General features: G+C 44.2%; 2 protein-coding genes across 3 annotated transcripts; one reads left to right on the top strand and one right to left on the bottom strand.

The window, feature by feature from the left end:
* The first annotated feature begins 40,568 nt into the window (after positions 1-40,568).
* On the top strand, positions 40,569-51,762 carry LOC133141313 (hyaluronan and proteoglycan link protein 1-like). Its single transcript, XM_061261833.1, has 4 exons — positions 40,569-40,814; positions 45,978-46,340; positions 48,193-48,495; positions 49,143-51,762. The coding sequence occupies exons 1-4, from the start codon at positions 40,739-40,741 to the stop codon at positions 49,439-49,441; spliced, it is 1,041 nt and encodes a 346-aa protein (XP_061117817.1). The 5' UTR covers positions 40,569-40,738; the 3' UTR covers positions 49,442-51,762.
* A 10,736-nt stretch (positions 51,763-62,498) lies between these two features.
* LOC133140446 (versican core protein-like) lies at positions 62,499-142,436 on the bottom strand. 2 transcript variants are annotated; one of them, XM_061260421.1, is made up of 12 exons: positions 142,373-142,436; positions 140,296-140,664; positions 138,572-138,746; positions 137,476-137,603; positions 134,853-135,146; positions 79,465-79,578; positions 79,055-79,168; positions 73,195-73,353; positions 72,184-72,266; positions 66,738-66,882; positions 65,832-66,014; positions 62,499-64,529 (listed from the first exon to the last, which is right to left on the bottom strand). In XM_061260421.1, the coding sequence occupies exons 1-12, from the start codon at positions 142,434-142,436 to the stop codon at positions 64,405-64,407; spliced, it is 1,953 nt and encodes a 650-aa protein (XP_061116405.1). In that variant the 3' UTR covers positions 62,499-64,404. The 2 variants fall into 2 exon arrangements, with proteins under 2 accessions (XP_061116405.1, XP_061116404.1); XM_061260420.1 differs by lacking the exons at positions 134,853-135,146; positions 137,476-137,603; positions 138,572-138,746; positions 140,296-140,664; positions 142,373-142,436 and adding an exon at positions 79,791-86,427.
* Positions 142,437-144,179: the final 1,743 nt, after the last annotated feature.

Genomic DNA, 144,179 nt, shown 5'->3' with positions numbered 1-144,179 from the left:
TGCTGCCTCTTCATTTCACTCACACTGCAAAAGAGATTGTAAAACAGTAAAAAGTGTTTTTGTCTGTAATCAGACTTAAAATAGTCAAAAATATTAGCTTGTTTTAAGTTACCATTTGCTTGTCAAGTGAAATTGTCTTACCCCAGTGACATACACTATATTGCCAAAAGTATTCACTCAGCTATCCAAATCATTGAATTCAGGTGTTCCAATCACTTCCATGGCCACAGGTGTACAAAATCAAGCACCTAGGCATGCAGACTACTTCTACAAAGATTTGTGAAAGAATGGGTCGCTCTCAGGAGCTCAGTGAATTCCAGCGTGGTACCGTGATAAGATGCCACCTGAGCAATAATTCCAGTCGTGAAATTTCCTCACTACTAAATATTCCACAATCAACTGTTAGTGGTACTATAACAAAGTGGAAGCGATTGGGAACGACAGCAACTCAGCCACGAAGTGGTAGGCCACGTAAAATCACAGAGCGGGGTCAGCAGATGCTGAGGCGCATAGTGCGCAGAGGTCGCCAACTTTCTGCAGAGTCAATAGCTACAGACCTCCAAACTTCATGTGATCTTCAGATTAGCTCAAGAACAGTGCGTAGAGAGCTTCATGGAATGGGTTTCCATGGCCGAGCAGCTGCATCCAAGCCTTACATCACCAAGCGCAATGCAAAGCGTCGGATGCAGTGGTGTAAAGCACGCCGCCACTGGACTCTAGAGCAGTGGAGACGTGTTCTCTGGAGAGACGAATCACGCTTCTCCGTCTGGCAATCTGATGGACGAGTCTGGGTTTGGCGATTGCCAGGAGAACGGTACTTGTCTGACTGCATTGTGCCAAGTCTAAAGTTTGGTGGAGGGGGGATTATGGTGTGGGGTTGTTTTTCGGGAGTTGGGCTCGGCCCCTTAGTTCCAGTGAAAGGAACTCTTAATGCTTCAGCCATTTGGACAATTTCATGCTCTCAACTTTGTGGGAACAGTTTGGAGATGGCCCCTTCCTGTTCCAACATGACTGCGCACCAGTGCACAAAGCAAGGGCCATAAAGACATGGATGAGCGAGTTTGGTGTGGAAGAACTTGACCTCAACCCGATAGAACACTTTTGGGATGAATTAGAGCGGAGACTGCGAGCCAGGCCTTCTCGTCCAACATCAGTGTCTGACCTCACAAATGCACTTCTGGAAGAATGGTCAAAAATTCCCATAAACACACTGCTAAACCTTGTGGAAAGCGTTCCTAGAAGAGTTGAAGCTGTTAGAGCTGCAAAGGGTGGGCTGACATCATATTAAATCCTATGGTTTAAGAATGGGATGTCACTCACGTTCATATGCATGTGAAGACAGACGAGCAAATACTTTTGGCAATATAGTGTAAGTCAAACTGTCTCACCACATTGGCAATCGTTTTGTCTTATTTAGCAAAACAAGCAGAAATAAGATTTTAAGTACAGGGCTAAAATAGATAAGACAGATATGGATATATATATATATATTTTTTTTTTATTATTATTATTTTTTTTGCAGTGCAAGAATCCCCTGCAGCCAGTGGTCTCTAGAGTGTCCTGAATTGAGTCAGGGACCCGTGTCATGTGACCCATGACTCACATGTGCTGTGAGATGGCACCCAAGCGCAAGGAGGGGAAGGTCATCCCCGTAAGCCCCGCACACCCCATCGCCACGGTAATAATGCAAGAGCACAGTGGCCGGTTCAAGTCAGACCATACACCAGCACTAACTCCTAACTAACACCTGTTTCCATACACAGCAAAACCTTCTGTGGAGAATTCTTTTTTTCTTATCTTTCAGCATTATCACAGGTTCATAAAGACAATTGTCATCAAAAACAAATTATTTTGCTGTTACAATGAAACATGAATACTAGGTAGACAAAAATAAAAAATGTGCAATTATCTAAGCTAAAATATAATATCACAAGTCTGTAATCTAAAATCGCTATCATTTAGGAGTCTGCACATATAGGGGATTGGTGATCTCCTGTATCTCTCAGTTTGGCATCTCGGGACAGTCAGTTTGTTTGAGTTCTTTGTCTGAAGACCTGTGAGCCCACCCTTTAGGGGGGTAGCCAGTCACTGAGGCTGGATTTCAGCAGCTTTCTGGCAAAGCCAAAACACAGTTGAGTGCACCTCTCTGCTGGAGTGTGCAATCTGAGAGAGCAGAGAGCCTCTGGGTACCCTGAGTACCTCCGGCCAAGTATGATTTTACAAGCTCCTTTCAAATCTCTGATATGATGTTTTTAATTCAAGTGGTACATGTGCTCCCAGCTGGATGTGGGTGTCCATGTATTTTTGGGAGGCTTGCTGGACTGGGTACAGTGTTCAACAGACTCATGGCCTGTCCACATCAAGAAGGATGACTGTAACTGTAAATGTGTTGTTTTAAAGATAGTTCTAACTCCAGTGGATGTTGTGGAGTCTACACCACAACTTTAACAACAACGACAGTGAGGACTGATATTGTTGGGATCACTTTCAGAGTGATTTTTCGCAGCTGCGTGAACAATAGAAACACTGACAGTTAATCAAAATCCATCCACATTTACAAGGCTTCATGTTGCCTATTTACCGTACAGAACATTACGATATTGTTTGTCAGGATGCTCACATTGCTGTAGTTATAGTTCTTGTGTGAATGGGCCTTCAGGTCTGTTCACTTTGAGCTGCACTCTTTGCTGTTGCACAGCTTAATCAAGGAGACAGCTGGTTTTCCCAAGTCCTCGTACCTCAACATGTAATCAGGAATAGTTTGCATCACTTCCCCCACATTTCCCAAAAAGATAAAACAAACTCAGCCAAAAAAAATTTCTTTGAAAAAGAAAGGTTACAATTACGACCCAGGCCTTTAGCATTGGTAAGCTTTAACGTTCCGTCTCTGTGTCTTTTTTTGTTGTTGTTCTTAGAGATTCCTCAGTTCTTAGAGAATCTTCAGTCTGTTATTTGTCACGCTGCCATTGTGATTGATTTTGTTTGCATCACATGACAGAGCCCCTCAGTCAGTCCTTGATCCAGTGCAGGTGTCCAGGTTCCCCAGCCCCAGAGCCTCACACAGGCCGCCGCTTTGAATCCCCCCTCCCCCACCTCCTGCACTCTTCCTCTGAGCTGAACCCACTCGGGAGCATGGGAGTCTGTGTCCTTCAGGTGCTAAATGGTGCGGAAAAAGAGTTTAATCACCGTTCAGTGGAATACCGGCGCTCCGGGCACTGTCCGTCCGCCGTGAAGCCGAGGAGTGACATTGACAGATACGTTATTTACACTCGCCGAACGGCTCTCCGTCTGTCAGAGCTGTCCGCTCCGGGCATGAGTGTGTAACTTCAATGGTGAAGGAAGGGAGTGAGAGAGAGAGGACTGCGCTTAACCCTCTCAGCTGTGAGGTCACAAACATGTTATTAGAATGTTCTGAACTGAATATTCTAAAGCTGATGTCACAATCACTACTGGTGACTGAAAGAGTTCTAGAACACTGACTTAGAATGTTGAATTAAAAAACATTCCAAAAAACCTCCCCTTTCAGGTGTCACAAATACAGTGTGTGATGGGATTAATCTTAACAAAGGATAGGTCCGGTCCATTGTCTCTATTGGTCAGTTTGCGTTCCAGCCATGCCAACATCCGTGATATACGGACTGCGATTTTGTAGATCATCGTCGCTGTTAGTAGCCTACCAAAGTATAACAAAATGAGTGATTTTATCACTTATCATTTCAATAACTGCACGTTATCTGGCAGTGTCCAGATAAACATCTATAACAAAGACAAATTACTTGTGTGTCAGTGTCTTCAGGTGTAATGTAAACAAGCAAGCTAGCTAGCTAACGTTAGTGCAGTGGGGATACATTATTGCAATAGTGTTACTTAGCTAATGTTAGTGCAGTGGGGACACATTATTGCAATAGTGTTACTTAGCTAACGTCAGTGCAGTGGGGATACATTATTGCAATAGTGTTACTTAGCTAACGTCAGTGCAGTGGGGATACATTATTGCAATAGTGTTACTTAGCTAACGTTAGTGCAGTGGGGACACATTATTGCAGTAGTGTTACTTAGCTAACGTTAGTGCAGTGGGGACACATTATTGCAATAGTGTTACTTAGCTAATGCTAGTGCAGTGGGGACACATTATTGCAATAGTGTTACTTAGCTAACGTCAGTGCAGTGGGGATACATTATTGCAATAGTGTTACTTAGCTAACGTCAGTGCAGTGGGGACACATTATTGCAATAGTGTTACTTAGCTAATGTTAGTGCAGTGGGGACACATTATTGCAATAGCGTTACTTAGCTAATGTTAGTGCAGTGGGGACACATTATTGCAGTAGTGTTACTTAGTTAACCTTAGTGCAGTGGGGACACATTATTGCAATAGTGTCACTTAGCTAATGCTAGTGCAGTGGGGACACATTATTGCAATAGTGTTACTTAGCTAACGTTAGTGCAGTGGGGATACATTATTGCTAGTTAACGTTGCTTAGCAACCAATAAACTACAGTTCAGCGGAAGAATACATCTACCAAAAAGTTTGTCTTGACTTTCTTTTGTGAAATTTCTTAGATAAATGTGGTAAGCGTTATGGAACTCAAACATGTGGTATTTTGCGGATATTGGCACAGCTAAGGGATGTAACAGCACTCCGCTTCACGTCATGCCTAACCATCCCGCTAGCTGTGCCAATATCCACAACGTACCACGGGTTCTCGTTCCATAACGCTTAATTAAACATCGTAATGCCAGTGTAAAAATCACTACTTACATTCCAAATTACCTACTCTTCAAAAGGTTCAAGCTCTGAAAGGCAAACCTCTACTCACTCAAGTGTGTGCTTGGCATAGCTGCATTTAATGTGTGATGACTCACGTATAGATTTACCACCTACTTAACCTGACTCCTCCTCCACATCATCATCATTATTAATAGTACTATTATTTTAAATATCAATTTCCCCTTCCCCTAAACCTGTTTCCTTTTACATCTGTAAGGGTAATGTTGTTGGTAGGTATTGACTCAGCATACAGTCGTCTGTGTTAGTGGCAGTGGGTATGGGTATGAGTTTGGCTGTAATATTAATAAAACCCTCACGCCAGCGGAGAGAAGACCCTGCGTGCTCAACAGGAAGTCCCGCAGGAGCAGAATGAGTGAGCGCCTGATCCCCATATCACCGCGGGGGCCCTTTGAAAGCAGCCCGCTTTTAACAGATCGCTTTGCTGGCGGAAGGGCAGCACTCTCCGCCAGACGGTAGCCTGTGGCTCAAAGCAGGTGTCATGAGAACGAAATGGAAATAACGTGCGCTGTTTTTCCAGCGAGATGTAGATATCCATTTGTTTTGCGTTTTTTGGTTGTGGGAAGTTCCGATCAATCACAGGACCGTTTTGTTCCCGCAGCGCAGATTCGCGTGTGGAAAGAGAACAAGGTCGTATTTCTCAATGTCAAAATACAGCGCGCTGGCAAATGAACGCAGATAAAAAGAGACAGGGCAGAGAAAGTTCCCAGACTGAAGTAACCCCAACTACAGACGAGGTTCGGGGGTCAATACGCACTATCATTATGGATGCAGAGCTGTACCACTGCTTTTACTCTGGAGGAGAGCAGGGTAACATTCATATGCCAATGTTCCCGTGCTGTTTCTTAGGGCATCCACATTGAACCTTTCATCCACATTGAACATTGTGACAAAGGGTGACATTTATTCCAGTGTTTATTTCAGGTATATACACAAATTTCATTTCATTCGACAATGCAATGCACATCTTCAATATTTCTGTAAATGTGCCAGTGTTAGCCACGGGGGATCATTTTCACCTGTAGACCTTGGGAAACATCTCTTTGGATCGGAGTACCAGAAACCGGAGTACCCGGAGGAAACCCATGCGAACACGGGGAGAACATGCAAACTCCACACAGGGAGGATCTGGGCCACCAGGACTCAAACAGTTAAGCACTACACAGGCCATCCTACATGGGCCAGCCAGGACTCACCTGGAACCACCATCTTGTGAGGCAAGAGTGCGGAGCACTGAGCCACCGTTACAGCACATAACCCCTGTTTTTGGGGACATCTGTTGGGGCGGCTGGGCTGTGATCTTTCTGCAGCTGGAGCAGCCGGGGCATCCCCCCTCCTTCAAACGGCTCCCCGAAACCCCACTGCGCCCCAGGGCTGGGCCGTGACCTTCCCTGCCCCCTCTCCGCGGGACCCTCCACCCCAGCGCTGACGCTCTGTTTGGCTTTCCCCTGCCTGCCCTTTGTTCCTGTCAGGAGCCTGTTCTGCCTCCACCAGCTCCTCTATCAGCGCGGGCTCTGGGCTCCGGCCTCCCGCCCCCCTTCCTGCTTTTATCGCCTCACTTCCTGTCCCCGAGCGAGTGTTCTCAGCCTCCCGTGCCCCACGGTCGGGGGGAAACAAAACGAAGAAGCGGTCATGGAAATTTCACGGTCGGATCTTCAAAACAACGGAGGGGAACATCGACCCCAGTTAGGCGGAACGTACGTCAGGCGCAAGGGGCGCCCGTGTCATCACCAGCTCCAAGCACTTTTTTCAGGTTATTCTATAGGAAAGAAGTTATTTTTTTCTTCTTCTTCTTTCTGCATACCATCAGAAATCCCTTCTCCTAGGCTATGTTTGTTTAACACTGTACATGGTCCATTAGTGGCTCCTCATCCAGCCTCACTGACAAAGCTCATGCTAAATCTACAGGTCTATTTACACAGCTTCTTACAATATTTACGCAAACTATTTTGGGTAAATGCCTTGTTCAAGGGTGCAATAGTAGTCCCCCCCCAACCTGGATTCGAACCTGAGCAGTCTGATTACAAGTCCCTTTCCATAATAACTACAGCAGACGCCCTACTGCTAGCCAGTTCCCTAACCACTATACCACGAGTCGCCCGACAAGTGCCGTTCCCCAAGAACTGCACCACATGTTCCACGAGAAGCCCATCAGTTAAGCACAACATAGGCCATCCAACATATCCATTTCTCAAACCGCTATACCACAAGCCAGTCAAATCCAGTTCCCATGACTATATGATAAACCACACTGCAAGGCCTGTTTCATAACCCCGGGTACACAGCCCTGATATAAGCCCAGTGCAAAAACAAACAGTCTACAAGCCTGCATACCTACCCTGCTTGTCAGTACATTAAAAGCAGTAGGCAGCGTGTAGACTAATGGCTAAGGTACATGACGGTGACCCGGAAGGTTGATGGTTCAAGTCCTGGTGTAGGCATGATAATATCTGCACAGCTGTTGGGCCCTTGAGCAAGGCCCTTAACCCCGCATTGCTCCAGGGGGGATTGTCCTCTGCTTAGTGTAACCGACTGCAAGTCGCTTAGGACAAAAGCATCTGCTCAATAACAAATTATTTATTTATTATTATAAGCCCCATTACAACCTTTCCACAACAAACAACATGCTTCAGACACTGAAGAACTTCAAAGCTCCAGCAGGTCTTGGTGACATAAGTGGTGAACGTCAATCTCACAGTCAGGGCTCTACAAAGGGGAACCCCAGCCCACGAGGCTGATGCTGAAACGGAACACCTCGGGCAAATGTATTTGCTTGTGGAGAACATCAAATGCTCCTTCACCAGGAAGAGGCAGCGGGCTTTTGAAGCGCGTTCGGCAAAGAAAACGAAAAAAAAGCCGAAGACGTCAGGCCTCATCAAGCTCGGGGCAGTCGGCACATGAAGCTCTTCGGTCCAAATGAATGGGACCCTGTCATGGAGGCACAGAGCCGGCTTTCTCAGAGCGGGGCTTCCAAGCCACCGTGACCCACAGAGGAAACATTCACAGCCGTGTCCATGTTTTTATGATTACTGCAGAAACTCTGCATGCAGATACACCCCCCCATCCACCGCCGCCACCACCAACAACCCCCCTCCAACCGCCTCCAAAAAAAAGAGTCTTTGTGTTGCCTGCTGATTGTAAACAGTAGATGTACTCATTCCCCCAGAATCCCACCCAACACTGAGCCCAAGTTCAGCCCCATGTAAAGAAAGTGGTTTAGCCCCTCTCAGTTGAATGTGGGAAACTACTTTTTTTGGGGGGCCTTAATCTAATCCTTCTGCAGAACTTCTGAACAAAGTGCAACCAGAATTTTCCCAAGCTCTTCACACTTCAAACACCTTACCTTGGATTCAGTGTTTGCAGTACAAGCTCAAAAAAAGTTTATCTTTAAATTACCAGCGAAACATTTTGGCCAAGACTGACTTAACAAGTCATGTTATGAAAGCACAGTCACAGACACAAACCATGCAGTACCCATTCTCAGATTAGCTAACTCACTGTCAACTAATGCTAACTCAAATATGCTATCAGTTATGGTTAAACCAAACTGACGCTGCACTAATTATAGAGGCATAGATGAATGTGTACAGACTGTCACACATGTAGAATGTAGACGTAAGCGCAGAACGACAAGCAAGTTCAAAACATTACATTACATCGCTGGCATTTAGCAGACGCACTTATCCAGAGCGACTTACACAACCTTTCTCATTTTTACAGCTGGATATATCCTGAAGCGATGCAGGTTAAGTATGTTTGCTCAGGGGTAATGACAGTGTATTACCTGGGAATTTAACCTTCAACCACTGGGTTACAAGCCCAACTCTCTACCCACTATATATGATTGAGTCTGACCCAAAGCATTTTTAAAAAGAAAAAGACTAAAGCTGGATAATGGAACACAAGGGAGGGAATTAAAGCTACATGAGGGTTGTGACTTGTACTTCAGCGACCTGAAATGTGTGTTGTCCCCAGGCGTCGTGCCGTAGCCTCGGGCCAGAGTTAAGTGGAGGAGCCAGGCTGCCAGTGAGCATGGCATCTCTGACACTCAGCATACACATACCGGGGCCCTCAGGCAGAACGGCCCGGTGAGGTCACCGTAAACAGTCAGGATAGAGCCCATGAAAGATTGGCTGTGAGGTCACAAATATGCGATTAGAATGTTCTTAACCCAGCATTCCAAAGCGTTCGTTCCTGGTAAACAGTGGAGTTCTGCATTCTAGAACACCAACTTAGAATTTTGAAGAAAAAAAAAAACATTCTAAAAAACTCTTCAAAGGGTTAGAATGCCTCAGGAGGGTGCAAATATAGCTCTCTGGATGTCCTTTCGCTTCTCACTGTTTGCAGACTGTACAGTAGCCTTTGTGTCTGCTCCAAAGACAGCTGTATCTACAGAACTCCTTTACAGGGGGAAAAGAAGCCACTGGTTTAATTCAAGCCTTTTGCTCTTCCCGCTAATTGTTTTGTTCCAGCAAGACTTGACTTTAGTGACTTGGCCAAGTCTCTAGCTCTCAATCTCAATTAGACCCATGCAGTTAAATTAAGGTCATGTCCATAAAAGCGCATGCAGCATGTGCTAGAGTCGTTTCCCTTGGCTGTGTCTTCCTGTTGTGTGTTGTGGGGAGTCTTGGAGGGAAGGGGATCTTGTCAATCCCGCCAATAAAGCTTTCAATCAGGCAGCTGCCTGCTTTATTACTGGAATCAGCACATTTGATATATTTGAGCAACAGGAGACGAGGAAACAGTCATGTTCTCTGCGTCAGTGACAGTTCTGAGACCACAGATGCCTCCAAAGGGGCTCAATCAAAGAAAATGGCAGGAAATCGCCACTGTTTTTGATCTGTGCTTTAAAGCAATGCCATATCTCCCAGCCAAAATGGCCCAAATTCAGTATTACACATATACTCCCCCACTGACAAATTGGCCACCAGACTTAATTAAGTGCAAGGCATTACCAGAACATCAATAAACAACAGAAGAGAAGAAAGAAAAAGATAAAATAAAACAAGCCTGCCTTTAATTAAAATAAGGGTATGTTTCCACAGCTATTAAAATATACTGATGTACTTAAACGTCCATCAATGTGATAATTATTTACAGGTTTTGAGTAACTGAAGATAATTGAAAATTATTCATTTGGAATACGTTTCTTAGCAAATAAAATGGTTTTTCAAAGGCCAAAGGGTTGTGCAAGTCAGTTTATGTTTTTAAGAAATGCTTCTTTTAAAACGGGTAAAATAGAAAATCAAGGCAGGACAGCTGTGTAAATGAGTGGCAGACATCTGTTAAGAGGTCCGCTCTTCCCGATATCACCCGGTATGAGCTTCAGATTAAGGGCATCTGCTAATGATGAGAGCCACAGGTCATCCTAATTGTCAAGTTGAAAGCTGACCCCGGGTTCGAGTGCACATTCTTTTCTGCGAAAACCTCCCACGGATAGTTTTCCAAAGAGCGGCAGAAGTGGCCGGTCCTCCGCGCTTTGATTCGGTCCCCCTGCCCCGCTCGCGGTGGTTAAGTAAACACGGCGGCGGAACAACAGACTACACATTGGACAGGAGCCCCGCGGGCGCTACAATGAACAGGGCCTTCACGGCGGTACGAGCGGGGCCCTCGGGGGGTTATCCGGTGTCCCCTGGAACCGGCGCTGTTGAGTACAGGGCCAGGGGTCAGGCCGTGTCAGCGCTGTACGCTCAACATGCACGCTTCTCACAAACCAATCCGGCCTTGTCTGAGACTGGGTCCCCACTATCGGAGGAGGAAACCGTGTGTCTGTGTGTGTGTGTGTGTGTGTGTGTGTGTGTGTGCGTGCGTGTGCAAATGTGTGTGTGTGCGTGTGTGTGCAAGTGTGTGTGTGTGCGTGTGTGTGCAAAATGTGTGCTTGTGCATGTGTGCAAGTGTGTGTGTGTGTGTGTGCGTGTGTGTGCAAATGTGTGTGTGTGCGTGTGTGTGCAAGTGTGTGTGTGTGCGTGTGTGTGCAAATGCGTGCTTGTGCATGTGTGCAAGTCTGCAGGCATGCATGTGTGTTTGTGTGTGCCTGTGCATATGTGCATGTGTGTAAGTTTGTGTGTGTGTGTCTGTGTCTGTGCATGTCACTATGCGTGTGTGTGTGTGTGTGTGTGTCTGTGTGTGGTCAGGGGCTGTCACCACAGAGGGCTATTTCCAGTTCATAAACAGTTAAAAGGGCACATCAGCCCATACAGAGATCCCTTTCAACCAGCCAACTGGGCTCTATTTTCAAAATGTTTCTTCTGTGCCACATGGGCATTTCAGTACATTCCCAAAGAAAAACAAAACAAAGCTAACTAATATGAGGACAGGTTTATGGTGGAATAAATAATTTAGTTTTATAGGAATCTGTTTATTCTTATGACTTCACTATAAAAGGAGGGAGGATCCCAACAATTTCATAATTTAAAAATCCCACCAGTTAATTTAAAACAATGAAATAAATGACAGAAGAATGCTTAGGAACTAGCTGTATACTGACACTGACACTTCCCACACACAGCCCTTTCTGTTTTCATTACCAGAACCCAGTTTACCTGTATTCCTAAGAGCTCATCAGTCAGGCGTATACAGTCAATCTCTCTGCTTACAGTTACCTGCAAACCCAAATTTCCCAAAGCCTTGCTCCCATTGTCACCCATCTCACACAGGTACACACATGTAGGCATGGAGTCTGCGTGACAGGGGAATGTTCTGGCCTTAAACCACCATGCAACTTAATCAGTGCTCTCTCCGTTGCGGTTTGCATGCTGGGATTTGTATGCTATAATTAGCCCACTCTTTCCCAGGTAAGTATGTGTGACACAGTCACGCCACATGTGGAGGGCTGCGTTCATGCCTCGTGAATCATGTGAAAGATGTGAACGCTGGCTGCTTTGGGCAGGGCCTCTCACCCACAGTCTCAGAGATAAACTGACAGTGGAGGTAAATTTGTGTTCTTCAAGGTTCAAATTTCACAAATGTACCCTGAAAGTACAGTAATGTTCTCTTTGGGTACAAATGAGCATGTTTTCCAAGTAAAAAAAAAACATCACTTACATATAGCTGGCTAGGTGTACACTATTATGTACCTAGAGGGTACATAATATGCAAAAAAAAAAAAAAAGCGAAAAGCACATGTACCCTTTTAGGCAGGATTTTATGCCATTATTTCTTAAGAGTATGTCAGGCATCGTAGCTAATAGAAGTGCAGGGTGTCTGTACAGGAAGGCATATCGCGCTGGGGAACGGAAGGCCACTGTCTGCAATGGGAGCTAAACTCAGGTTGGCCATATTTAAACATGTGTCATTGATTAGTGGATCTAGACAGATTTCCCCCATGGTTTGATGTTCTTTCTCATAAACCTCTTGGCTTTATGTTTTCATAATTTTCAGACACAATTTTCCAGTTGTGTAAAAGTCTTGGCCCTTGTGACTGTTTTTGGCGAAGAATTTGGGACAGTCTGTGACAGAATGTTGCAAATGCTCAGACAGTGCATGGCAATGCTGTTTTTGTGTGTGTGTGTGTGTGTGAGTGAGAGAGAGAGAGAGAGAGAGAGAGAGAGAGAGAGGGAAAAGATGAAAACACAGAATAATTCCACTGCTAGACAGTCTACAATGGATATTTCCCAAAGCCCCCCAGCTAAGTACACACACAAAAAAAACACAAACAGAAATGCATGCACACACACAATGTCCCCACAATGTCTACAGACAGCACACACGCACGCACGCACGCACGCACGCACGCACACACACACACACACACATCGTCCTGAGAGGTGGGTCTGCCTGTGACTGAGTGACCCGGTGTGAAGTCTTCAGGGACTCTGTGTTTAGTGTGGTTATATCTGCCACTGCTCCATGTCACCGAGGCTGCACTGAAGACGGAGGGCAAACCAGGCAGGATTAAAGCAGCTTGGCTGCCATAGTGAGGAAAAAAAGATTTTTAAAAAGCTCAGAAGGAGTCAGGCCTTGGAGCTCCTGAGAAAGAGATCACGGTTGTGTACATACAATGTCCCCAGATAGCTAATTACTGGGTCTGCGCAAAGCCCCGTGTATGAAACAAAGACCCTGCTTTCCGCGCTCAAAGGGCCTCGCCGAGCACCAGCGGCGGGGAGAGTAAGCCATATTTCTCCCTCCTCCTACAGCTGAAGTGGTTCTACATGCACCCCTTTCTTCTCCTTAGGCTGCCAAGCCAGACTGGATCAAAACCTGTTGTTCTGCTTCTATTCTTTCTATTTTTCTTCATCTTTTCCCTTTTCTTTCTGTTTTTCATCCTTACGTAACTCTGGACAGCCTGATTTCATTTGATTCCCGCACACTGTTTTGGTCAGAGGGCCGAGTGAATATGTGCGTTTGGCACTTTTTGTCGCCTTGGGTCAGAACCAGAGTCGAACATGGCTGCCAAACATGTTTTTTGCATGTGTCTGCACCGTTCCGCAGTTTTCACTCATTCGCCTCGTATCTGCGTCACCCTCTAGACCAGGGGTGGGCACTTCCAGGGACCTGTGTTTGCAGGTTTTCGTCTCAGCCGATTACCCTGGTTAAATGAGCTACAGCACTGGGCTGTATACACCAACACTGGTTTACTCATAGATTAGATCACAGTAAAACATTTCATATGGGCACACAAGAACAGTCTTTGGCTGTCATTCATGTACTTATCAAGAAATAGAGCTGAAATGTCACTCAGATGCCGTGTATGTGAGGGCAAATTAAGTAATTAAGGCCAGAAGTTGGCATGGAAACCAGAAATGGATACGGCCCACCTACTGCTTTAGAAACTCGCCTTGATTCAATCAGCATGAGCACCTTCCATTCACGATTATACGCAAGCCGGTTTTTTTATTTCTGCCTCACACACAGCTACACTCAGTGAGCACTGTATTAGGTCTGTACACCAGCTTATAATGCAAATATTTAATCAGCCAATCATGTGGCAGCAACTAAATTCATAAAAGCATGGAGACACCCTCAAGAGGTTCAGCTGTTCAGGCCAAATGTCAGAATGGGGAAGAAATTAGATCGAAGTGACTTTGAGCATAGAACAATTGTTAGTGCCATACAGGGTGATTTGAATATCTCAGAAACTGCGGGGATTTCTGAATATCTCAGAATCTCCTGGGATTTTCACACACAACAGTCTCTAGAGAACACAAAACACATCCAGTGAGCAGTAGTTCTGCGGGCAGAAACGACTTGTTAATGAGAGCAAATAACCACGCATTACAACAGTGGCATGCAGAAGAGCATCTCTGAACACACAACGTGTCAAACCTCTCAAGTGGATAGGCTACAGCAGCAGAAGACAAGACCAATAAGTCTAAAAAATAAGTCTGATACAATCCGCTCCAAAAGTATTGGAACAGCAAGGCTAATTTGTTTATGCAATACACAGAGAACATTTTGGGTTGAGTTAAAAAGATGAACACGAGACAAGAATTCAGTATCAGACCACCCAATTGTGAGGTGAGCAAAAGTATTGGAACAGAGTATTTAAGTAAATTAAAGTAAATATCACTTAATATTTGGTAGCTTATCCCTTGCTTGCAATAACCCACTGACATCACTAAACTGTGGAATTCTTCTTTTGTGATGCTTTTCCAGGCTTTTACTGCTGCCTCTTTCAGTTGTTTGTTTCAGGGGTTTTTTTCCCTTCAATCTCCACTTCAGGAGGTCAAATGCATGCTCAATTGGGTTAAGGTCTGGTGATTGACTTGGCTAGTCTCAAACCTTCCAATTTTTCTCCCTAATGAAGTCCTTTGTTGTGTTTTGGGTCATTGTCTTGCTGCATGATGAAGTTCCTCGCAAGTAGTTTGTAGGCATTTCTCCATAAGTTGGCAGACAGAATGTTCTGAATTCATCCTGCTGCTACCATCACAACTTACATCATCAATAAAGATTAGTGAGTCCACTCCAGTAGTAACCATGCAAGCCCAAGCCATGACACTTCCTACACTGTGCTTCACAGATGAGCTCATATGTTTCAGATGAGCAGATCCCTTCTTTCTCCACACTTTGGCCTTTCCAAAGTGTGGTTAATCTTGGTCACATCAGTCCATGAAACTTTGTTCCAGAACTTTTGTGACTCATCTCTGTACTTCTTTGCCAATTCCCTTCCCTTCCGATTCTTTTGTGGTTTGCATCTTGTGGTATAGCCTCTATATTGCTGATCTTTAAGTCTTGATTGAGATAACTTTACCCCTGCCCTGTGGAGATAATTTGTGATGTCTCTGACGGATATTTTGGGGGTTTTATTCACTGCTATCACAATTTTAGTGTCATCAACAGCTGTTGTCTTCCTTGGTCAATCTGTTCGATGTCTGTTGCTCAGTACGCCAGCGGTTTCTTTCTTTCTCCGGACATTCCAAGTAGTTGTACACACTATCCCCAACGGTTTTCTAAGCTTCAAATGGCTTGCTTTTCTCCCAAAGACAGCTTTCTGGTCTTCATGTTGGTTGATCTTTTCTAACACTAATGCAGTCTTCACAGGCAAAACCCAAGGCTAAAACCAAGAACTCTTTATTGTTTAACAAATCAATTTAACAGGACATATCTGGGGTGGCACAGATGGTGCAGATGGTGCCGCCTCACAGCAAGGAGGTCCCGGGTTCGAATCCCGGTCGGCTGGGGCCTCTCTGTGTGGTGTTTGCATGTTCTCCCCGTGTCGCGTGGGTTTCCTCCAGGTCCTCCGGTTTCCTCCCACAGTCCAAAGACACGCAGGTTAGGCTGATTGGAGAATCTAAATTGCCCATAGGTGTGAGTGTGTGAGTGAATGGTGAATACAGCCAAATGGTGTACCCTGCGATGGACTGGCGACCTGTCCAGGGTGTATTCCTGCCTTTCACCCAATGTATGCTGGGATAGGCCCCAGTGCCCCTGCGACCCTGTTCAGGATAAGTGGGTTAAGATAATGGATGGATGGGATGGAGGACATATCTGGGCAACAAGGAACACCTGTCAGTCACGTTTCAATACTTTTGCTCACCTAAAAAATGTGGTGGTCTGATACAAAAGGTGATATGTTCTAAGTTGTCAAACAAATCAAGAAATAAAAGCTGAAATTCGGATGTCATCTCATGTACATCGTTTGACCTCAAACTCAATTGTCTTCAGTGTATAGCAAAAACAAAGGAATTGACCTTGCTGTTCCAATAGTTGTGGAGGAGACCGTAAATGCCTAATAAAGTAATGAGATAACTAGTGGTTTCAGAGTTTGTGGAACAGGCCGTATGTGGAAATGAAAGGTGCAGGACAAACACTGATTGATTCCAGGTCTTTAGCTGCTGATGTGCGCAAACCGCTGGTCATCGTTCTGGGGAATTACGTTCGCTTTCTAGAAAGCCATGAGATCATCCTTATTGCAAACAGACTGCAAAAAGGCAGACATTTTGATGTATGGTGTTGTCATCAGAGTCAAACATGAGACAATGGCGACTCACGTTTAAACCGCCACTGGTGTTGGGGCGACACTGGCTCAGGCAGCTGGTTGGTGGCAGCCAAGCGCTGTTGGTGTGTGAGTCTGTATGAATGGGTGAATGAGAAGCATCGATTGTACAGCCCTTTGGATAAAGGCGCTATATAAATGCCAGCCATTTACCATTTTGGTGTTATACTGAAGCTGTATATCCGCAAGCTCCAGATTTATTCCTGTATGTGAGTTTACCGTCCTGTCCCGTGAGATCAGATCATTGTGTTACTCGGCAGAAGCTTGGCCATGATTTCACCTTCTAAACAGGCTTTTTTCAGGGCATTCGGTAACTGTTAATACATCAAACTAATATCTGCCACATCTAGATCTCTCTGCTGCCTTCGACACTGTGGATCACTCCATCCTCCTGTCTGCCCTGTCAGCAACGGGCATCTGTGGCACAGCCCTGGACTGGATTGAGTCCTACCTCTCTGGTCGCTCCTTCCAGGTTGCCTGGGCTGGTTCGGTATCCACACCTCGGCCCCTCGCCACAGGAGTTCCCCAGGGCTCAGTCCTAGGCCCGCTTCTTTTTCCTCTTTACACTCGCTCCCTTGGCCCTGTGATCACTGCACATGGGCTATCCTACCACTGCTACGCGGATGATACCCAACTCTTCGTCTCGTTCCCGCCGTCTGATACGCAGGTTTCAGCCCGTATCTCTGCTTGCCTGAGGGACATCCAGAGCTGGATGGACAACCACCATCTAAAGCTCAACCCAGGCAAGACTGAAATGATATTCATCCGTGCTAAAACCTCTCCCCATCTGGATCTCTCCATTTCCCTCAGGGATACCACACTCACGCCGTCACCCAGTGCAAGGAACCTCGGCATGGTGATGGACAGCAGACTGTCCCTCTCCGAGAACATTGTGGCGGTGACCCGGTCATGCAGGTTCTTTCTATACAACATACGGAGAATCCGCCCCTTTCTCACCCCCTACTCGACCCAGCTCCTGGTCCAAGCGATGGTTCTGTCCCGCCTGGACTACTGCAATTCCCTCTTGGCTGGCCTCCCAGCGTCTGCCATCAGACCCCTCCAACTCATCCAGAATGCAGCAGCTCGTCTGGTCTTCAACCTTCCCAAATACTCACACGTCACCCCCCTGCTTACTTCCCTCCACTGGCTGCCTGTCATGGCTCGCATCAAATTCAAAACATTGGTGCTGGCCTTCCAAGCAGTTAAAGGGTCTTCCCCAGCTTATCTACCAAAAATCATCAGACCCTACACCCCTGCCAGATCTCTTCGTTCAGCCTCCACAGGCCGCTTGGCACCTCCCCCTCTCCGAACCTCCACATCAAGCTCACGACTACTGTCTGTTCTGGCTCCACGGTGGTGGAACAAACTCCCCGTTGAGGTCAGAACTATAGAATCTCTCCCCACCTTCAAGCGCAAGCTGAAGACACACCTCTTCAAGCAGCACCTCTCCCCATCCCTCCCTACCTCCCTGTGAACCTTAATTGTTGTCTCTGTGACTTGCTTTGTGTATTGGTATTTTTAGTTGGCTAGGTAAGCAGTGTTTGGATAGTTAACTTTGGTCACTTTTGCTCTGTTTGTTTGTTTCTTTGTTCTCAAAAAAAAAAAAAAAAAAAAAAAAAAGGGCCCTCGTCCTTATCTTTGTTGTACAGGTAGCAATTCAAATTGTACTTCCCTCTAGGGTCTTTCAGCGAACTTATCCCTGGTTATGGGTATGCACTTTGTTGTACATCGCTCTGGATAAGAGCGTCTGCCAAATGCCAATAATGTAATGTAATGTAATGTATTCCAATATATTGGTCTGGATTCAATCAATCAGTCACCTGATCACCTTCAAATCACCTTCAGTTTAATAGGGAGTCAAGGTGAAGTGTTCTTTTTTCACCTACAAGGTTACGCAAGGGCAGCGTTTGCCAAAACGATCTTGTGCTGATTAGCCATTTGGCCTTGCTTTGTGAGTGCTTTGCAACCTCAAGTGTGGTGGTGTCTTTATGCGTTTATCATTCAAGCCTAAGGAAATACTGAAGAAGTTTAGCTTTAAGTTGTTCAGTCTACAATTTAAAAAATTCTAAATAAAAACAAATGTACGTGAAATTAGGAAAATTTGTTCTGAAAAATTAGATTTGAATGACTTAATATGATTTGACATGTGTGTAGTGTTATGAGAATGAGTTTCTCTCTGTCATCGCTGAGGAAAAGCAGTTATTTACAGTGCCGATCACACAGGGAACTCATTTGTTGCTTTATCACAAAGATGAGGGGTTCAGAGCCATTTGATTTATTGATGCATTTTTTTGTTGCCAAAAGCCTGGCAGAACTGCAGTGCAGTGTTGCAGTGATTTAGTTCCAGCACACACACACGCACACACACAACCACACACACATGCACACACGTGAATGCAAACATGCATGCACACACACACATGCAGACACACATACATACTCACACACAACCACAGAGGTACATGCATGAACGCAGGAACACACAAATGCATACTCATGTACGCACACACACATGCAAACACACAAATTCATATATGCATGTACGCACACATGCGCAGACACACACACACACACACACACACCTTCATGAAACATGAAAAAATATATTTATGTTGCAGTCATACTTTTAAAAGCACTGCTCAGCTGGCCTTTTTACATTCTACAACATTGTTTCCAATACTAGCATCCCAAATGAAACCTGCACTCAGTTTGACCCCATTCACGAGTATATTCATGGTTCAAAGGCTGAAAAATTAATAATTCATGTGACTCTACCAATAACACAGGCATTTAAGACAAAGAAAAGAATTTACAGGAATACCTAATTTTACCTATTTACTTACAGATTACGTTTTGGTGGCAGGGTCGTATTCCGTGGGAATACAGGAAAAGCAGGTCTCCTGTGGGCTTCTTGAAGGCTTCCCTGATCCCTCCATTCTAATAGGAAAATATATCTTTGATATCTGAACTCACACTCTGTATTTAATTTAGTAAAATATAAAGCATGTGCCCTGAATAAAATGAATATGAATAGGCCTGTATGAGGAAATTATGTTATTTCAGTTCAATGCATCAGTTCATTACGGGAAATCGTGATAAAAAGAATATGATAACAGAAAATGTATATTGGATTCAATTCCTTATGGTGCTGTGCCCATTTGCAAACAAGCATTGCAATTAGGTTTTTTCCATTTATAAACAAATAACCCTTTCCACTAATTTCAGTGTGTGACAAACTCATAAGTACCCAAAGAAATGTTCGGCTCATTTGAATTTGTCACCAGAAAATTAAGTAGGAATTTCAATGTCAGTTAGATTGAACACCCCCCGGGGAGAGAACTCTGGCCCAAAATGTCATGGCGCATTGAACCCCTCGAACCATCCCCCCCCCCATGTGAACCGTGGGCCACGGAAATTGATGTGAAATTTTGCCTGCCTGTCTGTTGGTGGTAGAGGGCAAGGGGCAAATGCACACATTCCTCCACCATCAGCCAGAGCCAAGATGGTGCGTATGTAGGGGTAGGGGGAGGGGGGGTCTAAAGTTGGTTCAAAGCAAAATGCAGCAAAGTCAACTCACACACACACACAAAAACAGCATTGTCATGCACTGTCTGAACGTTCGCAGTGATCTGCCAAAGACTGACCGAACGCTTCGACAAAGAACACTCACAAGGGCTGAGACTTTAGCACAACTGGATTAACTACTGTGTCACAGAATTGTGAAATCATAAAGCTGAGAGGTCCATGAAAAAAGAACATCGAAACCGTGGGGGGAAACCTACTCAGATCCTCTAATGAATGACATGTGTTTTAAATTGGATGCAGCCAGGGCTGATCAAACCATAAAGAGTCCATTATGATGGGGCCAAAGTGAATTGGATCCAGAACACTAGTGTTTAGTCAAAATGATGGCCGTAGATAGGCAGGGAGCACAAGAAAGAATAAAACATGCATGTAATACTGCTGCAAGTTGTTCTCTATAACATCAAACTCAACATGGCTCTGGCAGTGTGCGTATAGTTTGAGTTCTACAGTGTTTGAAAATGCATGTAATACTGTTCCGAGTTGTCCTGAACACGTACTGAGCACATACTGACCACGAGCAACAATCACATAGTAATCGGGCTGTTAAGTGAATTGGATCTGACTCAGTACGGGCAGTGGCCCTTGAAAAGTATTTGGCTTCAGAGTTCACGGGTCAATCTCCGTGACTGACCCGATGTCTGGCCACTTTGAAGGAGATGTTTTCTTTCAATCAGAATATCCTGAAAGGGGTCATGTGGTGAAGTCTGTCCTTTTCGGATTCATGCCTGAAATGGAACCTGTCATCACCGTCCAACTTATTATTTCAATTAAGACAAATGTTCCTTTCTCCTTTACGTACTAATTACCAATAATTAAGTGGGCACTATGGCAAGGCACACCTTACAAATGAAAAATGGTCATATTTCAGTGCGAGAATATCTACATGTGAAGCCTAAGACATGATAAACATGAATTACATAATGTGAGTAATTAATAATTTCCTTAATTGCTCTATGGTGTATCACTAGAGAAGACAATACAGCCGACTGGTGTGAAATCACACTAACAAACAATTCTGATGCATTATCCAATATCGGTGACGCGCAAGCCTTTTGTACTCGACAGCTCCGTTATCTATGCTCATGCGGACAATAGAGTATGAAGTGCATATTCAATCGACTAACGGATTGAAAGCGTCAGAGACAAGTTCGTTTTGACTGCCAAGACGGAGTGTAAAATCAACGGAACCACGCGAAGTAGGCTACGCCTTTCAAACCGTGCGTTGAAATAATTTCGATGATTTCATGTTTCATGCACATAAGTAAAACGTACGAGACTTCTCCATTCAGGTACAGGTTTCTACATTTTAACACCCATAAGCCTCATTCCACAGGTTATAACCCCACCTACTACATTTATGAATAGCGCTATGTAAGGGAGTCAGAGGCCGCTGATTAAAAAGCGCAGTCACTAACTTTTCAAGCTGAGCTCTAGCCATCTATAATGAATGTCCATTTCATTTAGTGCTACCTCTTGCATGACCACAGTATGTCACATTCAATTAGACCGTGATTCTTTGGTGCAGTTGGAGTGCGTATTCTCCTGAAACAAATATTCACAACGTGTCTAGTGCTGTGGGCGAACCAATCCTGTCGTCGCTTCACTTGAACTTCTGCACCTGACTTTTCGCAGCGTCCGCTGGGGGTCCTTGGTTTGCCCAGTAATTGGAGGATCCTGAATAATTTAAGATTTTAGGCTTTGCCTATGACGCGGTTCCTCTTTATGAATGGGTGAGAAAGTGGGATCACTTCAACGAGGTACAGGGCACACTGACTCATTCTGAACTTCCACGGGCTACTTCACAAGGTGAGAGCAACTTATCTTTTTCTCGCGGACAGGTTGTAACTTTGTCTCTGAAGGGGACCGATGCAAGTCTTCAAAGCGTCTTCATAACCCATTTATCTTACAATTCCCTTTGCTGTTATTGGGAAACCAAGTAAGGTGGTTGTCAAATGATCATTTAAATGCATAATATGGACTGGCCTTAAATTATATTGATTAATTTTTTTTTTTTTTTTACTTTTTTCCTTAACTCCTGAGATGCTATTAAAATAACCTCAAGCCTTATAGTAGCCTACTCTTATAAACTGAAATCAGTCATTTTTTGTATTAATGAATGATACAATTTTTTTTATTAATGAATGATAAATAAACGTTTAATGCAATCTGTGTCTATGGTTGAAAACGTTACAGAAGTTAGGTGCTTTGTTTAAACCTACCTTTCTGATTCTATGTATTTATTTTGAATGTATTGAACACTTGCCATTCAATATTCGCGCACTTGTTTGCGCACATTGTGGTTATGAACGTACTTAAATTGGGGACTGTGCGATGCTACCTGGGAAATGTATTATGCGTTTTAAGATACATATCGATTATCACATGAGTTATTAATTCAACCACATTCCATTGGGTCAATGGAAAACGATAACGCACTGTAACAGCCCGTCCTAGAATCTTTACAATTCAAAGGAGCGGGAGGAGCGAAAAGCCACCTGTGCGCGTGCTCCGCTCACTGTAAAAGAAAGGAGGAAAAGATGCAGTTGTAGCCCAATATAAATCATCGGCTCAAATATCCTAAGGGATCAAAAGACACAAGAAAGGAGCAATATTATCTTAAGTGTGTAGACAGTGTCTAAAAGCAGTGTGTTAAGTAAAATAGAGACATCTTGAAGCAATTCAATTTAGCTGCTAAGGATTATTTTTATTGCCAGTCTCGCGTATAAGAAACAGCAGAGCAGAAACAGAAACTTGATAGCAGAAACTTGGATAGATTAGACTGCAAAGCGGCTTAATCCCTTTGCCATTTTTTTTTTTAAAGAGTCAACAAATTTAGACTACGTATTACGTACATTACTAAGTTTAACTATAGCAATCCAATAATCAAGGTCCAGTTTTGTGACAGAACAGACGAAAGACATCATCCCTATGCTAAACGTTCGATAATTTAATCAAGGTAATAAATTTGGTTCACAGTTGGCTTTTAACAGTTTATTTACGTTGGTTCAAAATTGAATTAGTTAAAGTACAGCGGAACTGGCTCCCCCGCCCGGAACCTGCTACTGTAACCGACTGTCGAGTGGAGATGCTGTTTGTAGCTTATTCTTCTTCTTTTGTGGCAGAATGTTAATTGATGGTCTTCAAGGGCAGACCGAGCAGTTGGGGAATTTAGAAAGGGAAACAGCTGACCAGACATCTTGGGCAGAACTGAATAAATCAATAAGGCGTCTCTTTATTTAGCTCTCGTTGGGTGACGTTGCTTCTATATATCGAGAGAAATGAGTTAAGTTTGCCATCTGCTGGTTTTCAGTAGGAACGCGTAAGGATGCAAACGGTTTCTGAAGACATTCATTTTATCCCAACCTTATGTGCAGGTAAGCCACACACGCCTAAAGCTGATATAAACGTGTTGCAAAGCGGGAATTCTTAATTATGTAAACTGCTAAAAACAATAATGATTGGATGCTCTTAAGAAGTGTGGTAAGCCATAATTTGACAGACATTTTTCTTTGCCGACCATCAATGTGAATCGTGTCTTGAGTGTTTTTCGACATCGTATTGCTAGAGGAAAGAGCAGAATGACCATTCGTTGTAGATATGGTCGTAGGCCTACACAGTGAATGGACATAAGGAACACAAGGAACACGAGAGGGAACCCTTTTAGTTTAGGTTGTTACCGTATTTGGTAATTTTATGTTCTTTCTTTTTCTCTGTTGGCAATATTGCTCGAGAAAAAAAATAAATAAAACATAATAGAAAAATTACGTCAGCTGATATGCTAGAACATTTTAGACATTAAACAAATACTAGCATAAAAACTTTTTTGAAGAGACCTGCTCGAGTGAGGCAGTGTGCCCTCCAGTGGACGTAGTTGCCATATTTGTTTTTCAGGCGTGTCTTTCAAGGCAAATTAAATATGAATGAAAGTTAATCTCAGTTAATATATGTCACTGCGAGACGATTCGCTGGCCTACTACTGTTGCCATTGGCATGATTTAACCGTCAATTTAATGTCACATGAACTTGCGACTTTGTTTGTGCTGTATCTGTGAACAAGTGTATCCTAACGGCTAGATATTTTATGTGCAAGCCCGTCGTTATTCAGTCCAACGACCGAGACCGTTATTTATATCGTCACGGCGGCGTACATCAGATTGTCAGCTGACGTCACAAACAAGGCTCACACAGAATTTACTGTAAATGTCAGTTGCCTGTCTGGGAGGGGAACTTGCGGAAATTCTGACGGTGTTTTTTTTTTGGTGATGGCACAGACCCAGCTACCAATGCAAATGCATTTTCTGCCCTTCTCTGCTCCACCCTAGTTGCGAGGAAAGCTCGCTAATGCTGGGGGAGCCCCCGCCTGCTCAATATGATCAATCTGATGTAATCATAATGTATCTTTACTTTTTTAGCAATTTGTTCCCAACTTTTAATGTATTTTATTGATTTAATAAAAAATTTTTTTTTAAAGATAATGAATACGTGTGTGTATGTTAAGTAGCATGTAATAACCTGAAAAAGCTTCACAATACCTCCCGCTCTTAGGGTATTCTGTGATAAATAAAAATCTACATCATTTAGATGGGAATGCTTTTGATCTCTCATTCCACCATGACTGCAGATGACCGCAGGTCATTCCTGGGAAATGGCAGGGATAGAGTTCCGCTTCTGGAATTAGTATCCAAGTTAATGAGGGGGGGGGGGGGGGGGGGAGTTATGGATTATGGTCCTTTCCCAATTGCTTGCCAGCACAACAGGGAATGGCCCGTATCCTTTATTTTAGAGGAAATGAAGCAGACAGAGTTATGGCATCAGGTCAGACCTGACCCCTCCACTGTCCAGGGAGCCCCTGTTGCACACCAGCTCACACCAGCCAGGCACTGCTTTCATGACTTAGTCTTTTAAAAAGATTTTAACACATCACAGGTTTGGCCCATTACTGCCTGTCTAGGCTTGCACCCTACAGAGAGGTGTTCAGGTGATTGGAAGCTTAACACATGTGTTGAGGCTCGGTTGCCAAGTGTCCATGGGTTCAGTCAGTCAACAAGCAAGTGTAACCTCATTGGAAAAATAATTACCACATAGCACATCATGGGAGTTATGAAGATTAAACCCATTCAATACAGGACCTTGAATACAAATACACAAAGACAGGAGTAACAGCAAACCATGGCGACAATACTGTATAAACATTTTAACACCAGTCACAGTACAATGTTAATACTGTGTGTCTCCCTCTTATGTAATGATGTGGAAAGCAAATTGCTGTAGTGCAGTGTAATTAACTTGAGTAAACAAAGAACATTGGCCAATGATGCAAGCAAGCAATCATACAAACCACCCGGCAGTCTAGTCTGCCTGACTGTAAGATAGCCATTTACAATAGGATGCAGAGGAAATATTTTTGCACAACATAACCGATGTTGCGCTAAAGTTAGCAAAAGTTAGCAGTTTGCACATTCTGTAGGTTTATGTTGTCCTGCAAGTAGTGTTTTTTTTATTGGTGCTTTGTCCACCATTTCAGGACATAGACCATCACGCCACTATTACAGGAAACTATTAGCCTATCTAAAATTCCAATTTAATTACTCGTCACAGACACAGTAAATACAGCAAATATGTACCACTGTTGCTAAGCCAGTCATCGTCTCTGGGGAACGATACGTCGTGTGAAAAGAATCGCAGCTGGATGATGAGTGTTCCACGCTTTTCACTGGCCTGTGCGAACTCACCCAAAATAGCAATTTGCGTTTCAATTTGGCTTCAGTGTGGGGTGAAAAAAAAATATTTCAGTTGGAAATTTCAGCATTCCAGACGGTTTATTTATTTATTTCTCCATTCATTTGTGAAGTGGTTTGTAAAGCTGGACTTAATTTAAGAATGAGAGATAATACCACTTTCCAAATAACGTGAACAATTTTGTTCCCAAACAAGCCACACCGTTTGAGTAAACTTCCATTAATGGCTAAAGACACAAACGTTTAAATATTGTCACAGATGTGAGAAAGGAGGGTATCAGGGTGGTTGAATTTTTAGCATGGGTTCACATACTGTACAGACGCCCTCACGCTGCATGCTAACATGAGCTTTTATGGACCAGTGACCTGCAATTTCTTTTGCTGACATAGTCTTTTATGAACCAGAGGCAGACTTGTATTTTTGCTGACGAGGTCATTTTATGGACTATTGATCGGTAATATTTTTCATTTTCTTGCCTACAAGGCAACAGGGATGTGGAAACCTGAGGTTTGACGGGCATGGTATGTGAGCACTCACGACAGACTATTTGTCAATTTAATTATTGGACATATTGATTATTCTGGAAGCTGCACACTGTACAGTGCAAAAGGTCCAGTTGAAGCGTTTTAGTCTCGTCATGTGACTTAAAATCTTCAGTAGAAATGACTGTATGAAGTTACTTTTTGCTTGTGAAATGAAACTTACTCCATTGGCAGATTGGAAAATTAGTTAAACTGTCTCACTGTAGCCAATACTTTTGTCTTACTTACTAAAGACTAAAAAAAGTGATAGAACTAAAATGTGATGTCTAAATGTACTTGCTTTTGCAGTTTATAAAGAGTCATTTGATGTAAACCTGAGGGGGGCATTCAGAAGTCTTGATGCAGGATTGTGGGCTAAGAATAATAGATAAAAAAGCATGGTGCAGAATAGAGCTTGTGGAATAATGTCCACTGAGTTATGTAAGACCACGTAAACTTGCAAAGCTCTCCAGCAGGCCTCCTCCGAGGGTTTGGGGAGCGAATGACTAACGAAAGCGACAGCTTGGTTTTTCGCTCCCGCGAGCAGACTCATAATTTCCTTCATAATCCATCTTGCACGGGCACATCCCTGTATAACAAGGGCTTTTTCTGGGGAGGGGGCCTTCCCACATTGTTTATAGAATCAGGAAGCCATTACCCCAAATGTTTTTTATTTGGGCAGAGCTAAGAAATCCTCTCAAGTTGCGCTCTGAAACTGCTTCTCATGCTGAATTGGTTTCCGGAACAGAAATGGCCAGGAGGTTCGAATCTGACAATGTCTGGAGTTCCCGTAAAGGGGCCAGGTCCCGAGAGAGGTGGGAGGTGTTGAGGGGTGGACTTTGTGTGGGGTTGGAGGGGAGGCCTTCATGGGCTCCATGTTCAACTGCTTTTTTTGGGGGGAGGTGTGACCAATCAGAGTTGCAGCTACAGAGTGATGAGTTCACCGTATGGAATTCAGCGCCCGCCATACTAAGACTCCTTTGTTTGAGCCTAAAGGTAGCCGGCTCGGAGCAAGGTTGGAAGCTCCGGCATCTGCCTCAATGAAATCCAAGGCGAGAGTGCTGAAGTGTATCGGCTTTTACAAGTGGGAAAAGTTCTCCACGCTACAGGAGACCCCAGCCTGTAGATGTCACCAGGGTTGAGTTTAAATCAATACCTTTTCTCAGCTCCCAAGCTGAATAGTAGTTGCCGACTCTGTGCTTGTTTTTTCCTGATGGAATGCCACTGCCAGGTTTGCGGTGCTCCCATAAACATAGCAACAAGTGGTGCTAAATTAGAGGTTACAGCATTAATGTGTCATCATGTGGGCAAGAACTAGGATATAACCGGTTGCTAAGGAAACAAGCCCTATGAAACAATGCAGTTTTTCCCCCTCATTAAGGTGTACACACACCCTCACACACACACATACACACACATATATGCACACATACACACGCATGTACACACTCACACACAGTCTCTAACACACACAAACACATATGGATGCAGACACACAAACTAGCTACTAGACCTCCCTTCCCGTTTGGTCAATGCACTCTTTGTTCCACTCACAGAAACCCACCTTCCAGGCCGAGGTTAGACCGCAATTAGGAATGCATCAGCATTTTAATGCAGCCTGCAGAATAAGTTGTTTTTGGTTTCCTTTTATGCAAAATTTCAAGTTGACAGATGTATGCAATACAAAATAATGAGCAACATATTGAAATTGTCCACTCTATTGGTGTTTTTTTCAAGCTTTGGTTAATTGCTACCATATCGTTTATTGTGGGGCCAGTGCATTTGGTGAACACTAAAATGATATGAACAACCATAGATAGCATCAAGCTCACATAAACAAAAGCTGACCTTATTTCTCATAGAAATTACAACCCATCGCGTGCAAATATTAATGTTTAATATCAGACAATGGAATGGAAAAAAATAATAATACAGTACCAAGGGGATAGTGCATCACAGTCTCAGGTAGCTAAGATAATATCTTCAAAATTGGTTCTTTATTGTTTCAGCTATTCAAGGACTTTAAGGCTTTAGAAAGGATTGCGAAGGATAACACTGCATGCTTACATCACTGCAAAACGGAAAGGCACCGTCAAGCAGGCTTATCTTAATGCATCTGCAGAAATGCATGAAGGTAGCCCGGCGGAATTCGACTAAAAATCCCACCCCTTTCCCCCCTCCATGCGTTTATCTTCCGCTGCTGTAGCTACCTCACCAATAATGGTTTTACGAACATAGCCATACAATACCCTCTCGAATCCACTTCTTTAATCCCATTAAAGCTCGCTGGTGGGAACGAAACAAAGATGGATGAGAAACAGCTTGACAGTAGTAGTCAATGGGCTTTAATGCCCAACAGGGAGGATTGCATGAACAATCTGGGGAATTGTATTCCATATACATCTAAGTGGAATATAATGATATCAATATGCAGGGTTCTGTAATTTGTTTTCCTTTCAAGGCATGCTTTAAGTACATTGTGCATATGGGACACGTAAGTAATGGATTCCATAAGCAAACCTCATCCTGTAGCAGCTTCGCAGTCCACATCTGGTTCATTATACAAGACTGATGAAAGGTCTTTAATATAAACGGGGAGAGCCGAGCCCCTCTGCGCGAACACGTGGAAGCGATTCACATGTAGCAGGCCGGACCCCTGGTTAGATGGGAATGGGATACGGAGACAGCTGGAGCGCAGTGAAAATGGCAGCACAATCAGCCAGTCAGTCGCGCTGATTTAAAACAGGCAGGAGCGCCACGCCGGTGGTGGAACAAGCTGTACGCTGCGCTGCTTAAATCGGGGGGTCCCGGCGACGGCTGGCAAAGTATCGCGAGAAGCGCACTTTCCCCTCCGAATCACAGGGGGGACCCGGGGGGGGGGTGCCACAATGCACCACGCCGGTCCGTCCAATCCACGCTCACATTTGTCACATAGTACGTGCTCCGAGGTAATATGGGCGGATAAGGGTTGTCTTCGTTTTTTTGGAAATGGTTCCCGCATGAAAATTTAAGACGCACTTGGGACCGGCGCAGGAGTGAGACCAAATGCGCTCTCTCTCCGCCAATTCGCCGGTTCTTCCCCTCCCACCGGCGCAGCAGCTGTCGGACTGGACCGTTTGGCGCTCGCTTGCATTAGCAAGCGTCTCGGTCTTATCTGGTTCCTATTCGCGCATCGAGGCTCAGGGTTAGGGTGTCGGCTTTTGATTTTTCTTGTACAAAAGTGGAGCGTTGCGAAATACGGACAATCCTGCACATTGACGGGGGGAAAAAAAGAAAACTTTTTTCCAAGACCGAACTGCCGCGATTTTGATGTTTCCGCCGGAGTTCTGCGTATTTCCGGACTCACTGACAAGACCGAATGCCGTTTGTGTCTATTTTGGCGAGGGCTAGGAGGTCTAACGCACCGGCCCTGTTTAATAGCACGATTAACTCAATATCGGGGTGGAACGAACGGCATGTCATTAAACCCTGCACCTCGGTTTCATTACGCTGCATTAGGGCATGTTGACTCAGGAGAAACAAAGAGCAGAAAATGGAGCAAACCTGACGGCTGTGTAAACACAGGGCTCGGTGTTTATACAAACACAGCCCCGAGAAAGTGGAAACACAGGGGTTAAAAGTACAGAAAAATAATTATCTCTCTTCCTGTTTGGATTTGATTCCAAAGAGGTTTATAGTCAAAGGGGTTTTATCACTCAGCATGGCTTGAAACAAAAAAAAAAAACCATGATTTTTTTCACTATTTAAAAAATCTTCCATTTGCCTATAATCCTCATGAAAAAGGTTTATTTTGCAGTCCCCGCTGTTTATGTTGTTCTCCGTCTCTGGTTCTGCTCTGACACGTCAGTGACGTGGTGCACCACTGACCCTCGTAACAGCGAGATTAACCCTGGTGTTTGATGACCCCCCCCCCCCCTAAAGAAGGTGCATCTCGCTAAAAGAGCCACTGCACGTGCACTCTGCCGGCCTGCCATGTGTCTCCTCGGTCTGTGGGAGAGGCACCAGCTCTGCTATAAAAACACTAATGAAAGCAAGCCAGCGTTGGGCTGTGATGGAATGAGTGATGGTTTTAATCATGGTTTAAACAAAAAAACAAAAACAATATCCTATCTGCAAGAAAGTTCTGTTTGTGTTTATATTACCTCTCTGTTTCCAGGATTAATTGAGATGTTGAGAAGGGGGTGAAAAGGTGAAAAAGAGAAGCACGCCCATATCAGATCCCTAAAGAAAACACACATTAATTAGACTGTCTGTATTCAATCGCCGTAGTGCTAAGACTAATGCTCACAAGCTGAGTTTGGCAAGTTGGTCAAGTGATTGTCAAACTCCAAACTATTGTATGTGAAGAAAAAAATATTATTGCTTTTCTTAATCAAAGTTACGTGCACGTTGTTGTTGAGTTTCAGCCCCTGAAAAAGAAAGCAGAGATTTTCCAAAACGAGGTTCAATTTCCGATGCCTATCAGAGGACAAACCATTCCGATCGCTTGGTTCTGCGGAACAAAACCAACTTTTTTCCCCCTCCTTACCCAAGTTCTGCGCAGTACCCAAAGGTTATACGGAAAGCACTTCCAGATATCCCCGGAGAATGACCACTATCATACTCAATTAACAGTACCTGCAAGTAATTAAGAACATCCATGCAGATGCAGTGAAAAGTAGACAGGGTCAGCACAGTCGCCGTGGATTGGATTTGCCCGCTGCAGTCCTGCTTGACGTCCCGTGCTCTTTGAAGAGGCGAAGGGGCACTTTGGACCGTAAAGCATGGAGCCCCCTCGCCTGGAGCTGTATGAATCATGGGGCACATTGATGTCGAGGGGCTCGGTCTGTCTGTAATTATTCCGCCTGCCCCCTTGATGTTAAGAGTGATAGCGGCAGTAATAGCCAGCCCTGGACCCTGGGCCTCAACATCAAGCATTGGGCCTTGGGCGGGTTTGTGTGTGAGTGTGAGGGGGTGCGGGTGTGTGAATAAGGGGAGTAGGCAGGGGATTGGGGTTAGGGTTGGGTAAAGAGGGAAAATGGATATCCTTGCTCTCACTTGCTTTTTCCCCCCTCTCCATTGGAAACCGCATTTCCCAGGTATGCTCCAGGACTGCCTGTATTTATCCACCACCCCGTTACCAGGGTGCAAAACAAAGCCCTCACATAAATTATGGTGTGCGGTGGGAACGTGAGAGCATGTGGTCTTTTGAAGGAGAGGAAATGTCTTCTTATCAGCCCGTTGCTTAAGATGGTTTAAGGACACGGTGTTAAATGTGTCCCTTGTTTCGAGTTCACTCCGGGAAAATTACATTACATGTCATGGCTGCCTGCAGTAGTATGCGGTCAACAAGAGGTTTGATGCTCACAGCGTGCAGTGCTTCATCGTCTGTCCAGTTTTGAAAAATGGTAGATACAAAGTACCAAAACAGAGTTATGATGAGGCTAAACTTAGATCGTTATTAATCTTCACACCATAGTTGAGTGAGCTTGTACCCATAGCTTATGCATTGCGAAATATTTTGCAGACTATATATTATACGTGTATCCGAATGTAACGTTATTCTTTCTTTCCCCTGAATTCCATGCATTACTATACCATACAGTACATACAGTGCGAGCATAGGAAAACAAGGGGTTGTCTGTGGGAAATTATTTTAGATCATACTTATTGGTCACTGTGATTACACATTCCACCGGTATATGACAGTAAATCACGTGGGTTGTAAGGACCCAAAACACTGGTGGCTAGGTTTGGTCCCAGCTCCTTTCCACACGAGTCAGCGTTTTGGCAGCGATAAATATCAGGCTTTTCAAAGAGCTCTGTGAAAATATGACAAATACAATCGGACAAGAGCAGCTGTAGAGCGCAGTGCCTTAGCACGACGCTTTGATCCGTTACTCCGCTCTCTCCCACACTGTGTAACAACCGATTTCATGCTTCTATCAGTACCTGCTGGGCTTTGAGCCCCGAGAGAGCTGGCCTTTACTGGAATACGCACTGCTTTTTGTTTCCCACCGTCCCGTGTGGCAATGCTGTGTGTTGAATCACACGTGTGAAGATTTTCATTAGGAGAAACACTCTGCCACAGTGTTGCTGCATTAATAACCCTTTTGGCCCAAATCGGCGCTCTGTGGCTCGTTAAAATGACGCCCCTTGATGTAACCGAGCAAGCCTGCAGATACCGATCCGTCCAAAGGAAAACAATGGCCCTCTTTGTTTGTGAAATCAAGGCGTTGCAAAAGTTGAATCCAATTCCGTCTGATAGTTCAAAGAAGTTAGTCATTAGTCAGCTAACTCCAAAATATAAAGTGTTTGTTTTTCTTTTTTTTGTTTGTTTGTTTATGAGAAGAGGAATACATTCAAATTGTTTCATTACTTGCAGTGGTTTTATGTCTTAAAACTCAACATTTGATCAGTATTATTATTATTTTATTATGTTTTTCCTAGAAAATTCATTCCTGGGAGAAATAACCATTGCCATATTATCAGTGAAATTACTTAATAATTCGACTTCAAAATAGAAGAACTAATGCAAATGAGCTTGTGCTGGTGTGAAGTCTAAGTCATTCGTCAAACACGGCTGTGCATGTGAATGCAGATATATATGCAGAGCAGAGTTCATTTTAGCACCTGTTTATAGTATTTCATAACCAGGTGCTGTTGAGACCCTTCTGCAAACATTCCCAGATAATATACAATTCTGTGCCACCGTATGCATGACATCTATAAATTTATTCCACATGGTGGATTAAAGAAGAGCAGTTAAGCAAAGGTGGTAGTGATCACTACAGGTTTAAACAATGTATACAGCCAACCACAAAATAAAGAACCAATGCATACTTCTATTTGTATGAAATGCTTTAATGTATTTAGTTGCTTTAGGTTATGCTTCTAGGCAGCAATGTGCACACAATAGTCACAACTCTATTTCACAGGAATCACTATATTACTGTATTTCCTTGCAAATATGCACTTGTTTGATAACATCTTAAGCCTAAACATATGTACATGGAGACTAGGGGTCCCACTAGTTCCCTGCGCAAAATGTAATTGGAAAAAAATAAAAGATGAGAAAAGCATTGAGCATGATGAAGATAAAGAAATGACAGTTAATGAGCAACAGAAGTGATTTGTGTGTCTTACTCTCAGTCTCATAAAATAACATAGATGTGTAGTAGGGAGGTTTATCCGTGTGGCCAGGTGTTTAGGCGACCACGCCCATGTCATTGGCTGCTACATGACTTTTACGCTTCTTATTAATGCTCTCGAAAATCAATTATGGAGAAAACATATGTGGCCACGGAGTTGGCTCCGTTTCAAATCCTGCTTTATCCATTTGGCCCGGTCTCCCTCCCTCAGGCCTCTGCATCAGCAGTGGGGAGGGAGCGATACGAGACGCAGTCTACAGCTGAGCTCCCAGGAGGCCACGCTATAGAAGCGGCGCGAAAACACGCCCATCCAGGTTCTCACGTCGGGAACGTGGCCGCGTCCCAAAAGTGGGATTACGCCGCGCCGTTGCCCTGACGCGTTTCCGCAGCTCCTGCCACGCCAGCTGTGCCGGGTATGGCCGGGGCCCGGCTTGTGAGCTGGTTAACTGAGCGGGTTAGCTCCGCTTCTTAAAAACCTGATACCCGCTGCTGAAGTTTCCACCTCCCAGCCAAAAAGGAGCCCGAAATCATTATCTTTTTGATTTTTCTTCCCCATCCCTTTTCACATGGCTCATATTCTACCATCTGCTTTTAGACCTCTGAGGGCATGTTTAACTTTTTCCTTTTTTTTCCCTCCCAAAAAATTTGATGGATGTGACTCGTTCTCGTAATTTGTCCCCTGGGCCCCGACCTTTTTCTTGAATTTCCAGTAGTGTGTGATACTCAAAGAGATTGGACAGAGGAGTTGTAAAACACCTCTTGTGTAATGGCCAGTGAAGGAGAAAGGGAACGCAACGTACAGGCTCCCCTGTAAAAAAAAAGAAGAAAAGAAAAAAGAAAACTTAACCCTTTGATGCGTAGGTTTTTGGAATGTTCCAAGTCAGTGTTCGAGAACCTCATTGCTTTCAGTCACTAGTACTGATTGTTACGTCAGCATTAGAATATTCAGTTAAGATATTATAATTATAATTCCATATATTCCACCTCACAACTTAAAGGGTAAAAACCAATGTTTCTCTAAACCCCCACCAGGGTAGGCCAGTATACTGTATCAACCATGATCTTTGTTTACTGCCCTGATGTAATTACAATGTTTAGGTTTAACCCAATGTGGTTCCATAGAAACAAACACAGTCTAAAAATCTAGCCACAAGCAAATGTCATTATTGAACAAACCCCCACTGTCAGGGGTAAACTTTATATATGTATCTATGACTGAGTGTGTGTGTGTGTGTGTGTGTGTGTATATATATATATATATATATATATATATATATATATATATATATATATATATATACTCAGCAAGCACTTTATTAGGAACATTGTAACTTTATTACACCTATCTATTCATGCGATAATCTAATCAGCCAATTGTCTGGCAGTGCAATGCATGCAATCATGTAGATACGGGTCAGGAGCTTCAGTTAATGTTCAACCATCAGAATGGGCAAAAATGTGATCTAAGTGACTTTGACCGTGGAATGATTGTTGGAGGCAGATAGGGTGCTTTGAGTATCTCAGAAACTGCTGATCTCCTGGGATTTTCATGCACACTAGTCTCTAGAGCAAAGAGTGGTGCAAAAATAAATTAAAAAATTAAAAAATCCAGTGAGCAGCAGTTCTGTGGGCAGAAACTCCTTGTTAATGAGAGAGGTCAGAGGAGAATGGCCAGACTGGTCAAAGCTGACAGGAAGGTGACAGTAACACAAATAACCACAACAGTGGTATGCAGAAGAGCATCTCTGAACACACAACACATCATAACTCTAAGTGGATAGGCTACAGCAGTAGAAGTAAAAAAAGAAAGTCTAATAAATACCTAATAAAGAGCTTGGTGAGTGTATATGTGCATGTATATACGTATGTGTAACGAGCACATACATTTTTTGCACGTGTGTGTGTATGTGTGTGTGTGCGCGTATGTGTAAGTGTCTCTCAAGAGAATAGTGAGCGATGAGAATGTAGGTATAGTCAATGCATACATTGTTTTATTTTCCCACAGAATTGTAGCAATTCAGATTTTCCAGTATGCACCAATTATCCCATACATTACAGCCCCCCTGCACAGGCTATGGGAAGTGCAGGGCAAGAAAGAGTCATTTTCATTGTTCACTGTTCCATGTCAACAAAATTTCCAAAAGACTGCAAAGAAACACAAGGGACGGTGTAAGTCTCTCCCCTCTCCTGCATTTCCGAAAAATGGTTTGGGAGAACTGCCAGGCCAGTGTATAAGCCAGGGTGTACCAAAATCTCCCTTTTCCTCCCTTGATCTGCGCTGGCTGATCCGGGCCGATAAAGAGGTACACCCCTGGGCTCTGAGCCCCTGTGCAGTTTGCACCGCCAGCCACACATGTGCAACACATAGCAGGACGGCCCAGTTCTGTGTGTGTCATATGCATCCAATTACAGCGCTGAGTTATACATCGGTGTGCATGTAGTCCATGGGCCGCTTGTTTTACGATGCGTCACATACATCATGTGCGTGCTTTTGCCCCCTGAAACTCCCCATGTCTCAATTGAAAGCCAGCTGTGAGCTTCATTGGGGATTGGGCTGAGCTGAAAGACCGCGCTGCTCTACAGCTCAACCGCAATGAGGGCTGAGAAAAAAGGAGACATTTTGACATCAATTTAACCTTTTAAGGTGCAAGATAACAAATTATGAGAATGCTCTTTTCAGTCACTACTGGCAATCGAAGGTAATGGGAGTTCTAGAACACGAACTTGAAAAGAATAAAGAATAGCTTGAGAACACCTATTATTCGAAGTGTTAAAAACACAACTCCTTTGCTTGAAGTGCCCACATGTATGAAATAAGTACTCTGGGAGCGGTAAATAACTAGCTATTTGCACCCTGCCAATTGTTAAGTTGGTAATAGGGAACAATCATGGCATGATGTAGTGCTATAGCCATGCCTCTGTGGGTCTCTATAATGGTGGCAACTGTGCCCAAAACTTGGGTGTAACTAGGTAATGGAATTCCCCTCAACCCACGTCATAGCAGAACGTTTTGCCAGTTTCTTCAGCGGCCTGTCAGAGGTTGAATTTCTGCACTGAACCAGTTCACAGCTCAGGATATTCCCTTGAGTTGTGTTAAAATGGTTTTGGGGCTTTTTTGGGGATGATTTTTTTTCATATTTGCCAGGTAAGGCAGTTCTGTACTATTTGGCTCTCTTAATTCTCATCAATAAAGATCCTTGATCCCCAAAAAATGACATTCCCTTGAATATCTTCATAGTTTGGCTCGACATAACGAGTAGAAACTACGCGCGCTGCAGACGCAGGGAGCGGGTATTAATTAGCAGCAGCCCTGTGCGAACGCAATCCTCGTCACCTCACGCTGCTGAGCCGTGGTGACGAACCTCCCGGCCCATGCCAGCGGCACAGGCTCGTGACGTCAGCAGGATTAAATGGGCTCAGATGGGCTGATGGGAAGGAGGTGTCGCACACCAAACGAAGCCTCTTTCTGACGTCTGAGGGCCGGTGGCGTGAGCGGGCGGGCGTGAGCCGGCCGAATGATGTCACAATCAGTCGTCGTGCACAGCCTAAACATCTCCTAATCCAATGTTTTGTTTGAGAGGCGGGGGGGGGGGGGGGGGGGGACGTTATTGGAAACAGATGTGCAGCTAGCTGGCGCCGCTGGACGACTTTGAACCTGAAACGTTTTATCAAAAGGGGGATAGGTTTCACAGATCATCCCCAGACCACCTTCCGACCCTTCGCTGGCCAGCCTGGCCTTTCCCACTGGAGTAACAACCGTAACCCTGGGAACGGTCAGGAGCTCCCGCGGTTGCTGCAGCGACCAGCCAGAGCCACGCCTCTATGAGACGTGTAATCATGGAATTAGCAGGCCAGCTGTACATGTGATCGTACTCGAGCCATGCACTGAGGAGAACATGGGGATCTTGAGAAACACACAATCCCATGCTCCGTGCACTGAGGAGAACATGGGGATCTTGAGAAACACACAATCCCGTGCTCCGTGCACTGAGGAGAACATGAGGTTCTATAGAGGAACACACAATCCCGTGCTCCGTGCCCTGAGGAGAACATGAGGTTCTATAGAGGAACACACAATCCCATGCTCCATGCACTGAGGAGAACTTGGGGTTCTAGAGATGAATACACAATCCCATGCTCCATGCACTGAGGAGAACATAGGGCTCTAGAGAGGAACACACAATCCCAAGCTCCATGCACTGAGGAGAACATGGGGTTCTAGAGAGGAACACACAATCCCAAGCTCTGTGCACTGCATGTACAGTACATAAATGCAGACATGCACATGCCCACACACATACACAGGTACACAGATAGGCACACGCAAATACAGATATGCATGGATGCACAAGCACGCAAGTACGGGCAAACAAACACACACATGCATGCACTAGAATGCACGCACACACACACACACCTGTTTAGCTGCCCAATTTAGCAGGACAATGTCTACTTTATGCTGCAGTGTCTCTCATTGTACCCTGTGAGTACACCACGATACAGCTGGGAAAATCATAAACTGAAGGCTTTTGCTGATTCACTATTTCCTGGCAAATAGACAAATGCATTATGAAAACCTTTTTCGTTGACTGCGATCCCAGGCCTATAAAGTTTTTATTACTTTTCACAGTTGACAAAGATGATGGGAATGGCACTGACGACGATGACGCTGAAGTTAACGATCGGCACACTCGATAACGCGAAGAGAAAATGCGTCATCTGTAATAATCCAGCTGGACGTTTTCTCCGTTTCCCCTCCTCTGTCTCACACAGACACACACACAGATAATACTATACATATATAATTTATAGATAAGAAATATACTACACGTAATGTAATTTGCTTTGGGAAATGTGTGTAATATTTGCGATGTCTCAGGTCTGGGTCCTCCTTGCGGGCTCATCTGTTAAATTAATAGCATGCCCACGTCCCTTATGGAATCTCAGAGCTTTCACCAGGAAGTCAATCCGTCATGGTTTTTAAACAGGAATCTGTAGTGGAGCGTATTTTTGGCAAAAAGCCGCGGACTTGGCTGTTAAGTGGCTGTGTGGTGTGTGTGGCCGGGCCATATCGCTTTGGGCTTCAGTCCATCAAACCCCCCCACCCCCACCCCATCCCCCCTCTGAAAGACCCACAGCCAAACAAATACTCTCAGTGCTGCAGTGTGGTTTGCGTTTTGCTATTTGACTGGTTTAAAAACCTGATTTCCATTGTTCCCAACTTTCCCACATAAGAGGAGCGAAACCTTGTGTCGGATATGAGGAGAGGAACTAGCCAGCGGCTATCCTGTTGGGCGAAAAAGAAAGATGGAAATTGCACGCCCTTAAATAGATTAGTGAAGAAAAAAAAAATGAGTAAGACAAAGTCGAGTCTCTCCCCTTGCAGCGAGGCTGTAATTGCAGCGATTATTAGAGTGTCAGGCCCCATTCTGTCAGAGGAGCTGAAAATTATACTTTCACCATCTCTGCGTCATTCTCAGAAACTGTACAGGAGAGAAAGCCTCCTGTTGCATTTCCAATCTGGGAAGTCTCCGGAGGTCCTGATTGGAGGGCGCTGCGTGTCACGGAGAGAGGGGCTTCTTCCTCCGTGTGTTTATTAGTGCTTATTTTACACTGTGATTTTTATAGCGGGCTGCTCTAGCACACCCGGTTTGTCTGACTTTTTGTCAGGAGTGCTGGAGAGATACAGCTGCGGTGGAGAGGGTGGGGTGGGGTGGAGGGGGTGGGATGGGGGGGTTTCCTCTCCACACAGGACAGCCCGGCACGTTGCCCTCGACGGAGCTGTTAGTGTTACTCAGCGGTGGTTTGAAGAACAACAGGACGTGCACTCTGTACAGCTGTAACAACTGTGTTACATCGAGCCTCCATCTGGAAGTGACCCCCCTCCCCCCCCGACACCACCCATCTGCTGCTCTCCTAATGCGTTACATCTCCATGTCCGTGGTCACAGGGACAGAAAAGCCCCTTCTCCTAATCTGCAGTGGGACCCCAGATGTTTCGTATTCCCCATTTACCGAACGCGAGAAACTTGAGCAAAAAATCCCAGCAGATTTCACGTCGGCACTTTCACTGACAGGAAAAGGGACGATCTCACTCACTTTCCCTCTCTCCCTCTCTCTCCTTCTTTCTCTCCCTCTCCCCCTCTCTCTCGTTGTGGTGCCCTCTTCTCTTCCGTCCCAGTTCCTGAGGTGGTTTGGGTCGGATTTTGACAAATCCGACCCATATGCGCTTCCCTCCATTGCACACCGCAGCAGTCTAATGTGACATCTATTGGGTTTGTCAGAAAATCAGATACAGGTCACAAATAAAGCCAAGGGTACTCAGGGTACTTTTAGCAGGATGGACAGATAAGGGAGAAGGAGTGAGGGAGATAAGTAAGACAGGAGTGAGTGTGAGAGAAAATGCTAGCGGGAGAAACGGGAAGAGAGAGGGAGGGAGTGAGGGAGAGAAGGGGAAGGAGGAGAGAGGGGGAGGGAAAAGGCAGGGATTAGCAAGCACAGCGGGAAGCTAGGCTGACCACAGAAGCGATACCTGGCTCGCTCCGAGTGTGCGTCATCGCCCCAGGTGGTGATAACATGGGAAAAATAATGAATAATAACAACAAAATCAATAGCTGTTACTGCAGTACAAGAAAATGGGATTAAATGTAGTCCATGTACTGGACTGCTCTGCGCCCTGAGCAGGTGCAAGCGCTCTAAGATGGTCATGTGAGCTCGTGAGCATGCAGAACATACTGCAGCGAGAGGAAAGGATGATGCTACACTGCAGCGGTCCATGGTGGGCAAGCCGGACTGGGCTTTAACCCCCCAGGCCAGCATGACGGACTCTTTCATTAGGGGCAATTCTAGTCAGAAAAACCCCAATGTTCCTCACAGCGACAGGGGGGGTCAGCTGTGTCACGCCAAAACTCAAAGCACTATGACATTGCGGCCTTCGGAAAGAAAAAAAGAAAAAGAAAATACATGAAATTAAATAAAACCAGCTGATGTTTAGTGTAAAATGTGGGACATAAGCCGGGAGACTGTATAGCTGTATTGGTAAAGTCGTGTTACATATGGGATCTGCATGTGTGCTCCACGGTGCTCCCAGGAGAGTTTAATGTTCCTCACTCGTGCGGTATCAAGGCTCAGGTCGGCATGGGAGAACACGGTGGGGTCCGCTTTCCACAAACTTTTTTCATACCACTGCCCCGCCCCTCCCCCTCTTTATGGCACGGCCAGGCTTCTGCAGGCAGGACATGTGTGGGGGTTGAAATTATTCATAAATTATGCCATGTAGGGGAACACACGATGTACAGAATGGAGGGGCTCTCAGGAGGGGAGGGGGGGAGTGGTCTGGGTCGTGCAGACTTTAAATAAAAGGGGACTTATGAGCACCTCAGCGGAGTCCCAGCTTTTCAGGAGCACCTCTGTTCAGCTGCTGGAGAAGTTTAGCCCAGACCTTTTTTCAAATTCTCAAACTTCCTTTTTTTCTCTCTTCCCTCCTTGCTTTTATAGTTTATTAAAAGAGGCTGCAACGAAAAAAACCCAGAGAGAGAAAAATGATCACCCTGATATCCATCGCTTTGCTTTCCCTGAGCCTGGCCGACAGCTGGCCGAGTCCAGTCTACGTTTCAGGTAAGGAGGAAACACTTGTGCCTGTGCCTGTGAGTGTGTGTGTGTGGGTGTGTGTGCAAGCCCAGAGTATTTACTGCACGGTCTGTGTTTGGTCTGGGTCTGTGGCAGACGGCTCTCCCTGCTGTACAGTTTTGCAGGACCCCGTGTCTGGGGTTACACCTCCAGCTCAGTGCAGCCCTCACCGGGATGCTGAAGCCCGACATGTTGCAATGCGAGGGGAGAGCTTTTCTCTGCACGGGAGGGGAGCCGGGGGAACCTGCCTCCGCCAGACTGCAGAATGGTGTCACGCTAAATTTACACCCCTGCCACCTGTGAAATTGCAGCTACTGCTGAAGAGACTGATCTTCCTGTTAAAATGATGTTAAAAAAGTATTAACATTTATTTTGTGTTTATATGAATGCATGCTAATGTGAGGGAATGAAAAGTGGGGGAAAATGTGTTGAAGCTTGTAAAAAAAGAAGAAAAAAAACAAAAGTTAAATGGAAAAGTAATGATTTTTCCATGAAATAGAGTAGGGAGGAGCTCCACTTTGAAACTATACATTACACTCGGATCTTGGCTAACTGCTTGTCCACTATAGATTTTCCTGGTCTGTTTAATTTGAAGGAGCTTTTTGTGGATAGTCATCCGATATATCCTTCCCTGTCCGTTTCATCTTCCTATGTGGGCCCGTGAGTCACAAGCTTGGCTGTGGCCCCACACTGCTATACAGTGAGTCTTTATGTGTCATATGGAATATCTCACATATCGGCTAACGGCGTAGCCACTGCCAGGTTTTCTGACTCACCAGGGCCCCGCTTTCAAATCCTTGGTGGCACAGGGAGTTAGGAGTGACAAAATAAAGATGTACGGCCTCGGTATTCCAGCATTCCAGTTGAACCTTTTCCAAAATATTCTCATTTCCTTTTGAGGTAGTGCTCAATTGATTTGGAGGGTCTGGTCTGGGACGGCCCGGGGGAAGGGGTAATGTATGCTTTATGCCCTTATGGAAGACGTCCGAGACAAAGAGGAATTACAAAGCCATGGCTAAATGCAGTCACTGGAACAGAGGGTGTGTGGCAGTGAGCTCATCCATATGTTCCTTCTCATGTTTAGAACTCATTTGGTGCAGAGACAATCAGACTTGGGCATACATTTAACACTTTTAATAGGTTTTTGCCAAATTCTGAAGTCACTGTTCTAGAACTTCTTTGCTTCCATTTGCCAATAGTGATTGTTACTTCACCAGTAGAATGTTGAGATAAGAACATTCTAATCACAGATCTTAAAACCTTAAAGGGTTAATATTAGGCTGGAGTGCCACCACAAACCTGCCCCACAATACTGTATCTCCTCTACTGTAGAATAACAGTCCATGGAGGAATTCTGCTACATGGAGATGCTCAATGGGAGTCCATTCCAAAGACCATGCATGCTCAGGGGTAGATGTGTATAATTAAAAAGTAAAATTCTCTAAGAAATGGGCTAATCAACCTAAATGGTGATGTTTAACTGCTACTGTGAATATTCCAACCACCCCCACCTCCCACTTCCCCCAAAAAAATGTCCTTTGTCAGAAACAGATGGTTTTCATTGAGTAATTACATAATCTTTCATTGAAAGAGAATTGTGCACAATCATAAAATAGCAGTAGGTCTTGGCAAGGCACTCCACTTTTTTTAATAGATGATGTTTTATTAGCATGTTAAGTTCCTGCAACAGCTACAAATGTATTCATTTACTTTCATTTCTCTTTGTTTTACTTTGGTACTTTCCCCCTTTTTTTGCTCATTTACGCCAGGAAGCCAATGGTAATGAGTTGCTCTGAAGTATACTTTAAATATGGCAATTAAATGGGGAAGCCTGGCTAAAGCTAAACAGCCTTGTATAAACATGCCACAGCGTGATATATGAGATCTGGGGAGCTCACGTTCACGGTCAGGCGACTAAACATACAAGGTTCCTTGAAGACTTCTAAGCAATCTACCAACTGGGGGCCACACAAACCCCAGCACCTCTCAAACTCTGGCTGTTGAGATTGAGGTGGACATCTGGGAGATGAGGTCTATGCGCCCCCGCCCCCCCCCGCACCCTTCCCCAACGTCCCCAAACTCCTGCTTTTCCAGAAGTTAGTCAAACTCAATGTCTTTGAGTTTCAACTCTGCTAATTGTATACGTCCACAGCGTACACAATACGTCCACACTTTGACAATGTCAAGCAAGTGTCTGCAATGCTCATGTTGATGTTGATGGTCCGGTCTGGAAGCAGGAGAACAATTATGAGAGCGTGTAACAAGTGTGTAGGGGTGACGTGGCTCAGGCAGTAAGAGCAGTCGTCTGGCAGTCGGAGGGTTGCCGGTTCGATCCCCCGCCCGGGCTGTGTTGAAGTGTCCCTGAGCAAGATACCTAACCCCGAAATGCTCCTGATGAGCTGGTTGGTGCCTTGCATGGCAGCCAATCGCCATCAGTGTGTGAGTATGTGTATGAATGGGTGAATGAGAAGCATCAATTGTACAGCGCTTTGGATAAAGGTGCTATATAAATGCCAACTGCTTTTGCTTACGGGGTGACGTCATCCAGCGCACACAGATTGTATTCGATAGCCGCCCCTGCCACTCCCATTTTTCGCCATTTTTTATTAGATGTCACTGGAGTGCCCCAAGTATCAGGGGGTTTTTATGAGACATTTGAAAGGAAAAAGAAGCGTGCATGATTCTTATTAAGTTCAGAACTGTCCTAATGCCTCCATCAAAGTAGCTCTTATAACATCTGCTGGCTCATTGTTTTTAATTACTGCTGTTGGAGAACTTACAGTTCTCTTTACTTTTCCCTGAAGAAAGTTCCCCTGCAAGCGGACATTGCCCACTGAACGGGGGGAGGGGGTTCAGACATAAAAGTTTTGACAGGCTTAGCTGCTGGTAAGGTAAATCATTCAGCAGGGCAACTAGTCATGCATATAGCAGTCATTCAGGGTGTGTTCACAGTGTGCTCAAGTGTTTTCTCTGGGGGGGGGGGGGGGCGTTGAGGCACTGATGAAAAGACCCTGGAGTACCTATTATTGGCTGCAGTACGTTCTACAGAAGGAACACATGTTGGAGCAGTTTGGCAGAGGGCAGCCAGATCGTTTTTTTTTGGGAGTGAGGTCTTGGGATGGTGTGGCTTTGTCTAGTTCCTGGGTTTTACAGCTTGACTTAGCATGGGGTCTTGGAACGGAATGTAAATATGCGAGACAGATGCAAACCTGGGATGGGCAGCCGGTTGCAGGGTTAAGACAATCGGACACACACCCATCGAAATGAAGTCCTGCAGAGTGAGGGTTATCAAGCGAGGGCTGAAATGATTACAGATTTCCTGTTTGTCTGGCAACGCTGCTCAAAAAGAGAAGACAATATAAATCATTTTACTGAGTCTAGCGAAGCCAACAAGAGGGGAGTAGGGGTGAATCATGGAGTCAGCACTTTGACACAATCGTCTGCTATGGGTGAAAACCTCAACAACGAAACTTAACTTCTCCTGTAGTACTTAAAACTATTTTTTGGTGCACTTTACTTCACAATCTCGGTAAAGATTGTAGTGTGCATAGATTTGTAATTTATGTGCAAAACATATCAACATGTTTCACAAAAAAATGCAAAACATGGGGTCTCCACTACAGGTATTTTCCAGGGAGTTCAGGAATGAAGCCGGTAGTTCCTAAAAATAGGGACATTCGCCGCTGGCCCTGGATCAACTTCCATAGCCATGGCACCATCCCTATTGACCCAGTCACATGGGTCATTGAGTCTTTGCTCAGCTGACTTAACCTCTTTCAGCCCCAGTGAGTGGCATGGGATTAAAGGTGACTGAGAAACCTGGTAGACTGTTGTGCTCCAGGATCAGCATCGAGTTACCATGCACAAGGGCAATGGGTTAAGAAGTGGCTATATATTCAGTATCACCACTGCTGCTAATACAGCTACTATAGTCAAGTTTTGCATGTGGACCTAGTACATTTCATTCTGAACAATCTAATATTACAGGGATTTAAAAGGGAGTTAAGGGGTTTTGTGATTCTGAACTGTTATTAGCCCTGGCCCCATGGGGTAAAAATAAACGAAACAAAAATCTTGACAATCGATATAAAGTTACTTTCAGGAAGCCAAGAGTTTGAATGAAATGCAGAGTGTTAGTTCGTAACATCTTTTTCCTCCCCCTACTGCAACTCTGCAGACTTAATGGCAGACATTGTTTCCTGTATTGGCATGCATCCCAGCTAAAGTTACACACAAATCTACTGGGCGGGATGAAAAATAAACTTTCATAATAAGATTTTATATAAAATAATCTGCCACTTCATGACTGTTGTCATGGGTAATGGTATTGTTAGGAAAAGGAGGCAGCACAGATGGTTTAAACTGAGACAGGGCACTGGCTGATGCCCAATGTTAAATCCAATCAGCACAAAGATTCCCTTTGATGCCGTAGGACTATGGGAAAATATATCCATGGTTATCTTAGACCCGCTTGAAACTAACAGAGCCCTTCTTGAGTTACATTGTTTTGGCTGGGAATTACATCCAGTGACCCATGAAATCCCAAGTGTCTGTAAATTAACTAGCTAAAGGAAGGTCTTCAGGTAATGTGTATAAATAGATGATAATGTGCATAACATTTTATATTCCAATTTGAAAAGAAAACAAAAAGGGTACCACCTTTATTACACTGAGAACATATGCACTACAGCAGTGAGCAGCAACAAGATTTATAGCAATGTGTCCATGTTTAGCCTGTGAGTAGTGGCCCCTGCGGTTTATTTCTATGCAGGGGTCCAGAGTTGGGGTCAGAGGTCAAAAAACTGGGCTCTCTGGAGCTACATTAATCAACTCATTTGAATAAAGTGCACAAGGTATGGCAATAACAGACCTCATTGAACCGGAATTTGTTTCCAGGTCACATTGTGATTTACTGACACAGATAAAATGGCAACATGACCTTTCAATAGGAAACATTCAGACAACCTCTAAAGATTTAACCTCGACAAGGCGGAAAACAGCTGGAGGTCAGCCACCGAGTGTTCAAAGGCAACAGGTGTTGTTTCTAAGTAACGCTCAGCGTTGAGATCCTGATACTAATCAAGATTGGAAGATCTGGCAATGTTTAAGCAATTTTGCTGACCGACCTCGTGTTTTGTTTCAAATTTTCAGATGAACCCCACCTCACTGTAGTTGCGAGCCAGCCCAAAGTCATCACATTCCGAGGTGGCAATGCCACCTTGCCCTGCAGGCTGGACCGTGACATCGAGGACGCCTTCGGCGGCAGCACCATGAGGATCAAGTGGACCAAGCTCTCGCCGGACTTCTCTAAAGAGATCGACGTGCTGGTGTCCATGGGCTTCCACAAGAAGATGTACAACGGTTACAACGGCCGCGTGCACCTGCAGGAGTCCGACGAGAACGACGCCTCTCTGGTCTTCACCGAGGTCAGGCTGGAGGACGTCGGAAAATACAAGTGCGAGGTCATCGACGGGATGGATGACGCTACTGATGTGGTGTCCCTTGAGCTCACAGGTAAGTCCCATCAGACTTAGCACCCGTGCCTTTCACCATCGGCTATATCTCGTTTCAACTAGTAAAACCATTGAATCAAAAAATGGTCTCTTTAGTTGCTATTAAAAATAAAATGACATAATGAAGTCAGTATGTCACTGTATCTTCCAGTTGGCTGTTCTTTTTCATTTGTAGGTCAGTTTTCTTTTTTTAAGCCATAGACCAGACCCTTATATTTCTTCCTCCGTTATAGCTCCCTCAGGAGAATTCTGTTCTGGCATGAAGTTAACACGATGGCTCATATACAAGTGAATATAGTGAATGCTTTTTTTCTCCCCTCCATTGCTTGCGTTAATGTAAAAATCCTCATTCTTTTTTAATAAGGGGTACAAACACAATAAAAAGTATGTCTTTCATCTTCTTATTTTTCAGTCTCATGGCTGGAAATCAGAACTGTCAAAGCCAGACTGCTGGCCTTAATAAAAAATGTGGCAACAGAATTGACACCATCACACTGACGTGACTGCAGATCTTCCACAACCCCCATTAAAAGATTTGTTCTCGAAGTAACCCGAGTCACATATACCGTTCATGGCATTGTCGTCTTCAACTTCGTAAGTCAAGGGCCGGGTGCTCAATTAGTGGTTCATAGTTTTCAGTGATCTGTCCGGCCTAATACACTTAATGCTTTAGGGCATCCGGTGACCACCTGGGCCCATCCGGGTAACATCATTACAAATGGCATAACCTGAGACTGGCCAGCTGTAAGCCCACATCTGCTCAATTAAAATTAAAATATGTGAGGACGTCCTCATTACTTATTCGAAGGCTGCAGTGCTGGAATGGCACACGGTCCCAGAGGGTCATGCTGTTGGGAGTTCTCTGCAACAGGGGGCTCCCGCTTGACCCCCCCCCCCCCCCCCCCTCCTCAAGAGAACGAAACAGATGTCCGTCTGTCTGTCCAGTGGGAGTTCCAGGCAGTTAACAAAGGCCTCATCTCCTCTGCGACTGATAATCTGGCTCTCTGTGCAGCTGGAGGCTGAAAGTATCCGGCACTCATGCAGAAACAGGTGTTTTCAGCTCAGGGCCCTGGTTATAAGAGCCCCTCCGGATCAAGACCAATGATGACAGGAACTTTCGCTGTAGGGTATCACAATTTACCCTTGAAGAGATAATTATTCCAACAGAGCTGAAAGCAGACGTGGACAAAATGCTCCCACTGGCTAAATGTCCCAAAACATCAGACTCCACGGTGTCTCAAACTGCGGTCTTTAAAAATGTCCAACAGTTGCTCATTACGTTTACTACAGAAAAGAGACAGCCAACTGTGGTTACCACTCTTAATTACATGCATGTTCCAGTGCTAATTTTAACATAATCAGATTGGTAATAAGACACACAGATGTGGAATTGACTTCATGCAACAAAATGTTGCCCTGCTGTGTTGTTAAACCACTGTAATCACATACACTCACAGCAGTTCAATGTTCAACACAAGAGCAACTAGTGCAAAACAGTACACGATCAACCTCAATATTGCCAAATGTCAAGTAGCATATTGCCAGGAATCAGTGCTAAATAAATTTAAAAAATCTGGATAAGATGCTGACATGACTGGTCAACCTGTAAAACGTATTTTAACTGGAGATATTTATCAGTGTAAGTGGTTGATTCAGTGGTTCTATGAATCAAACATTCTGAAATCTTACATTTGTGAAGGTGGTGCCATTTTAATCACAAGAGGCTTCTCTATACCTCATGCATATCAGTATATGCAAGCTATTGAACATTTCCATGAACATGCAAGCTATTGAACCTCTAAAGACAATAATGCAGCCAATGTAATGCCATGCACTGTACCTTTAATTCCCAGGTGTAGTCTTCCCTTACTCCCCACGACTGGGCCGCTACAACCTGAACTACCATGACGCTGAGGCGGCCTGTCTGGAGCAAGACTCTGTGGTGGCCAACTTCGACCAGCTGTATGAGGCCTGGAAGGGCGGCTTCGACTGGTGCAATGCAGGCTGGCTGAATGACGGCTCCGTGCAGTACCCCATCACCACCCCACGTGGACCTTGTGGAGGCAACAACACCGTCCCCGGCCTGAGGAACTACGGCCTGCGTGACAAGACCAAGAGCCGCTACGATGTCTTCTGCTTCACCTCCAACTTCAAAGGTGAGCAGTTTTTTTTCACGACTCTAAGAACGCAAGGATGAGGAGAGACCATTCTGTCCATGCAAATAGCTAATTTACCAACAGTCTAGAGCAGGGGTGTACTATCTTATCCGGAAAGGACTGGTGTGGGTGCAGGTTTCGGTTTTAGACCAGCCCTACCACACGTGAGTCAAATAATTGTGGTCTTCAATCAAGACATGTTCTTCAATCAAGACCTTGATAAGTAGAATCAGGCATCTTAGTGTTGGGCTAAAACAGAAACCTGCATTGACACTGGCTTTATTCAGATAAGATTTCACACCCCTGGTCGAGAGACTATACTACGCTGCATCAAGCTTTGACTTGAATACCCCAAGGGTCTCCACAACTTGGTGTTAGAGCAATAAAGACATATACATGGGAACAGTAATCATTGGAACATCCTCCCATAGTCCCCCAAATTTTTGAATTTGTTTAAAAATCTGTGTGGAAACGTTTGTCTTTTCTAATAAATGATATTAGCATAACAGTGTGCAACCATCTTTCTCCTCTTTCGATTGCTCTCCGTTAGTCAGCGCCTCACCATATTTTTAGGCGTGTGTCCTCTTTCCCTATCAATTTCACTAATGCGAGCCAACATCCTGACAAGAGTTCTGTCTGTCTTTAAGGGCGGTTCTACTACTTGAACAACGGCTTCAACATGACAAAGTTCACATACGACGAGGCTGCCCAGGCATGTGAGAATGATGGTTCTCAGATCGCCAAGGTGGGGCAGATGTTCGCCGCGTGGAAGCTCCTGGGCTTCGACAGATGCGACGCAGGCTGGTTGGCTGACGGCAGTGTGCGTTACCCCATCTCCAACCCCAGGAGGCGCTGCAGCCCTACCGAGGCAGCTGTCCGCTTCATCGGCTTCCCAGACAAGAAGCATAAGCTGTTCGGTGTCTACTGCTTCCAGGCCTTCGACTGAGAGGAGAACGATGCTCGAGAATTGATCTTTTTTTTTTACAACGAAAAAAAAATGCAAAAACACACGTGGGACTAACTCTTTAATTAAGCATGAACTCAATAAGTTACCAAAACTGTGATATCCTTGTTACTTAAAACTGTTATGACCAACAACAAAAAAAACACTTTCATACTGAACTGACAAAAGATTACGTCCAGATGAAATGTAACAATTGCAGTGCTAACAATTCTTAGCTTTTTTTATGCGCAATTTCATTGGGAACTTTTATACACATTGTTACTGCAGAAATTGTGAAGGAAAATTGTGGGGGGAGTACATGCAACCAGTAAAGGGTTGGTTCTTTACAGATCAATTGGCCATGCAAAAGATTAAAGAAACTGCTTAGGTGGGTAAGACGGTAAAGCTTCTCAAAGAAAAAAATGATACTTTTTGGCACTTGTGGATAGATTCTAATCGTTTGTTTTTAATTTTTCTTTACTTGTGTCTAAAATCTGACAAACTGACCAAAGCAGACCATGAAGTGTCATGAGGGGTCAACAATGAAGCCATCAATGCCAAATATGGGAATTGAGTTGAAGTGCACCTGCAAATCAATAATTACAAACCTAATACCATTAGAACCTAATGACTTGTATTTTGTCTTCTAAAATGCTGACAGTTCAAAATAGTGCAATGACTAATAGTACCAAGTTTGTAATTATTGGTTAGCAGGCAAATATCATGGAAATTGAATCCTGGGTCAGGAGATGTCTCTAATGAGCTTTTGACTGATTAAAAGGGATATTTCTGGGCAAACTTGGCTCAGCATCCACTTCTGACAAGTAATGCAAATAAAAAAGGGCTATCATCTCACCAAACCGCAACTTCCTCTGGGTGCAAGACTGCATTGCAATCATGCCTAGGAATTTTATTTTTTGAAAATGTAAAATGAATGTATATGGACCATGTATAGACAAATATATAATCAAAGAAGACATCATTTGTATTAATAGAATATTATAGCCTTTCATCCTGTATGAAAATAGAGTACCACATTTTTATATCAATGTTTTCTTATTGTTGCGACTGTTGTACTAAAAAAAAGCTGCAACTCCTTTGTTTGAGTTTCATCAGAAAGATGCTTTGCTTATCTTTGCTAAAGTTGCCAAAACAGTCAATATTAGATGGACCTCTTGCATTAAACCCTCTTGAAAGTGGAGACACAAGCTAATATCACTCATTATATGGCAGCATTAAAGCCCAATGACCACCAAGTGACACGCTTTGCACTGGGAATGATTAGACCCAAGTGACCTTCTGATCTTGGTAACAAACAGTAGAAAGCTGACAAATGATTTAACTTAGAAATGATTTCACGACACCTGTTGATGGTACAACAAAGTAAAAGAAAGAAGAATTGACTAATATCTTCACCCTCCAGGGACCCAGTTGCAAATATGCAACAGTGGCAAAAAAAAAAACATAATACAGTAAAGTGATTAGCAATTATCAGCTACTAACTGTATATTAATTCCTGAGACCCTTAGTACAAGGAGTACAACTTTTGAGCACTTTTAACGCGGGGTCTGACTGACTTTCACTCAGTGTGGTAAAATGGAATTGAGAAGGAAATCATACTCAAATATAGGCATAAAAAAAAAAAAGTATCAAATTATCTTTGACTAGCTTTTCTGTTTTTGACGATTTTTTTTTGACGATTATGATAGGTATTAATTAAAAAAGAAAGTTGCAATAGCATCATTAACTCGGTGCAGTTATGATGAGCAACTACTGTGCAGAGGTGGTGCAGGAAAAATTAAAACAAAATTATCTAGAAATTTTTGGACAATTGTTAATCATTCAAAGTATTTACAGTGGTATTAAATGTTTTCTTTGCGTGAGTACTGTGAAGGTCACAGTTTGGAAGAGGTGGAGGGCGTAACAAACTGAGGTCACTCTTTGATGTTTTTTTATTTTATTTTATATATAAATTAAGCCACTACAAATAGCCTGCCAAAACGTGTTTAGCTAAATTAAAGACATGAACCAAGCAGCCAGCTTGTTTCTCTTGCTTGCCTTCCATCTACACCTGGAAACTGTGTAGGTACATAGCATTTGGTTTGTTGACCGAAATAGGTTGACTGATTCCAATAACCAGTAACACTGTAATGTCACAATAAGTTGGAAAGCCACGATACACAAAAATGACCTTTTGGTTTTTTTGTCATATTTGTGTGCGTAGAACATTACATTATTATGGAGAAATTGTTTGTAACCATATGGAATGTACTTTCTTGAACCAAAGTCGAAACAGAAAAAAATAAAAACTCTGAAAAAGACTATACCAGTTTGGAGTGTGGGTTTGTGTTTTCTGGAATTTCCCACAGGTTTACTTGACTGCCCATTCCCAAAGCAGCAGAATGATGTGGAAAAATTTGGTGAGTGGGTGTAGTCTGGCGGGTGAGTTGGGGCACTGAGTTTCTATTCACTGCTGTCCTAGCTTTCACTTACAACAATAAATCTTAGCATGGAATGTAAAGCTCACGCGGCGGAATTTTCAGCAAGGAAACGACTTTACTTAGGAGATGACGAAAAATGTCAAAAGATGTTTGTTCACTTCAAGCGGAGGCGCAACACGTGTGTTCTCTGAATGAGTTCAGTCATCTAGTGATGAATATGTTCTCCTTTTCTGACAGCTGTAGCCATCTACAGATGTAGAATTAGTTGCTCGGGAGAGCTCAGGCCACAGGTGATCGTTCACAGTGGCGGACGTACCCACAGCCATTCGTCTTCATGTTGCTCTTGTAACACTTCAGGTCTTGTAAGGCTATGTAACCGTATGCATCATTACTCATTGGGCAGGTCCCACAGCACCACTCCATCATTACGTGAAAGCTTAGCCAATTGGGCACGTTCAGGAAGACAAGACTGTCTTACATCCATGTCTTCTTGCAAACCATCAAATGATGCATGAGCCACTTCTACTTCCCATTACCTGTTAAGTCAGCTCCTTATGTACTTCACTTATTCCCAGTTCTACGCCTTGTGGATCTCCTACCCACAGATCTCTGCCCTACAGTTGAGGAGCCTGCCTTGCTGCTCCTTCTCCCTAGTTGGTCCATCCTAATGCCCATCCTAATGTCACCATCCTATGGCTGGGACAGGCTCCCTACAGGAGGTCGTGGAGGGGAGCAGGGGAGGGAAGGGATTGCCACCCCTGTGTTGTTCTCCAGCAACAGCAGCCTGCTTCCCTGATGGACTGGTCCCTCGCGTCAAGCTAAAGATCCCTGCACAGCTCCTTTCCCATAGGTTCAGTTGTGTATATTCCCACACACAAAATGCACCGCAGGGATTGCGGAATGACTTAGTCCAAGTGACGCTGAAGCAATGCTTAAATTATAGCTACACACACCACATTACCGTGGCGTAGGTGGTTATTATCTGTATGTTTTGGCATTGTGATAATTTGCCAGATGATGTCATGGAACAGTATAGCCTTTTCTGTAAGCAAGCTGAACTCAGCGGACGGAAACTCCAGCCAGAAAATTAGCGTTTAAGGTGATTATGTGCACAAGAGAAGCATTATACTGCAATTACTATACCCTTTGGCTTTGTGCCCAATAGCAGGCACACCCAAATGGGGATAAGGGGTGAAGACAGGGAGTTGGAAGGATGAAGGACAATCCAAACACAGAAGATAAATGATATGTGGGATAAGTGTAGCTGAGACAACAGTGGTTGTAGGATTGTGGGCAGTTAACCATTGTCAAGATTCTCTTCTCCCACTACCTCATTTTGGAAAATTCCCACACGGTCGACTCTTACAGATTCACATAGGATGCATGTTGCCCGGATGCCCGGTTAGAGTTAAATTAAAACTTTTTACTGTGTAATTCGGTCAATATAAAGTACATTAAACAAATTTTTATTTTTCTTTGTGGAAAAGTCATCATTATACAGGAATCACATGTTATTTTGCTTGGATCTAGCCACCAATGAATTCCTTTTCAATGCAAAGTAAATCATGTTTTCATGTTGCTTTTCTGGACTTTCATGTAACAAAAGAAGAGCACATAGCAAGGTAAGGCTTATACACGGTAGCATTGGCCATGTAGCTGATACATTAGGCATGTAAACAAATACAGTTTAAGAAACAGCCTACCTGTCTGGCAGTAATGGAGGAAGACAAATCTTCAGGTGAGCAGTCTCTAAAGTGAAAGGATGGAAGGAAAAAGGCAGTGTTGTGCTTTTGAAAATGGCTCTGGTTCACTCCAAATCACAGTGAAACTATTTGCATCTGCATGTCAATAAATTTCAAATTTTCACTTGCACTGCATGTTCATGTTCATAATGGCCATCTATTGTTCATACTATACAACTGAGATCAGTCACTGACTAAACAGTCAACAATAAAGGCAAGATAGGCCAAAGAGAATAGGCTGCAGCTACACTGTCTTGCCATTTCAAGGCTAAAACTAATATCTCTCTCTGCAGAAACAACATTCATGTACATTAATTAGTACTAAGTTAGCTACTGCAAATATTAATCCTAGTATAAACTAAATATAGCCAACCCTAAAGTGAACGTAAAGCACAAAAAATAAAGGTTTTCGCTATGACCCTCGCTAGCTACAAGCTAAATATACGTGTGTAATAATGTAGAGTAGGCCAATGCTAAGAACCAAAAAGCTACTACGGGTATGTAATTTAAACTACAGTGCAGTTAACCTCAATTAATGTTATATACATAACCATAAATCACTACGTTAGCATAACAAAATCATGGCGGTCTGTGTTAAAGGAGTAACGTCAACCAATCGCTTTATCATTAACTTAAGTAACATAAACTTGGCGTTACCTTATGAATTCTGAAACCCGGCTTCGTGTAATGCAGTTGGTTGAATTGGGTAGGTGTGGTGGAACACAGATTAGTAATTTAAATTGTCATATGAAATGCAATATAGAAACTTTTTTCTTTTCCCAAAACGCGAATGCGTTGATGGTCAAAAGCTGTAAAAGCCATGTTCGCTCATGTTGCTCGTTCCTCACAGTGTTGTGGCAGAAAGCCTCGAAGAGGAATTTGCACTTAAGCCGGTTATTTAATGATATCTTATGTTAATGACCAAGAACGACATTAAAGTCGGATTTCATTTCTCCACTATCAGAAACTGATGATTTTCCGACGCCGTAGGCGGTTGCACATCCATGTATTCTTCGTTCTTAATCACGTGACAATTTATTTTACGGCCATGCGGCCGTAGCAACCGTTAGCAACTGGCAGATAGACGAGTTTACGCGCCCAAACCTAGGGCGCTGCCATGTTTGTTTTTTGTGTGGGAGGTGGGTATTTAACTTCCGGTCAACATCCATTTGTAGCCGGCGTCAGAGAGGTAAACAGCTGCTGAGATCGGTGATGTCTTCATTAACGTTAAAAATGGACATTAGAGGTTCGGGGACACATTGTGCGGTGCGTGGATGTACAAATAGACGGGCAAGCCTGAATGAGTGGTTGGATAGAGAATGTGTTGTTCATACACCGGCCACAAAACGGCAGTGTCCCTGTCCTCCATTGTTTTCCTTCCACAAAAAACCAACAGTAGACTTCGAATCACGGATGTGGTTGAAGGCTTTGGATTTGAAGAAACCACCAAAAAGCATCTTTGTTTGTTCCCATCACTTTGTTGATAAAAAGCCAACCAAAGAAAACCCATTCCCTGAACTGTGGTTGGGATACGACCGCCCTCCCCAGAGAAAGAGACGCAAACTGGAGCGAACCACCGGCTGCCAGATCAGCTTGAATCAGAGGGTAAATTAAATTGAGCTAGCTGGCTAGATTTGTGGTTAAGTCATGTTAGTCATGTTAGTTTTGTGTTGAGCTAGCTGGCTAGATTTGTGGTTAAGTCATGTTAGTCATGTTATTTTTGTGTTGAGCTAGCTGGCTAGATTTGTGGTTATGTCATGTTAGTTTTGTCATGTTAGTTTTGTGTTGAGCTAGCTGGCTAGTTTGGTGGTTAAGTCATGTTAGTCATGTTAGTTTTGTAACGTTGCCTGGTTTAATGCTGGTTACCTAGGCAGTAGCTTCAACAGAGATGTTGTCTCTACTATCGTTACTACTAGCTACTATCGTTAGCCCAGCTGGCTGGCTATTGCCAGAAAGTAGGCCTACAATCGGATGTCGTTCAAGTAGTTCTAACGCTCCATCCCTGAATATATTTATATTTAGTGCCTTGTTTTTTAGATATTACGGAAACGTGCTCCAGTGAACCTGTGCCTCAAAAGGGTCAGACAAGTTGCAGCGATCCAAACATGAAAGATGCTCAGACCCAGTGGGAGGACCCTACACATGTTGACCATAACTACGTGTCAACACAGTCAGTCATGGCAGATAAAGCCACACAATGCGAAGCAGAAATGGGTCCTACTGTGACTAGCACCATGCTCCTTGATGATGGTAACTCACTGCTGTTCACAGGAGTGCATCTGGTCCAGTTTTTTACTTTGGCGACTGCGTTGGTGCCGTTCAGTCAGTCGTCATTTACCCTTCCTGTTGTCGACCAAATCATGATGACCTTAATGAAGCTAAAACTAAACCTTGTATTAGGAGATATCGCTCTGCGCTTCAACGTGTCTACGAGCATGGCAAGCAAGGTGATTGCTCACTGGATAGATGTGATGGGGGAACAGTTTAAAATCCTGATCCCCTGGCTTCCAAAAGAAACCATCCGTGCTACCATGCCATTGTCATTCAAAAAGAACTATCCTCAAACCACCTGCATTATTGATTGTGCAGAAAGTGGTATTCAGAGGGCCAAAAACCTTGACTCCAGGAGTGCCACTTTCAGCCACTACAAAGGAACCAACACTGCTAAATATCTAGTCACTGTGGCTCCCAATGGGCTGATCATGTTTATTTCTGATGCATATGTAGGCAGAAGCAGCGACAAGTACATCACTATGGACAGTGGGTTCCTGGACTACCTGAGGGTTGGTGATGAGGTAATGGCGGACCGGGGATTCACTATTCGAGACCTGCTACATGAAAGAAAGGTCAGGTTGAACATCCCTGCATTCACCCACAAGTGTGGTCAGTTGACCAATGAGGAGGTGACACGCACCAGACGAGTGGCCAATGTGCGCATTCATGTAGAACGGGCAATCCGAAGGCTGAAGGTTTTCAAGATTTTATCCCAAACTGTCCCCATCTCCATGACACCGAGGTTGGACAAAATCTTAACAATCTGCGCGGGCCTAGTTAACCTGAGGGGTAGACTGATACGAGTGCCACATGAGGTGTGAGCCTTGTTCCTGCCCACATCACTGTGCCTCTCCACATACCAGCACCCAGCCTGAAAACATTCAGATGCCTGACAACATTCTTAAAGGATTAATGATAAACAAATTGTATTATATATTTTTTTATATAAAGGGACTGTCTGCACGTTCAAAGACTCTTGTACTTAAATAAAATCTCCCATCAGTGTCCGACCAGAGCTGTCTGTGCCTTCTTCGGGGCTAATAATCCCCCTGTCACCCACACTTATACTAATCAATAACAGTATAGCCTAACGGTAGATAATTTGATTGTTAGCTACAGAAGTTGTAAAAATAAAAAAATAAGACATAGCTAACTACCTTCCACAGGATCGCAGCTGCGTGGCTACATGATCGCCCTGGTCCAGCTACACAACTGCAGCCTGCAGTCTCCACGTCTCCTGCCTCCGTTACCACCACCCACGCATTGTGCCAGGAATTGTTGAGACACTGGCTGGGTTCGACATTTGCCTTCAAATACACAAAGCTGTCGTGTTTGTATGTTAGTACACAACCAACTTTGTTGCTGTGGAGATATTGGTAGGCTGAGCTTTTTAGATTTTCCATAGCGTTGCCGTCTACCGCCATTGAGTCCACGAAGTAGGAACAAATCTTGCTGTATGTGATGTTGGGCCATTTAGACATATTATCCTCCCAAGTGTGTACTGTATACGGGTGTGGATAGACGCAGTACCTTCCCTTGATAGAGAACTAGGTGAATGTTCCCATTTCACTTGCATTTTAGTTATACAAACGTTATACAAAAATGAAAACACGGGGGTAACAACAACTTTCTCTCGGTAACTACACTACAGTTCAACCGGAAGTGCAATACCCACCGAGGCCCGAATGCGGAAATACACCGGAAATGCTCCGGAAACTCGTCTATAGGTAAATGGTGATGACTGGCATAACACTACAAATACAACACAACACCAGCTTCCTATGGATGAAGGAATCAAACAACACAACGATCATGTGAGTGCGATCTGTTTTATACTTTGAGCTTTCAGTGCCACAATGATATTTCACGAGTCATGTTGCTTTTGAGGAATAGAGTCGCCAAATTGTTAAGTGTGTAGGTGTTCTTACACTTAAAGGCCAACATTGACAATTCCACCGCTTGAAAATGTAACCCCTATTTTTGAGGGCAATAAGAGTCAGCCCAGGGGAAAATAGTAACTAATGGACTGAGCAATTAGAAAGTTAGAAGTGGCAGGAGACCAAGTTTAGTCAAACATTCACAGCACATACGTTTAATTAACCCTGCAGGGGACCCATTATATTGGTGTGCGCACAAAGCAGGAGGCTGTTGGATGTTGTTGTTGTGGAGGAGCAAAAGCTCCCTCTCCTGCACAGAGCTGTCAGAAACTGCAAACACACAGGAGCCAATATGTGGGCAGAGGCTGACAGCCACTGGGCTGCAGAAAGAGTCTATCAGTGGGAAGTAGCCTGCAGCATGCCCATGAATGTGTTGATGTCTCACATATAGTAGAGAAACTGTATATAGCCTATACACGCATATTTAGTTATTCACTATATAGTGTGAAACACAGATTTATCACTGTCATAACTGCTTATGTGCTCACTGAACAGTATTTAATTAACCATTGAATTATTCATGCATTTATTTATTTATTTGTCAGAATGCATTTTTTCCCTACAAAATAAGCAAAAACACTTGTTTTCAGGTTTTCCACAGAATGTACAGCAATTACGGAAAATGAGCATGTCGCTGAGTTAGTGCTGAAACAGACAACACTCTCAGAAAAAAGGCTTATTCCGCTTATCTCAATAGAGGAACGCTGTTTACTTCTTTATGCAACCCTCTATCATCTAGGTTTGAAGCGTGAAAGCTCCCAGACAAAGAACTATTTTGTCACGGACAAAGAACTGTTTAATTAGATAGGGTTCTTCTATGGAATCACAGGATATGTTTTGTAAACATTTTTTTCTGAGACTGTACACGGGTGCTGAGACCCATTACGGTACATGGACGGCCAGTTTCTACTGTGGCGCGACCTTTGCTGTGGGAATATGAGCGAATATTAGTACTCCCAATGGAAGGAAAAAAAACAGTGTCTGTCGTCACATATTTCTCTGGTGCTGTGTTTAGATACAGTATAGTCGCATTCATCACAGTGGCATAAAGTACACTCAGGATGAATGTAACGGTCATGTTTGAATAGCCCAAGAAGACATTAACATTCCTGTTTAGTGGTGCCATGAGATTCGGCACAGGCCCATGCTTTAGAGATCGGCTTTTCTCGAGCCGCTCTTAAAGTAAACCGTGTTCCCGGGTTTGCAAAATATGACATGTTCACCCCGCGACGGCGAACTGTATCCTTGAAAGAACACAGTTGTAGGATCGTATCATAAAGACATCAGCGCTTTCATGTTACCATGGGGACCATAACTGCAGGTGGTCATGGGGGAACTCGACCCCCGCCGTGTGTATTTTTGTGCTGGGCTGTACTGTATGTGGGCTGGTGCTCATGGGTGTGCACACGTGCATACATACGTGCTTTTTGAAGGTGAATTACACTGTAAGGTCTTGACCCGGCTGAAAGGAGAACACAGAGGTACTGTACTGTAGGAGCTGACGGTGCAGGGATGGGGTTGACCTGGCGGGTTGAGAAAGCAAGCACATCGTCTTTAAAAAATGATTTACAGGGGGTTTTCTGTCAACTCATACTAAGCAAACAAGGTTCAGTTTCCGGACACAGTAAAAAAAAAAAAAAAGATGGATTTTGTGAAGTTGGATTGATGGGTCTGTTCCATGGGAGCTCCATCTCCCAGCCGTCCAACAGCCTGTAATCAGCACGGTAGCAGCCCGTAATTACAGGCCAAAGGAGAAGTCAGAGAAATGGTTCCTTCAATCACTCAGTCACTGCTGGTATACAGGATCAAAAATCAGTGGCTCTTATGTAAGAAGTGGATTGCAACCTGTTTGTCTCAAGTCTTTTGACTCCACTCCAGGTGCGGTTAAGAGTCATGCAGGTTAAAAATAAATAAGTAAATATAAAATTTGGCTACCTTGAGAAATAACCCTCTTCTCATTCTTCTGATTAGATTTTATTATGTTATATAGGCAATGAGAGCTTTTGTTCATCAAAGTATTAGCTGCTAAGGATTAGTATACCTTACAATAACTTGGCAGAAGTACAGCTAACTCTACTTATACAATAAAGGATTGAAGCATATGGTCCACACCTACTTGTTACTGTCACATTAATTCTATTCAGTCTGACTGGTATTTTCCCTGCCCTTAAGACTATTCGCTCATAATGCAATAAATAGGCGTTCTACATATATGGCTATAGGATGAAGTAAGGGTGTGCATAAACGTGACATTTTCCATGCACAACGTCATAATAACAAATAAATGGAGAGAGGGGAAAAAAACCTTGAGGTTGAATGTTATTCATTCTTCATTCGGTTTTGCTGCCCCCACCCAACAACCTTGAAGGGTGGCAGCTGCTGGAGGAGGCTAAATGTCTCCCAGACCTGAAGGGGGTTGGGAGGAAAAACGACTAAAACCCCCCCTCTCCGAAAATCCCTCAACTCTGCACGTAGTTTACGGTACAACCCAACTTTTATTTTCCGTATCGTAACGATTTTCATAAAAGTATTTGTTGCAGTCCATGGCAACGCGATTCGCGATGATGACGTTGATGATAAATCGCACAGTTTCTATTGCGCCAGTGGAGGAAAAGCTCGGCAGCAAAGATTTTACAAGATGTCTTGCTGAAGGCCAGCAGACGTTGTAAAAGGCAACAACTGGCAGGAAGCCGGCCTCATTAGCTTCACATGAGTAAATTAAGCGTCCTGCCGTCACTATTTTAGGTACCATTTTTTTACATGCAGTACCTATACTTCTAACATCACTGTGCTATATCTCCAAAGAACAGGCATTTGTACAAGAAACGAGATGCTCTTTCTGATGTATCACACCGCGGGAAAAGTGATGTGGGCTAGGCGTGAAAGAAATCTCCATTCATTCATGCATTTATTTGTTTTACCCACGGACTGGCAACGTTACGCACCATATGCTCTCTCTGTTGGTTTTGCATGAAACACCGCCATCTGTTGATGTTACTAGACATTGCAGGCCACAGCACAGTCCTTCAATGAGAGATCTCAAACTACAGTTCTGGAGGGCCTCAATGCCACAGTTTAGGCAATTTAACACTTAAATGCTTCATTAAAATTATCGAGTGAACACGTTTTTGGGTTGCTGTCAGGTAAGCTATCAAGAGTACGTGCTGCATGAGGGATGCTCAAAGCCATATTTAACCAGGTGTTTAAAATCCTGGAAATTGGCAGCAGAAAGTACACACTGTCCTGGGAAATCAGAGGTTACTGCCAGGGCAATGGGCTGAGGTGTGGCGGTGCAATAGTGCTCGACATACAACAAAATCCAACTGTACAGGCCTGGTCCCAAGTGCCAGATGAATTAGAATGAGAAACCCAAGCACATGGAAGTACTCCCGTATTGGGAACCATGCCAACCAACTGAGCCATTTCCTAAATTCATGTAAACTTTACCACACAGTCTACTCGCGCCACACACAAACCTAAATGTTAATATATACATATCTCAGAAATTGTTTTGAGTATGCTGCTGTTAACAGCTGTCATACTGTTGTACATATTGTAGGTTCAACGGGAGTCCTCGTTGTATAATGCATCCAGCCTGCCTTTCAGAAACACAGCCGTACTGATATCTATATTTTTTAATGAATTGACTCTTGCCGTTTTGGTGATGACAAAGGACTGGGAGAATTGGAGTCATTTCACACTACACTAGTTCCTAAAGAAAGGTCCACATTATTATGTTCTCAGTGAAAATGTTGCAATTACAGGATTTCTATGTTCTGAAATCCCAGCAGCAAGTCTGAGACCAATGAGTGAAGTTGGTCATAATTGTGTAAAACTTTGTGCTCCAACGAACTTGCCTGCTGTCTAAATCTGTTTTGTTGGGTTTAAAGTGAGTTCAGTAAGCTCAGTATTGCTTTCCATGGTTCGCCTTATATCCCGCCCAGGCAAAAACTGAAGAAACAAAATGGAGTCATTTTTAGGTTCACACATTTTGAACTTCACATTGAGTGCATGATAGCTTCAGAGGATTAATAACAGCTCAATATCCTAGTGTATAGTGTCATTTCAAATGAGCAAAGGAGCTCTAGTTAAGTAATACCAATTACAGTTTTAGATTAAATATGTAATACTCTCGAAATGTTGTATGTTCCTGATACACCCCATTAAGTCTAGCCCCACTCAGACTGTAACTGACAACTAATCAACCTTGCTTTGCTTGTGTTGCCCACTGCAAAGTTTGCCATGGGCAGCCAAACTGCATTCTGGGTGAAAACATTTCAAGGAATACCCATCATTGGTTTCATTTTTTCAGCATTTCAGAACACCAGTGCGAGTTACAAATACCCAGTAGAATACATATTCAGATCCCAACTTTGTGTTTTCAAATTCCACAAATTATTGGTCATTTCTTTGCTATAAATAAGCATTTCAAAATGGCAGACATCAATAGTGTCTCCACCTACTCTGGTAACTCTTTTCTTCTTCATCTAATAGCTAATATCATGTAATCTCAGGCAAACAAAAGGACAGATCTAAAAACTGCAGTACTTTTCACCTGGATGTCACAATAATCTTTGCACATTTTATTATTTATTATTGTCATTGAGCAAGATAAGAGAAATTAGACAGACTCAGTAGAATGCATTAAACATTTTCTTTGGTGACAGAGCATGTACAAAAAGTTTTACAAATTATTTTAAAAAATATAATTCACAAACATCCCAGACATTCACATTATAAAATATACAAGTTATAATATAAATATAAAAGATATTATGTGCATTCTGATGGTCAAAAGACTAAGCAATCAGACCAAAACACATCATGGCTGGGAATATAACAAATAAAGAGTCATCCATTATTGAGCGACACAGTTCTGTTTTGGTCTCAATATTGCTATGAACCCATGGGAATTTTAATCCATGGATACTGTGTGAGTTCATTAGTGACAGATAAGTACCATATTCAATCACCACACTGACTAATGCTTTCTTGCACAGCATAAATATATATCTGTTAATCCATGTCAACAAGATTGTACAATAAGGCCAAGTGATTGCATCTCCAGAATGTCTGGCCTCATGCAACAAAATAAAAAAAATAAAAAAATAAATTATTTGTATCTCCCATTCAAGTCTTTCTGTGGATTTTTACAAAGTACATTCTCTTAATAGTAGTTTGATGGTTCTAGAAAACAAATGCATGTAAGGAAAGAGTAGAGTTTGAATTATAAACCCAGTAAGATTTCTTAAAGCAGAATAAAGACAGTAGCATGAAATTTTTGTAAACACAGCAAAGAATGTTGGGATAGAAACTGGATGCGAATAGAAATTTGCCTCCTGTGCTCCTATGTTGAATAAATTAAATCTCTGGTTTTACTTCAATTACTATAGTCCAGGGCTGCCAAACCATGTTCCTGGAGATCTACTTTTAGGATTTCATCTCAACCATAATTCAGCACACCTAACTAATTAGCAGCTCAACAAGATCTCTAGCTTTTGACTGAGTCTGCAGCACTCACACATTCATAAAATATTTTGTTTTTGTAATTTTATCTGTATCACACTTAAAGATTAAACCGGTTATATATATACACACACATTTATCAATTTATTAAATGTATTACACATTTCTGCATTTCTCCCCACCAAATTCACCAATCATAGCATCTTCGTGCATGCTGGGGAGCGGTTCAAACCTCTTCACACGATAAGCGTTGTGCTGCAGAAAGATAACTTCCTGTTTGGGGAAGGTGACTTCCTGTATTCCGAGCCACTTCTAGCTCTCCTGGCAGTCTCTGAGAATCTGCATGGTCCGTGGCTGGGGCCTTTGCGCTCTCCTCTCCAACCATTGGCCGCCTCCCCTGTAAAATGCCTTTGGGGTCGCTGTCAGAAATGTGCATTACCTCGAGAGCCAAAATGGCAGAAATCATCCTTGTCATCAGTGAAAACCACCCTCCTGTCAATAACTCCCAGTATAATTGCATATAGATTCTGTGTAAAGTATACAAAAGAGCAGCAGAAAGAGACACTGTGTCCATGTCTCTTGGGGCGGAAAGTCCTCGGAGCATGTTATTAACGCTCGTAAATTCCATGGTGTATTTACAATATCTTGAGTTGTTGATATTTGTTTTTTGTTTTTTTTCCATCACTGCTTTCCCTCGTTAAACCGTTGGACAGTTAAACTGTTACAAAAAGAGCTTTTGAATTATGCACTCTTGTCAGAGAAGCAGGCTGGATCACAAAAAGAAATCAACATATCCACCAGCAAACGGTCTCCGGGGGCAGAGTTCCCTGTGACCAGCTGTCTGTATCCTTTTTGCTGTCTTTTTAAAAACAAAATGACGGTCAAAATAAAAACATCGGGCAACAAAAAAAAGAAGAAGTGAAAAGCAAGGCACTTGCTTCTCATGTCTTGACTGTAAAAACAGTCCTGTTTTTAACATCCTGTTGGTGCTGCCATTTTTCTTGGCCTTTTCGATGGCTGATGTCCGTGGGTGTGCGAGAGTGGGCTCTTTGCGGGTTAGGCCTCATGCACGGCGAGGTTGGGTCTCCGGCCGGGGGTCGCGGGGGTCAGCGCCCGTGTCTGTCCACTCTCAGGGCCCAGCCATGATGGCGTCTCTGCGGCTGATGGGTCCTCCTCTTGCCACTGTAATTGTACATGTGTCTCCATGTGTAGTCCTGCTGGAACGAAGACGCTGCGGGAATAATACACAAACATTTTCAATTAGTTTAAAATCAACATATAGGCCTCACAGACACAGGGTGGCACGGATGGTGCAGTGGGTAGCACTGCCGCCTCGCAGCAAGGAGGTCCTGGGTTCGAATCCCTGTCGGCCGGGGCCTCTCTGTGCAGAGTTTGCATGTTCTCCCCGTGTTTGCGTGGGTTTCCTCCGGGTACTCCGGTTTCCTCCCACAGTCCAAAAACATGCAGGTTAGGCTGATTGGAGAGTCTAAATTGCCCAAAGGTATGAGTGTGTGAGTGAATGGTGTGTGTGCCCTGCGATGGACTGGCGACCTGTACAGGGTCTATTCCTGCTTTTCGCCCAATGTATGCTGGGATAGCCCCCCTGCGACCCTGTTCAGGATAAGCGGGTTAGGATAATGAATGAATGAATGAATGAGACACAGATCAAGACTAAATTACATTTTAAATGGAGATTTATCATACAAAACTCAATTTAGTCCGGGACTAAGCTTCATCTGTGTCTGTATTCCAGCCCATAGAGGTGGGTTGGATGGGTTCTAGCCATAGGTGGCAGCATGTCAATCTGTCTGAACCACCTGCCTCATACTGTCTGAGGAAAGACCACAAACCAAATGAGTAACCTCCCTGGTGTAAAACCCAGCAATTACCAGCTTGAAACGACCAGCTACCAGCTGTTTCAAAACATAGCTTGACACGGTCAAACCATTTCTTGAGTATGGAGCTGCTCTGGACTGGTCAACCAGCTACCAGCTGTTTCAAAACATAACTTCAGCTGTTTTGTTCAGCAGGTCTTGATCATTTTTCGATCATCTGGTCCAGAACTGGCTAAACCCTGATACTCCTCAACCATTACATAGAAAAGAGAAATGAAGTGCTTATTAATGGTGCTTGTATGGCAGTAGTGTAGTGGAATGGTGGGGAAACTGGGATATTCAGAGAAATATCCCGCTGTACGTACTGAATGCATACTGAAATCTGTGAAAGTCATTTTTGCAGTTTGCCAAAATGTAATAAAAGGCCAGGTGATCTGAAAGCCCCTCCAGAGCTGGAGGGCAGTGGGGTCCATCAGGTTTCCTTCAAACTTAAATGTCTTGAAGTCATTATCTCCCAGCTAAGTTCACCTATTCACCCAGGTGAGAATTGGTGGCTAATTAACTGGAAACCCCCCGTCCCTTGTCAAGTGTTATGGTGTAAGAGTGGGAGCAAAGCGCAAATTGACTGGAGGGCTCTGAAAGCTGTGCCCCTCATGGAGTGTAACAGCGTTAGCGTGGGGCCAGAGAGAGAGACTCACGGGTCATGCAGGCGATCTGGGGGACGTCCCAGCGCCCGTTTCCACGGCAACGGATGACGGGCACATGGCGCTGGATGTAGCCGGTGTTGCACTGGTACCTCACCAGCGAGTTAATCTCGTAGCGTGGCCGCATCCTGCCGAAGGTGCGGGCGTTCGGCACCACCGGAGGCTGGCTGCAGGCGACTGGGGCAGGAACACAGCGCAAGAACAACACTTACATTTCGCTCACCTTTATGTATAATCAGATTTTTACAGAGGCAATGCAGATTTACTACCTTGTCCAAGCAGGGCTGCCGGGTGAAATTCCCAAGCCCAGGACAAAATTATACTATTATATTACTCCCAGGAGAATAATATTTGCAAAAAGTTCACTGAGTTTTGGGTACGCACTCCTGCAGAGTCCGTGCCCAAGGGTACAGTGGCAGTGCCTAGCTGTACATTTTAGGGTCTAATAAACTCATAGGCATGAGATGCCTTCCAAAAACAATATTTTGACATACAGTAATAGCACAGGGGATTATACATTTTGGTCCCCCGCATGTGGGTGTGTGAGGCCCTGAGTTTGAGGACCTCGTATGTAGGTGTGTGGGGCCCTGAGTTTGGGGCCCTGTATGTAGATGTGTGGGGTCCTGAGTTTGGGGCCCTGTATGTAGGTGCGTGGGGTCCTGAGTTTGGGGCCCTGTATGTAGGTGTGTGGGGTCCTGAGTTTGGGGCCCTGTACGTGGGTGTGTGGGGTCCTGAGTTTGGGGCCCTGTACGTGGGTGTGTGGGGTCCTGAGTTTGGGGCCCTGTATGTGGGTGTGTGGGGTCCTGAGTTTGGGGCCCTGTATGTGGGTGTGTGGGGTCCTGAGTTTGGGGCCCTGTATGTAGGTGTGTGGGGCCCTGCGGACCATGCCTGGGCTCTCACCTGTGCCCTTCTTGCAGGTGAAGGTGAGGTGGTAGTTGCAGGGAACATCGTTCCACTGCCCGTCCTCATGCCAGATCAGCACCACGCAGTCCTCTCCAGAGGTGAAGAAGCTGTCCGGCTGGTGCGGCCTCCAGTTCTCATATTGCTGCAGAAAGAGAAACAGAAAAGTGTATTCCACAAGTGTTTCCTTTATGGAAGCAGACCTGGGTTAAATAGGTAGCTGGTTTGGATTCAAATACCTTTCTATGCTTTACTGAGCTGGTGTATTGGAACCTAATACTCTCAAAAAGTGCAAACACCATGTTGTGGTCCTCTTGGTTGGCTCAGTTGCACCAGGCAAGGTCAGTCAAGCACAGAAAAGTATTTTTCTGTTAGTTTAGAAATTACATACATTTTCTTTTTCTTTTTTGACTTTGATTTTAAAATGATCTATTCAGGTTAGCCTGTACGGTACGTTTCAGGTTTGCCTGTATGTTTTTGGCTGTAACTGGTGGTAGAAGCCCATTCCCTCAATCAGTCACTCAGTCACTCACTACCTCCATTAGTAACAGTGTTTTATCACCTCAGGTCACAGTGACTGAACGAGGCCAGCTCTGTTCTGATCACTCCCATAACCCCCTCCCGGTACAGAGTCTGCACACTCAGTCATTGGCCGGCAGGAAAACACTTGCACAGGATAATGGGCTATAAATGTCCCTCCGATAAAATTCCTTCCAATTACCTCAAGCTGATTAGGGCTGTTCAGCATTTTGCAGTGACGGGGAAATTAGACTGACACACGTAATTGCCGCACAAAGCCTTCCGGTCACACAGTCATGGGAACCGTTTGGTTACTCCAGCAGCATTGTAACGTGAAAGCGGGGTTAAAGGGAGAGGGCTGGTCCGAATTTTGGCAAGCGGGCTGCCGTCCCAGAGATCTGCAGCATGACCAAATGATCGCCTTATCAGACGCGTTTGTTTTGGCGCAAACGTAATCGCTCCTCGCCTGAATCAGGAGGGAAAAAAGTCCCATGAGGCAAAAATCGGGCCAGAAGCACCTCACCCAGACGTGGAGGTATCAAATCTCTGAGAGAGCAATTTTGCTTAGCTCACGTGGCGTCCGTCTTGGCCGGCTCAAAACTTTAAATCTCCCCTCTATTTTGTGGCTGAGGTAACATTTTCCACACTCTGACAATGAGAACCTCTTGCAAACTGTGCTGTGCACAGCTAACTGCAAGCTTGATTTCACAGCTATACTGCTTACTCGCTTTTTTATTTTCCTAAAAGTGCCATTGTGCAAAGATTCTCGGAGAAGGATGCTGGCACGGTCGGAGGTTCTGTCAATAAATCGAGACCTGAGAGTTACAGAGTTCGACACCATTTCTACAGTTCCTGAGCTTTAATGTTCTTGTCAGTTCATTGGTTTTTATCACTTAGAACTTCCTAAAAGCTGGAATTACACTTTAAACTTTTTACTTTTTTTCAACACTACACATATAACAGAATAACAAATAGAGAATTTTAAACAAAAATACAAAAATGTCACTTCAAACCCTGTAATTCTCATGTCACGAAATGCAAGCAGGGAATGTTCTAGAGCAGGTGAAAAGAAACATGCACATCTACCCCTCAACCTAAATATCTGATGTCAGTACATTCCGCCATTGGACACTCTACACTGCTTTGTTGGGAAATGGTAAAATTCTTGTTCTTGTCTAAAGCTCTGAGAATATTGTGTTTCGTTATTAGCCAGTTGTTGGAGTACACGGTGGAGTACTCTTTCTTGTTTACAGGAGTCCTGGCTTCGGCTTTGGTGCTCTGATAACCTATAGGCTAGAAATGCTTGATTCTAAGACTTCTCCTTTCTGCTGCAGACTATCCCAGGTAATCAGCTGGACAACCTCAGGCAGTATGGAAATTGAGACCACCTCCCTCCCGCCCTTCCCCCTCCACAGAGACACGGCGGCAGCCGGATTAGCTCCTCCGGCCACCGTCCAAGGCATTTCCGGCGTCACGGCAAGACGCATCCAAGCCCAGAATTTCAGAGTTCAACTGCCAAATTAAAATTCCTGATTTATGCTTTGAGTGTGACATTCAAGTGGAGCAGGGTCAAACAACGGCAAAATTAGGTCTGCTGTAGTTGGCTAGATGTCCAAAAGAGGGAATACCTCATAAATGATCTCAAACATCCAAAGAGGGATCAAAAAAGAGGGAAAAAAAGATCAAGACAATCAACCTTGCAGGAAGAACATGGTGCATTCCCATGGGTATTTAAGATGGTAATTGGAAAATGGTCAATAGTAAATTTCAAACAAAGAGCCGAGCCTCCCTCCACTTGGAATTACCTTCTGGGGCATTTTTTTTGGGTCATTGCTCAGGTCCCAAGACAGATTTCACAGCATCCAGCATGGGGAATGTTACCTCGGGCTCTTGGAAGATGCAGCTTAGAAAACAAACAAAAAAAACTCCACCACGGTGCAGGCTCACTGCAGAAGAAGGACTAGCAGAGAGAAGTTTGTCTCTGGGGGGAAAGAACGCATTCTGAACGGGCTTTCAGTCCCTGCACTTACAGTGTTGTCCTGAGGAGGTTTTACTATCTACCTACTACCCGACTCATTAATCACACTTGATTGTGGCAGGGCATATTTTGCAGTTAATTAGCCTAGGTGTTCAGTTTGGTAGAGAAAACAGTACCTGCACTGCCAAAAGAGATCAGCATGCATTCCCTTAGTGCTGTGGTGCTGTTAAAACGCTTAAGCCTAAAGAGCATTCCATTAGGTAGAGGTCTGCTGAGCAAAGTCTTGCATCCTCACACACCAATAACCATTTGCTGATAAAAAAAACTAAAAAAAAGAAAATTGCATGCAGTACTTTAGGACTCCACATGGGGGCATTAATCCCACATGTCCACACAGACTTCAGTCTCTTGTCTCATCCCAAGCAGGTGAATATGTAAATTCTATGGTATTGTGTGGCCAGTCACATTAGTCAATGCCCCTGTTACAATTATCATCTTGTCATCATCTCTCGAGCTTGCCTGAATTAAAAGTGGTCATGACATCACCTGTGAGCTCCTTGTTTGAAAAGCACCAATCACTGACATGTTTGTGTTGCTTAGGTCAGTTTTACTGCCTGCTCTCCGGTTCCTTGTTCCCTTGTTGTTTTTACATTGTCTCCGATTTGTATAGAAGCTCAGCCTCATTGCCTCACTGCATATAGGTTTAATTGACCAGCGATTCAGAGTGTTTCTGACAGCCGAAACCTTGTGGACGGGGGCCAGGGAGTTTTCTCCTCTGGGCCCCTGGGCTGGATCGGCTGTTTGCCCGATTTCACCGGCTCCAGCCCAGAAAAAAAGGCATCTCTGTTCTCCCGACATCTCGCACGAACTGGCTCCACACTGCAACTGAGGCCCGCCCCGACTCGCTTCCAAATCTGGGCCCCTTCGCCCTTTGGATTGTCCTCGGCCGTCGCCCTCCCCCGCCCCCGAAATCTTGGGAGCGCATCACGTCTCCACCAGCTGTGACATCAGGACCCAGCGTTTCTTGGGAAAAGCCCCCACTCCAAAACAAAAAAAAAGACTGTCTAACTAAAGGAGATCCCTATGAAGGTAAACATCCACACTGTTATTGTTGGTTACACGACTCTTTACTTTACACAAGAGGGTCACAAACAATTGGGCAATGTGTGTAAACTCTTCTAGCTAATTCTCAGGGAATCAGAGGCAGGGGGAAGAAGAGAAGAGACGGGCCGTCTTTGATCTCAGAAACCACTAACTACGCTCAATTAAATCACAAGGGCGCGTTCTTCCACATCGTTTAATACGCTGTGTTGCGTTTCCTGTTCTGAGTAGGAGAGACCCATTCTCCAGGTTGCCATGACGAGGGGGGGTGGGGAACACCTGAGGCTTGTTTCACATCTCTGCTTTTCATCTCCTCAAAATCAGCTCCAGCTGTGTGTGAATCTGCTTCGGTGCGGTCCCGAGACGAGAGGAGACATGACTGAATCCGTGTGAACGAACATCCGTCTCTCTCTTTCTCTCTCTCTCGCTCTCTCCACTTTAATATGCCAGTCCCCTGGCGCCATCGGCTGCTCCAAGGTGACGTTGTGGTGATGTGCAACTCGGTAGTAGCAGACAACTCTCTGCACACCTAAATACTACCTGTGAGTCTAAAACCTGGGGTCATTCACTGGCCAATTCTGGGGATTGGAAAATCAGTTCAATTGAATTATAAATGATAAATATAATTCTTAAGCATTTTAAGGAGCTGGCCCCAGAGGAAACTCTTATAGAAGATACTGAGTTAATTAATCCATTAAGATAAATACATGTAGAAATATGTTTGGCTAATAATATTGGGATATTATTTCTTCATACTACGGTACTTAAATGCTCACTGTCATATGCAGACTGTGCATGCTTCATGGGACTCTGTGAAGCATACAGCCATCTGGGTACTGTGATCTTTAATGGCTTTTTCCAGACACAAGCTAAACTGAATACACCATCTAGGACTGGCACAAGTGATCTTAGCTACCATCTCTCAACACGCCTCAGCTCGAACCCTTTCTCTGAACTCGGCTTCCCTCTGTCATTACGCCCAGTTAACACAGTCCTGAGGTTGTGGCTAGGGTTTTGGATTCTCACCCCCCCCCCTTCCCCTCCGGTTCCTAAAATGTTTCCAGCTGATGTGAAACATATAGCACAGGTGGTGCCCAGCTGGTTGCTGCAGTACCCCCTCCCCTAGCCATGGTTTCCAGAAGCCCCAGTCTACCTGTCCACACCTGTCCTGCCCCTGCCCCCACAGAGGTCTTTATTTTTAACAGCAGTCCATAGCCCTGAGTCCTAGATGGACAGCCAAGGTTTATCTCCAGGCCCCCGGGGGCCCCTCTACCTCCCTTTTCTCCCCCTTTTCTTTTGTATTTGTGCCTTTGAAGCAAAGGGCCAATCAGCACCCTGGCCTTGAATGGAGCAATTAGGCACTTTCCTGTCCACATAGAGAAGAACACCCCCCCCCCCCCCCAACCTTTCCACTCTGAGAAACACATGGTTGCACACACCCACTCTCTCTCACACACGCACTCACCCACACACACACACAGACACTCTCTCTCACACACGCAAGCACAGACACTGTCTGAGGAACACATGGTTTGGCTCACACACACACACACACAGATATAATGCCTTGAAAAAACTTTATAAAAATAAGTTCTCAGAGGTGTATTCTCACAAGAGCTTAAAATGTAGTTCAGGGAATTACAGAGGTATTTTCGTCCAACTGAGATACCATGACAAGAATGCATAAAAACCTCATGGTTTGATGTTTAGACCGTGACGTGTTTGATAACAGAACTGTAACAGCGGCACTGATAAGAATTTCCACAGATGTTCTATAGTTTCCCTAGTCAGAAATGCTTTTCTGATGATTCAACCCATTGAGAAGGTGTAAGAAAAACAATCTCTTACCACTGGTCGCCCATCGGTCCAACGGAAATCGTTTTCAAACATTTTATCGTTGAGGCCAATCCATTGGTAATCGTGCCCCAAGCCTGACAAGGGAAGAATGAAGCACAGGTCAGCAGCAGATTCTTCTGCCATATTAGGCTTTTAGGAGAAACAGTCAAACAAAGAGGCATTTTTATACCCGTGAATCACTTCTCCTTTTCCATGGGCCTGCTTTCTTGCACTCAAAGATAATATAAGTTTCTCCTGTGACACCAAATTGATTGCCAAACATATTCAACAGCTCCTTATTCTAGTCTTGTATTCTATTTTAACCTTGTCGTACAGTGGAAGACCAATATACACTAACCATGTAGACTGTATTAGGGACTATGTAAGTGGAGCATTGCCAGGAAGGGAATGGCAAACTCATTATTACAGCCCCTGGGGTTTTAGCCAGTATATCAAATGGTGTTATCCTGTACAGTTATGCAGAGCTAAAAGGAAGTCTGTGGGATAGTCAGAATAGTCACTGTTTGTAATGGTCAGAGCCTCTCTGTCTGGAATAGTCATGGTCTGAAATGGAGTCCCTGTTATAGGACTAGTCCAGGTGGAGTTGGGGCTATGTTGGGTGGTGGGGGGGGGGGGTTAAAGGAGGTGGAAGCAGGAACGGAAGAGGCAACAGAGGAGTCAGCAGTGGGTCATTGAGGGGGCAACAGAATCAGGGGGCGAGAGGCAGAAGGAAAAGTGACAGGGGAGAGAGTGTGGGGAATCATAGACGAGATCAGGGGTCAGACGATGGGAAGAGATGAGGGGGTCAGGGAGGGGACATGTTATGTCTGGGAGCGGCGGTCCAGTGAAGCGGGGGCGAGGGGTTGGAAGGCGAGCAGAGAGCTAGGACGAATAAATGGGAGCGGGGGGGTCTCGATGCGCAAAATAATTTGTCCGAATTAGGGAGTTTCCCCAATTAGAGGCCTCCCAGCCCAACGCCTCCCTGTCAGTCCTGTGACCTGTGAGGTAAAGGCAGTCACTTACGGTTCACGAACAGCTGCTCCTCGTGGGACTGGATGCTGACAAGGTGGGCCCCCTGCAGACGACACTCCCGCTCGGCGACGTCCCAGGTCCTCCGCTGGGGAACGTACCTGTAGCAGTGACCGTGGAACTTGTGCCAGCCGTATTCGCAGCTCTCCGTGTCTGAGGAAGGACGTTCACCAAGAAGACATTTTAAACGCCGCTCTGCTGCGAACTGTACCAACACGTGGATACACAGCGATGAGAGCAGACCATTTAGGTGTCCAGTCTTATCCGAAAAGGGCCAGTGATTCAAAAAAAAGGTTGGACACCCCTGAGTTAGCCCATCTAGGCTCACTAAGTAATGTTGCCAGTGGAGTTATCATCTGTATAGTATCTCAGAGAACTTAAGTGTCTATCAGTACATTCAGTTAGAAGCAGTCTACTCGTGTTTTACTAAACCAGCTGTAACTGCATCAAGCTTTACAATCCTCAGCAGTCTGCTGCTTTCCAACTGGCCGTATTTGATCATGGATTTCACAAGTAGTGCGTCTGTGAATATTTGGTCGTAATATAAAACTATCCGTTCACTGATTCTGGTATGCGATACAGTCATTGTCATTTACAATATATTTTTTTGCAATCTGGACAATCAACAAGCCCCTGAAGATTAACGTAATGGATGCGGTCATGACGCAACCAGTTGTTTTCCAGCACTTATTTTTCACCTCTCCAACCTAATTGGTCTAGTCTTCTCATGGAGATGTTCCTTTTCTGCAGCTGAAGATGTTGTTTTGCAACATCTGTCAAGTTCTTACACCCATGTGCAAACTTGTGCTAGGCAGTGCTAAATATTTACTGCTAAATAAAAAGAATTACTGCTTGACAAAAAGAATAGATTATTTTATATTGACATGGTTGACTAAGCGGCATGAAAAAAGGGTGTGGGATCTATAAATGCATGATTCATATCAAAATATGGAGTGTTCACTAAAAGCCACATGAAGAAAAGAACCTAAAAACAACTGTTTTCATTCTAAATGGACATTAAATGGCTGAACTGAGTTCTTAAGATAAATGTTTTAGCAAACTGTTTAGTCTGAGGTGAAGGGATACGTCACAATGCAACTGCAGTCCCCGCACTATCCCTTTAACTAACAAAGAACTGATCTTGATGTAAACATTTTTACATGCCATCCTGCTCATTTGAGAATAAGCACCTGCAGTGAGTAAAATATTTGTATTTGTGCAGAGTTAACCACGAAGTAAACCAGCAAAGAAGTGGCTTCCTAACCTTGTCAAACTCAGTAGGAATTCTGGTAGTCAGGAAGTGGAAAAGAGTGACCTTTAATGAATAATTAGGAATAAGCATCCCTTTCCTTACAAAATAATTAGGGTCATCAGCTGGAAGTCAATCAGCCAAATTACACATCCCCGAAGGAATAATGATGTTTTTATGAGTGCACTCTCAGACGTAAAGTGACAGTAGATCACTTTATGGTTTTCCATTTTTGTTCTTCAAGGATCAAATTTCCCAAATTACTGTACCCTGGAGGGACAGTAATGTTCTCTCTGAGTATGTTTTCCAAGCAAAAAAGGTACAAATGAATTATATATTTCTGAATGGAATGGGACACTCGAAGGAAGACAAATAGCTTAGCATCACACTAGGATTGAACTTTTGCTCATACGTTGTGCTCTAATGACAATATTTGCTTCATTTTCAAATAAAAATGTCCTGTTAACAGCTGTTATAGCAGGCTCTGAAACTTTTAAAGGATGAGCAAGAGAGCAGTACACATGTGTTTGTATCAGGGCTGGTCCGTCATAAATTAAAAGTCGACATATAGCTTCCCCAGAGGAGGATTCTAAAGGGGGGAAAAGTAAATATTGTTTTGTTGCAGACATCTGTAATCCATAACCGGGCTGACATGTCAGCCACACAGCTGTCATAATCAGAGTGCATGAATTAAACATCACCCACACCTTTGGCATCAGCAATGGGGAGGGGCCAGAAATCAATTCAGTATGAGTGATGGGTTTGAGGGATTGTGGCACATAAAAAAGAATATTATTTAATGTAAATAACAAATGTAAATAACAAATTAGCCATTAATTGGTTTTTATGTATAAGGTGACAGAGCAACCTTCGTCTGCAGCATAATTGCTTTTGCCATGCCTTTTTGAAAGTAAGCTTTTGCTCCAAATGAAATGATAGGAGGAACCTCTCTGTTCTCAGCTCGTTATTTACTGCTCCTGGTTCGATGTATAAACAATATAATTAGTGAAAAGGCAGACATTTTATATCTCAGTAGTAGAATGTAACAGAGGAACACCTGCTGCTCACAGCCGAGCGGCCAATAACAAGAGGAGGTTGATGGTTTTAACCCTCGGAAGGATATGGTGCTTAAATTTGGTGCTTAAATCAACAGCTGTCCATTACTTTGACTTATTAGCACAATCAGGGGTTTCCTTTCTTGTCACAGATTGGCGAGTCAATTTTAGCAGGTAATTTCTATTTTAACTATTGTTTATTCAGCCTCTTATGTACCAAAGGATCAGTAAACCATGTGTAAAACAAAAGAGGCATACACATTGTACAGTATAGCTCTCAGTCCATAACAGAAGTAAAGCTATCGTCATCCATCCCATCCATTATCTGAACCCGCTTATCCTGATCAGGGTCGCAGGGGGCTGGAGCCTATCCCAGCATACATTGGGCGAAAGGCAGGAATACACCCTGGACAGGTCGCCAGTCTATCGCAGGGCACACACAGCATTCACTCACACACTCATACCTACGGGCAATTTAGACTCTCCAATCAGCCTAACGTGCATGTCTTTGGACTGTGGGAGGAAACCGGAGTACCCGGAGGAAACCCACGCAGACACGGGGAGAACATGCAAACTCCGCACAGAGAGGCCCCGGTCGACGGGGATTCGAACCCAGGACCTACTTGCTGTGAGGCGGCAGTGCTACCCACTGCACCATCCGTGCCGCCAAGCTATCGTCATGAAATTCCAAAATAAAAGCTTGTCAAGTCCAGATCAGAGAAAATAGGCCATTCGTTTGGGGATAGAGCTCCGCATGGAAAGTATTTCCATAAAACTGTTAAACGTGCTGTTGGGGTCTGGTTTTTTTAACTTCCTTGCTGCAGTGCAGGCATCTACATGCTGCCAGGGCAAAAGAGGACACCATCTAAAGAGCTGGCTTCTGTTTTGGTGCAAGGCAAGCAGAGTATGTGCTATAATGTGACCCAATGTCTCAGAGGAAGGTCTGGACAGTTTTACAGTCTGAGGTCTTCTGAGCTTGGAGAGGAAGTCTGGAGACAGGGTGGGGGGGAGGGGGGGGTACCCAGGTGAATGAGGGGGAGGGGGGGCAGCTGCATGCCTACCCAAAGCTGGCTGCCTGTCAAAGGAGCTACAGGAGTGTACAGGTGTCCAATGCCAGCCATAGGAACGAAAGGTGATTTGGGGACACAAGCTTGGAAAGTGGTGACAATCGGCCATGACGCCATGCACATCTGGAGAATCACAGGCAGACTGCCAGGGACTTTGGCACGCTGTAGGCATCCCGTGCCTGTTCAGTGCCTCAGCTTGGACCATTAAAAATAAGGAGGTCACGTCTCTGGTAGACGCCCTGATATCTATTTGTCTCAAATTCTCCCATTTTTATATTTTAAAATAATTCCTTTCTGCATCAATTCCGTATCCTTTTTATATCTGCCATTATGGTTAATTCAGTCAGTACAGAGGAAATTCATACTTTTTGAATAGAAGTTGAGATGAATGAGATAGGAAAATGCCAGAGAAATTGGTCTCACTGCTTAAAATGGATGTAAAGAAATAACCCAAATGAATTCTAAATCTGGACAGGAACCCATTCCCCATATTCTGCAGATCTTATTCTATTCGCATATTTCCGTAATAAGTGACCTCAAGATTACCTTGCCTTTACAAAATATTGCTAAAAATATGTATTTTATAAAAAATGGTGCATCTGTCTAAATCCTACAGCTGAAAAAGAAATGTGTTTGTTTTTTGTTGTTTATTTCTTGTTACATATTCTTTGGCGAAAAAGCCTGAGAAAGCAGATGTGAATTAGCAATAGGCAACAGCGGTTGAGTCACTGCTGCGTAAATGTTACAATATTTTGTGGGTGCGGTTTTGGAGAAGCTCATGACAGTGGGGTATACACTTCATATACTCAGCAGTCAGGGTGTTACATAGCATACTGCTTGTGGCCCAGCCAAAGACTGCGGATGCAACTGAAAAGTGGAAGGGGCAAGCCCACAAAAAGTATGAACTGAATTAAGCAGCTGCTTTTCCAATGTCATTTGTTACCTTTATAGCAAACACACATTATGCCTCTATTATAAGACTGTTAAAAGACTATTGGAGTGGCTGGATGTATACTGGCACAACTTTTTCATTCAACTGCTTCTGACTGTTTCTATCTGGGTCACTGTATTACATTACATTACTGGGTTATCCTATGGAATGTAGGGTTAGTACTGGCACAATGTGGAATAAATTCAGACTAAACTGGCACATCTAGTACTACATGTACTGTAAGTATTTAAGATGTAAATGCAACGGGAGCAAATCATGAAGTAATGAAAATGTGTGTCAAATTATGGTTTTCCTCAAATAATCTTAATTGTAAAACTATTCAAACAACCTTTTGAACTTGACATGCAAAAACCTGACTTTGGCAGCTTGAATGGCTGGCATATTTTGAGGGGTGTATAGATTTTATTTTTTGGCAATATAATAATTGCTTCAATAAGTCCATATGCAAAATTGTATAATGTATTGCCTGGTTTTAGTTACTGAACTTTTTGAATGTTGCACTCATTTAAATGGCTGTACATCTGATCAACTTTCAGCCGAGCTCTCATTGCCCTCTATTTCTTTTGAAGACAATTAGGACAAGTCATGGAAAAAGAATGAGAATAGCTACAGATACATGTCTAGACTATGAGTCAGTTAATGATTGTTCTTTTTCCTAGACCAAACTATGACAGTTTTGATATTTCGCTCTCATTGACAAATAATTAGTTGGCTCCATGTCAACAGCCATTTTTTCCTGCAACAGAGGGTAAGTCAGATTTGACAGCATGTTTCAAGTCTGAGAGGCAGGCATTTTTGTCAGGGATGAGTGGAGACTGTAGCCTGAGGTAGTTCCCTCAGATGGCTGCTTGGGGGAGATGTAACAGACCCTTTAAAGCACGAGATAAGGATTTTTTATGACTCAGAGACCACCTCAGTGGGGGTCCAGTTATTTGGACAGAAGTTGATAGGAAGGAAAGAGGGTGGTAGGAGTAGGGAGGGGGGCTGGTATTCCCCCCAGCACCTGCCTTTTTAATTTTATGATTCAGATGCTCTGCCTGTCATGAACTGTTCAGGTAACTGACCTTTTCAAGACAAATTGTCACAGCTGGCCTGTGGTTCCAAGTGACTATTGTATGCTATACTGTCTGCAAAGCATGCATGACAGAGAGCTGGAAAACCAATTGCAAAAATAAATAGGTGTTTTTTAATCTAAATTGTATTTAAAAAAATAAAGCAAATTAAAACATAATCCACATGAAGAGACGCAAAATGACTGGTACTGTAGTTACTGACCTAATTCCTTACTGACTTAGCCTATTTGCCATGTGTACTAGACTTAATGTTGATGGCTATACAACTGATTCTATGTGAATTGTATCTTATCTGACCTGTTCTGTAGTTTGTTCTAGTAACCTTGGTACACACTTTTTTGTATGTCGCTTTGGATAAAAGCGTCTGTTAAAGAAAAGGTAATTAAATAATATAATGACTGATGAGATAGGGACAGTGCACATACAGATCAACAAGGCCAGAAGACCAAGAGCCTTACCTTCTTCACAGAGGGTGCCTGAATAGCTTGGGAGGCACACACAGATGAATGCATTCTCACAATCAACACAAGTGCCTCCATTGTGGCAGGGGTTGGACTGGCAATCGTCAATGTCTAGACACAAAAATAGAACAACAGTGGTTACAATCCAAATGCAATTACAGAAAGGGTAATGAAAATGTGTAGAACAGAGGTCGACAAAAAGAGTTGTATCTATTTCCGATTTCCACTTCTGGCCCGATTTACTTAATTACCACTAACATTTACACCAACTGCCATTTTAGCTAAATTTCTTAAGAAGTGCATGAAGGACAGCCAAAGACAGTTCTAGTGTCCATATATAAAATGTTTCACCACTGGTCTAAAATAAAAAGAGTGACAAACAGATTGGCAGCCCTATTTCACCATACCTATTTCACAGTTATCACCACTGTAACCAGGTAGACAGGAGCAGGTGTAAGATTCTCCCATTGAGTAGCAAGTGCCCCCATTCAGGCACATGTTTTCAGTGCAACAATTTATTCCTGTGAAGAGGGAAACAAAACACAATTTCCAAAAACTGGTGTAATACAGAAACCTTTCTCAAAAATAAACCTAGAGAATTCAATATCAGAAAAGTTTACGCTGCTTTACTATATCATCTCAAGACTACTGTTTGGAAATACAGCTGCTCCACATTCTTACATTGCCAAAAACCTAGCATACTGACACCATTAAGTACACAGTAGTCCAGTACCTGGAATGTCAAACACCTGGCCCACGATGGTGTGTCCCAGGTCCAAATCAGGTGTTAGAGTGCTTTCAATCTCATGAGTGGAAGGCAGACCTTCAAGCAGTGGAGGACTTGATGAACTATCGTAGTCTACTTCTTCATCCTCTGCTGGGATCGTTGAAGCCACTGGAACAACCCCTGATGGCGTGCTGGTGACAGGGGCCTCAGCATCACTGGATGTGTCGCTGGGGGGCATTTCCGTGACAGGAGAAACTGACTCCTCTTCCCCCCCTTCTCCCCCCTTAGAAGTACTTTCAACAGACTTCAGCTCAGATTCGGGAGTCTTTTCAGTGCTGTCTGGCTTACTGATAATTGTGGTCAGCAATTTGGCTTCAGTCTGCATTGTGGTGAGCCTAGATGTGGCCACAGGTGGAGACTCTGTAATTCCAGTACGTTTGGTCACCCCATCTGAAGGCGTTGGGCTGACCTTGGTGCCCAAATTAATTACCGCATCAGGCTGGGTGATAGACTCTCCATCTGGGTGAACTGTGTAAACAGGCGAGGGAGATGTTAGATACTTCTCTTCTGAAGACACATCAGCAGAAAGTGATGGGACAGTTGCATTAGCCACCGTGTCCTTCTTTACTTTGTCCTCCTCTGTGACACTTGTTATCCTTGAGCTCACTTCTTCAGATGTGTCAATCAGAGTATGGTTCAGTCCTTGTGTGGTGGATTCATACTTCACATGCATTGAGGGAGTGGTGAAAGTTGTGGTCGTGTCTGAACCAGAACCTTCAGGCTGCTCTGTGAGGAGAGCTGTCGGTGGTGGGAGGGTAACTGCTGTCACACCCCCTGCTTCCTCTGTAAGAATATCAGATGAGAAAAGTGAGGAGGCCTCAACCAGTGAAGCACTGTCACCATCAATGATGGAAACAAACTCAGGAGCTGTGGAATCTAAATATTTGGTACTTGTGAGGTTTTCTTTTCTGCTCTCAGTCACTGATGAGAACAACTCATCCTCTTTTGTCCTTTCCTCTGTGAATATAAGGGCTGAGGGGGTTGCTTTTCCTGTGTGGTACGGTTTGGTTGGTGAGAATTCATGAATGCTGCTTTTGGCTTGGCTGCTTGTTGGACTTGGGCTGAAAACATGCTGCTCATCTACATCTTGGTAGAATACAGAGGGAATTAGGGAGGGTATGGATGTCTGTGTGCCAACTGCTCCTGTGTGTTTACTCACTGTTAAAGAAACAGAAGGTGATTCTGAGCTGAATGGTTGTTCTGAATGAGATGTGATGCCCACAAGAGAAGCTTTTGTTACAGCAGATTGCTCAGTAAAGTCCAGTGTTTGGTCATCTGTGCTCTTGTCTTCTGTCATCTCAATAGGTTTGTGTGTGATTTCAAGGTGGTCTGACTCTGAGGAATATTCTACTGGCTGAGCTGTGCTAAGCACTGTCACCTTACTTTCTATAGGTGTACCACCAACTACCTCTGACAGTGAGCCTGTGGGTGCAGACAATGACCTAATTGTGCTTGGCTCAAATGAAAAGGTTGCTAGACTAGATGCCTCCATAGGAATGGCTTGAGTTTGGCTGCTAAAACTGTCTTCCTTTGTGAAGGTTAATGGAGTACCTGTCAGGTCATGGCTGGGACTAATGAAGGGCTTCTTAGTTGCGTCTGTTGCTTCTACTGCCAAGCCACTCACATCAGTTATATCTATAGTTGAGATATCTAATGGCTCTGCAGTGCTTAATGTTGCACTTGTTTGGGTAACATGAATAGTGTCTTGTGTGGTATGGCTGGTATCTATACCTGAGGATGTGAATGCTGTGTCATCCATTTTTATTGTGCTGACGACAAAAGGAGCTGTAGTGACAGCAGACTCCTTGGTAAACATCTCTGTTTGTTCACCTGAATTCTCATCGATGGGATCCTTTTCTGGTATTTCTTCTGTGAAATCACCACTGCCTGAATCTGAGGAAGAGCTTTCTGGCTGGGATGGGCTTGATGAAACAGTTGTTTTTGTAATTTCATATTCCATAATGAATGTTGTGGCACTTTCCACATCAAAAGTGTCTGATGCTTTCTCTGATGTTTCTGTGATTTCTGCATGATCAGTCACAAGGCTGATTTGGTCAAATGATTCTGTTGTGGGTGAGATAATAATAGCTTCAGCTGCACCTCCTAGCTGGCCTTTTGTGGGCGGTGCTCCTGATCTAGCCATGTCTGGGTACAGAATGGTACTATATGCTATATCTGGAGTGTCCACCTTCTGTTCTATGACCTCACTTTTCACAGTCATCAATTCAAGGACACCACTTTGGACAGTGATTTTGTTGTATGGTTCCTTTGTAGATGGAAGGGTAATTGGTTCTCCTGAGCTCTCGTCCTCATCTTCAGTGGGTTGCTCTCCAGATCCTTCCATGTCCGGGTCCGGAGTTGTACCCGGTTTGGCAGCTGGTGATAATCCTCCCTTTTCTGTTACCTCACTGTCCACAGTTGTCTCTTGCATGACTGCACTTATGGCAGTGGAGGATTCCACTGTCTGAGCTGTGGTTGACAAGACTGGTGCTTTTGTTACTGTTTGCCACTCTGTCAACATCTCAGGGGTTTCATCACCAGAGCCATCTTCTTTAAAGGTGAAGACTGTGCTTCTTGCACTGAGGCTGGGGAGAACTGATGGTTCTGTGGTGCTTCTTTCCGCTTCTTTTTCTGTCATCTCAGTTTCCGCCGTTGATTCTGCTCTGTCTTCAACGCTTGTCTCTGAGGAAACGTCAAGCTGAGATGTGGTAGGAACAAAGGGTGCTTTAGTCACAGAAGACTCCTGTGTAAATGCTGTGACCTGTGAGGACAATTCTACACTTGAAACTTCTGTCATTCTTCCAGTCTCAGTAATATTTCCGTCATCAGTTACAACAGTGATTTGGTCAAATGACTCTTTTGTGGGTGGGACAGTAAAATCTTCAGCTGAACCTTCATGTGGGTCTTTTGTGGGCTGTTCTCCAGATCCATCCATGTCTAGGAATGAAGTTGTACTGGCCATCGCAACTGATGCTACTCCTTCTTTGTCTTTTTCTTCACTTTCCACAGTCATTAATTGTGTGATTCCACCACTAACAACTTCCGAAGGTATGGCTGTGGATTCTTCCAATATCACAGCTGTGCTTGGCAAGAAAGACACTGTTGGTAAGTCAGATTCCTCTGTCAGAATGACGGGCGTTAGGCCACTTGATCTGGCCTCCTCTGTTGTGGTGAAATGTGTTGTTGTCATGTCAAGGCTGGGTCTAACTGTGGGCTCTTCGGTGATTGTCATATCTACTGCCTTTTCACTCACGACAGGTTCCATAGTTAGTTCAACAGTGTCTTCTTTGCCAGAAGTAAGTAATGGTGATTCAGTGATTGATGTTTTTGTTTGTGTCACTTCCATAGTGTCTGTATGTGAGGTGAGACTAATGTCTAAAACAGGAGATAATGTAGGAAGTGAATAATCCAATTTGGTTGTGCCAGTCACAAGAGGAGCTGTAGTGACTGTAGACTCCTTTGCGAAAATCTCATCTGGTTTTTCACCTGAACCTACATCTTCTTTCACTTCACCTCGGACTGGAGCTTTCTCTGTAAAATCACCACTGCCCAATTCTACCAATGAGACATCTGGCTGAGTTGCACTTGGTGAAGTGGTTGCTTTGGTTACTGCAGATTCTGGAATAAATGTTGTTGTACTTTCCACAACTAAAGTGACTGAGGTCTTCTCTGATGTTTCTGTGACTTCTGCCTCATCAGTCACAACACTGATTTTGTCGTATGGTTCCTTTGTGGGTAGAAGGGTAATTGGTTCTCCCGAGCTCTCGTCCTCATCTTCAGTGGGTTTCTCTCCAGATCCTTCCATGTCCGGGTACGGAGTTGTACCCGGTTTGGCAGCTGGTGATAATCCTCCCTTTTCTGTTACCTCACTGTCCACAGTTGTCTCTTGCGTGACTGCACTTATGGCAGTGGAGGATTCCACTGTCTGAGCTGTGGTTGACAAGACTGGTGCTTTTGTTACTGTTTGCCACTCTGTCAACATCTCAGGGGTTTCATCACCAGAGCCATCTTCTTTAAAGGTGAAGACTGTGCTTCTTGCACTGAGGCTGGGGAGAACTGATGGTTCTGTGGTGCTTCTTTCCGCTTCTTTTTCTGTCATCTCAGTTTCCGCCGTTGATTCTGCTCTGTCTTCAACGCTTGTCTCTGAGGAAACGTCAAGCTGAGATGTGGTAGGAACAAAGGGTGCTTTAGTCACAGAAGACTCCTGTGTAAATGCTGTGACCTGTGAGGACAATTCTACACTTGAAACTTCTGTCATTCTTCCAGTCTCAGTAATATTTCCGTCATCAGTTACAACAGTGATTTGGTCAAATGACTCTTTTGTGGGTGGGACAGTAAAATCTTCAGCTGAACCTTCATGTGGGTCTTTTGTGGGCTGTTCTCCAGATCCATCCATGTCTAGGAATGAAGTTGTACTGGCCATCGCAACTGATGCTACTCCTTCTTTGTCTTTTTCTTCACTTTCCACAGTCATTAATTGTGTGATTCCACCACTAACAACTTCCGAAGGTATGGCTGTGGATTCTTCCAATATCACAGCTGTGCTTGGCAAGAAAGACACTGTTGGTAAGTCAGATTCCTCTGTCAGAATGACGGGCGTTAGGCCACTTGATCTGGCCTCCTCTGTTGTGGTGAAATGTGTTGTTGTCATGTCAAGGCTGGGTCTAACTGTGGGCTCTTCGGTGATTGTCATATCTACTGCCTTTTCACTCACGACAGGTTCCATAGTTAGTTCAACAGTGTCTTCTTTGCCAGAAGTAAGTAATGGTGATTCAGTGATTGATGTTTTTGTTTGTGTCACTTCCATAGTGTCTGTATGTGAGGTGAGACTAATGTCTAAAACAGGAGATAATGTAGGAAGTGAATAATCCAATTTGGTTGTGCCAGTCACAAGAGGAGCTGTAGTGACTGTAGACTCCTTTGCGAAAATCTCATCTGGTTTTTCACCTGAACCTACATCTTCTTTCACTTCACCTCGGACTGGAGCTTTCTCTGTAAAATCACCACTGCCCAATTCTACCAATGAGACATCTGGCTGAGTTGCACTTGGTGAAGTGGTTGCTTTGGTTACTGCAGATTCTGGAATAAATGTTGTTGTACTTTCCACAACTAAAGTGACTGAGGTCTTCTCTGATGTTTCTGTGACTTCTGCCTCATCAGTCACAACACTGATTTTGTCGTATGGTTCCTTTGTGGGTAGAAGGGTAATTGGTTCTCCCGAGCTCTCGTCCTCATCTTCAGTGGGTTTCTCTCCAGATCCTTCCATGTCCGGGTACGGAGTTGTACCCGGTTTGGCAGCTGGTGATAATCCTCCCTTTTCTGTTACCTCACTGTCCACAGTTGTCTCTTGCGTGACTGCACTTATGGCAGTGGAGGATTCCACTGTCTGAGCTGTGGTTGACAAGACTGGTGCTTTTGTTACTGTTTGCCACTCTGTCAACATCTCAGGGGTTTCATCACCAGAGCCATCTTCTTTAAAGGTGAAGACTGTGCTTCTTGCACTGAGGCTGGGGAGAACTGATGGTTCTGTGGTGCTTCTTTCCGCTTCTTTTTCTGTCATCTCAGTTTCCGCCGTTGATTCTGCTCTGTCTTCAACGCTTGTCTCTGAGGAAACGTCAAGCTGAGATGTGGTAGGAACAAAGGGTGCTTTAGTCACAGAAGACTCCTGTGTAAATGCTGTGACCTGTGAGGACAATTCTACACTTGAAACTTCTGTCATTCTTCCAGTCTCAGTAATATTTCCGTCATCAGTTACAACAGTGATTTGGTCAAATGACTCTTTTGTGGGTGGGACAGTAAAATCTTCAGCTGAACCTTCATGTGGGTCTTTTGTGGGCTGTTCTCCAGATCCATCCATGTCTAGGAATGAAGTTGTACTGGCCATCGCAACTGATGCTACTCCTTCTTTGTCTTTTTCTTCACTTTCCACAGTCATTAATTGTGTGATTCCACCACTAACAACTTCCGAAGGTATGGCTGTGGATTCTTCCAATATCACAGCTGTGCTTGGCAAGAAAGACACTGTTGGTAAGTCAGATTCCTCTGTCAGAATGACGGGCGTTAGGCCACTTGATCTGGCCTCCTCTGTTGTGGTGAAATGTGTTGTTGTCATGTCAAGGCTGGGTCTAACTGTGGGCTCTTCGGTGATTGTCATATCTACTGCCTTTTCACTCACGACAGGTTCCATAGTTAGTTCAACAGTGTCTTCTTTGCCAGAAGTAAGTAATGGTGATTCAGTGATTGATGTTTTTGTTTGTGTCACTTCCATAGTGTCTGTATGTGAGGTGAGACTAATGTCTAAAACAGGAGATAATGTAGGAAGTGAATAATCCAATTTGGTTGTGCCAGTCACAAGAGGAGCTGTAGTGACTGTAGACTCCTTTGCGAAAATCTCATCTGGTTTTTCACCTGAACCTACATCTTCTTTCACTTCACCTCGGACTGGAGCTTTCTCTGTAAAATCACCACTGCCCAATTCTACCAATGAGACATCTGGCTGAGTTGCACTTGGTGAAGTGGTTGCTTTGGTTACTGCAGATTCTGGAATAAATGTTGTTGTACTTTCCACAACTAAAGTGACTGAGGTCTTCTCTGATGTTTCTGTGACTTCTGCCTCATCAGTCACAACACTGATTTTGTCATATGGTTCCTTTGTGGGTAGAAGGGTAATTGGTTCTCCCGAGCTCTCGTCCTCATCTTCAGTGGGTTTCTCTCCAGATCCTACCATGTCCGGGTACGGAGTTGTACCCGGTTTGGCAGCTGGTGATAATCCTCCCTTTTCTGTTACCTCACTGTCCACAGTTGTCTCTTGCATGACTGCACTTATGGCAGTGGAGGATTCCACTGTCTGAGCTGTGGTTGACAAGACTGGTGCTTTTGTTACTGTTTGCCACTCTGTCAACATCTCAGGGGTTTCATCACCAGAGCCATCTTCTTTAAAGGTGAAGACTGTGCTTCTTGCACTGAGGCTGGGGAGAACTGATGGTTCTGTGGTGCTTCTTTCCGCTTCTTTTTCTGTCATCTCAGTTTCCGCCGTTGATTCTGCTCTGTCTTCAACGCTTGTCTCTGAGGAAACGTCAAGCTGAGATGTGGTAGGAACAAAGGGTGCTTTAGTCACAGAAGACTCCTGTGTAAATGCTGTGACCTGTGAGGACAATTCTACACTTGAAACTTCTGTCATTCTTCCAGTCTCAGTAATATTTCCGTCATCAGTTACAACAGTGATTTGGTCAAATGACTCTTTTGTGGGTGGGACAGTAAAATCTTCAGCTGAACCTTCATGTGGGTCTTTTGTGGGCTGTTCTCCAGATCCATCCATGTCTAGGAATGAAGTTGTACTGGCCATCGCAACTGATGCTACTCCTTCTTTGTCTTTTTCTTCACTTTCCACAGTCATTAATTGTGTGATTCCACCACTAACAACTTCCGAAGGTATGGCTGTGGATTCTTCCAATATCACAGCTGTGCTTGGCAAGAAAGACACTGTTGGTAAGTCAGATTCCTCTGTCAGAATGACGGGCGTTAGGCCACTTGATCTGGCCTCCTCTGTTGTGGTGAAATGTGTTGTTGTCATGTCAAGGCTGGGTCTAACTGTGGGCTCTTCGGTGATTGTCATATCTACTGCCTTTTCACTCACGACAGGTTCCATAGTTAGTTCAACAGTGTCTTCTTTGCCAGAAGTAAGTAATGGTGATTCAGTGATTGATGTTTTTGTTTGTGTCACTTCCATAGTGTCTGTATGTGAGGTGAGACTAATGTCTAAAACAGGAGATAATGTAGGAAGTGAATAATCCAATTTGGTTGTGCCAGTCACAAGAGGAGCTGTAGTGACTGTAGACTCCTTTGCGAAAATCTCATCTGGTTTTTCACCTGAACCTACATCTTCTTTCACTTCACCTCGGACTGGAGCTTTCTCTGTAAAATCACCACTGCCCAATTCTACCAATGAGACATCTGGCTGAGTTGCACTTGGTGAAGTGGTTGCTTTGGTTACTGCAGATTCTGGAATAAATGTTGTTGTACTTTCCACAACTAAAGTGACTGAGGTCTTCTCTGATGTTTCTGTGACTTCTGCCTCATCAGTCACAACACTGATTTTGTCGTATGGTTCCTTTGTGGGTAGAAGGGTAATTGGTTCTCCCGAGCTCTCGTCCTCATCTTCAGTGGGTTTCTCTCCAGATCCTTCCATGTCCGGGTACGGAGTTGTACCCGGTTTGGCAGCTGGTGATAATCCTCCCTTTTCTGTTACCTCACTGTCCACAGTTGTCTCTTGCGTGACTGCACTTATGGCAGTGGAGGATTCCACTGTCTGAGCTGTGGTTGACAAGACTGGTGCTTTTGTTACTGTTTGCCACTCTGTCAACATCTCAGGGGTTTCATCACCAGAGCCATCTTCTTTAAAGGTGAAGACTGTGCTTCTTGCACTGAGGCTGGGGAGAACTGATGGTTCTGTGGTGCTTCTTTCCGCTTCTTTTTCTGTCATCTCAGTTTCCGCCGTTGATTCTGCTCTGTCTTCAACGCTTGTCTCTGAGGAAACGTCAAGCTGAGATGTGGTAGGAACAAAGGGTGCTTTAGTCACAGAAGACTCCTGTGTAAATGCTGTGACCTGTGAGGACAATTCTACACTTGAAACTTCTGTCATTCTTCCAGTCTCAGTAATATTTCCGTCATCAGTTACAACAGTGATTTGGTCAAATGACTCTTTTGTGGGTGGGACAGTAAAATCTTCAGCTGAACCTTCATGTGGGTCTTTTGTGGGCTGTTCTCCAGATCCATCCATGTCTAGGAATGAAGTTGTACTGGCCATCGCAACTGATGCTACTCCTTCTTTGTCTTTTTCTTCACTTTCCACAGTCATTAATTGTGTGATTCCACCACTAACAACTTCCGAAGGTATGGCTGTGGATTCTTCCAATATCACAGCTGTGCTTGGCAAGAAAGACACTGTTGGTAAGTCAGATTCCTCTGTCAGAATGACGGGCGTTAGGCCACTTGATCTGGCCTCCTCTGTTGTGGTGAAATGTGTTGTTGTCATGTCAAGGCTGGGTCTAACTGTGGGCTCTTCGGTGATTGTCATATCTACTGCCTTTTCACTCACGACAGGTTCCATAGTTAGTTCAACAGTGTCTTCTTTGCCAGAAGTAAGTAATGGTGATTCAGTGATTGATGTTTTTGTTTGTGTCACTTCCATAGTGTCTGTATGTGAGGTGAGACTAATGTCTAAAACAGGAGATAATGTAGGAAGTGAATAATCCAATTTGGTTGTGCCAGTCACAAGAGGAGCTGTAGTGACTGTAGACTCCTTTGCGAAAATCTCATCTGGTTTTTCACCTGAACCTACATCTTCTTTCACTTCACCTCGGACTGGAGCTTTCTCTGTAAAATCACCACTGCCCAATTCTACCAATGAGACATCTGGCTGAGTTGCACTTGGTGAAGTGGTTGCTTTGGTTACTGCAGATTCTGGAATAAATGTTGTTGTACTTTCCACAACTAAAGTGACTGAGGTCTTCTCTGATGTTTCTGTGACTTCTGCCTCATCAGTCACAACACTGATTTTGTCGTATGGTTCCTTTGTGGGTAGAAGGGTAATTGGTTCTCCCGAGCTCTCGTCCTCATCTTCAGTGGGTTTCTCTCCAGATCCTTCCATGTCCGGGTACGGAGTTGTACCCGGTTTGGCAGCTGGTGATAATCCTCCCTTTTCTGTTACCTCACTGTCCACAGTTGTCTCTTGCGTGACTGCACTTATGGCAGTGGAGGATTCCACTGTCTGAGCTGTGGTTGACAAGACTGGTGCTTTTGTTACTGTTTGCCACTCTGTCAACATCTCAGGGGTTTCATCACCAGAGCCATCTTCTTTAAAGGTGAAGACTGTGCTTCTTGCACTGAGGCTGGGGAGAACTGATGGTTCTGTGGTGCTTCTTTCCGCTTCTTTTTCTGTCATCTCAGTTTCCGCCGTTGATTCTGCTCTGTCTTCAACGCTTGTCTCTGAGGAAACGTCAAGCTGAGATGTGGTAGGAACAAAGGGTGCTTTAGTCACAGAAGACTCCTGTGTAAATGCTGTGACCTGTGAGGACAATTCTACACTTGAAACTTCTGTCATTCTTCCAGTCTCAGTAATATTTCCGTCATCAGTTACAACAGTGATTTGGTCAAATGACTCTTTTGTGGGTGGGACAGTAAAATCTTCAGCTGAACCTTCATGTGGGTCTTTTGTGGGCTGTTCTCCAGATCCATCCATGTCTAGGAATGAAGTTGTACTGGCCATCGCAACTGATGCTACTCCTTCTTTGTCTTTTTCTTCACTTTCCACAGTCATTAATTGTGTGATTCCACCACTAACAACTTCCGAAGGTATGGCTGTGGATTCTTCCAATATCACAGCTGTGCTTGGCAAGAAAGACACTGTTGGTAAGTCAGATTCCTCTGTCAGAATGACGGGCGTTAGGCCACTTGATCTGGCCTCCTCTGTTGTGGTGAAATGTGTTGTTGTCATGTCAAGGCTGGGTCTAACTGTGGGCTCTTCGGTGATTGTCATATCTACTGCCTTTTCACTCACGACAGGTTCCATAGTTAGTTCAACAGTGTCTTCTTTGCCAGAAGTAAGTAATGGTGATTCAGTGATTGATGTTTTTGTTTGTGTCACTTCCATAGTGTCTGTATGTGAGGTGAGACTAATGTCTAAAACAGGAGATAATGTAGGAAGTGAATAATCCAATTTGGTTGTGCCAGTCACAAGAGGAGCTGTAGTGACTGTAGACTCCTTTGCGAAAATCTCATCTGGTTTTTCACCTGAACCTACATCTTCTTTCACTTCACCTCGGACTGGAGCTTTCTCTGTAAAATCACCACTGCCCAATTCTACCAATGAGACATCTGGCTGAGTTGCACTTGGTGAAGTGGTTGCTTTGGTTACTGCAGATTCTGGAATAAATGTTGTTGTACTTTCCACAACTAAAGTGACTGAGGTCTTCTCTGATGTTTCTGTGACTTCTGCCTCATCAGTCACAACACTGATTTTGTCGTATGGTTCCTTTGTGGGTAGAAGGGTAATTGGTTCTCCCGAGCTCTCGTCCTCATCTTCAGTGGGTTTCTCTCCAGATCCTTCCATGTCCGGGTACGGAGTTGTACCCGGTTTGGCAGCTGGTGATAATCCTCCCTTTTCTGTTACCTCACTGTCCACAGTTGTCTCTTGCATGACTGCACTTATGGCAGTGGAGGATTCCACTGTCTGAGCTGTGGGTGACAAGACTGGTGCTTTTGTTACTGTTTGCCACTCTGTCAACATCTCAGGGGTTTCATCACCAGAGCCATCTTCTTTAAAGGTGAAGACTGTGCTTCTTGCACTGAGGCTGGGGAGAACTGATGGTTCTGTGGTGCTTCTTTCCGCTTCTTTTTCTGTCATCTCAGTTTCCGCCGTTGATTCTGCTCTGTCTTCAACGCTTGTCTCTGAGGAAACGTCAAGCTGAGATGTGGTAGGAACAAAGGGTGCTTTAGTCACAGAAGACTCCTGTGTAAATGCTGTGACCTGTGAGGACAATTCTACACTTGAAACTTCTGTCATTCTTCCAGTCTCAGTAATATTTCCGTCATCAGTTACAACAGTGATTTGGTCAAATGACTCTTTTGTGGGTGGGACAGTAAAATCTTCAGCTGAACCTTCATGTGGGTCTTTTGTGGGCTGTTCTCCAGATCCATCCATGTCTAGGAATGAAGTTGTACTGGCCATCGCAACTGATGCTACTCCTTCTTTGTCTTTTTCTTCACTTTCCACAGTCATTAATTGTGTAATTCCACCACTAACAACTTCCGAAGGTATGGCTGTGGATTCTTCCAATATCACAGCTGTGCTTGGCAAGAAAGAGACTGTTGGTAAGTCAGATTCCTCTGTCAGAATGACGGGCGTTAGGCCACTTGATCTGGCCTCCTCTGTTGTGGTGAAATGTGTTGTTGTCATGTCAAGGCTGGGTCTAACTGTGGGCTCTTCGGTGATTGTCATATCTACTGCCTTTTCACTCACGACAGGTTCCATAGTTAGTTCAACAGTGTCTTCTTTGCCAGAAGTAAGTAATGGTGATTCAGTGATTGATGTTTTTGTTTGTGTCACTTCCATAGTGTCTGTATGTGAGGTGAGACTAATGTCTAAAACAGGAGATAATGTAGGAAGTGAATAATCCAATTTGGTTGTGCCAGTCACAAGAGGAGCTGTAGTGACTGTAGACTCCTTTGCGAAAATCTCATCTGGTTTTTCACCTGAACCTACATCTTCTTTCACTTCACCTCGGACTGGAGCTTTCTCTGTAAAATCACCACTGCCCAATTCTACCAATGAGACATCTGGCTGAGTTGCACTTGGTGAAGTGGTTGCTTTGGTTACTGCAGATTCTGGAATAAATGTTGTTGTACTTTCCACAACTAAAGTGACTGAGGTCTTCTCTGATGTTTCTGTGACTTCTGCCTCATCAGTCACAACACTGATTTTGTCGTATGGTTCCTTTGTGGGTAGAAGGGTAATTGGTTCTCCCGAGCTCTCGTCCTCATCTTCAGTGGGTTTCTCTCCAGATCCTACCATGTCCGGGTACGGAGTTGTACCCGGTTTGGCAGCTGGTGATAATCCTCCCTTTTCTGTTACCTCACTGTCCACAGTTGTCTCTTGCATGACTGCACTTATGGCAGTGGAGGATTCCACTGTCTGAGCTGTGGTTGACAAGACTGGTGCTTTTGTTACTGTTTGCCACTCTGTCAACATCTCAGGGGTTTCATCACCAGAGCCATCTTCTTTAAAGGTGAAGACTGTGCTTCTTGCACTGAGGCTGGGGAGAACTGATGGTTCTGTGGTGCTTCTTTCCGCTTCTTTTTCTGTCATCTCAGTTTCCGCCGTTGATTCTGCTCTGTCTTCAACGCTTGTCTCTGAGGAAACGTCAAGCTGAGATGTGGTAGGAACAAAGGGTGCTTTAGTCACAGAAGACTCCTGTGTAAATGCTGTGACCTGTGAGGACAATTCTACACTTGAAACTTCTGTCATTCTTCCAGTCTCAGTAATATTTCCATCATCAGTTACAACAGTGATTTGGTCAAATGACTCTTTTGTGGGTGGGACAGTAAAATCTTCAGCTGAACCTTCATGTGGGTCTTTTGTGGGCTGTTCTCCAGATCCATCCATGTCTAGGAATGAAGTTGTACTGGCCATCGCAACTGATGCTACTCCTTCTTTGTCTTTTTCTTCACTTTCCACAGTCATTAATTGTGTGATTCCACCACTAACAACTTCCAAAGGTATGGCTGTGGATTCTTCCAATATCACAGCTGTGCTTGGCAAGAAAGACACTGTTGGTAAGTCAGATTCCTCTGTCAGAATGACGGGCGTTAGGCCACTTGATCTGGCCTCCTCTGTTGTGGTGAAATGTGTTGTTGTCATGTCAAGGCTGGGTCTAACTGTGGGCTCTTCGGTGATTGTCATATCTACTGCCTTTTCACTCACGACAGGTTCCATAGTTAGTTCAACAGTGTCTTCTTTGCCAGAAGTAAGTAATGGTGATTCAGTGATTGATGTTTTTGTTTGTGTCACTTCCATAGTGTCTGTATGTGAGGTGAGACTAATGTCTAAAACAGGAGATAATGTAGGAAGTGAATAATCCAATTTGGTTGTGCCAGTCACAAGAGGAGCTGTAGTGACTGTAGACTCCTTTGCAAAAATCTCATCTGGTTTTTCACCTGAACCTACATCTTCTTTCACTTCACCTCGGACTGGAGCTTTCTCTGTAAAATCACCACTGCCCAATTCTACCAATGAGACATCTGGCTGAGTTGCACTTGGTGAAGTGGTTGCTTTGGTTACTGCAGATTCTGGAATAAATGTTGTTGTCCTTTCCACAACTAAAGTGACTGAGGTCTTCTCTGATGTTTCTGTGACTTCTGCCTCATCAGTCACAACACTGATTTTGCCGTATGGTTCCTTTGTGGGTAGAAGGGTAATTGGTTCTCCCGAGCTCTCGTCCTCATCTTCAGTGGGTTTCTCTCCAGATCCTTCCATGTCCGGGTACGGAGTTGTACCCGGTTTGGCAGCTGGTGATAATCCTCCCTTTTCTGTTACCTCACTGTCCACAGTTGTCTCTTGCATGACTGCACTTATGGCAGTGGAGGATTCCACTGTCTGAGCTGTGGTTGACAAGACTGGTGCTTTTGTTACTGTTTGCCACTCTGTCAACATCTCAGGGGTTTCATCACCAGAGCCATCTTCTTTAAAGGTGAAGACTGTGCTTCTTGCACTGAGGCTGGGGAGAACTGATGGTTCTGTGGTGCTTCTTTCCGCTTCTTTTTCTGTCATCTCAGTTTCCACCGTTGATTCTGCTCTGTCTTCAACGCTTGTCTCTGAGGAAACGTCAAGCTGAGATGTGGTAGGAACAAAGGGTGCTTTAGTCACAGAAGACTCCTGTGTAAATGCTGTGACCTGTGAGGACAATTCTACACTTGAAACTTCTGTCATTCTTCCAGTCTCAGTAATATTTCCGTCATCAGTTACAACAGTGATTTGGTCAAATGACTCTTTTGTGGGTGGGACAGTAAAATCTTCAGCTGAACCTTCATGTGGGTCTTTTGTGGGCTGTTCTCCAGATCCATCCATGTCTAGGAATGAAGTTGTACTGGCCATCGCAACTGATGCTACTCCTTCTTTGTCTTTTTCTTCACTTTCCACAGTCATTAATTGTGTGATTCCACCACTAACAACTTCCGAAGGTATGGCTGTGGATTCTTCCAATATCACAGCTGTGCTTGGCAAGAAAGACACTGTTGGTAAGTCAGATTCCTCTGTCAGAATGACGGGCGTTAGGCCACTTGATCTGGCCTCCTCTGTTGTGGTGAAATGTGTTGTTGTCATGTCAAGGCTGGGTCTAACTGTGGGCTCTTCGGTGATTGTCATATCTACTGCCTTTTCACTCACGACAGGTTCCATAGTTAGTTCAACAGTGTCTTCTTTGCCAGAAGTAAGTAATGGTGATTCAGTGATTGATGTTTTTGTTTGTGTCACTTCCATAGTGTCTGTATGTGAGGTGAGACTAATGTCTAAAACAGGAGATAATGTAGGAAGTGAATAATCCAATTTGGTTGTGCCAGTCACAAGAGGAGCTGTAGTGACTGTAGACTCCTTTGCGAAAATCTCATCTGGTTTTTCACCTGAACCTACATCTTCTTTCACTTCACCTCGGACTGGAGCTTTCTCTGTAAAATCACCACTGCCCAATTCTACCAATGAGACATCTGGCTGAGTTGCACTTGGTGAAGTGGTTGCTTTGGTTACTGCAGATTCTGGAATAAATGTTGTTGTACTTTCCACAACTAAAGTGACTGAGGTCTTCTCTGATGTTTCTGTGACTTCTGCCTCATCAGTCACAACACTGATTTTGCCGTATGGTTCCTTTGTGGGTAGAAGGGTAATTGGTTCTCCCGAGCTCTCGTCCTCATCTTCAGTGGGTTTCTCTCCAGATCCTACCATGTCCGGGTACGGAGTTGTACCCGGTTTGGCAGCTGGTGATAATCCTCCCTTTTCTGTTACCTCACTGTCCACAGTTGTCTCTTGCATGACTGCACTTATGGCAGTGGAGGATTCCACTGTCTGAGCTGTGGTTGACAAGACTGGTGCTTTTGTTACTGTTTGCCACTCTGTCAACATCTCAGGGGTTTCATCACCAGAGCCATCTTCTTTAAAGGTGAAGACTGTGCTTCTTGCACTGAGGCTGGGGAGAACTGATGGTTCTGTGGTGCTTCTTTCCACTTCTTTTTCTGTCATCTCAGTTTCCGCCGTTGATTCTGCTCTGTCTTCAACGCTTGTCTCTGAGGAAACGTCAAGCTGAGATGTGGTAGGAACAAAGGGTGCTTTAGTCACAGAAGACTCCTGTGTAAATGCTGTGACCTGTGAGGACAATTCTACACTTGAAACTTCTGTCATTCTTCCAGTCTCAGTAATATTTCCATCATCAGTTACAACAGTGATTTGGTCAAATGACTCTTTTGTGGGTGGGACAGTAAAATCTTCAGCTGAACCTTCATGTGGGTCTTTTGTGGGCTGTTCTCCAGATCCATCCATGTCTAGGAATGAAGTTGTACTGGCCATCGCAACTGATGCTACTCCTTCTTTGTCTTTTTCTTCACTTTCCACAGTCATTAATTGTGTGATTCCACCACTAACAACTTCCGACGGTATGGCTGTGGATTCTTCCAATATCACAGCTGTGCTTGGCAAGAAAGAGACTGTTGGTAAGTCAGATTCCTCTGTCAGAATGAGTGGCGTTAGGCCACTTGATCTGGCCTCCTCTGTTTTGATGAAATGTGTTGTTGTCATGTCTAGGCTGGGTCTAACTGTGGGCTCTTCGGTGATTGTCATACTTTGACTTGGTGAAGTGGTTGCTTTGATTACTGCAGATGCTGGAATGAATGTTGTTGTACTTTCCACATCTAAAGTGACATCTGAAGGCGTAATTGTGGATTCTTCTAATATCATTGCTGTGCTTGGCAAGAATGAGACTGTTGGTAAGTCTGATCCCTCTGTAAGAATGACTGGAGTTTGGCCATTTGATCTGTCCTCCACTTTGAAAAGTGTTGTTATCATATCTACACTGTGAGTAACTGAGGGTTTTTCTGTGACTTCTCCTGAGCCTTCCTGCTTGTCTTCTATGGGTTTCACCCCAGATCCTTCCATCTCAGGGTAAGGAGTGGCACTCCACATCACAGTTGTTGATATTGTAGAATCTGAAGTAAACTCAAAGGTTTGGTCACTGGAGCTCTTAACTGAAGTGACATCACTTTCCAGCTTTGGTTCTTCTGTGATGTCACCACGGCCCAACTCTGAGGATGATTCTACTGGCTGAGCTGTGCTAAGAGAGAGTGCTGATTGTATAACCTTTGTAAAGGTTATGGTATGTGTCGATAATTCTGCTGTTGAAATAATTGAAGGTTCTTTCTCATCAGTTGACACTGTGATTTTCTCAGACGATTTCTCGAAAGGTGAGCTTGTAATTTCTTCTCCTGATCCTTCCATGTGTGGATATAGAGTGGTAATGTGCTTTCCAACGGGTGTTACATCTTTCTGTTCTGTGATCTCACTTTCCACATCCATGACCGGTGTGATGTCACCCCTAACTGTGGTGGATTCGACTGTCTTTTCCTGTCTCACTGACAGGCGAGGTATTTCTGAGATTGTCAGTCCTTCTGTAACTATATCGAGACTGTCATCACCAGAGCCTTTTTCTTGAAAGGGGAAAATTGTAGTCCTCACATCAATGCTTGGAACAATTGATGGTCCTGCAGTGCTTAACCGTTCATGTAATTGAGTCGTTTCCGTTTCTGTAGCAAAAGTTTGTGTGAAATAACTAATAATCAATTTAGGGGCTGATGTAATCATTATGCCAATTGCTTGTAATGTGCTTGATAGATAAGGAGCTATAGTTGCAGCAGGGTCTGTAGTAAGCTCTATTTTGTCAGTACTTGGGCTACTATCTTCAGGGATTTTTTTCAGGATGTCACCAGTAGTTGACTCTGATGTGAATGGTGTTCTGTGCGTGGGGAATTCTGCTCCTGTAACGTAGGATATATTTTCAGCCTGTAGTATTTCTGTCTTATTAGTTGTCACTATGATTTTTTCGTATGATTCCTGTGTAGTTGGCATCGTAATTTGTTCTCCTGACCCTTCCAAGTCTGTGGACAGAGCGGTACTGTTGATCGCACCTCCAGATACTTCCTTCTTCTCTCCTGAATCACTTTCTGCAGTTGTCATTTCTGTGATATCAGTTCTATCTGTGGAGGACTCCCTCGCCTGAGATGTGCTGGTCAGGTAAGAGATCTTTGTTCGATCTGATCTCTCAGTAAAGAATCCAGTTGTTTCATTGCCTGAGCCTTCTTCTGTAGTGGAGACTTTAGTTCTCAAACCTGGACTTGGTCCAACAGTGGGATGCACAGTACCAACTGTTTCTTTGTAACGAATTGTGTGGGTTTCCATAGTAGATTCCAGACGAGTGAAACTGGCATCGGGTCCAGGGGATGATGAAGTCATTGTGCCTTCTGTTTTAAATGTGCTTGATACAAGGGGAACTTTGGTTACAGCTGATTCTGAAATGAACTTGACGGTTTGATCACTGGAGCTCTCAAGTACTGTGACATCACTTTTCAGCTTTGGTTCTTCTGTAATGTCGCCACTGCCCAACTCTGAGGCTGATTCTACTGTTTGAGCTGTGCTTGGTAAGTCAGATGTTTCTCTAACAGCTGGTTTCTCTGTTGTCATACCAGGGGTTTCATCACCTGAACCTTCTTCTGCAGTGGGGACTGTAGTTCTCACACCTACACTTGGTCCAACAGTGGGATGCACAGTACTGACAGTTTCTATGAATAGAAGTTTGTCAGTTTCCATTGTAGATTCCAGACTAGTGAAACTAGCATCGGGTCCAGGGGATGATGAAGTCATTGGGCCTTCTGTTTTAACTGTGCTTGATACAAGGGGAACTTTGGTTACAGCTGATTCTGGAGTAAACTTGACGGTTTGATCACTGGAGCTCTCAAGTACTGTGACATCACTTTCCAGCTTTGGTTCTTCTGTAATGTCGCCACTGCCCAACTCTGAGGCTGATTCTACTGTTTGAGCTGTGCTTGGTAAGTCAGATGTTTCTCTAACAGCTGGTTTCTCTGTTGTCATGCCAGGGATTTCATCGCCTGAACCTTCTTCTCCAGTGGAGACTGTAGTTCTCACACCTACACTTGGTCCAACAGTGGGATGCACAGTACTGACAGTTTCTTTGTATGCAATTGTGTGAGTTTCCATAGTTGATTCCAGACGAGTGAAACTGGCATCGGGTCCAGGGGATGATGAAGTCATTGTGCCTTCTGTTTTAACTGTGCTTGATACAAGGGGAACTTTGGTTACAGCTGATTCTGGAGAAAACATGACGGTTTGATCACTGGAGCTCTCAAGTACTGTGACCTCACTTTCCAGCTTTGGTTCTTCTGTAATGTCGCCACTGCCCAACTCTGAGGCTGATTCTACTGTTTGAGCTGTGCTTGGTAAGTCAGATGTTTCTCTATCAGCTGGTTTCTCTGTTGTCATGCCAGAAATTTCATCGCCTGAACCTTCTTCTGCAGTGGAGACTGTAGTTCTCACACCTACACTTGGTCCAACAGTGGGATGCACAGTACTGACAGTTTCTTTGTATGCAATTGTGTGAGTTTCCATAGTTGATTCCAGACTAGTGAAACTGGCATCGGGTCCAGGGGATGATGAAGTCATTGTGCCTTCTGTTTTAACTGTGCTTGATACAAGGGGAACTTTGGTTACAGCAGATTCTGGAGTCAATGCAATGGTCTGGAGACTGGAGCTCTCAAGTGCAGTGACATCACTTTTCAGCTTTGGTTCTTCTGTAATGTCGCCACTGCCCAACTCTGAGGCTGATTCTACTGTTTGAGCTGTGCTTGGTAAGTCAGATGTTTCTCTAACAGCTGGTTTCTCTGTTGTCATACCAGGGGTTTCATCACCTGAACCTTCTTCTGCAGTGGGGACTGTAGTTCTCACACCTACACTTGGTCCAACAGTGGGATGCACAGTACTGACAGTTTCTATGAATAGAAGTTTGTCAGTTTCCATTGTTGATTCCAGACGAGTGAAACTGGCATCGGGTCCAGGGGATGATGAAGTCATTGGGCCTTCTGTTTTAACTGTGCTTGATACAAGGGGAACTTTGGTTACAGCTGATTCTGGAGAAAACATGACGGTTTGATCACTGGAGCTCTCAAGTACTGTGACCTCACTTTCCAGCTTTGGTTCTTCTGTAATGTCTCCACTGCCCAACTCTGAGGCTGATTCTACTGTTTGAGCTGTGCTTGGTAAGTCAGATGTTTCTCTATCAGCTGGTTTCTCTGTTGTCATGCCAGAAATGTCATCGCCTGAACCTTCTTCTGCAGTGGAGACTGTAGTTCTCACACCTACACTTGGTCCAACAGTGGGATGCACAGTACTTACAGTTTCTTTGTATTCAATTGTGTGAGTTTCCATAGTAGATTCCAGACGAGTGAAACTGGCATCGGGTCCAGGGGATGATGAAGTCACTGTGCCTTCTGTTTTAACTGTGCTTGATACAAGGGGAACTTTGGTTACAGCAGATTCTGGAGTCAATGCAATGGTCTGGAGACTGGAGCTCTCAAGTGCAGTGACATCACTTTTCAGCTTTGGTTCTTCTGTAATGTCGCCACTGCCCAACTCTGAGGCTGATTCTACTGCTTGAGCTGTGCTTGGTAAGTCAGATGTTTCTCTAACAGCTGGTTTCTCTGTTGTCATACCAGGGGTTTCATCACCTGAACCTTCTTCTGCAGTGGGGACTGTAGTTCTCACACCTACACTTGGTCCAACAGTGGGATGCACAGTACTGACAGTTTCTATGAATAGAAGTTTGTCAGTTTCCATTGTAGATTCCAGACTAGTGAAACTGGCATCGGGTCCAGGGGATGATGAAGTCATTGGGCCTTCTGTTTTAGCTGTGCTTGATACAAGGGGAACTTTGGTTACAGCTGATTCTGGAGTCAATGCAATGGTCTGGAGACTGGAGCTCTCAAGTACAGTGACATCACTTTCCAGCTTTGGTTCTTCTGTCATTTCGCCACTGCCCAACTCTGAGGCTGATTCTACTGTTTGAGCTGTGCTTGGTAAGTCAGATGTTTCTCTAACAGCTGGTTTCTCTGTTGTCATACCAGGGGTTTCATCACCTGAACCTTCTTCTGCAGTGGGGACTGTAGTTCTCACACCTACACTTGGTCCAACAGTGGGATGCACAGTACTGACAGTTTCTATGAATAGAAGTTTATCAGTTTCCATTGTAGATTCCAGACTAGTGAAACTGGCATCGGGTCCAGGGGATGATGAAGTCATTGTGCCTTCTGTTTTAACTGTGCTTGATACAAGGGGAACTTTGGTTACAGCTGATTCTGGAGAAAACATGACGGTTTGATCACTGGAGCTCTCAAGTACTGTGACCTCACTTTCCAGCTTTGGTTCTTCTGTAATGTCTCCACTGCCCAACTCTGAGGCTGATTCTACTGTTTGAGCTGTGCTTGGTAAGTCAGATGTTTCTCTATCAGCTGGTTTCTCTGTTGTCATGCCAGAAATGTCATCGCCTGAACCTTCTTCTGCAGTGGAGACTGTAGTTCTCACACCTACACTTGGTCCAACAGTGGGATGCACAGTACTTACAGTTTCTTTGTATTCAATTGTGTGAGTTTCCATAGTAGATTCCAGACGAGTGAAACTGGCATCGGGTCCAGGGGATGATGAAGTCACTGTGCCTTCTGTTTTAACTGTGCTTGATACAAGGGGAACTTTGGTTACAGCAGATTCTGGAGTCAATGCAATGGTCTGGAGACTGGAGCTCTCAAGTGCAGTGACATCACTTTTCAGCTTTGGTTCTTCTGTAATGTCGCCACTGCCCAACTCTGAGGCTGATTCTACTGCTTGAGCTGTGCTTGGTAAGTCAGATGTTTCTCTAACAGCTGGTTTCTCTGTTGTCATACCAGGGGTTTCATCACCTGAACCTTCTTCTGCAGTGGGGACTGTAGTTCTCACACCTACACTTGGTCCAACAGTGGGATGCACAGTACTGACAGTTTCTATGAATAGAAGTTTGTCAGTTTCCATTGTAGATTCCAGACTAGTGAAACTGGCATCGGGTCCAGGGGATGATGAAGTCATTGGGCCTTCTGTTTTAACTGTGCTTGATACAAGGGGAACTTTGGTTACAGCTGATTCTGGAGTCAATGCAATGGTCTGGAGACTGGAGCTCTCAAGTACAGTGACATCACTTTCCAGCTTTGGTTCTTCTGTCATTTCGCCACTGCCCAACTCTGAGGCTGATTCTACTGTTTGAGCTGTGCTTGGTAAGTCAGATGTTTCTCTAACAGCTGGTTTCTCTGTTGTCATACCAGGGGTTTCATCACCTGAACCTTCTTCTGCAGTGGAGACTGTAGTTCTCACACCTACACTTGGTCCAACAGTGGGATGCACAGTACTGACCGTTTCTATGAATACAAGTTTGTCAGTTTCCATTGTAGATTCCAGAGTAGTGAAACTGGTATCGGGTCCAGGGGATGATGAAGTCATTGGGCCTTCTGTTTTAACTGTGCTTGATACAAGGGGAACTTTGGTTACAGCTGATTCTGGAGTAAACTTGACGGTTTGATCACTGGAGCTCTCAAGTACTGTGACATCACTTTCCAGCTTTGGTTCTTCTGTAATGTCGCCACTGCCCAACTCTGAGGCTGATTCTACTGTTTGAGCTGTGCTTGGTAAGTCAGATGTTTCTCTAACAGCTGGTTTCTCTGTTGTCATGCCAGGGATTTCATCGCCTGAACCTTCTTCTCCAGTGGAGACTGTAGTTCTCACACCTACACTTGGTCCAACAGTGGGATGCACAGTACTGACAGTTTCTTTGTATGCAATTGTGTGAGTTTCCATAGTTGATTCCAGACGAGTGAAACTGGCATCGGGTCCAGGGGATGATGAAGTCATTGTGCCTTCTGTTTTAACTGTGCTTGATACAAGGGGAACTTTGGTTACAGCTGATTCTGGAGAAAACATGACGGTTTGATCACTGGAGCTCTCAAGTACTGTGACCTCACTTTCCAGCTTTGGTTCTTCTGTAATGTCGCCACTGCCCAACTCTGAGGCTGATTCTACTGTTTGAGCTGTGCTTGGTAAGTCAGATGTTTCTCTATCAGCTGGTTTCTCTGTTGTCATGCCAGAAATTTCATCGCCTGAACCTTCTTCTGCAGTGGGGACTGTAGTTCTCACACCTACACTTGGTCCAACAGTGGGATGCACAGTACTGACAGTTTCTATGAATAGAAGTTTGTCAGTTTCCATTGTAGATTCCAGACTAGTGAAACTGGCATCGGGTCCAGGGGATGATGAAGTCATTGGGCCTTCTGTTTTAACTGTGCTTGATACAAGGGGAACTTTGGTTACAGCTGATTCTGGAGTCAATGCAATGGTCTGGAGACTGGAGCTCTCAAGTACAGTGACATCACTTTCCAGCTTTGGTTCTTCTGTCATTTCGCCACTGCCCAACTCTGAGGCTGATTCTACTGTTTGAGCTGTGCTTGGTAAGTCAGATGTTTCTCTAACAGCTGGTTTCTCTGTTGTCATACCAGGGGTTTCATCACCTGAACCTTCTTCTGCAGTGGGGACTGTAGTTCTCACACCTACACTTGGTCCAACAGTGGGATGCACAGTACTGACAGTTTCTATGAATAGAAGTTTGTCAGTTTCCATTGTAGATTCCAGACTAGTGAAACTGGCATCGGGTCCAGGGGATGATGAAGTCATTGTGCCTTCTGTTTTAACTGTGCTTGATACAAGGGGAACTTTGGTTACAGCTGATTCTGGAGAAAACATGACGGTTTGATCACTGGAGCTCTCAAGTACTGTGACCTCACTTTCCAGCTTTGGTTCTTCTGTAATGTCTCCACTGCCCAACTCTGAGGCTGATTCTACTGTTTGAGCTGTGCTTGGTAAGTCAGATGTTTCTCTATCAGCTGGTTTCTCTGTTGTCATGCCAGAAATGTCATCGCCTGAACCTTCTTCTGCAGTGGAGACTGTAGTTCTCACACCTACACTTGGTCCAACAGTGGGATGCACAGTACTTACAGTTTCTTTGTATTCAATTGTGTGAGTTTCCATAGTAGATTCCAGACGAGTGAAACTGGCATCGGGTCCAGGGGATGATGAAGTCACTGTGCCTTCTGTTTTAACTGTGCTTGATACAAGGGGAACTTTGGTTACAGCAGATTCTGGAGTCAATGCAATGGTCTGGAGACTGGAGCTCTCAAGTGCAGTGACATCACTTTTCAGCTTTGGTTCTTCTGTAATGTCGCCACTGCCCAACTCTGAGGCTGATTCTACTGCTTGAGCTGTGCTTGGTAAGTCAGATGTTTCTCTAACAGCTGGTTTCTCTGTTGTCATACCAGGGGTTTCATCACCTGAACCTTCTTCTGCAGTGGGGACTGTAGTTCTCACACCTACACTTGGTCCAACAGTGGGATGCACAGTACTGACAGTTTCTATGAATAGAAGTTTGTCAGTTTCCATTGTAGATTCCAGACTAGTGAAACTGGCATCGGGCCCAGGGGATGATGAAGTCATTGGGCCTTCTGTTTTAACTGTGCTTGATACAAGGGGAACTTTGGTTACAGCTGATTCTGGAGTCAATGCAATGGTCTGGAGACTGGAGCTCTCAAGTACAGTGACATCACTTTCCAGCTTTGGTTCTTCTGTCATTTCGCCACTGCCCAACTCTGAGGCTGATTCTACTGTTTGAGCTGTGCTTGGTAAGTCAGATGTTTCTCTAACAGCTGGTTTCTCTGTTGTCATACCAGGGGTTTCATCACCTGAACCTTCTTCTGCAGTGGGGACTGTAGTTCTCACACCTACACTTGGTCCAACAGTGGGATGCACAGTACTGACAGTTTCTATGAATAGAAGTTTGTCAGTTTCCATTGTAGATTCCAGACTAGTGAAACTGGCATCGGGTCCAGGGGATGATGAAGTCATTGGGCCTTCTGTTTTAACTGTGCTTGATACAAGGGGAACTTTGGTTACAGCTGATTCTGGAGTCAATGCAATGGTCTGGAGACTGGAGCTCTCAAGTACAGTGACATCACTTTCCAGCTTTGGTTCTTCTGTCATTTCGCCACTGCCCAACTCTGAGGCTGATTCTACTGTTTGAGCTGTGCTTGGTAAGTCAGATGTTTCTCTAACAGCTGGTTTCTCTGTTGTCATACCAGGGGTTTCATCACCTGAACCTTCTTCTGCAGTGGAGACTGTAGTTCTCACACCTACACTTGGTCCAACAGTGGGATGCACAGTACTGACCGTTTCTATGAATACAAGTTTGTCAGTTTCCATTGTAGATTCCAGAGTAGTGAAACTGGTATCGGGTCCAGGGGATGATGAAGTCATTGGGCCTTCTGTTTTAACTGTGCTTGATACAAGGGGAACTTTGGTTACAGCTGATTCTGGAGTAAACTTGACGGTTTGATCACTGGAGCTCTCAAGTACTGTGACATCACTTTCCAGCTTTGGTTCTTCTGTAATGTCGCCACTGCCCAACTCTGAGGCTGATTCTACTGTTTGAGCTGTGCTTGGTAAGTCAGATGTTTCTCTAACAGCTGGTTTCTCTGTTGTCATGCCAGGGATTTCATCGCCTGAACCTTCTTCTCCAGTGGAGACTGTAGTTCTCACACCTACACTTGGTCCAACAGTGGGATGCACAGTACTGACAGTTTCTTTGTATGCAATTGTGTGAGTTTCCATAGTTGATTCCAGACGAGTGAAACTGGCATCGGGTCCAGGGGATGATGAAGTCATTGTGCCTTCTGTTTTAACTGTGCTTGATACAAGGGGAACTTTGGTTACAGCTGATTCTGGAGAAAACATGACGGTTTGATCACTGGAGCTCTCAAGTACTGTGACCTCACTTTCCAGCTTTGGTTCTTCTGTAATGTCGCCACTGCCCAACTCTGAGGCTGATTCTACTGTTTGAGCTGTGCTTGGTAAGTCAGATGTTTCTCTATCAGCTGGTTTCTCTGTTGTCATGCCAGAAATTTCATCGCCTGAACCTTCTTCTGCAGTGGAGACTGTAGTTCTCACACCTACACTTGGTCCAACAGTGGGATGCACAGTACTTACAGTTTCTTTGTATTCAATTGTGTGAGTTTCCATAGTAGATTCCAGACGAGTGAAACTGGCATCGGGTCCAGGGGATGATGAAGTCACTGTGCCTTCTGTTTTAACTGTGCTTGATACAAGGGGAACTTTGGTTACAGCAGATTCTGGAGTCAATGCAATGGTCTGGAGACTGGAGCTCTCAAGTGCAGTGATATCACTTTTCAGCTTTGGTTCTTCTGTAATGTCGCCACTGCCCAACTCTGAGGCTGATTCTACTGTTTGAGCTGTGCTTGGTAAGTCAGATGTTTCTCTAACAGCTGGTTTCTCTGTTGTCATACCAGGGGTTTCATCACCTGAACCTTCTTCTGCAGTGGGGACTGTAGTTCTCACACCTACACTTGGTCCAACAGTGGGATGCAAAGTACTTACAGTTTCTTTGTATGCAATTGTGTGAGTTTCCATAGTTGATTCCAGACGAGTGAAACTGGCATCGGGTCCAGGGGATGATGAAGTCATTGTGCCTTCTGTTTTAACTGTGCTTGATACAAGGGGAACTTTGGTTACAGCTGATTCTGGAGAAAACATGACGGTCTGGAGACTGGAGCTCTCAAGTACAGTGACATCACTTTCCAGCTTTGGTTCTTCTGTAATGTCGCCACTGCCCAACTCTGAGGCTGATTCTACTGTTTGAGCTGTGCTTGGTAAGTCAGATGTTTCTCTAACAGCTGGTTTCTCTGTTGTCATACCAGGGGTTTCATCACCTGAACCTTCTTCTGCAGTGGAGACTGTAGTTCTCACACCTACACTTGGTCCAACAGTGGGATGCACAGTACTGACCGTTTCTATGAATACAAGTTTGTCAGTTTCCATTGTAGATTCCAGAGTAGTGAAACTGGTATCGGGTCCAGGGGATGATGAAGTCATTGGGCCTTCTGTTTTAACTGTGCTTGATACAAGGGGAACTTTGGTTACAGCTGATTCTGGAGAAAACATGACGGTTTGATCACTGGAGCTCTCAAGTACTGTGACCTCACTTTCCAGCTTTGGTTCTTCTGTAATGTCGCCACTGCCCAACTCTGAGGCTGATTCTACTGTTTGAGCTGTGCTTGGTAAGTCAGATGTTTCTCTAACAGCTGGTTTCTCTGTTGTCATGCCAGGGATTTCATCGCCTGAACCTTCTTCTCCAGTGGAGACTGTAGTTCTCACACCTACACTTGGTCCAACAGTGGGATGCACAGTACTGACAGTTTCTTTGTATGCAATTGTGTGAGTTTCCATAGTTGATTCCAGACGAGTGAAACTGGCATCGGGTCCAGGGGATGATGAAGTCATTGTGCCTTCTGTTTTAACTGTGCTTGATACAAGGGGAACTTTGGTTACAGCTGATTCTGGAGAAAACATGACGGTTTGATCACTGGAGCTCTCAAGTACTGTGACCTCACTTTCCAGCTTTGGTTCTTCTGTAATGTCGCCACTGCCCAACTCTGAGGCTGATTCTACTGTTTGAGCTGTGCTTGGTAAGTCAGATGTTTCTCTATCAGCTGGTTTCTCTGTTGTCATGCCAGAAATTTCATCGCCTGAACCTTCTTCTGCAGTGGGGACTGTAGTTCTCACACCTACACTTGGTCCAACAGTGGGATGCAAAGTACTTACAGTTTCTTTGTATGCAATTGTGTGAGTTTCCATAGTTGATTCCAGACGAGTGAAACTGGCATCGGGTCCAGGGGATGATGAAGTCATTGTGCCTTCTGTTTTAACTGTGCTTGATACAAGGGGAACTTTGGTTACAGCTGATTCTGGAGAAAACATGACGGTCTGGAGACTGGAGCTCTCAAGTACAGTGACATCACTTTCCAGCTTTGGTTCTTCTCTAATGTCGCCACTGCCCAACTCTGAGGCTGATTCTACTGTTTGAGCTGTGCTTGGTAAGTCAGATGTTTCTCTAACAGCTGGTTTCTCTGTTGTCATACCAGGGGTTTCATCACCTGAACCTTCTTCTGCAGTGGAGACTGTAGTTCTCACACCTACACTTGGTCCAACAGTGGGATGCACAGTACTGACCGTTTCTATGAATACAAGTTTGTCAGTTTCCATTGTAGATTCCAGAGTAGTGAAACTGGTATCGGGTCCAGGGGATGATGAAGTCATTGGGCCTTCTGTTTTAACTGTGCTTGATACAAGGGGAACTTTGGTTACAGCTGATTCTGGAGAATACATGACGGTTTGATCACTGGAGCTCTCAAGTACTGTGACCTCACTTTCCAGCTTTGGTTCTTCTGTAATGTCGCCACTGCCCAACTCTGAGGCTGATTCTACTGTTTGAGCTGTGCTTGGTAAGTCAGATGTTTCTCTAACAGCTGGTTTCTCTGTTGTCATGCCAGGGATTTCATCGCCTGAACCTTCTTCTCCAGTGGAGACTGTAGTTCTCACACCTACACTTGGTCCAACAGTGGGATGCACAGTACTGACAGTTTCTTTGTATGCAATTGTGTGAGTTTCCATAGTTGATTCCAGACGAGTGAAACTGGCATCGGGTCCAGGGGATGATGAAGTCATTGTGCCTTCTGTTTTAACTGTGCTTGATACAAGGGGAACTTTGGTTACAGCTGATTCTGGAGAAAACATGACGGTTTGATCACTGGAGCTCTCAAGTACTGTGACCTCACTTTCCAGCTTTGGTTCTTCTGTAATGTCGCCACTGCCCAACTCTGAGGCTGATTCTACTGTTTGAGCTGTGCTTGGTAAGTCAGATGTTTCTCTATCAGCTGGTTTCTCTGTTGTCATGCCAGAAATTTCATCGCCTGAACCTTCTTCTGCAGTGGAGACTGTAGTTCTCACACCTACACTTGGTCCAACAGTGGGATGCACAGTACTTACAGTTTCTTTGTATTCAATTGTGTGAGTTTCCATAGTAGATTCCAGACGAGTGAAACTGGCATCGGGTACAGGGGATGATGAAGTCACTGTGCCTTCTGTTTTAACTGTGCTTGATACAAGGGGAACTTTGGTTACAGCAGATTCTGGAGTCAATGCAATGGTCTGGAGACTGGAGCTCTCAAGTGCAGTGACATCACTTTTCAGCTTTGGTTCTTCTGTAATGTCGCCACTGCCCAACTCTGAGGCTGATTCTACTGTTTGAGCTGTGCTTGGTAAGTCAGATGTTTCTCTAACAGCTGGTTTCTCTGTTGTCATACCAGGGGTTTCATCACCTGAACCTTCTTCTGCAGTGGGGACTGTAGTTCTCACACCTACACTTGGTCCAACAGTGGGATGCAAAGTACTTACAGTTTCTTTGTATGCAATTGTGTGAGTTTCCATAGTTGATTCCAGACGAGTGAAACTGGCATCGGGTCCAGGGGATGATGAAGTCATTGTGCCTTCTGTTTTAACTGTGCTTGATACAAGGGGAACTTTGGTTACAGCTGATTCTGGAGAAAACATGACGGTTTGATCACTGGAGCTCTCAAGTACTGTGACCTCACTTTCCAGCTTTGGTTCTTCTGTAATGTCGCCACTGCCCAACTCTGAGGCTGATTCTACTGTTTGAGCTGTGCTTGGTAAGTCAGATGTTTCTCTATCAGCTGGTTTCTCTGTTGTCATGCCAGAAATTTCATCGCCTGAACCTTCTTCTGCAGTGGAGACTGTAGTTCTCACACCTACACTTGGTCCAACAGTGGGATGCACAGTACTTACAGTTTCTTTGTATTCAATTGTGTGAGTTTCCATAGTAGATTCCAGACGAGTGAAACTGGCATCGGGTCCAGGGGATGATGAAGTCACTGTGCCTTCTGTTTTAACTGTGCTTGATACAAGGGGAACTTTGGTTACAGCAGATTCTGGAGTCAATGCAATGGTCTGGAGACTGGAGCTCTCAAGTGCAGTGACATCACTTTTCAGCTTTGGTTCTTCTGTAATGTCGCCACTGCCCAACTCTGAGGCTGATTCTACTGTTTGAGCTGTGCTTGGTAAGTCAGATGTTTCTCTAACAGCTGGTTTCTCTGTTGTCATACCAGGGGTTTCATCACCTGAACCTTCTTCTGCAGTGGGGACTGTAGTTCTCACACCTACACTTGGTCCAACAGTGGGATGCACAGTACTGACAGTTTCTATGAATAGAAGTTTGTCAGTTTCCATTGTAGATTCCAGACTAGTGAAACTGGCATCGGGTCCAGGGGATGATGAAGTCATTGGGCCTTCTGTTTTAACTGTGCTTGATACAAGGGGAACTTTTTTTACAGCTGATTCTGGAGTAAACTTGACGGTTTGATCACTGGAGCTCTCAAGTACTGTGACATCACTTTCCAGCCTTGGTTCTTCTGTAATGTCGCCACTTCCCAACTCTGAGGCTGATTCTACTGTTTGAGCTGTGCTTGGTAAGTCAGATGTTTCTCTATCAGCTGTTTTCTTTGTTGTCATGCCAGGAATTTCATCGCCTGAACCTTCTTCTGCAGTGGAGACTGTAGTTCTCACACCTACACTTGGTCCAACAGTGGGATGCACAGTACTTACAGTTTCTTTGGATTCAATTGTGTGAGTTTCCAGAGTAGATTCCAGACGAGTGAAACTGGCATCGGGTCCAGGGGATGATGAAGTCATTGTGCCTTCTGTTTTAACTGTGCTTGATACAAGGGGAACTTTGGTTACAGCTGATTCTGGAGTCAATGCAATGGTCTGGAGACTGGAGCTCTCTAGTACAGTGACATCACTTTCCAGCTTTGGTTCTTCTGTAATGTCGCCACGGCCCAACTCTGAGGCTGATTCCACTGTTTGAGCTATGCTTGGTAAGTCAGATGTTTCTCTAACAGCCGGTTTCTCTGTTGTCATACCAGGGGTTTCATCAACTGAACCTTCTTCTGCAGTGGAGACTGTAGTTCTCACACCTACACTTGGTCCAACAGTGGGATGCACAGTACTGACAGTTTCTATGAATAGAAGTTTGTCAGTTTCCATTGTAGATTCCAGACTAGTGAAACTGGCATCGGGTCCAGGGGATGATGAAGTCATTGGGCCTTCTGTTTTAACTGTGCTTGATACAAGGGGAACTTTGGTTACAGCTGATTCTGGAGTAAACTTGACGGTTTGATCACTGGAGCTCTCAAGTACTGTGACATCACTTTCCAGCTTTGGTTCTTCTGTAATGTCGCCACTGCCCAACTCTGAGGCTGATTCTACTGTTTGAGCTATGCTTGGTAAGTCAGATGTTTCTCTATCAGCTGTTTTCTTTGTTGTCATGCCAGGAATTTCATCGCCTGAACCTTCTTCTGCAGTGGAGACTGTAGTTCTCACACCTACACTTGGTCCAACAGTGGGATGCAAAGTACTTACAGTTTCTTTGTATGCAATTGTGTGAGTTTCCATAGTTGATTCCAGACGAGTGAAACTGGCATCGGGTCCAGGGGATGATGAAGTCATTGTGCCTTCTGTTTTAACTGTGCTTGATACAAGGGGAACTTTGGTTACAGCTGATTCTGGAGAAAACATGACGGTTTGATCACTGGAGCTCTCAAGTACTGTGACCTCACTTTCCAGCTTTGGTTCTTCTGTAATGTCGCCACTGCCCAACTCTGAGGCTGATTCTACTGTTTGAGCTGTGCTTGGTAAGTCAGATGTTTCTCTATCAGCTGGTTTCTCTGTTGTCATGCCAGAAATTTCATCGCCTGAACCTTCTTCTGCAGTGGAGACTGTAGTTCTCACACCTACACTTGGTCCAACAGTGGGATGCACAGTACTTACAGTTTCTTTGTATTCAATTGTGTGAGTTTCCATAGTAGATTCCAGACGAGTGAAACTGGCATCGGGTCCAGGGGATGATGAAGTCACTGTGCCTTCTGTTTTAACTGTGCTTGATACAAGGGGAACTTTGGTTACAGCAGATTCTGGAGTCAATGCAATGGTCTGGAGACTGGAGCTCTCAAGTGCAGTGACATCACTTTTCAGCTTTGGTTCTTCTGTAATGTCGCCACTGCCCAACTCTGAGGCTGATTCTACTGTTTGAGCTGTGCTTGGTAAGTCAGATGTTTCTCTAACAGCTGGTTTCTCTGTTGTCATACCAGGGGTTTCATCACCTGAACCTTCTTCTGCAGTGGGGACTGTAGTTCTCACACCTACACTTGGTCCAACAGTGGGATGCACAGTACTGACAGTTTCTATGAATAGAAGTTTGTCAGTTTCCATTGTAGATTCCAGACTAGTGAAACTGGCATCGGGTCCAGGGGATGATGAAGTCATTGGGCCTTCTGTTTTAACTGTGCTTGATACAAGGGGAACTTTTTTTACAGCTGATTCTGGAGTAAACTTGACGGTTTGATCACTGGAGCTCTCAAGTACTGTGACATCACTTTCCAGCCTTGGTTCTTCTGTAATGTCGCCACTTCCCAACTCTGAGGCTGATTCTACTGTTTGAGCTGTGCTTGGTAAGTCAGATGTTTCTCTATCAGCTGTTTTCTTTGTTGTCATGCCAGGAATTTCATCGCCTGAACCTTCTTCTGCAGTGGAGACTGTAGTTCTCACACCTACACTTGGTCCAACAGTGGGATGCACAGTACTTACAGTTTCTTTGGATTCAATTGTGTGAGTTTCCAGAGTAGATTCCAGACGAGTGAAACTGGCATCGGGTCCAGGGGATGATGAAGTCATTGTGCCTTCTGTTTTAACTGTGCTTGATACAAGGGGAACTTTGGTTACAGCTGATTCTGGAGTCAATGCAATGGTCTGGAGACTGGAGCTCTCTAGTACAGTGACATCACTTTCCAGCTTTGGTTCTTCTGTAATGTCGCCACGGCCCAACTCTGAGGCTGATTCTACTGTTTGAGCTATGCTTGGTAAGTCAGATGTTTCTCTAACAGCCGGTTTCTCTGTTGTCATACCAGGGGTTTCATCAACTGAACCTTCTTCTGCAGTGGAGACTGTAGTTCTCACACCTACACTTGGTCCAACAGTGGGATGCACAGTACTGACAGTTTCTATGAATAGAAGTTTGTCAGTTTCCATTGTAGATTCCAGACTAGTGAAACTGGCATCGGGTCCAGGGGATGATGAAGTCATTGGGCCTTCTGTTTTAACTGTGCTTGATACAAGGGGAACTTTGGTTACAGCTGATTCTGGAGTAAACTTGACGGTTTGATCACTGGAGCTCTCAAGTACTGTGACATCACTTTCCAGCTTTGGTTCTTCTGTAATGTCGCCACTGCCCAACTCTGAGGCTGATTCTACTGTTTGAGCTATGCTTGGTAAGTCAGATGTTTCTCTATCAGCTGTTTTCTTTGTTGTCATGCCAGGAATTTCATCGCCTGAACCTTCTTCTGCAGTGGAGACTGTAGTTCTCACACCTACACTTGGTCCAACAGTGGGATGCACAGTACTTACAGTTTCTTTGGATTCAATTGTGTGAGTTTCCAGAGTAGATTCCAGACTAGTGAAACTGGCATCGGGTCCAGGGGATGATGAAGTCATTGTGCCTCCTGTTTTAACTGTGCTTGATACAAGGGGAACTTTGGTTACAGCTGATTCTGGAGTCAATGCAATGGTCTGGAGACTGGAGCTCTCAAGTACAGTGACATCACTTTCCAGCTTTGGTTCTTCTGTAATGTCGCCACGGCCCAACTCTGAGGCTGATTCTACTGTTTGAGCTATGCTTGGTAAGTCAGATGTTTCTCTAACAGCCGGTTTCTCTGTTGTCATACCAGGGGTTTCATCAACTGAACCTTCTTCTGCAGTGGAGACTGTAGTTCTCACACCTACACTTGGTCCAACAGTGGGATGCACAGTACTGACAGTTTCTATGAATAGAAGTTTGTCAGTTTCCATTGTAGATTCCAGACTAGTGAAACTGGCATCGGGTCCAGGGGATGATGAAGTCATTGGGCCTTCTGTTTTAACTGTGCTTGATACAAGGGGAACTTTGGTTACAGCTGATTCTGGAGTAAACTTGACGGTTTGATCACTGGAGCTCTCAAGTACTGTGACATCACTTTCCAGCCTTGGTTCTTCTGTAATGTCGCCACTGCCCAACTCTGAGGCTGATTCTACTGTTTGAGCTATGCTTGGTAAGTCAGATGTTTCTCTAACAGCCGGTTTCTCTGTTGTCATACCAGGGGTTTCATCACCTGAACCTTCTTCTGCAGTGGAGACTGTAGTTCCCACACCTACACTTGGCCCAACAGTGGGATGCACAGTACTTACAGTTTCTTTGTATTCAATTGTGTGAGTTTCCATAGTAGATTCCTGACGAGTGAAACTGGCATCGGGTCCAGGGGATGATGAAGTCACTGTGCCTTCTGTTTTAACTGTGCTTGATACAAGGGGAACTTTGGTTACAGCAGATTCTGGAGTCAATGCAATGGTCTGGAGACTGGAGCTCTCAAGTGCAGTGACATCACTTTTCAGCTTTGGTTCTTCTGTAATGTCGCCACTGCCCAACTCTGAGGCTGATTCTACTGTGTGAGCTGTGCTTGGTAAGTCAGATGTTTCTCTAACAGCTGGTTTCTCTGTTGTCATGCCAGAAATGTCATCGCCTGAACCTTCTTCTGCAGTGGAGACTGTAGTTCTCACACCTACACTTGGTCCAACAGTGGGATGCACAGTACTGACAGTTTCTATGAATTGAAGTTTGTCAGTTTCCATTGTAGATTCCAGACTAGTGAAACTGGCATCGGGTCCAGGGGATGATGAAGTCATTGGGCCTTCTGTTTTAACTGTGCTTGATACAAGGGGAACTTTGGTTTCAGCTGATTCTGGAGTAGACTTGACGGTTTGATCACTGGAACTCTGAAGTACTGTGACCTCACTTTCCAGCTTTGGTTCTTCTGTAATGTCGCCACTGCCCAACTCTGAGGCTGATTCTACTGTTTGAGCTGTGCTTGGTAAGTCAGATGTTTCTCTAACAGCTGGTTTCTCTGTTGTCATACCAGGGGTTTCATCACCTGAACCTTCTACTGCAGTGGAGACTGTAGTTCTCACACCTACACTTGGTCCAACTGTGGGATGCACAGTACTGACAGTTTCTATGAATAGAAGTTTGTCAGTTTCCATTGTAGATTCCAGACTAGTGAAACTGGCATCGGGTCCAGGGGATGATGAAGTCATTGTGCCTTCTGTTTTAACTGTGCTTGATACAAGGGGAACTTTGGTTACACCTGATTCTGGAGTAGACTTGACGGTTTGATCACTGGAGCTCTGAAGTACATTGACCTCACTTTCCAGCTTTGGTTCTTCTGTAATGTCGCCACTGCCCAACTCTGAGGCTGATTCTACTGTTTGAGCTGTGCTTGGTAAGTCAGATGTTTCTCTATCAGCTGTTTTCTTTGTTGTCATGCCAGGAATTTCATCGCCTGAACCTTCTTCTGCAGTGGGGACTGTAGTTCTCACACCTACACTTGGTCCAACAGTGGGATGCACAGTACTTACAGTTTCTTTGGATTCAATTGTGTGAGTTTCCAGAGTAGATTCCAGACTAGTGAAACTGGCATCGGGTCCAGGGGATGATGAAGTCATTGTGCCTTCTGTTTTAACTGTGCTTGATACAAGGGGAACTTTGGTTACAGCAGATTCTGGAGTCAATGCAATGGTCTGGAGACTGGAGCTCTCAAGTACAGTGACATCACTTTCCAGCTTTGGTTCTTCTGTAATGTCGCCAGGGCCCAACTCTGAGGCTGATTCTACTGTTTGAGCTATGCTTGGTAAGTCAGATGTTTCTCTAACAGCCGGTTTCTCTGTTGTCATACCAGGGGTTTCATCAACTGAACCTTCTTCTGCAGTGGAGACTGTAGTTCTCACACCTACACTTGGTCCAACAGTGGGATGCACAGTACTGACAGTTTCTATGAATAGAAGTTTGTCAGTTTCCATTGTAGATTCCAGACTAGTGAAACTGGCATCGGGTCCAGGGGATGATGAAGTCATTGGGCCTTCTGTTTTAACTGTGCTTGATACAAGGGGAACTTTGGTTACAGCTGATTCTGGAGTAAACTTGACGGTTTGATCACTGGAGCTCTCAAGTACTGTGACATCACTTTCCAGCCTTGGTTCTTCTGTAATGTCGCCACTGCCCAACTCTGAGGCTGATTCTACTGTTTGAGCTATGCTTGGTAAGTCAGATGTTTCTCTAACAGCCGGTTTCTCTGTTGTCATGCCAGGAATTTCATCGCCTGAACCTTCTTCTGCAGTGGAGACTGTAGTTCTCACACCTACACTTGGTCCAACAGTGGGATGCACAGTACTTACAGTTTCTTTGGATTCAATTGTGTGAGTTTCCAGAGTAGATTCCAGACTAGTGAAACTGGCATCGGGTCCAGGGGATGATGAAGTCATTGTGCCTTCTGTTTTAACTGTGCTTGATACAAGGGGAACTTTGGTTACAGCTGATTCTGGAGTAAACTTGACGGTTTGATCACTGGAGCTCTCAAGTACAGTGACATCACTTTCCAGCTTTGGTTCTTCTGTAATGTCGCCACTGCCCAACTCTGAGGCTGATTCTACTGTTTGAGCTGTGCTTGGTAAGTCAGATGTTTCTCTAACAGCTGGTTTCTCTGTTGTCATACCAGGGGTTTCATCACCTGAACCTTCTTCTGCAGTGGAGACTGTAGTTCTCACACCTACACTTGGTCCAACTGTGGGATGCACAGTACTTACAGTTTCTTTGGATTCAATTGTGTGAGTTTCCAGAGTAGATTCCAGACTAGTGAAACTGGCATCGGGTCCAGGGGATGATGAAGTCATTGGGCCTTCTGTTTTAACTGTGCTTGATACAAGGGGCACTTTGGTTACAGCTGATTCTGGAGTAAACTTGACGGTTTGATCACTGGAGCTCTCAAGTACTGTGACATCACTTTCCAGCTTTGGTTCTTCTGTAATGTCGCCACTGCCCAACTCTGAGGCTGATTCTACTGTTTGAGCTGTGCTTGGTAAGTCAGATATTTCTCTATCAGCTGGTTTCTCTGTTGTCATGCCAGAAATTTCATCGCCTGAACCTTCTTCTGCAGTGGAGACTGTAGTTCTCACACCTACACTTGGCCCAACAGTGGGATGCACAGTACTTACAGTTTCTTGGTATTCAATTGTGTGAGTTTCCATAGTAGATTCCTGACGAGTGAAACTGGCATCGGGTCCAGGGGATGATGAAGTCACTGTGCCTTCTGTTTTAACTGTGCTTGATACAAGGGGAACTTTGGTTACAGCAGATTCTGGAGTCAATGCAATGGTCTGGAGACTGGAGCTCTCAAGTGCAGTGACATCACTTTTCAGCTTTGGTTCTTCTGTAATGTTGCCACTGCCCAACTCTGAGGCTGATTCTACTGTGTGAGCTGTGCTTGGTAAGTCAGATGTTTCTCTAACAGCTGGTTTCTCTGTTGTCATACCAGGGGTTTCATCACCTGAACCTTCTTCTGCAGTGGGGACTGTAGTTCTCACACCTACACTTGGTCCAACAGTGGGATGCACAGTACTGACAGTTTCTATGAATAGAAGTTTGTCAGTTTCCATTGTAGATTCCAGACTAGTGAAACTGGCATCGGGTCCAGGGGATGATGAAGTCATTGGGCCTTCTGTTTTAACTGTGCTTGATACAAGGGGAACTTTGGTTACAGCTGATTCTGGAGTAAACTTGACGGTTTGATCACTGGAGCTCTCAAGTACTGTGACATCACTTTCCAGCCTTGGTTCTTCTGTAATGTCGCCACTGCCCAACTCTGAGGCTGATTCTACTGTTTGAGCTGTGCTTGGTAAGTCAGATGTTTCTCTATCAGCTGTTTTCTTTGTTGTCATGCCAGGAATTTCATCGCCTGAACCTTCTTCTGCAGTGGAGACTGTAGTTCTCACACCTACACTTGGTCCAACAGTGGGATGCACAGTACTTACAGTTTCTTTGGATTCAATTGTGTGAGTTTCCATAGTAGATGCCAGACTAGTGAAACTGGCATCGGGTCCAGGGGATGATGAAGTCATTGTGCCTTCTGTTTTAACTGTGCTTGATACAAGGGGAACTTTGGTTACAGCTGATTCTGGAGTAAACTTGACGGTTTGATCACTGGAGCTCTCAAGTACTGTGACATCACTTTCCAGCCTTGGTTCTTCTGTAATGTCGCCACTGCCCAACTCTGAGGCTGATTCTACTGTTTGAGCTGTGCTTGGTAAGTCAGATGTTTCTCTATCAGCTGTTTTCTTTGTTGTCATGCCAGGAATTTCATCGCCTGAACCTTCTTCTGCAGTGGAGACTGTAGTTCTCACACCTACACTTGGTCCAACAGTGGGATGCACAGTACTTACAGTTTCTTTGGATTCAATTGTGTGAGTTTCCATAGTAGATGCCAGACTAGAGAAACTGGCATCGGGTCCAGGGGATGATGAAGTCATTGTGCCTTCTGTTTTAACTGTGCTTGATACAAGGGGAACTTTGGTTACAGCTGATTCTGGAGTAAACTTGACGGTTTGATCACTGGAGCTCTCAAGTACTGTGACATCACTTTCCAGCTTTGGTTCTTCTGTAATGTCGCCACTGCCCAACTCCGAGGCTGATTCTACTGTTTGAGCTGTGCTTGGTAAGTCAGATGTTTCTCTATCAGCTAGTTTCTCTGTTGTCATGCCAGGAATTTCATCGCCTAAATTTTCTTCTGCAGTGGAGACTGTAGTTCTCACACCTACATTTGGTCCAACAGTGGGATGCACAGTACCTTCAGTTTCTTTGTATTCAATTGTGTGAGTTTCCAGAGTAGATTCCAGACGAGTGAAACTGGCATCAGGTCCAGGGGATGATGAAGTCATTGTGCCTTCTGTTTTAACTGTGCTTGATACAAGGGGAACTTTGGTTACAGCATATTCTGGAGTCAATGCAATGGTCTGGAGACTGGAGCTCTCAAGTACAGTGACATCACTTTCCAGCTTGGATTCTTCTTTAATGTCGCCACTGCCCAACTCTGAGGCTGATTCTACTGTTTGAGCTGTGCTTGGTAACTCAGATGTTTCTCTAACAGCTGGTTTCTCTGTTGTCATGCCAGGGGTTTCATCACCTGAACCTTCTTCTGAAGTGGAGACTGTAGTTCTCACACCTACACTTGGTCCAACAGTGGGATGCACAGTACTGACAGTTTCTATGTATTGAATTGTGTCAGTTTCCATAGTATATTCCAGACTAGTGAAACTGGCATCGAGTCCAGGGGATGATGAAGTCATTGTGCCTTCTGTTTTAACTGCACTTGATGCATGGGGAACTTTGGTTACAGCAGATTCTGGAGTCAATGCAATGGTCTGGAGACTGGAGCTCTCAAGTACAGTGACATCACTTTCCAGCTTGGGTTCTTCTGTAATGTCGCCACTGCCCAACTCTGAGGCTGATTCTACTGTTTGAGCTGTGCTTGGTAACTCAGATGTTTCTCTAACAGCTGGTTTCTCTGTTGTCATGCCAGGGGTTTCATCACCTGAACCTTCTTCTGAAGTGGAGACTGTAGTTCTCACACCTACACTTGGTCCAACAGTGGGATGCACAGTACTGTCAGTTTCTATGTATTGAATTGTGTCAGTTTCCATAGTATATTCCAGACTAGTGAAACTGGCATCGAGTCCAGGGGATGATGAAGTCATTGTGCCTTCTGTTTTAACTGCACTTGATGCATGGGGAACTTTGGTTACCGCAGATTCTGGAGTCACTACAATGGCCTGGACACTGGAGCTCTCAAGTACTGTGACATTACTTTCCAGCTTTGGTTCTTCTGTAACTTCACCACTACCCACCTCTGAGGATAGTTCTTCAGGGTGAGCAGTGCTAAGTGTGAGTGGTGCTTTTGTTCCCGCAGATTCCTTTGTAAATGGTGTTGCCCTTGTGGATAATTCTGCACTTGAAACATCTGATGTCTTTTCAGTTATTTCAATTATTTTCTCTGTTTCTTTGGTCTTGTCAGTGATCACCGTAAAGGCACTTGAAGGTTTTTCAGTCCCTGCATTATCTATATGTGAGAGTGTTTTCTCCAAATCTTGTTCTGTTCCAGAGCTTTGAGTTTCAGCCAATCGAGTCACTACTGTGGACATATCAGGGGAGATACTTGTCACTGCCTCTTCTTTTGTAGTTCCATAAATGGGAGAGAATGGCACATTTGTGGATACCTTTTCTTCATAAATCACACAGTCATTTGTCCCTCCATCTGGAAATTCAACAGTGTAACCTCCTGGTGTGGTTGTATCAAGCTGCTCAGTTGTCAAAGTTTGAGGCGTTGTAGTGAGTTTGTCTTCCTCAGAGGGGTATCCTTCATGCCCTGAGCCCTCCTCGACAATGTTTGAGTCTGGCAGGATGCTGAAGTCTTCAGCGTGACTAGGAGTGGAGGGAGAGAGAATTTTCACTGGGGGCTGAGAGGCGGAGAAGTCTTTGCGGGAATCCACCAAAGTCTGCTCTCTCTCTCTGGTCTTATTGGTCACCACTGGGATTTCACTATGTGACTCTGCTATAGGTGTGACAGAGGTTTTCTCCTCCAATCCCGAAGGTCTAGCTGTGTACCCTTCCATGTCAGGGTTTGCTGAGGTTCTTGACGTGATGCTGGGTGGGTGTGTAACCTGTTGGGATGGAAACCTCCTTTGAGTGGCCACAACAAAGGCCTCTTCAGAGAGTCCATCAGGGCCAGCGGTTGCCGTTGGTACAACTTCCATCTGCGATGGTTGTCCCGACATTTTCTTTCCATGTTCAGCAGCAGTACTGCTCAGTGGAGTGATCCCTGATGTTGCTTGTGCATGTGCAGTAGCGGCAGTGGTTTCCATGGCGATGGCATGTGGCACTGTTGTCGTACTATCCAAATGAAAATTTTCCCAGTCTTCTATCCCAGGTGGAGGCAGTTCGGTGGACAACCCGGTGACTACGCCCAGGTCTGTACGATCTGGCTCAAAAGTGGAGGGCCTGGAATGGGACGTGTCAACCTCTATCAGGGAGTAGTTAAACGTGCCGGTTTCTCGTGTGCCATCTAGAGTCTCACCCAGTCTCTCCTCCTCTGGGGGCACCCTTTCATACTGATCTCCTCTTGCTTCCTTTATCCCCCGATGATCTGGTTCTAGTGTTACCTTTTGGTTCCCATTAATGAAACTCAATGTTGGGGTGGCCGGGGAGGGGAAAAGATCATCCCCACTGGACTCAAGAGAAGGGATATGCCTGTCCAACTCAGGGATGACAGAATATTGAGATCCATCAGTATCCAAGTTGGCCTGTTCTCTCAGTTTGTCCAAGACCTCATCAACTGAAAAGAGAGAATGGAATTATGCATTTCTGAATGCCTTGAATGAAGTATGGCATAAAAAAGTTTATACATTTTCCATTCAATAGTTAAAAGGTTCAGTTTTCAAAAAGCAAGGAATCTTTGCTCTCATTAACATGTAATTTAAGGAAAATTCTTCTTCACTTTGTGATTACCCCAATTAACACAGTGAAGTTTAATTAAAAATCAGTATCAATAGCTTTGGGTTTCATTTAGCTGAATACATTTTTTGGTCAGCAAGTCCACAAATCTAAATGCAGCGAAGAAATTAGCAAAAGCTATGTAGGAAATGAAAAAAGATTTAAATGTTTTTTTTAATCTATGCGGCCCACTTTCTCTTAACTCTCTTCCTCACTTTTCTCACTCTCTGGATTTTATTTCAAGATTATTCTATGTCACTTGGAGTGTTAATCAATTAACTCTTAAAAACAAATGACTGGGTAACTCCTTACAGCTTTAAATGTCTGAATGAAGCACATCTATTTTCAATATATAATATATATACACTCAGTGATCACTTTATTAGGTAGACCTGTCCACCAGCTTGTTAATGCAAATATTTAATCAGCCAATCATGTGGCAGCAACTAAATGCATAAAAGCATGCAGACATGGTCAAGAGGTTCAGGCTTTTTCACACTAAATTTCAGAATACGGAAGATATGTGATCTCTAGCGTTTGCAGAGAATGGTGCGAGAAACAAAAAACATCCAGTAAGCAGCAGTTCTGCGGGCAGAAACACGTTGTTAATGAGAGAGATAGTAACAGTGACAGTAATACAAATAACCACGCATTACAACAGGGGTACTTAGGAGAGCATCTCTGAACATCCAACATGTCAAAACGCTAAGAGAATAGGCTATAGCAGCAGAAGACTTAATTTGAAAACATTGATCTAATAAATACATAATAAAGTATTCACTGAGTGTATTTTTTTTATTTTTTATGAACAGAGAAGCGTGTACCATAATTGAGCAATCTGTATGTAATGAAACAGAATGAATGCATTACCATTTATTTAATGTTGTCCTCTATACAGAATAAATGGTCCTGATTCCTGAATGTGCCTGTTGACATTAAACAGTGAGTAAACCAATGCCATGTCATAGATCTAAATGCCTAATGTATGTCCAATTGTTGGAAATCCTTATGTGACCCGCACATCCCTCCCCCCTCCCTCCCCCACTACTTGCAACTGCAATAGATTACGTTCAGCTGGAGCACACTATACTAATTTCACTTTTTTTAAAATTGTAATTTCTCAAGATACTACACAGCTGGGGATTACTGTATACAGTAAGCATGGGACTATTTATGTAATGTCAGCTCTGAAACGCTATATTAACTTGGTGTGTTATCCTCCTTTAACTTAGAGAAAAATAATCATGTTTCTGTGGCAAATATAATTTATTTGATTAAATATTCATTCGATTTGTGCATAGTCATCTATTGCATACGTATAGGGGCAATAGATGACTATTCCAAAATAGATGACAAAGGGGGAAGTCATTGATAATGGTAGTGTTTATCAGTTGAATGGACAGACTTGTTCAGGGCAGGGTTAAGGGAAACACCCTGCTCTGTTCTTACTTAACAAAAAGAACAGGCAGTTCTGTGTCAAAGTCTGACGGTTCCTCAAAATCATGATTCTCCCCTGAAATGAACACACACAGAGCAAAAATGCAGACCCGTGCCACAGTGAAATATTGCTCAATGAATCTCTTTCTGAAACAAAGGCGTTATGAGTCAGCTTGCTCCAAACACCCGGCCCTTAGCTGGACAACGACAGCACCAAGGTGGGTGGCAGGGAATTGAGACAGACAGAGAGTGCGCTGACTTCTCTTCCGTCAAGCTGCGGTGCATCCGCACCCCCCCCCATCCCCAAAGCCAATACAGTCATCATTACCCTTCTTCAGGGACCCCCTTTCCCACATGCTGCACAGATTACTCGCTCAGAGACCAAACACCTGCAGTTCGAGGAGTTCCGCAGACACTGACACCTGTTTCTGACGGCAGGAGTCTGCCAACCCGCCCCCTCACCTCTAACCTTCCTCATCATCAGCACCTTCATCATCCTGCCACGTGATTGGCCGCTGACCAAGCACCTGGTGCCCTATCACGCATCTGTTAAAATAAGAGGCATCCAGTAAACACGTCAAGGCGAGTTCCTGGGGGAGCGGGGCTCTCGGTGTGGCAGTGATAAATGCCGTTTCCAAATCATTACCTCAACTACAGCTACGGGAAGCAAGCTCCCAAACAGATATTCATTGTTTTTTTTAAGAAATGTCTGCTTGTTTGTCTGCATGTGTGCATAAATTCACGAATGTGCAAACTGCTCCATTATAATTCTTTGTTGCTGGGTGTCTCGGTGGCGCAGCCTGCAGAGCACTGACCGCATGCTCATTGTGAGCCGCGACGTCAACGGTTCTGACAATGTCGCATGTCTTTCCCTCTCTCTCGCCCCCATTCTTCCTGTCTCTATATACTGTCCAATAAAGATGAAAAAGGCCTAAAAAATATCTTAAAAAAAAAAAAAAAAATGTTTTTGTTGCTTTCTGTTTATGTATTGGTTTGCAAAATGTTTAAACACTGTTGTTTTGCAAGGACTACTTTTTAATAGATTAAGGAGCTGCACTCTCTCCCTCTCTCTCTCTCTCTCTAGAATCTCACAAGCTAAAAAGCTTTTCCATCACGAAGAGAGAATCTAGAGTTTGAGGTTCTTGTCTCAAACCTTTTGTTCTACAAATTATCACATGCGAAGGTAGCATTGTGGACTGTTTTTTTTCTATGCTTCACAACCTACACTTGTTAAAAGTACTGTCCAATTTGAAAAAAATAAAAGTATTTCAGGCAGGATACTTGAAACCACACTATTTCAATAAACAAATCCTACTGAATCCTACTGGATATCACTTATCCCAAAATATTTTCCAGAGGCTTTTCTTAGAAGCACAAGGCTCCTGGGGATTTCATCTATAAAATCTCTATTATGCTAAAAGAAATGCCACATTTACCCATAAATACCCACAATCCATCATTCACACTAGACATTCTTCTCCTAAAACAGAAGACTCCTGTGCTGACATCACCCATAACATGGCTGTCCATTTCCCAGTGCCAAGAGACATCTGTATTTGCAAAGGTAGCCAGGTCAAACACTGAGAGGAATTCTGGGAAATTGTAGTTTCAAACCACATCAGCTGAACCAATAAACATAGCTACTTGCAATGACACACTGGGCCACTTGAACAACAAACTCTACTTATTATTAGCTACTACAATGCATGTTTTTGAAGCTTAAAGAGTTATGCTTGGGAGATTTTGAGAGTTTTGATTCTGGGAATTTAATCAGAGTACTTAAAATGCGGGCACGCGTGTCTGCCATTTCTTCACTCGTGTACAGCTACCGTATATGACTGTTTCTAAGACTGCCTTTCCCCTCCGGCACTGTAAACAGCATAAGAAATAAAAGGCTGCATACATTCATTATTATTACATATGCAACACACAATTATTACAGCACCAATCTAATGATATTCACACAACAGACAGCACTGCTCATATTGAGGTCAGATTATATTTGCTAGCCCTAAACTCCGAATTCAAAGTGACAGTTAAAAACATGTAATTTTCACCAACCTCTAATATGGGCAGTCAGTGTTTCCACTTTAATTGCAGAAGACTGAAAGGGCAGAGTTACTTAATTCTGCTGTACACATAACAAGAAATGGGTTGGTGCTACTTAAATTGCTAGCATGCCTGATAAAATTACTTAGTGACACATGAGGGAACACCCCTGCGGAGCTGAAGGCTCCTTTAACCAATCTCACAGCCATCGTTTTTGACTCGTCAGCTGCGTTAATCTCTTGACCGGTTAAGCGAGAGGTGTCCCAGGGCAGGGGTCATTCAGGCTGGACAGTAGGACTAGACTTCCCTGCTGAAACACAAATAACCCAGCTGAAGGGGCCACAGTGTGATTCTCTGGCCTTGAACTCCCCTATCAACAGGCAGCTGCTAGAATAGCGTCGCAATATTCTCTCCCTGCAGGGATTTATCTTTGTGTGTCTACATCTGTGTAAACAATTGCAGTCCATGACTCCGATGTCTTTCTATGGAAATGCAGGGTGAAGGCTCACTCACTGACAAGTGCAAAAAAATGAAAAATAAAATAAACAAAATTTGCTTCCTTCCATTTGCCAAATCATAATGGCCAGGTGTTCCACACAAGCTGCATAATTTTCGCCATGAAATGATTAATTTAAAGTACTAATAATTCAGAGGCACAGTTGTTAGCACATTTTCAAATTTTTAATTGAATTAAAGAAAGAACCCTAAGTATTCATAGTTGTCATGCACAAATTAATGAACAAACTCTTTCTTATGTTTGTATATTGTATTCTTTAAACGTATGTTTGGATATAATGTGGTTTGTTAGGATCTCTTGGCAGGTAAATTAAGCATTAAAGTCTAAAGATTTTGTAGGAATCAGGCTTTTGTTTCAATTTGCCTTGCAGCACTTATGTGAAGAAGTACCTGGTTGCTTGACTAAGGCACTGTGATACAATAGCCCTGCTGGAGGGAAATGGCTCTGTGGAATGATTCAAACCAGGGAACAGCTTTGTTCATCTCTAAGAGTCTGAAAAAGAATGTTCCCCCGAAAATACACAAAAGGATGCTGCTCTGTTTTACAAACATGAGAGATTTAGTCAATGTAATCCATTTAATCTCACCCCCAGTGGGCAAAACCAGAGTACACTGCAGTACTCCCAGCAAAAAGACTGTTAACCTGCCTATTATTTGTAGAGCTTGTCAGTAAACATTTCTCATAAAATAAGCGTGAGTAATTAGGTATGGTAAGATGCCTGTCTGCCACCCAGTCAAGCCTTCTTCATTAAACAGGACGAATCATAAATATAAAATTATATAGTATAATATAACACAGAATACATTCCTTGAAAAAGAAAGCCCTTTAAAGGCAATTGTTATTCTAGATTAAATTTGTCAGTTTTCATAAAGCACTATTTTGTAAAATGGAAACAATGACCCAATATATATCTTATTGTGTATTGCTTGGCTGACACAACACATTTTACACAATAGATGCGATAATTTAAATAAAAGTTGGTCAGCAGAGAACTTTCCACAACAGTCACTGCATTACCAGTAGGCCACGGGAGCAGACTTCAGAAAGGTCACTGCATTGTAAATGAAAGCAAATGTAGAAATTACTGACTCTCCAAATTTCCAGCTTCCTGGGCCACTGAAGCTGTTTTCACAACAGTATTATAACATTATAAGTAGGTCACTGAAACAAAATTCACAATAGCCACAACATTACAAGTAGGGCACGGAAGCCAATTTCACAACAGTCTCTGCATTGTCACAGAGTGCAGTTACATAACTTACAGTGCTGTCCAAATGGCCAGCTTCCTGGGATTACCTACACTTACAAAGTGTAAATCTCACAAGCAGGGAAACAAGGTTTCTCTCAGCATAACCACTGCCATAAAAAAGACCTGATGGCCAAGCCATAATTAGGTAATCTGAAACAAGCCTGCTACCATAATTACTGCCCTGACTTCCACAATCTGCTTGTAGGGCCCCTGGCTTCTCTGTCCCACCCAACTACAAAGTAACACATTCTGCTGTTTCAAACAAAGCCGCTCCTTACAAATGATAATGGCACTGCTAGCACTCTTAACAGTGCATTCTCACCTCATTCCCATCCCCACAGAAGGATGATAATTACACTGTTATGCCAGTGTTAGATCATCAAATGATTCCATCCGCTCCCAATTAACCGTTGCGATGTGTTTATAACAGATTATGAAATATTAAACTTGAGAAATAGTATTTGCAACCAAAGTTTTATTACTGTGAAATGTGAAAGGCCCTCCCGTAACAAATGTGACCCATGGGGAGGACTGCCGGCCAAGAGCCGTGTTATTCACAGAACGTCTACGCCAGACACCACAACAGGCCGCGCAAAACAGATTTATGATCGTAAGCAAACATGAACTTGTGGCTGCATTTGAATATTATGTATTATAACAACACATACAATACATTTCTACACATCCACTACAGATGAATTATATAATAATATTTTGTCTTACAAAGCAAAATAAGGGATCCTACATGTGTTCCTGTTCAGAGAGTGATGGCTACGTACCAAGGAAAGAAAACTAAGAGAAGTAATAAGAATAAGACTTTTCTGTGCAAGTTACCACACTTGTCAATGTATGGAGCTGACTGGATTTCGCTATACATTTCCACTGTATGGAAAAACAAAAGTGTCCTGCATGTGTTCCTGTTCAGAGAGTGATGGCTAAGTATCAAGGAAAATAAATTAAAAAAACACTTACAATAGAAAGAATAAGACTTTTCTGTGCAAGTTACCACACGTGTCAACGTATACAGCTGAGTGGATGTGGCTATACGTTTCCACTGTATGGAAAACCAGCTTGCTTCAGGACCCTGGACAGCCACAGCCTCCCTCAGACTTCTGTTGTCACTGAAGCTGAAGCGTGCTGTTCAGCGTATTGAGTGTGGCCCGGTGTATAGTCACACAGGCTCTACTGCACTTATGCTACTATGTCAAAAGCGCAATTTCGTTTCGATTCGGTTCACCTGCGTGTCATAAGCTGAACTGTGTCTAATAAAGTATCTTCAACTCCCCTCTAAAAATAAGATAATTAGCAGTAAGATTTGTTGCCAGGGAAATTTTAAGTGAAACGACATGCTGCTCCTCGTATGTTATATATTATTTTATATGGGGGTAACTAAATCACTTCTGTAGCTTGTAATATAATATTCACCACCGCTAAAGGCAAGACTGTAACCGACAACACAAACTGATTTTTCATTCACAGTTATTCCCTTTGCCTGAATTAAAATAACATAACCTTTTCGTGTTTCATGTCTAGATATTAGTGATGACCATTGATAAACTCTTGATCAGACAGAATGGCTGTGAATGTAACTTGAAGGCACTTTCTCATCATTCCATTATCAGATTCCCAGTTACACAGCCCCCCCTGCCACTGACAGTACAACACTTCCAGGGTGTCAGCTGCAGAGCACATGAGCGCTAATCCTGTTAGATGCAGGTCTGACACCTCTTTCTCAAGGTTAAGGAATGCAGTCCTCATTTTCAGCAACTTTTTACTCCCACTCTTTACAGTACATATCTCATCTTCTAAGGCACAAGTTATGCTAAAAGTTTGAAATATTAAGAAAGAAAACCTTTTTACTCCATAGAAGCTATACTATAGATGATGTAACTGAACTTGGACTCTATTTGCTCTGTATAGGAACACAGCAGCCATTTACACAATCCAATGGACTTACAGTATATCACACCAAAGAAGGCCAATAGAATCAGGTACATTTAACTAAAACATAGAAAAACTGTGAGCTTACCTGACTGGTTTCTCTCTTGAACACTGACAATGATCACCTGGACTGGCTGTCCACTAGGTAATGAAATTTCCGGAAGAGCCGGTACAAAATCCTCCTTGTCGATCTCGCTTGACAAATGCTTGCCCTCTATCACTTCAGCAGAGCACTCTGGGATACCGGTGGTGGACTCACCCATTATGACCACATCTTTTGTGGCATCCTTTGCCGTCTCACCCTCGATGAGGGCAGGGGGGCTCTCTGTGGCTGTGGAAACGGCGAGTCGGGTCTCCAATGTACTGGGCGATGCAGGTTTCGCCTCTGGCAGTGAAGTTGTGGAGACCTCCTTGTACACTATGGCTGGTTCCCCTTCTCCTCGGTCTGGAGAGGTAGCCCCAGTATATTGTGGGAAAGCCCCTGTCGTATTGGACTCAGACTCAGACACAGGGCTGAGGGTTGCTGACACGCTTGCATCTGTTATCTCAGGTACTGGAGGTGAAGATGGGGCTTGCATTTCACCTGTCTCGTTCAAGGTTTTTGTCACTGAGGCGACTGGTGTAACCATGTCAATTTTCCATGTCGGTGGAGTGGTGCTCACAGCACCTATGGTGGTCCCTGTCAATGCATCAGAGACAGTCTTCACTGAAGAGCCTTTGTCATCGCCCTCCTCCTCTTGCACGGGCGTGACAGGGCCGGGTGGCAAAGCCTCCACAAAGCCTGGAGTGCCTAACTCATCCAGGTCGTAGTCAGGGAAGGCAGTAAACTCAAGTTCCACCATACCCTGAGTGGCTGTTTCAGTTTTCAGAGAATCAGGAGTGGCCACCGAACTGGTCAAGGCAGCATGACGGCTGACATCCTTGTCAGCTTTCACGGAGTCCGTGGTCTGCACAGCTGCTGTCGAGTGGCTGGTAGCAGGCACTGGGACTGAAGACGCTCCACCTATTTCCTCAATGGGCTCCATGATGGAACCAACTGTAGACACATCCCCAGGGGAAACAGAGATCTTAGCCACATCCACCACCGGAGAACCAGTGGGCTTCTCGGCTCCAGGTCCCAGTTCCGTTTGAAGACCTGAGGTCGTCTCCACTGTATCCCCTTCCACAACTGTTTCAAATGTTTTTCCCAGTGCAACAATTGCTGATGTGGTTGGAGCAGAACTGATTGAGACAGAAGGTGTCACTGTGCCCACGGAAAAAGCTGTGGATTGTTCTGGAAGCCCTGTGTGCATCATGGGTCCGGTGACTCTCTCTCCTGCATCGGCGCCCACAGGCTGGGCCGGGGTGATGTCAGCAGGCTCTGCTCCAGGCTCCAGGGAACGTGTGGTTGCCGGGGCGGAGCCCTCAGTGGAAGCGGCGACTTTTCCAAAGCCGGGCTCTGACGACTCGTCTGCGGACCAGGTGGGGCTCACGGCAGGGGCACCAGAGACTGTGAGAACCTCATCAGTGGGTCCAGGCTGCGGCGTTGCAGCATCACCGTACCTCATCCCATCGAGGATGTGAGCCGTGGCGTCTGGGAAGGCTTCCTCCACCGCAGAAGGGGAAGCAGCAACCATCAAGGTGGACCCGCCAGTGGCCACGTCGGTCTCCAGGGTTACCTGCGTCACGGGTGGGAGCCGTGTGGGGAATCGGACCGGGGTCTCCGTGTCGTTTGCGTCAGCCTCCTTCTGGGGATACAGGGAGTCGCCTCTGATCACTGGCTCTGCCTGGCTCGCGTTTTCTCGGACAAAAGTCTCGATGTCAAAATCGTCATCGAAGGGCGTGGTCGCACCGAAGTCCGCAGGGGCTGCGGTGCTGGCGGCGGGCAGCAGGGTGATCAGCTCGCTCTCGTCTGTCACTCTGCGCCGCGGGGGCGCCATGCTGGTGGAGAACATGGAGGGGAACTCTTCGGTGGTTCCCACAGTGACGGGCCCGTCGGTGTGAACGAACGGGGTCTGTGAGGGGTGCGGTGACCCCGGCTCAGATGCAGGTTCCTGTGTAGCCTCGGAGGCAGCCTCTGATTGGCTCTGATTCTGTAGCTCAGCACCTGGAGTCTGGACTGTGCTCCAATCGGAGGTCGGGGTGGGTGAGGTGGAGCTGACGGTTGATGGCTCAGGAGAAGTGCTGGTTATGTCCTTCACCTCCAAGCAGGCCGTCAGATTCACCGTCTGTTTAGCTGTAGAAATAACATGATGCATTAATATTAGCAGGCACCACAACAGTGCTCATAAAAATAACTCACTTACAAGGATCAATACAAGTGAATCTGTTTTTGTGCAACAAGGGCAAAAATGCATAAATTGATGCAATGCGCGAGGTTGATGCTATTTGATTTTTTTTTTTTTTTAAGCCCATTTTCCATCTGAGAAATTTTGGCACAAAAGCACATGCTTTCATCTTGGCAGCACCTTCTGTTTACAGTGGAAAATGTTTTCACACAAAAACACACAAACTACCTTTCTGGCACCTCAGGATGTGTAAATATCTGTTCAAGCCACAGTTTTCTTTATAGAAACTATACTATACTTACTGTATATTCTTGAACACACACACACACACACACACACATATTTTCAGTTGCTGCAGTAGTCAGGATTGCAAACCAGACATTGTTTTATTTGAAATGTTTTGTCTGTGTTGTTTTAATTAACATAATTGCTATGCTCATCAGGCCATTCTATACTGTATGTCTTCAATTACGCCATTATTCACTGGCACAATAACGTCTGCCCATTCCCATATCCTGCTCTGATTTCCCCTGCAGTAGGGAGTGTCCTCTCTGTGAGGCACAGCCCAAAAGGTCCAGCCGAAATTAAATCAGAAAACCCATTTGAGTCACTTCCATTGAGTTTTTCCATTCCAAAGGAAAGTACAGGAGTCTGGTGTGGTCCAAGTCACATGACCAACTCACTATGTCAACCACACTCAATCTATCGTTAATCAATGACCAATAGCTCTCAGTTGTTCTGAGAAAACCAATTATGGGAAACAAGATGTGAAATCTGGTTTGGTGGGTGGCCAGATTTAGCTGAAAACGATTATGTCAGTTTTTTAGCACAGTGTTAATTTTAGGAATATTTTCTCATGGAGGAATATGTCTCCTTTATTCACTGCCACTTCATCCAACAAAATATCATTATTCATCAAAATGTTAATATTTCACTTTATAAAAAAATAATAATTTACAGTTTAATAATGTCATTACGATATATTTAATTTTCTTCACACAGACCTTTGTCTGCCCACATGACTTAGGTCATCTGCACATCACACAGCGTGCAGTATATTTTTTGAAGTGATAGCACTCAGTGGCTGTGCCCCAATTGGGATTGGATCATGCAACCCAATAGTTAAGAGTCCAACCCTCTCACCGCACTGCCACCCACAAGGCCAGCGGCTGTGGAAGATGATGTCCTGTTGCTATTGTCCAATCACATTACACACGGTGTAGAGTAGGACCAGTGAAAGGATGGTCCTCTCTGACTCAGCTGGCTACTCAACTGCGCCCAGCTGCAAGGCTTCAGTCACATACACTCCTGCTCCACTCAGCCACTATGTCTGATGTAAGACATGAGGCAAAGTTTTCCTCATAAATTTCTGATCTATTAAGTGCTCATAAAATGCATAATCTCACACACGTCGGAGTATATTTAAAAGAAGTCACTCTCTCTTGTGCTCTCTCCCTCTGTCACACTCTCCCTCACTCTCTATCCTTTTTCTGTTGCTCTTACCTAACGATACCAGTGCCTATTTTTGTCAATAGAAAAAGTGAAGGATTTTCCTATAAGTGGAACAGTGTACTCGGAAAGAGAAGGAAGGAATGGGTAATGTGAAAGGCAAACATGAAATCAGAGGTCGTTTATTTGAGCCTTCACTGAAAGAAACAAATAATCTCATTAAGTCATGTAGTCTTATATTTAGACTTCAAATCTAATTTCTATTACTTTTCCACGACATAAGATAAAAATATTGGCAATGAGGTGAGACAGTTTGACTCATTTCAAGATTTGCCAATGCGGAAAGTGAATTTTACTTGGCAAGCTAACTAAAAAAAACAAGCTAATATTTTCTACTTGAGAGAAAAAAAATTCATTTTTTTGCAAAAAGTCTGTCTTTATGTTTTCATTACAAGACAAATGTTTTAGTCTTGTAATGAAAACACAAAGATGGACTTTTTGCAGTGTTTTTCTATACCATCCCTTTATCACAGCAAGTCGTAATTCTGATGATCCTAAGATGATCATGGGGGTTGGCAGTCCAAATGACCCTCTGTCAAAAGGGGAGAAAGGAAGGGTCAAAGTTCACTGTGGGCCTTGGACCTTTATGGAGTCAGCAGGCAGAAAGGCTATGAGCATTTTGGAAGCACCTCCGCTGTGATTCAAAGAGACAGAGGGGAAAAATAACACATCTGGGAAAGGCAGGACTTAGACTGGCACTTTTAATCCCTCACAAATGAAAAAAGGAAGTAAGCTGTCAGACCAATCAGAACTACATTGTATAGCAGTCTGTCTATGGCAGGTGCAGGTATACCAGGTTTGGGTCTACTGATAGCTCCTAGCATGTAATGGTGCCTGTAATTTTGACGTGGGTTTGAATCAAGCTATTTGAATTGCTGCCATGAAAGGAATGGCCTTTGGTGTCTCTGAGGGTTCAATTGGAAACAGAATGACCAACCACAGGCCTTCAAATGAAATGACTTGCTCCGTTACCAAAAGTAAATACTGTAAATCCCAACAATTAGACAATAGTTCAACCACTTTCAGAATGATTTAATTGTATTTCCATATTCAGATTAAACACACATAGATTCTTCCTTAGGGGGAATGCTCAGTAACAACACATAGATGAGAAAAAACTGCATCTGAGGCACTCCCATACAGTATTAATCAACAATGACAAATTACACGTTGATTGAAATTCTCAGAGCAGCAATGTCTGCAACAGGAGACCTAAAAAATGACTTCTCTCCTGCCGGCCAAGGATAACTTGGTTGCCAAGGAAACCGTCCACAAAGAGATACAATGAGATCAGGGAAGCACTCCCCTTACACGAAAGCAGGAGAAAGGTTCCTGGCCTCAGATAAAGCAGGCAAGTCTATTTCCCATCCACCGGAGGGAATAAACATAAGACAAAAATTGAAGAATGGAAGAGCGCCCGGCTGAAAAAGGTAACCCCCACCTCTCTCCCACCTCCGCAGAGGAGTACGGATAAAAGTCTGTGTTGTGAGTGGGACCGTTGCTTCTGTTAATCCCTGACTTCAACATGTTCACTGGTGTGGGAAACATTCGCCTTAAGGCTGGGACGCAATGGAGGCGAGGAGGCTGAACGGCCAGAACGGTGACATCATGGACATGATGCAAGCCACGTGTCCCACTGCCTCTCGTTTCTGAGCCGTGGCCTTCTTCATCACAACGGGGGATTTAACCCTTTGAAGAGCAGCTTTTTTGGAATGTTTTTTTCTTCAACATTCTAAGTTCAACTACCAGTAGTGATTGCCACATCGGTTAAGAACATTATAATCACATACTGTATGTGTGATCTTAAGCACAGTTCAGACCAAAGATTCACAAAGCAATGAGCTGCAACTGGCAACTCTCTAAAACTCGCCACCCATGATTAGACGAGTGGAAACACCTGCAACGTTCACACTGATGCAACTCCTTTCTGCAACATTTTGAAACTTTTTTTTAACGGCGCAAATATTTGATCTGAACTGGGCTTCACATGTTAAGGGTTAATGATTCTGCACTCCAGACTGATGAAGAACAAGACTGCATTAACACAGAGACATCATGCAGAACACAAATCATACTTCACACCGATACACCATATAGTATATCTCACCGACTCAGAGAAGAGACCACACAGCGACAGGAGGTTCACACCTTGTATTGATACAGAGTTTTGCAAAGGTACAAACACAATACCCCCAAAGATACAGAGACCAAACAATGGCAAGCAGCATATTGTGTAATTCACAAAGTCACCCGTAAATGCTACAAGAGCAACTTTAGGTTTATAAGCATGCTTGCAACCTTGAATAAACCCCATCCCTTAGCAACTGCATTACATTACTTCCTGTTGCACAGTGTGAGTAATCAGTGTCCCCATTTCCTATTGGCTGGTTGTGTGTGGGGGGACTAGCTATATAGCCTCAAGAAGGTCACTTTCCTGGAGGCATAAACATTGTATTGTACTTGTTATAAACAATGTCCTCCTAGTAAACTTTCTCTTCTGTGAGAGCTTGGAGATAATGTCAACACAGGGTTTATTAAGGTCTTCTATTAACCTGGAGATACCATCTGTGCATTAGCGTTAGCAATATCCTGCATAAGCTTATATCCCAGCATCAGATATATCCCAAATGGTGAGATCCATGTGTGTCACAGCAGATAATCAGACCAATATTAGTGAGTCTGGCAAAGAACAAAACCAAAATGGGAGAGTAGCTTCTGGGATACAGTACATTACAGAATATCACAAAGCAGAATAACCGAGTTAGCTGAGTAAAACTTAGCACAGCTGTTTTTACTTCAGTCCATGTTCCAGTTTTCAAAGGGCTCCGGGTTTTAGTCTGTGAAGTTACCCAGCTAATTCAGTAATCCCACTTTGTGACATACCCCCTAAATGTGCGTGTCGTCAGTCAGTAAGAACACAAAAGCACTGGGGTTTCATTGGGTAGCACTGCTGAGCTGAGCTGGAGGAGTATATCTGCGGGTTACCTCTGAAGCAGTAGGCTCCCAGCTTTAAGCTGGGCTCGGGGAAGCCGGTCTGGTTTGGGTAGCGGTACATGGTGCGGACGCCGATGAGGCCGCCCCCGCACTGCTTCTGGGGCACGGAGACGGGGTGGCGGGCACTGCCGTCCGACAGCCAGCCATAGTCACAGCGGTTCAGGCCCTGCCGCCACGCCACGTGCATCTGACTGGGTGTGGCCAGGACCGACCTCCTCCTCTCACACTCCTCCCGAGCCTCCTCCAGGGTCATCTTACGGGTGACGGGCGCGTAATACACTTCGCCTGGACACACAAACACACACACACACACACACACACATGGTTTAGAGTCAAGGGTCTGTGCGACACAGTTATATACAATTCATGACTTAAGTGCTCCAGCTTTTAACCTCTGCTATATATTGGGTTTTTTTTCATTTACACCCCAGTCTCATTCCCCATTTGATGCTTGTAAATTTTGTCGACTGTCTTGTTGAGTAACTTTGTGCTTCATGTCAGGTCAGGTTGCCCTTGCAAAAGAGATTTTGATCTCAATGGGATTTTTTCCTGGTTAAAATGATGGTTAAATAAATAAAGGAATAAAAAATACATACAACACTAAGACCTTCAAATGAAGTTAAAGCATTGCTGGCAGGTCATTAGGAGGTCAATAGTGACTCACTGACCTGGAACAATCACATCCTCTTGTTACGCATATTGCTATGAGTCTTTCAAATGGCTCATTAGCAAGAAGCCAACAGCTGACTTCAGCTCTGCCCCTTATGATATTCGTGAAAACCTTGTGAAACACTAGGTGTAACAGTTGTAACCATAGTATTTAACTTGATGTTTAACCTAAACTGGGGCTTCACACCACTGGAGATGGTCAACTTTTGTCACTTTGTGAGATTTATTGATTTGAAAGTTCTGCAAGGCATCTTTTATGATCATAAAAAGCAAGAACACTGAATGTTACTTCCACATATTACACTTCTACACTGTTTAAGCTAATTGAGAGAGTCTGAAATTATGCAACAGAGGGACTGGAATCCACACTGGAGGAGAGAGCATTATCCAAGCAGCGTGATTTACTCTGACTGAGCACTGGTCCAATATCACCCCATGCGCTGGAAGACTTACAAAGGCCATTCCGGACCATAAAAATGCTGAGTGTTTCAGTCTAGTTCAGATGGTCCATTTTCCTAATGTGTTTTTTAATGTTTGCCATTTGTCTGCTTTGTTTCTGAATCGTTAATTTTACAACACTTCATAAACACAATTCTTTTCAAATTTCTGTTGAACTTTAAAACTTACTTTTAAAAGTGAAGTGAAGAAAAGGGAGAGGGAAAAAGATAATTGCTTCTTGTATAATTGGGTGTAACTTTAAGACAGTCAAAAGAGTCTCCAGAGAGTTGAGCTATTTTACTGTTCGATGATATGGACATCCCTTTTGAACATATCTTGCAGAATTCTATGAAAATCAGCCTCTAGACATATTAATGCAGAGAAGGGTGTGTGTGAGAAGGGTGTGTGCGTCTTCACAGTGAGGTTGGTGCCAGAGAAAATCTCTAGTTCTGTATGAACAGTCTTAGCCACTTTCTCTATATCCAACATAGACTCCACGTGAAAGTAATTCTCAAAGTGCTCAAGACGTATTTACTCACAAGGAGAAAACAGATGGGCATCATCTATGTTGCCACAACAAAAAACATTGGAGACATTGAGATTCATCCTTGTACACGAGGCAAAAGCACTGTTTCCATTACAAGTCTAAATCCCTTCCCTGATTTGATAAATACAAAATATTTTACAATCAGATGGTATGGAACAATCCCTTCCCTGAGCTGTCCTGACCAATGCCAGCAAAGCACAGACTGTCACTTTGTATGGAGCTAGTGGCAGAAATTGGATCGCCCAGCATCCAAGAGCTGAAGAACATCTTGGCTGGCTGGGAGCTGATTGAGATCCAGTGAAGTGGAGCCTACATGATGTTTCGTTTACACAGAACAGATGTTTAAGGTGTGCCAGCTTACCGGCAGTGCTTTGTTTCTCTGGAATGTGTTACCATGTGGAGGCCTAATCTTTTTGGCTGAATGCCCAGGGGCTTGCCATCAAAGTCCTTGCCATGAAAAAACATGCCCTAGGAGCAAGTAGCAGAGGTATTCCCCGTATTTCACTTCGACAGAACCTGGCATCAGAGGTCATAAAGATTCCCCCACAGTCAGCTCACATCGACAATGCTGATTTTAATCAGACCAGTTATGACTCAAACAACCACATGCCCAGCTCATAGTCTTAGAGTTTATTCTGAAATCATGGGGGGGGGGGGGAGCAAAAAAAAAGTCAAAAGATAATTAATGCTACCCAGAGCAATCCCTTTACAGTGCCAGAGTAGTTTAAGGTTTTCAAACTCTCATATTTCCTAGGATTCGTTTCTTGGATTAAATGTCGCATATGCAGGGAATGGCAGTTTGTCTTACAGTTGCAGGAGAAAAGGTTTCGCTTAACTTCTCAGGTGGCTTATTACTTTGTATTCTAGCTTTCTTCATCCAATCAATCTCTCTCCCAAGTTCATTTCAATGCTGTTAGCCAAGACCAACCCAGGCCAGCCAGTGGCCATTAGTTTCCTTACCGTCTAGCCTGTCTACGTAGCAGTAGACGTCGTAGGTCTCCGTGGGGTTCCGGATTCCGTACGTTCGGACACCAGCCTTTAACTTTTTGTCTCCATAGCAGCCGGGCCTGGGTTTCGTGATGGGATATCTACGAGGAAGACAGTTCTCATGGCACAGTTCTATAGTTCTACAGTGTGCTAAGTGATTTAGACTCCAAACTCACAGGGCTTATTTGTATTCCAATTCTGGATCCCGTTGCACAAACGCAGCCTGGAATCTTTGACTTAGGCAAAGCAAGTCAGACCTGGCTTGTCATCAAATTTCAGCAGTTGTAAAAAGTGGTCTTAGATTTGGCTTAATTTTATATCTGATTTATATTGATTCATTTCCATTTAATCACGGGGAAATTAAGACAACTACACTTGTAGTTCTGGTTGGTTTTGACAGTATAACTTGATTATTAAAAAATCAAAAAATGACAGGAGCAATGGTCTGACAAGGGCATACTTCTGAGTTTAGATTGTGATTGTTTCCCTTCATTAAGAGTGGAATAGCTCACACAGATTTCTGTGGTATGTTAATTCTTTACTTAGTATCTGGTCCTAGTCTTCCCGAAAATCTGCACCGCAAGTTAAAAATTGAGAAAAACTCATCATGATTACCATGTCGCAGGGGGCGACATGGCTCAGGCAGTAAGAGCAGTCGTGTGGCAGTCGGAGGGTTGCCAGTTCGATCCCCCGCCTGTGTCGAAGTGTCCCTGAGCATGACACCCAACCCCCAAATGCTCCTGCCGAGCTGATCGGGGCCTTGCATGGCAGCCAATCGGCGTCGGTGTATGAGTGTGTGTATGAATGAGTGAATGAGAAGCATCAATTGTACAGCGCTTTGGATAAAGGCGCTATATAAATGCCTACCATTGCCTACCAGAAACCTATTGAAAATGGCCTAGGTAATAATAGCTAGACATAAACATCAAATACACTATACCCCCAGTTTTTGTTATAGATAATTTTACTCCACCTTGCCATCATCCCAGGAAACTATGTTTTTTCTTCTCAAAATACTTCCACAACTACAGATGCATCCCATGGTGAACCCGGAGCGAGCGTTTCTCACTTGACAGACTTGTCCGCGAGCCAGCCGGCGTCACACTGGTCGAACCCGTCCTCGTAGGCCGACCGCAGCTGACCCGGGGTGGCGATCGTCGCACCGACCCTGCGGCAGGCCTCAGTGGCGTTCTGGTAGTTCAGCGTGTATCGGCTCGTGTTTGCCCGATAGTGGAACACCACACCTACCCGCACACACACACACACACACACACATTTAATTTACATGAAGGAAATAGAGCAATATACAACAGTGGCCAATTTTATACAGAACTTCCCAGTATGAATTGTGTGTGTCTCCTTGCCTGTTCATGTGTGCATTAGCTAATAAAACTAATTATAAACTACAGTAGTATTACAACTGACAATCATAACATGTGTCAATGTGTACGGACAATCACAAATTACAAAACGCCAAAACAATATATCTGTCCCATCATTAACTAAGATATTCAATCACAATTCATATTTACCAAGCTAATCTAATTCATGCATTCACGTTAATATTTACAGCCAAAAATGAATTCGATAATCTTTGTTTCTAAATGAAAGCAAACTGATCTGTGCTTTGCATGCTATATTAGTGTAAATATGGGCTTGCTGTGAGATTAGCATTGTACAGAACTCATACAATCCTGAAAGCCTGAAGCTATGAAGTCATACACACGGTATTTTATAAATGAAGAATTCAGCGTGGTCACAGGTGTGCCTGAACTAAATACAGCGCGTGAATCCAACACGCTCGGCTGATGAATCCTCTAGACGCTCCAGTGTAAGCAACCCAGAGCGCTCAAAATAAACAGACTACAATGAAGAATGAAGCTAAAATGGGTTTATTTAGCCTGTGGTAGCGCTAGCGCCTAGGTAACAGGGACAGGTTAACATGACATCCCAACGTGAATTCCACCTTCCGACAGAATAGGCACTGAAGAAGACTTAATTCACATCAAAACGGCAATTCATCTCGTCCCTGGTACCTGAGTGCGATCGCCGCTCGGTGCTAAAAACATTATCGCTGCTTTATTGAATCTTTGAAATTCCGAGTGCTCCTGTTTGCTTGCACTGGGTTAGTCACTCTGTTTTCTTCAAACAAACTGAGATAGAAACGCTTTGAACATAAAGCCATCCTGTTAGCCACTGCCACCGTTCACAATCCGATACGCTAACCACGTTCGCGCACTTCAACATGAACGGAATATGAATCACAAAGACTGGTGAGACCACTTAAATAGCAGATGTGTGGATTTGTGGCCAAATTCTCTGAGTAATGAAGCCTCAACTTTTCCACCACTCCCCCTTTCAATAAGGACATTTTCATCACCATATTCATTCAGGAGAGCTCCAATAAACAAGTAATATGAATTCATATTAATATTACTTGTAATTGCACAGTCGTGTTCCTCAGTGTAGTGAAGTACAGGCCCAGTGCTCCCAGAGATAGAGACAGAGAGAGTTAGAGACAAAGAGGAAGAGAATGAGAGAGACAGATGGTTAGAGAGAAACAAACAAAGAGAAATAGATATATTGATAGAAAGAGAGTGAGAAAGATGGAAAGAGAGAGATAGAGAGCGATGGGGAGAGAGAGAGATAGAGAGCGATGGAGAGAGAGAGAGTGAGAGAGACAGCGGGTTAGAGAGGAACGGAGATCAAGAGAGAAATAGATATATATATTGATAGAAAGAGAGAGTGAGAAAGATGGAAAGAGAGAGATAGAGAGAGAGAGCAGGCACTCACCGTTGACGTCCAGGGAGACGGTGTCCTGCGTGTCCTCGATGCCGTGCATCACCTCACAGCGGTACATGCCCGCGTCGCTCGCCCTCAGCTTCACCATGGTGAGAGAGGCGTCCCCAATGTCCTCTGGGTGGCTGGGGACTGACACCCTGCCCCTGTAGCTGGGCCCGATCTTAATGACCCCGTTCTGCCCCACCAGCACCACGCTCTCCTCCTCGCCCTCCATCTTGATCCACTTGATGCGCAGGTAGTCTGGGGTGGCCGTGCTGTTGATGGAGGGTGGTGCCGTGGGTATGATGGGGAAGTGGCAGGGCAGGGACACCTTCCCCGAGAGAGAGCCGCTGACCGGCTGCAACTCCACCAGATGGTCAGCTGACAGGGGACAATCACAGGCATCTCAGCTTCATGCTAATGTTCCATACCCATGGAATATTTCACAACATACACTAAAGATGGACTGCTGTCATTAATGCAATTCCAGAACTTGACTTTAAGTTTAAATGCATCCATTTTGTACCTGTTTCATGTGATGTTGTTCTGTTTGTACTGTTTGTTGTTCTGTTTCTTGTTACATTACATGTAATTTGGCTGATACTTTTACCCAAAGCGACTTACAGTTGATTAGACTAAGCAGGAGACTGTCCTCTCCCTGGAGGATTAAGGGCCTTGCTCAAGGGCCCAACGGCTGTGCAGATCTTATTGTGGCTACACCAGGGATCGAACTATCGACCTTGCAGGTCCCAGTCATGTACCTTAACACTGGTGGCATTACAAATGAGGGTATCTCCATCCATTTTCACATTTTAAATAAAGATTGAATGAATGAATGAACATTCTGCTGTACTTCACAAATAACCATCACCATTTTTACAAAATGTTTATGCATGAAAGCAATGCAAAATAACATGATTCTGTTAAATGACCACATTATTAATACAGTAATCAGTGTGTCAGCACTGTGAAGCTGTGGTTAGTTATAAACAGGATTTATAACCTGAAGGACATAGGCTCATATCCTGGATAGCAGCCTACTATTTCACGGTATTTACTTTTGGTAAACAACTTATTCTCTTAAATGAGTCAAAACCTTGTTTTCATCATTTAGTCATATGTGGAAAACAATCTCCCACAGCACAGTGTTCCCATCACTTATTTTCTCTTTTTGCTTTTTCCTGGAAACTGCCCCTTACTGGCAGTGTTCGGAACTGAATTGTGTCCTGATTGGTCAGCCCTCCATCCTCTTGACAGTATGTTTTCTCTTCAGAAGCTCCACCCTTCTGGAACAAGTGTGTACTTGTCTGGAACAAGTTGTAGCCGTGCGAAATGTGCACACAATAAAGCTCAGACATTAGTCACTAATGAGAAGAGGACCTAGCTGCATTCACGGTCAACAACATGGGCCCCTGTAGGGCACAAAATGGCTTCTCTACCAGAAATGCTGTCTTTTCCCTTCTCAGTGTCAGACATGACACCTTATGACATCAAACATGACACCTTATGACATCAGACATGACACTATATGACACCAGACATGACACCAGAGGTGTACTTCCAACTGCCTGCCACTCAATGGCCGCTTCAGTGGACTTGCCGAATGCATCAGGAATGTGGCAAGGCTGCCTTGCTGCTAGGGACATATCTACAGTACCAAACCAAAGTCCTTATTAGGCCACATCATGCAACTGCCTGTTTGTTTGAGGCAGTGACCAAAAAGCACTGAAACTGAAAGAAGTCTCCAAGTGCTGTTCAGATGTAGGCTGCACTTTGTGGAACTTAACTTCCCATAAAAGTCTGATTTAAAGTCTGATAAGTTCCCTTATCCTTTGAGAAATGTTGTTGCAACTTTGCATGTATTGTATTAGCTGAGAAGCAGCCGAGCAGCTGCTCAGAACAAAAACAGTTCAGATTTGTGGCCTCTTTTCTTTAGTAATGTGATAATGATGTGTTCATAAAACAGCACTGCTTGTGTCGCCTTTAAAGACATCCCCAGAACAGATTTCAGTAGGCTTGCCACCTCACGTTTTCATTATTCAGTGACAGCGTGTAATGCAAAGTTTTGAAGACGGATTTAGTATCTTACCAAGTCCAGCAGCTGTGCTGCAGAGGAAGGACAACCACAGAATGTGTTTTATATTAAATAACATCTTCAGCCTGCGGGAGAAAGACAACAACAGCACAACACTCATCAATACACATCAAGTGGTACTCATCAAACTTTGGCATTGTTCTTTCATTCATAGTGTAGGCCTCATATCTCACATTTTACAAAAAGTCAAGAGTTTAGAAGGCAGTGTTTATCATTTTCATTCATCGCTGCTACATGGCAATTATCTACCAGGAGAAATCTGCTTTTCGCCAATAAAGCCCTGCAACTCTCTGATTGGCTAGTCACAGACTGATTGTCTGTTCTGTCCTCTTCTGTTCTGAGGCCCATTTGATTGGTTGGAACGGGTGATCACCGAATGGGAGGGGTCTGGACATTTCTCTGCGGCGTTCACAGTTTTGGGGGACTAGGTGGCCCACCGAACACTCATCTAAACCTCACTTGCGCACATATAAATAATGAACACGTCGACTTTAAGAGCTACTGCTTAGGATAGGCCCGCATCAAAAATATATTCGACACAGAATTTTTGAATATTAGCTTAGTAGCTACAGAAGGGAATGGACGCTTTGGGTGCGAAACAAATCCATGAAAATCCAATATAAGAACGGCGATGAGCCGCTTTTGCTTCGCACGGAATGCTTAAAGCAGGAGGCACGAGATGATTCATCTCTCACCATCCCCACCCCTTCACACCTGCTCCTACACATAAACGACTGGATACAAGGAATATCCAACAGCCGATTATAATAGACTCAAGCATGGAATTGAATCATTGCAGTTGCAACAGTTGCAACAGTTTCTGGCGGCAGCGCGTGTAGTACTATAACATAATACATATAGAAACCACGTGGTCTAAGGGGGTATTCCCTGTTACAATTAGCTCATTCCTCGGCTAGACCCCTTTCCCTCGATGTGGCGCGCTGGCCTTTGAGCTGTAAATTAGTTAGTAACCCAATCTAATACTTGGGGATTTGGAATTCCCTTGGGTAGCACGTGGTGAAAGGTCAGATGTTTATGTTCCTTTCCTTATCTTTCCTATTTCCTTATTTCCTTTCCTAAATCAGATTAAACAATGCCCACTGATAAAGGGGTTACATAGAATAAATGGTTACTACTGCTTTATCTATCCGGATTAAGAATTTTACAATTAGCTATATCGCAGTTACATGTGATACCTTTTAAAACGATGTTTTCTAAGACCAACATTTGCATTACATTTGTAATACATTGCACGACCGCGGATATTGCGTCAAATAGTAGCTACTCCCAACCCCTCTAACATTATTTTGTTTTTATTATTCACTTTATGAAAGATATCGCCAACAAACGGATAATGTTATAGACCATTTTTTATTTCCTCAAAATAGAAAACAGCACAGATCAGCTTGACTGACGCGCAACCTGTCAAGAGATATTGTGGCAACCCGGTAGTTAAAACAGGTGTCCAGGTATCCAGTTTAAGTGCTATGGAGCGATATTGAAATAACAAGAGCCTGCGATCGGGACAATCTCCTTTCATAAACATTCTCACTCCACCCCAATGAATATATATCACCTGAGCGTAGTCGAACTTATACATACGCATCAATACTTTCAGTAGCCTACTACAGGCCACAATCTGAATGGATATTATATGGAATGCAGTTTTTACGCGCGCAAGAATGCACACACCTTGTGAAAATGGGACGTCAGTCACTGCAATTAAACTATAAAATGGTAATGTCAAAGAATAAATACATAAATAAAAGAGATTGAGAGGGTAGGGGTGGACTGTTGTGCA

The sequence above is a fragment of the Conger conger genome, chromosome 11 (assembly GCF_963514075.1).
Source record: "Conger conger chromosome 11, fConCon1.1, whole genome shotgun sequence".
In the NCBI taxonomy this organism is placed as follows: Eukaryota; Metazoa; Chordata; class Actinopteri; order Anguilliformes; family Congridae; genus Conger; species Conger conger.
The sequence above is the reverse complement of the archived record's forward strand: the minus strand, read 5'-3'. Positions and strand labels throughout refer to the sequence as shown.

Bases quoted from the DNA above. Each gene is read 5' to 3' on its own strand.
- LOC133140446 (XM_061260420.1), bottom strand. From the start codon at position 86,112: ATGGAAGTGACACAAACAAAAACATCAATCACTGAATCACCATTACTT. The intron at 73,354-79,054 runs GTAAGGCTCTTG...GTCCTTCCTCAG, and splicing joins AGGCACCCTCTGTGAAGAAG to ACACGGAGAGCTGCGAATAC. The intron at 66,883-72,183 runs GTAAGAGATTGT...CTCTTTCTGCAG, and splicing joins GGACCGATGGGCGACCAGTG to CAATATGAGAACTGGAGGCC.
- LOC133141313 (XM_061261833.1), top strand. From the start codon at position 40,739: ATGATCACCCTGATATCCATCGCTTTGCTTTCCCTGAGCCTGGCCGAC. The intron at 46,341-48,192 runs GTAAGTCCCATC...TTTAATTCCCAG, and splicing joins GGTGTCCCTTGAGCTCACAG to GTGTAGTCTTCCCTTACTCC. The intron at 48,496-49,142 runs GTGAGCAGTTTT...TCTGTCTTTAAG, and splicing joins CTTCACCTCCAACTTCAAAG to GGCGGTTCTACTACTTGAAC.